Consider the following 130,995-nt stretch of genomic DNA (forward strand, 5'->3'; position numbering starts at 1 on the left):
TTAATATGTTGGTAACCCCTTGTATAAAAGTGATACTGCTCTCGAAGCTGGTGTTTGGAGGAAATAATGGCACGGTTTGCTGGCACTCGACTTCGTCTCGTTCCATGCCAAATTTTTCTCCAAACGCTTACATTTGCTTCCATCCTAGTATTTTTGTCAGCCATCTTTGCTCAAGAAAGTCTCCAGCGTTGGGTTGCGTAGCATCAAATTCATCATGGGAACCACTCAATATAATTGGTCATTGCACAGGGGTCGCTGCTTGCATGAAGCTGGGAAATGCTGAACTTTTTCACCGCCTCCCACACCACGTTCGAGCCGCCGAACGGTCCCCCGCCCACAACGCTTCTCACTGCTTTCCCTCCATTGAAAATTAATGGGAAGCGGTGTCGCTATTGCCACACCGTCAATGGATGAGGAGGTGGAGCTTGTGCGGTATAGCTCTAAGGTGCTGGAGTTGAAAAGAAGCAAAGTCGTTTTGGAGAAGGTCTGAGAGCTGTGTATGGACATCTCTGGAAGTTTCATGATTCATACAGTATTTATACATACTGTGTTGCCCATTACAGAACAGTTTCAAGGATTTTAAATAAAATGCTGCATCATGGCCATATGTCTCTCTGCAAGGCTCCTGATCCTGAGAGAAGATTGTCAAGGTGACTAGAATCATCTAGAATGTTATTCTATGCTGTAGGGTTAAGATTTCCCTTTGCTGGAATTAAGGGGCCAAGCCCAAACCATGAAAAACAGCCCCAGACCATTATTCCTCCTCCAACAAACTATACAGTTGGCACTATGTATTTGGGCAGGTAGCGTGCTCCTGGCATCCGCCAAACCCAGATTCGTCCGTCGGACTGACAGATGGTGAAGCGTGATTCATCACTCCAGAGAACGTATTTCCACTGTTCCAGCGTTCAATGGCGGTGAGGTTTACACCCCTCCAGCCAATGCTTGGCATTGTGCAAGCTGATTTTAGGCTTGTGTGCGGCTGCTTGGCCATGGAAACTCTTTTCACAAACCTCCCGACAAACAGTTATTGTGCTGATGTTGCTTCCAGAGGCAGTTTGGAACTAAGTATTGTTTTGCAACCCAGGACAGACGATTTGTACGCTCTTCAGCACTCAGTGGTCCCATTCGGTGATCTTGTGTGGCCTACCACTTTGTGGATGAGTCGTTGTTGATCCTAGACGTTTCCACATTACAATAACAGCACTTACAGTTGACTTGGGCAGCTCTAGTAGGGCAGAAATGTGATGAACTGACTTGTTGGAAAGGTGGCATCCTATAATGGGGCCATGTTGAATGTCACTGAGCTCTTCAGTATGGGCCATTCTACTGCTAATGTTTGTCTATGGAGATTGCTTGGCTGTGTGTTCAAATTTGATACACCTGTCAGCAATGGGTGTGGATAAATAACCAAGTCCACTAATTTGAAGGGGTATCCACATACTTTTGGTCATGTAGTGCAGCTTAGATCCTTGTGCCTTCTTTTGTTTTGCATGCTTTTTGTTGGCCATAAAATGTATGTTATGTTTATTTTCTTGGACCTCATGTAGGTATTTATTTCTGTATCTTATTGCTGTAGTTGTGGTAAATGAAATGACTGAAAGTCAATTACATTTTGACAATGGAAATGAAAATGTCAATGACGTCTGTGACTCCACCGGCCCTGTGGTGTGACAACGGGACAAGGCAGTAAGCCTGAAACCTGTGCTTTTAATCATGCTGTGTGGATGAATGTTTGCTTCCCCAGCAGGAATTACTCCAAAAAGTAGCCTTTATTCTGAATGACACTTTAGCCATTACTAATGTAAATGGTACTTAGCCTAACATAAAATATGTAAATAATTTACCATCCAGCACAAGAGTACAAAATGTCACTTCTATGATCACTTTAGTGTTGTTTGCATCCCAGATTGCCAATGAATTTTTTATAATCTGATTATAATCCCCATTACAGATCATCCATGACTACCCAACCTGCTCAGCTCCAGAAGACCCAAGTAAGGGCCTCCAGCCCTCTCGGAAGCGGAGAAGCTTGCCCACGTGCAGGCTCTCCATACCCAGCGTCTCCCTCATCATGCTGGGATCAACTGTGTACAACAGATCCCCGTCAATCTGCTCCCTCTCGAAGGCCTGGCAGTACTGGTCCAAGTTGAGCAGTCGCAGGCAGGAGCACACCTGTGCCACACTCAGGTCCCGTAGATTAGAGGGCACCTCTGCTAAGGAGCAGAAGAGTGGGTGCCATGAGCCGCCAGAGTAGAACTGGGAAGTGTTCTCCAATGATGGAGAAAGGGGTGGAAGTTTGTGTCTAGCTATTTGTACATTTTGTGGTTTAGGGGGTAGAGGTGGGGGTCTTGCTGCTTTTCTCTGTAAAGTAGCAGGCTCGGTTGTCTCAAAGTCAAGGTGCTGGTAGAGGTTGATTTCATCACCCTGGCTCTTCAGGCACATGTAGATTGGCTTCACCTCCATGTATTCGTGACCCTTTTCAATCAACTCTTGCTTATTCAAAATGGTGATATCTGAAGAGGCAGACTAGGTTTGAGTTATTTTGAACATTTCCATCTGTCAATGCCAATTAGGATATTTATGTGCCATAACATCACTAAAAAGAATAGTGAGGTCACAAAAATGTATGTTCTGATAGCACAATACAGGAGTCCCACAGGGATTTGTACTTGGTCCCCTCCATTTTACATTTCTGATTTCTCAAATGCAAGGAGACATGCAGCATCCTGCATCAATTCTTGCTTCATTGATAGTGTATGTTGACTATATGGCAAACTCAATTTCTCTAAAACTGAGAAAACCAGTTTAGTCCCTGCCTCTTCAACTGTGCCACGCTCACACCAAACAGGCACAGAAGTCTCCTTGTACATTATATTGGAAATCAAAACAAAATTAAAGAGGACTGAGTACAAATTCCTGTGTGACTCCTCTGGGTCTGCTGTAGTGTGGTGTACTGATGCTATTACTGATCCACACTTAGTAAATTGTCACCCACCATCACGTTCTAAGGTGAAGTATGTGGTCATTCACCAAAGGGAGGTGTAATGTAACAATACTTTTTTCATGCAGAGTGCTGCGGTTTACCTTGAAAGATGAAAAGGTTCCTGAGGCCCAGTTCATCAATCTGCCCACCCAATGTAGCACAGGCGTCCTCGAACTGGTCCTGATCGAGTCCCTCCAACCCCTCTGCCAGTGCAATACGCACCTCCTTCATATACATGGGCAGCACCAGAGGAGTGTGTCTGGAGAGGATTCCTGCATAACAACAACACATAATGAATAAGTTATTGGAGACTAAATCTGTCCTTCTCTTGGTCTCCATGATAAACTGAATAGATGTATAGGTTACATATTTTCAAATGCAAAGTTCTCACTATTTGTGGTAAAAGGCTATATGACAAACGTATACATATTTGAGGTCACCATACAAATTACCTACTGTAACATTCAGAGCAGCTTTCAATGAATGATTAATCGGATTTCTTTAAAAATAATGCAATCGATGAATACCTTTGCTGCTGAAAGGAAACCCAATTAAGAGCTGCTCCTCATAGGTGCGTGTGATTGTCAGTGTGTCCAGCCTATGACTCTCTGACAGCCACGGAAGGACGAGTGGCGTTATTGGTTGGATGATCACTGGCAGTGGGTTGGACTCCAAAATAGCCTGAAGACTGATTGGTGGTCCTATGAGTGATTGCCAAAAAGACCCCGTTTGCAATGGTAACTAAGCTGTCATCCTCAGAGTGGTTGATAAGAGGTTGTAGATTCACCTCACTTAACTGTGCGACTCACCTTCTCGTCTATCATTTCTGATTATGTAGAAGCCTACAGTGGAGATGGTGACAGGTAGGGACAGGACTTTCCCATGTTTGCTCTCAAACACTGCTCTCTGCTGGCAGAGCAGGGAGTGGACCATGATGTGCTTTGGAAAGTTGGGGTGGGAGGTGATAAAAACATAAACATGAACTACATGAGAGCTGCACTTAATTTTAAGCGGTAATAATACGTGACATGTTGAAAGCACCAAACGGTCTGTTTAAACAACTAGCACACAGCTCAGACACCCATGCATACCCCACAAGACATGCCACCAGAGGTCTCTTCACAGTGCCCAAGTCCAAAACAGACTATGGGAGGCGCACAGTACTACATAGAGCCATGTCTGCATGGAACTCTATTCCACATAGGGTAACTGATGCAAGAAATAGAATCAGATAATTAAAAAAATATATATATAAAAATACACATTGAACAGCGGGGGGCGTGAAGCAACACAATAATAGGCACAGACACATGCATAAACTGCCTAAATTTTTCTGGACCCCAGGAACAGTAGCTGCTGCCTAGACAGCAGCTAATGAGGAACCATAATAAATACAAATACAATTACAAAATACATGACTCAGTGAGTCAGGAGATTCTTTCATATACTCTCTTAACAAAAGGCTTTGCAAATCAGAACAATTGAAAAATACTGATTCGGTCGATAAAGGACAGGCTTCTTTTCAAATTTTACAAACCTACAGTGCAGTACTACAATACAGTCCATTTTTAGAAAGATTAAGTATTAAGAGACATTATTTGAACCCCAAACCACTGTGCTAAAATAGCTTCAAGCAGTTGATAATATCACTAGGTATCAAAGGAAAGAAATCACACTCACTGTGCTTGAGCTGATACTGTCCAGTTCCTGTTGTCCAAGAAAGCCCACCGTCACATTGATGATCTTAGGAAAGGAGTCCTTGAATTTTTCAGCAAACTCTCCAAGATTGTATTCTTGATGTCCCCAGTGTAGTTTGCTCGTGTCCAAGTCCATTTTTGCAACTGGAGGAAGTGGAATGTTCAGGAAGTTTAACAAATGATTAAGCCATAACAGCTTTCCCAGACCCATTTCCTTGTAACCATAAAAACTGTAAATACCTGTGTAGCCCTGCCCTGTAAATAAACAACTCACTCAGCAATGCTTTGTCAATCTGTAATCGGTATCTACAACACACACAGTGCCATCAGAAAGTATTCATTCCCCTTGACTTATTCCCCATTTTGTTGTGTTTCAGCCTGAATTCAAAATTGATTAAATACATTTATTTTCTCACCCATTTACACACAATATCTCATAATGAAAAGTGAAAAAATGTTTTTTTAAACATTTCAAAAAATAATATATATAAAATATATATAATTTACATAAGTATTCACACCCTACTTTGAAGCACCTTTTCCGGCGATTATAGCTGTCTTTCTGAGTAAGTCTCAAAGAGCTTTCCACACTTGGATTATGCAACATTTGCCTATTATTATTTTCAAAATTATTCAAGCTCTGTTAAATTGGTTATTGATCATTGCAAGACAACCATTTTCAGGTCTTGCCATAGATTTTCATGATGATTTAAGTCAAAACTGTAACTCGGCCACAGGAACATTCACTGTCTTCTTGGTAAGCAACTCCAGTGTAAATGTGGCCTTATGTTTTGTTGCACTGCTGAAAGGTGAATTAATTTCCCAGTGTCTGGTGGAAAGCAGACTGAACCAAGGTTTCCTATCGGGTTTTTGCCTGTGCTTAGCTACATTCCGTTTCTTTTTTAACCTTTTAAGTTTTTCAATTCCTTTTTTAAGTTATTCACTCCCCAGTCCTTCATGATTACAAGCATACCCATAACATGATGCAGCCACCCCTATGCTTGAACATATGGAGAGTGGTACTCAATAATATGTTATATTACTTAAGTGCCTTGTTGCAAACAGGATGTTTTGGAATACCTTTAGTCTGTACAGGCTTCCTTCTTTCCACTCTGTCAATTAGGTTAGTATTGTGGAGTAACTACAATGTTGTTGAGCCACCTTCAGTTCTCATATCACAGCCATTAAACTCTGTTCGCTGTTTTAAAGTCACCATTGACCTAATGGTGAAATCCCTGAGCGGTTTCCTTCCTCTCCGACAACTGAGTTAGGAAGGACGCCTGTATATTTGTAGTGACTGGGTGTATTGATACACCATCTAAAGTGTAATTCATAACTTCCCCATACTCAAAGGGATATTCAATGTCTGCTTTTTTGTTTTTGCCCATCTAACAATAGGTGCCCTTCTTTGCTAGGCATTGTACAACCTCTCTGGTCTTTGAAGTTGAATCTGTCGTTGAAATTCACTGCAAATAGACTGGATAGCCATTTGATTAGCTGTTCAGGAGTCTTATGGCTTGGGGGTAGAAGCTGTTAAGAAGCCTTTTGGACCTAGACTTGGCACTCTGATACCGCTTGCCATGCGGTAGCTGAGAGAACAGTCTATGGCTAGGGTGGCTGGAGTCTTTGACCATTTTCAGGGCCTTTCTCTGACACCGCCTGGTATAGAGGTCCTGGATGGCAGGAAGCTTGGCCCCAGAAATGTATTGGGCCGTACGCACTACCCTGTGTAGTGCCTTGCGGTTGAGGCCGAGCAGTTGCCTTACCAGGCAGTGATGCAACCAGTCAGGATACTCTCGATGGTGCAGCTGTAGAACTTTTTGAGGGTCTGAGGACCCATGACAAATCTTTTCAGTCTCCTGAGGGGGAATCGGCTTTGTCGTGCCCTCTTCACGACTGTCTTGGTGTGTTTGGACCATGATAGTTTATTGGTGATGTGGACACCAAGGAACTTGAAGCTCTCAACCTGTTCCACTATAGCCCCGTCGATGAGAATGGGGGCGGCCTCTGCCATCCTTTTTCTGTAGTCCACAATCATCTCCTTTGTCTTGATCATGTTGAGGGAGAGGTTGTTATCCTGGCACCACACGCCCAGGTCTCTGACCTTTGCCCTAGTCTGAGGTCCTGAACACTCTGGAGGAGTTTTTCATCAAGGATCTCTATGTACTTTGCTCAATTCATCTTTCCCTTGATCCTGACTAGTCTCCCAGTCCCTACTGCTGAAAAACAACCCCATGCTTCACCGTAGGGATTGTGCCAGGTTTCCTCCAGACGTGACACTTGGCATTCAGGCCAAAGAGTTCAATCTCAGTTTCATCAGACCAGAGAAACTTGTTTTGACAAACTCCAAGCAGGCTGTCATGAGCCTTTTACTGAGAAGTGGCTTCCATCTGGCCACTCTATCATAACGGCCTGATTGTTGGAGTACTGCAGACATTGTAGAAGGTTCTCCGATCTCCACAGAGGAACTCTGGAGCTCTGTCAGAGTGGCCCTCGGGTTCTTGGTCACCTCCCTGACCAAAGCCCTTCTCCCCTGATTGCTCAATTTGTCCGTGCGGCCAGTTCTCGGAAGAGTCTTGGTGGTTCCAAACTTCTTCCATTTACTAAGAATAATGGAGGCCACTGTGTTCTTGGGTACCTTCAATGCCGCAGACATTATTTTCTACCATTCTCCAGATCTGTGCCTCGACACAATCCTGTCTCAAAGCACTATGAACAATTCCTTCGACCTCATGGCTTTGTTTTTGCTCTGACATGCATTGTCAACTGTGGGACCTTATATAGACAGGTGTGTGCCGTTCCAAATCATGTCCAATCTATTGAATTTACTACAGGTGTAGTAAATCAAGTTGTAGAAACCTCTCAAGGATGATCAATGGAAACAGGATGCACCTTTGCTCAATTTCGAGTCTCATAGCAAAGGGTCTGAATACTTATGTAAACAAGGTATTTCAGTTATTTTTCATTTTTAATACAAACATTTCTAAAAACCTGTTTTTGCTTTGTCATTATGTGGTATTGTGTGTAGATTGATGAGTTTTTATTTATTTAATAAATTCTAGAATAAGGTTGTAGCTTGACAAAATCTGGAAAAAGTCAATGGATCTGAATACTTCCCAAATGCACTGTTGAAGCACCAGGCAAATAAATCATTTGAATATTCCTTTGTCTCCAGAACTCGCCCTGTCTTACTATCAGTGAGCCATCCCATGTAAGTAGCTAAAAACCTGGCAAATGGTCCCAAACTTTACTATTTGACCTTAATGACCTACACCGCTACTTAGCAGGATGAATTCAATCAATGCAGAGTGCTATGTTAATACCTGATACCAAGACCTCTGACTGTGAAAAGTGATGAAAGACTTTTCATTGCTGGTGCAGGACTATGTAATCTGGAAAGTAATGCTGCATCTGAAGGGGGAGATGTGCTTCAGCATTAAGCCCATGGCCAGCCCGCTCATTAGACAGGATTAAGCGGCCGCCTATGGCGACATATTGACAAGGGCTGCCCTTTCTGATCTAAACTGACCAAGATGCACCTCCAACAACACATAAAATATCACATCATTTTGCCCCAAAATAATGACATTTTCTCTCAACCAGTGGCATATGGGCTTTTTATGTGTGCGCTGATGCTGCCCTGTAATAAGTAGTGCCCACTTAGTCAAATTTGCCATTATTTATCTTGTCCATTCCCAGGGCGCCTCTCCGGTGTGCTGTTGGAGAGATGCATCACCGCGGCATGCCACCAACATTCCGGAAAAACATGTATCTAACAAAAATCATGTAGCAGATATAGCATATGGTTGAAAGAGTATGTGGTATTTTCTGTAGCCTAAAGGCAGGAGATAAAATGTATGACAATTTAATGAGACGGAAACTTTCTACATCATGCTCGTTTCTCCGGTCAAATTACCTAACCTAAATTGCGCCCAATCAATAAAGAAATGCGCTGATATGTTAACAAACAACATATCCTAAAAACAGTACAGGTTAAAGTAAATGGAACAATATGGAATGAACAATCAGGCTACTCACAACAGCTGTCTATGAGTTTCATCCCATTGGCTAAATTGTCATGATCAGTGGTTTCAAGTTTGCCTCAGTCAATTTTTGACAAGTTGATCATAGCGAAAAAGAAAATACTTCTGCGTTTCCCACTGTGTAAACACATTACATATAGCCTCAGGATAACTCCTTCTGATAAAGTTGGGTAGCTGATATGCAGAGGTTAAATAGCCATTTAATTAGTCACAGGAATGAGGACTAAGAAAGCCAATGCAATGGCCTGTTTTACAAACAGTGGACCTACCATATGGATGGGCATTCATAAGATTCCATTGCAGCCTACATGGTAGGCTACACCACAGTAAGCACTGACCGACACCGACGTCTTTAGGACGTCTTTCTTTGGTCCTGGACGTCCACGGACATTGGTTTTTGGACCAAATGTGAACTAATCATAGACGTCTAAAAATAGACATAGATGTCTAAAAATGTTCATTCAGAACCGAAAATGAACCTGATCTCAACATCCGGAAAGGACGTCTTTTCACCTTTTATTCAAAACGTAAATTTAACCTTACTTCAACATCTCTAAAATACGTATTTTAGATATCTTTTCAACATCATTTTGCTTACTGGGGCAGCAGGGTAGTCTAGTGGTTAGAGAATTGGTCTAGTAACCACAAGGTTGCAAGTTCAAATCCCCCAGCTGACAAGGGGATTTGTTGTTCTGCCCCTGAACAAGGCAGTTAACCCAGGCTGTCATTGAAAATAAGAATTTGTTCTTAACTGACTTGCCTAGTTAAAAAAATGGGACTTTTTTTATATTAGCAAGGGACGCATTTTTTTGTTGTCTTGCTTAGGGCGCAGAACAGCCAGGACCGGCTCTGCATGAGACAGAATGCAAATTTGACTAACGTGACTAATGCATGACTGGAGAGAGGAGAGCTAGGTGAAATGTATATATTTTAGTCCTAAAATCATGTGCTGGATCTTTTAAAAAGTTATTCATGTGCGAGAGATATGTCACATCATGCAACGAGTTAGCCTCACATGATGAGTAACCATGCTTGAGATCTACTGCAACTCATAGATTGAAATATACTACTAGGTAATTTAATGTTTGTTCAAATACCCCATTCCTTTTTCCTAATAACCATTGCAAATACATAATGCAAAGACAAACTCTGTCTTTGTGTACTGTTGTATGATATTTTCACCCACTTGGAGGATTATATGTAAATATATATATTTATATGTAAATATCAAACGGGACATCATGGTTTAAATCTCAAGCCCTTGCAAAATCAATAGTGGCATTAAGGCAGCTCAGCACGTGAAACAAAACTTCCCATGGGGCTACACGTGCAGGATATGAGAGTATGTAAGCGTGTGGGTGTAGAGGATGTGGTGTGAGGGTTCTGCATAATGAAAGGGGACTCAGAAAGTCAAAGATTAAAAAAATATCTGTAAGATCAAGCAGAAGCTAATGAATCAGTGAGGAAATAATGAGGCAAGTCTCCCACTCAGAGAAAGAGGTTTCAACTGGGAATCAGCTTCAAAGGGCTATGCACACATACTGGTGGAAAGAAGAACAACGATTTGATGAAAGCACAGCAGAGAGAGATTTTATTTGGTCTCCATTCAGACTACTTTACAGTTCTGCATGACCGGAAGGAACATCAAACTGCTGGCCTGACCCTCAACTTAGAAGGAACTGGGAGATCAGATAAAACTTTGACAACTTTGGAGAGAAAGAGAATTCTCAACAAGGTGGTTCATCTATTAAGGGGCAATCACCAGTTGCAATATCAATTTTTGGACTTTAAATGTACACATTGATTCTTGAAGAATAAAACGTATAAATACCTCATGAGCTTAGTTCAACTGTCGTTCCCCATCAGAACCTAAAATACAACCTTGTTTTACTCCAATGTTTGTAAACAAAGTAAATGTAAACAAACACTGTAAAGCCTAAAACTATAATTGTGATATCATGGATGGTTTCACACGCATAAAAAGCTTATTTCTCCCAGAGTTTGTGCACAAATTAGTTTACATCCATGTTAGTGAGCATTTCTCATTTGCCAAGATAATCCATCCACCTGACAGGTGTGACATGTCAAGAAGCTAATGTAACAGCATGATCATTACACAGGTGCATGTTGTGCTGGGGACAAAAAAAGACCACTCTAAAATATGCAGTTTGTCACACAATACCACAGATGTCTCAAGTTTTGAGGGAACGTGCAATTGGCATGCTGACTGCAAGAATGTCCACCAGAGCTATTGCCATAGAATTGAATGTACATTCAATACACCTGGACAGCTGATGAAATTGTGGGTTTGCACAACTGAAGAATTTCTGTACAAACTGTCAGAAACCGTCTCAGGGAAGCTCATCTGCGTGCTTGTCATCCTCACCAGGGACTTGACCTGACTGAAGTTCGGCGTTGTAACTGACCTCAGTGGGAAAATGCTCACTGGCACGCTGGCCACTGGCACCCTGGAGAAGTGTGCTCTTCATGAATGAATCCCGGTTTCAACTGTACCGGGCAGATGGCAGACAGCGTGTATGGCATCGTGTGTGCGAGCAGTTTGCTGATGTCAATGTTGCAAACAGAGTGCCCCATGGTTATGGGGTTATGGTATAGGCAGGCATAAGCTACAGACAACAAACACAATTGCATTTTATCGATAGCAATTTGAATGCACAGAGATACCGTGACGAGATCCTGAGGCCCATTTGTCGTGCCATTCATCCGCCGCCATCACCTCATGTTTCAGCATGATAATGCACGGCCCCATGTCGCAAGGATCTTTACACAATTCCTGGAAGCTGAAAATGTCCCAGTTCTTCTATGGCCTGCATACTCACCAGACACATCAACCATTGAGCATTTTTGGGATGCTCTGGACTGATGATGTGGTCGACAGCGTGTTCCAGTTCACGCCATTATCCAGCAGCCATTGAAGAGGAGTGGGACAACATTCCACAAGCCACAATAAACAGCTTGATCAACTCTAAGCAAAGGAGATGTGTCGCGCTGCATGAGGCAAATGGTGGTCACACCAGATACTGACTGGTTTTCTGACCCACGCCCTTACCTTTTTTTTAAGGTATCTGTGACCAACAGATGCATATCTGTTTTCCTAGTCCTGTGAAATTGATAGATTAGGGCCTAATGAATTTATTTCAATTCATTTAAATTTCAAGGACTGATTTCCTTATATGAACTGTAACTCAGTAAAATCTTTGAGATTGTTGCATGTTGTGTTTATGTTTTTGTTCAGTGTACTTTCCACATAATGTTCCACTAAAACTGCAATGAATGACACATAAAATAACTGCTCTCTCCCTCGGGTGGCTGTGTTAACTGTTTCTTTGGTGGCCCCTGCCTTTGGCCTTGAGCTGCTTGTCAGGATGAGGGATAGTGCAGACACCGTGAAGAGCTGCGAGTGACATGAACTTTAAATTTCAGGCCGTGGGAACACCAGAAGCCTGTTCTGTGCCTGGCGTCTTCTCTGTGGTGTCTGGGGAAATATTTTAGACATAAAAAGCACCTCTTGTGTATAATAAACAGCCAATATGGACAAGTGGATAAAGAGACGTGACAGTTTCAGCCATGTAGACAGGCCTGTCTGGGGAAGAAAGACAAAACAAAATGTCCCCCTGGGCCTTCTGAGGACTGTGTGGCCTTTGACCTGAGTCATCATCTCACTCATCTCAATTTAACAGAGTAAGTTTAGATGAACATTGATGTGTCCTGACAGTTTACAAGTTCCACTGACAATTATAACATGTTTAATTGTGTGTTTTTCTTGTTAGTGAGTTTTCATCTGGCACAATTTCACAAACCTCTCATTTACAGTGACAGATCCTGTCAGAGAGCCTCCTCTGGGCCTAGAACATCAAATGACGCTGCTATTTTCAAACTGCCAAAGAATGATGTTCAACATGCAGTGGAACAGACAAGTGTTCTTGAGACACGTCAATAATTTTATTAGGATGGGTGAGGTCAACTTTGTAGAAAACTCTATAGCAAACTAAATGCTAAATTAAAGCAATACCAAAAAGCAATTAGGATTGAAACACTGAATGAGTGTGTTAACTGATAAGTTTGTAAGTCGCTCTGGATAAGAGCGTCTGCTAAATGACTTAAATGTAAATGTAAATAAGAGACCCTGTCTTGTTCATGAAGCAGGTTGGTTTGTGAACTTTCCCTTTGATCAATGGAGGAAGTCAATGTGATTGACTTTGTTGTTACGGAGGTGAATTGCTATTTTTGTCTCTGTGTGTGAATTGAGATGATTGCATCAGTCTGTGTTTTTTCAGTCCTCTCATCTGGTAGTGACGTAGGTTCTCCTCTATCACTACTAGGAATACATGACTAATTCTGAATAGGTAAACTAATCTCTATGAGATTTCCCTGGTAGTCTTGTTCCTTTTAAATAGTGTTTTCTTCACATAAGGGTTTGAAGAGGGAAGCTGTCTGAGGGTTGTGGGTTTGTTGGAGAAAGGGGTGGAGGGATGGATGCGGTGATGGGATGTGAGCTCAGTGAGTTTTGAAGACGGGCTATGAGGGCAGAGCTAAGCCGATCGTGGGGAATCAAATCGTGCCTCATAGCCAGGCGGAAAGTGGCAGAGGAACAAGGGGAGGATTTTAAACCCCTTTACTCACCCCTCTTTGGATGGTTATTTATAGCAGGTTTTACAGCACTGAATAGTGCAAAAGCCATTTTTACTGTGCCCCTGGCACATGGAACTGGCAAATAAGATTTGGCTTTCATCCCTGATGCTTTTGCTTAAGACGAGAGTACATGATGCCGAACCCTGATTTAAATAAACTTTTTGGGTAAAAAATGTGAATATCAATGCAAGATTTCACCGAAGTTTTGAGTGACATACTTGTGATTCAAGTTGGGAATCTACCCTATCTAATGATGGAAAATAGACTACAAACACATACAGTGCAATCGGAAAGTACTTAGACCTGTTGACTTTTTCCAGATTTGGTTTCGCTACAGACTTATTCTAAAATTGATTAAATAAAATAAAATCCTCATCAATCTACACACAATACTCCATAATGACAAAGCAAAAACAGGTTTTTAGACATTTTTGCAAATGTATTAAAAATACAAAACAGAAATACCTTATTTATTCAGACCCTTTGCTATTAGACTCAAGTTGAGCTCAGGTGCATCCTGTTTCCATTGATCAACCTTGAGATGTTTCTACAACTTGATTGGAGTCCACCTGTGGTAAATTAAATTGATTGGACATGATTTGGAAACGCACACACCTGTCTATATAAGGTCCAACAGTTGACAGTGCATGTCAGAGCAAAACCAAGCCATGGGGTCGAAATGAATTGTCCAGTAGAGCTCCGAGACAGGATTGTGTCGAGGCACAGATCTGGGGAAGGGTAGCAAAAAATATCTGCGTCATTGAAGTGGCCTCCATCATTCTTAAATGAAGAAGTTAGGAACCACCAAGCTTCTTCCTAGAGGTGGCCGCCCAGCCAAACTGAGCAAACGGGGTAGAAGAGCCTTGGTCAGGGAGGTGACCAAAAACCAGAGGGTCACTCTGACAGAGCTCCAGAGTTCCTCTGTGGAGATGGGAGAACCTTCCAGAAGAATAACAATCTCTGCAGCACCCCAACAATCAGGTCGTTATGATAGAGTGGCCAGACGGAAGCCACTCCTCAGTAAAAGGCACATGACAGCCCGCTTGGAGTTTGCCACAAGGCACCTAAAGAACTCACAGGCCATGAGAAACAAGTTTCTCTGGTCTGATGAAACCAAGATTGAACTCTTTGGCCTGAATGCCAAGCGTCACATCTGGAGGAAACGTGGCACCATCCCTATGGTGAAGCATATGGATGTTTTTCAGCGACAGGGACTGGGAGACTAGTCAGAATTGAGGGAAAGATGAACGAAGAAAAGTACAGAGAGATCCTTGATGAAAACCTGCTCCAGATCACTCAGGACCTCAGACTGGGGCCACGGTTCCCTTTCCAACAGGACAACAACCCTAGGCACACAGCCAAGACAAGACAGGTGTGGCTAAGGGACAAGTCTCTGAATGTCCTTGAGTGGCCCAGCCAGAGACCAGACATGAACCCAATCTAACATCTCTGGAGAGACCTGAAAATAGCTGTGCAGTGATGCTTCTACTAAGAATGGGAGAAACTCTCCAAACAGATGTGTGCCAAGCTTGTAGCGTCTGTCACTGGACACCAGTGTATGCTATTCATCACAGCCACAGCCCATAAAACAAATAGATGTAGCATGAAATGTTGCCTTGTTTTTGTGAACTTAAAGACTGTCATATAGAAGTGTCTGGAAAAATAAACCCCACAATAAGACACCAGAGGAAAGGGTCACCCTCTACTGGCCCTCTAAAACCACATCCAGAATCTGATCTCTCATCCAAGGACTGACCAAATCTAACTCATCCCAACAGCAGTGGGATGCAAGGTGGTATGGCTGCTAGTTTGTTGTTGTGTATCTTCTCAAGTATTAATTTACATGTTTTTCTGTTAGATTTTCTCCCGATTGTTGATTGAAGTATGCAGATGTCACCCTAATTTCCCATTATGCTGTTTGCTGAGTGCAGTATGTTTACCTAGCCTTATCTTCAGGGGTCATTGAATTATAGAGTGGTTTTACAATAGGTCATCTTAATAATTAGGTTAAGAGTAATGGTTTTGACTGAATCACAGTTTCCTCTGGCCTCTGTGGTATCAAACGCTGAATAAAATGCAAAGGGGCTGAATAATTTTGTGTCCTGACAGATGCCACAAGTCATGACCTACCATGTCTTCATGGAAGATCTATTTTTATTGCAAATGCCACGAATCCGTGCCACATATTGAATGTTGATAGCGTAAAGGCTGAATCAATCTGAGCATTTTAAAGTCAATGAAAGTGAGCTGGAGTGAGCTGGCTGGAACTCATGTGGAGAGCTGACTTGCCTCTGCTTGCGTAAGAGCCTGGAACAATTATACCTCTCTGTCTGTGTGGCATATGCTCCCGCCAAGTGGATATGAATGAACTCCTTGGGTGCCGCTTGAAGTGCGCTTCCCATTTGGCTCAGTTTAATAGATTTTTCCAGATTGTAAATTGAAAACCAAACTAACCCAGGCTGATGTGTATTTGTGTGGATATTTTGTGATTTGTCTAGCACGCTGCCGAACAATGATTCTGAACATAAAATTAAATGTTGATTGGCCCAGGCAGGAGCTATGACATATTAACCAAACCAAAATGTTATCCTCCAAATACAGATGCACAGTTGCCACTTTATTGAATTCAATTTACTTGGGTAACAGCCATATACAACAAAATGTACAATGTACAATATACAACGAGGACAACTTAAAAGGATATGAATTAAAACGGTTGTTTCCAAAGTGGTCCTCAATGGTAAAAATCAATAACACATAATGATTAAAAGGCAAGTCCAAATTACAAACAACCATAAATGCATTAATTTTCATTGACATCCTAGGAAGTGTCATTATTCACGGCACTTTTCCCTAACCTTCATCATCGACCATATTAATTTCCCATTTCGACCTTAAAAAATAATCTAAGGATTGCACATCACATCAATCACTCAAATAAATACACCTGACCAGCACTAGGAGGCACAAGCGGCACTGGAGTGGTGTCTCTTACTTAGACAACCTTGTCGAAAAGAAAACGTTTGCCTGCTTTTTAAAGCGATTTCACATTTTTCCAAGGGGAGACTATTCCATAGAAAAAAAACCTGTATAAAAAAACATGCTCCTCACGGTCCTGTTTATCCTTGGGATTTTACAAGACATAACACTACCTCTGGTATTGTAACTGGGATGGTAATAGACCATATCAATGTGGTTTTTCATATAACTTGGGGCACAATCATTTAAGATGTCGAACATATGATTAAGTTTAAGTTGGTCCACTGGACTCCAAAGGCAACAAGCTCACCTCCCGGAACTCCTGTACTCTTACAGTTGAAGTCAAAAGTTTATATACACTTAGGTTGGAGTCATTAAAACTAGTTTTTCAACCACTCCACAAATTTCTTGTTAACAAACTATAGTTTTCACAAGTCCGTTAGGACATCTACTTTGTGCATGACAAGTAATTTTCCAACAATTGTTTACAGATTATTTCACTTATAATTCACTGTATCATAATTCCAGTGGATCAGAAGTTTACATACACTAAGTTGATTGTGCCTTGAAACAGCTTGGAAAATTCCAGAAAATTATGTCATGGCTTTAGAAGCTTCTGATAGGCTCATTTACCTCATTTGAGTCAATTGGAGGTGTAGCTGTGGATGTATTTCAAGGCCTACCTTCAAACGCAGTGCCTCTTTGCTTGACATCATGAGAAAATCAAAAGAAATCAGACAAGACCTCAACACATTTTTGGAGACCTCCACAAGTCTGGTTCATCCTTGGGAGCAATTTCCAAACGCCTGAAGGCACCACGTTCATCTGAACAAACAATAGTACGCAAGTATAAACACCATGGGACCACACAGCGGTCATACTGCTCAGGAAGGAGACGTGTTTGGTCTCCTAGAGATGAACGTACCTTGGTGCGAAAAGTGCAAATCAATCCCAGAACAACAGCGAAGTACCTTGTGAAGATGATGGAGGAAATAGGTACAAAGTATCTATATCCACAGTAAAACGAGTCCCATATTGACATAACCTGAAAGGCCACTCAGCAAGAAAGAAGCCACTGCTCCAAAACCGCCATAAAAAAAGCCAGACTACGGTTTGCAACTGCACATAGGGACAAAGACCCAACTTTTTGGAGAAATGTCCTCTGGTCTGAGGAAACAAAAATAGAACTGTTTGGCCACAATGACCATTGTTATGTTTGGAGGGAAATGGGAGGCTTGCAAGCCGAAGAAACACCATCCCAACCGTGAATCACGTGGCAGCATCATGTTGTGGGGGTGCTTTGCTGCAGGAGGGACTGGTGCAAGTTATGTGGATATATTGAAGCAACATCTCAAGACATCAGTCAGGAAGTTAAAGCTTGGTCGCAAATGGGTCTTCCAAATGGACAATAACCCAAAGCATACTTCCAAAGTTGGGGCAAAATGGCTTAAGGACAACAAAGTCAAGGTATTGGAGTGGCCATCACAAAGCCCTGACCTCAACCCTATAGAACATTTGTGGGCAGAACTGAGAAAGCATGTGCGAGCAAGGAGGCCTACAAACCTCTCAGTTACACCAGCTCTGTCAGGAGGAATGGGCCAAAATTCACCCAACTTATTGTGGGAAGCTTGTGGAAGGCTATCCTAAACGTTTGACCCAAGTTAAACAATTTAAAGGCAATGCTACCAAATACTAATTGAGTGTATGTAAACTTCTGACCCACTGGGAATGTGATGAAAGAAAGAAAAGCTGAAATAAATCACTCTACTATTATTCTGTAATTTCACATTCTTAAAATAAAGCAGTGATCTTAACTGACCTAAGACAGGGAATTTGTACTAGGATTAAATGTCAGGAATTGCGAAAAACTAAGTTTGAATGTGTTTGGCTAAGGTGTATGTAAACTTCAGACTTCAACTGTATGTGGGACATGTATGTGGGAATGCGAATTCTTACCCAGGGTCTCTTCTATGTAAGCCATATCCTTCCCTGATACCAGTAAGGCTGAGTCATCAGCATAAAGAAGGTGTTTGCACTTTACTGTATCTGTATTTGCGACATGTCATGGGGGGAGGGTTATTCGCTTATCAAGACATACACTGAGTGTACAAAACAATAGGAACACCTGCTATTTCCATGACAGACTGACCAGGTGAATCCAGTGGAAACTATGATCCCTTATTGATGTCACTTGTTAAATCCAGTCAGTGTACATGAATGGAAGGAGACAGGATAAAGGATTTTTAAGCCTTGAAACATGGATTGTATATGTGCCATTCAGAACATAAATGGACAAGACAACATATTTAAGTGCCTTTGAACGGGGTAAGGAAGTAGGTGCCAGGCACACCGGTTTGTGTGTTTCAAGAACTGCAACGCTGCTGGGTTTTTCCACACTCAACAGTTTCCCATGTGTATCAAGAATGGTCCACCACCGAAGAACATCCAGTCAACTTTACACAACTGTGGGAAGCATTGGAGTGAACATGGGCCAGCATCCCTGTGGAACACTTTCGTCACCTTGTAGAGTCCATGCCCCGATGAATTGAGGCTGTTCTGAGGGCAATATTAGAGGCTGCCACTCAATATTAGACTCAGTGTAGATACCATATAGGGTCTGAAAAATGTCCATACTGTTGACCTCAATATGGTAAAGTCATGAGATAATAATCCAGTCCTACTTTTAGGAGTTCAACGCACAACTTACTTCACAACATAATAATAACATATTATGTTGCAAACCTAATTCACTTCTCAACATAATATGTTCAACATAACATTAGAAGAAGAAAAGCTCATGCAAAGGAGAGTATTCATGAAAATATTGATTTGGGGGCTTTGGCAAAAGAGGTGTCACTGCACAATTAACATAGCAACAGGAGTTTGCTCCTATTATGTGTCTGCTGCGTCTGATGCACACAAACAACACTGTTTGTTTACAAGGCCTTGGTAACTTCAGATTTCTTGATATATGGCAGTGACTTTTTTAATCTGTGGTGTATTGTATATTATGCCTTTTGCAAGTGTTTGTCGGAAATATTATTCACATTAGTTATGTCCCAAACTAAAGAAACTTTAACGTATAGCTGTATATAGGCTATACTAGAAGAAATTGGCGTATGGTTAATTTAAACTGAAAACGTGACACCTTATCTGCGCACTGTTCCCCTGGGTATAGAAGTGCGTCACAAACAAATATCCACAATCAAGCTAATCTCAGAGCTTCAGGGATCATCATTGGATGATCCTCCTTTTATCATTCAGAAACCATCTCCTCAAAGAGATTAATTCAAAAATAAGCCAGTGAGAACAGGTTTTAAACTCAAAGGGTCGGTCTCCACACACATATTAAGCCTCGTGACGGACTAAGAAGCACTTTTAATGGCGAATATCCATTGAACAAGCATTTTAGTCTAGGACTAGGCTTAATCTGTGTCCGGCAAACCAGCCCTAAATTCTGAAATTCCAAATTCTGTACAAAATGTAGCACAACTTACTGTCCATGGTGGGCTAATTACTGAAGAACCTCTGAAAATATAACTAACTTTCTAGACCATCAGATTACGTTTTGTTAATTTTAATAAAAATTAGCAATCAGATAATATAATATTAAACTGCCCATGGCTGTGCTCTGTGCACTAGCAAAGACCACAAGAGCAAAAATAATTATGAAGGGCATTTGCTGAGACAGTTTGGACAGCGTGATGGGCTTCTTACGTAGGTTATTAATTCTCTTACGTATATAAGGAGATCAATGCTCAAGGCGGAGCAATTCAATATCAATGGGAATACAAACACTGAAGAGCAAACAAAAGGAGGCAAAACGGCAGGGATTGGTCAATCGAGTTGAAATAGGAAACAACTTCGCGCGCTCGTAAAGCACTTCTCCAGATCAGGACCATGGAGAGCTCTAAACTGTGGACGAGAGCGGTAGTTTGTACAGCGTTGCTGTCCATCCTATGTGGTGCTGAAACGAGCGACTCAGAAATGGAAGTGGATTTGGAAACGAGAAACATTCACGACTTCTATCCACAAAATCCGAATCTAACGAACGAAAAACGTCTTGTAAGTCTAGCTATATTGTCTGTAAACTGTTTGCATGAATGCTTATGTCCGCGAGTAGCTTTTGGAATTTACATTCGACTAACTCGAAAAATAAAGAGTAAGCTAAATTATACTATATACAAAATACAAATCACATTGTTCTTGAGAACGTGAATGGTGTTTTAGGTTTGTTGGTCAAAATGTGAATATTGACTCAAGGAATTGTAGTAATGCTGCACAATGACAAGACAGCACTTCAAGCTCTGACAGTTATTTATTTTAATTGTGTATTTCCTACTGTTTCCATAGCTTGGAGCTCTACACGAAGTTCTAAAAAAACTGCAGACCAAAAGAATTAATCCATGGGAAAAGAAATTCGGACAAGTTCCCACTGTAAGATTTTACACACTTTCTCTGTTCAGAGAAGGTATTACTTTATTTGTAATTTTTAAATGACGAATACTTACCAAATGCAGAATGACAAGATAGTTTATTTTATTATGGTCCAGTGTTCTTAATGTAAGTTGTCTTAACTAGGCTATTGGAAGTTCTTCAAACATGTCATCGGATTATTTAATAAATGCGTGGGGTTTCGAAACGATTTACAGGATGATATTGTAACCTACAGTATCCTCGTTGTTTTCATTTAACAATTTGACAATCTTTTTCAGTGCGACGTAGGGGAGCATTGCGCAGTGAGGAAAGGTGCTCGAATCGGCAAAATGTGCGACTGTCCACGGGGAGCTTTCTGCAACTTCTTTCTGTTGAAGTGCTTGTGAATGGAGGTTTATTGGATTCAATCCCCTATCATTGTGTTATTTAAAAGAGGGATAATAATGTAACATATGTCATTATTTTTATGAATATTTTTCAAATACAGGCGGACTATAATTGTCAATGTTATGGTGGGACCACCAATTAGATAATGGTACATCCTATCGTTTCCTGGACTTAGATTAAACATTTGTGTCACCTAAGTGTAACTGAGCTCTCTATATTGTGCAATAAAGTGTGTCACAACTTCTTTCGTAATCATTATTTTTGTCTCGGAATTCACTTTTTCTAGTTAAATATTTGTGCAATAGAATGTATTATTAAATGCATCATGAAGCCTCTTATTAAAAGGTTAGTTAGGATTAGTAAATGTGTTAATATGCTGTTCTCATGATACAAAGATCCTATTGAGAACTGTACTGTACCTCAAAACCACACCAACTTCAATTTCATGACACATTTCCATTCACAGTAATAATAAAAACGTCCATGTTAGAGGTGATGAATTAGGGAAATTAAGGCGTATTAAAGCAGTCTTCAGCCTGGGTGCAAGCTGGAGAACTAATTTAGTGAAAATTAGTCACAAACTTGGTTGGATCTAAAACTGTACTTCAATTACATACTTTAATTATAGTCATGTTTTTCCATAAGCTATATTACAAATGTAACTTGCTCCAAACATTTATGTCATTCCATCTTCACATAAGTAGGAAAACAAATTATAAAGATGCCATTTGATCTCAGAGGGAACTGACAGTTTCAAATTTGACTGAATTGGTCAAATTTGAAAAGGGAATGTTCGTTCTAATAGACTCAATCAACACTCAAGAGCTATAAAATGTTAAGTCATGTAAATCGCACACCGGACTCACAATGGTGCTGTAGTCGTGAGTATGTGATACTAGAAGTATAGTGCATTCAGAAAGTTCATAAAAACCTTCGTTTTCCACATTTCTTTACATTATAGCCTTATTCTAAAATTGATTAAATATTGAATTTGTTTCATCCATCTACACACAATACCCCATAATACCAAAAACAGGTTTTTAGAAATTGGCAAATTTATAAGAAATAAAAAACAGAAATACCTTATTTACATAAGTATTCAGACCCTTTGCTATGAGACTTGAAATTGAGCTCAGGTGCATCCTGTTTTCAATGATCGTCCTTGATATTTCTACAACTTGATTGGAGTCCAACTGTGGTAAATTCAATTGATTGGAAGTGATTTGGAAAGACACACACGTCTATATAAGGTCCAACAGTTGACAGTGCATGTCAGAGCAAAAATCATGGGGTCGAAGGAATTGTCCGTAGAGCTCCGAGACAGGATTGTGTCAAGGCACAGTGAAGTGTACCAAAACATTTCTGCAGCATTGAAGGTCCAAAAACACAGTGGCCTCAATCGTTCGTAAATGGAATAAGTTTGGAACCACCAACCCTTCCAAGAGCTGACCACCTGGCCAAACTGAGCAATCAGGGGAGAAAGGCTTTGGTCAGGGAGGTGAACAAGAACCCGATAGTCATTTACAGAGCTCCAGAGTTCCTGTGGACTGGAAGACTAGTCAGGATCGAGGTACAGAGGACAGTACAGAGATCCTTGATGAAAAACTGTTCCAGAGCGCTCAGGACCTGATTGGGGCGAAGGTTCACCTTCCAACAGGACAGTGACCCTAAGCCCACAGCCAAGACAACACAGCAGTGACTTTGGGACAAGTCCAGGGTTCCCACACCGTCTTAAACATCAAATTCAATTACTTTTCAAGTTGAAGTTGAAGAGCTAAGTAACTCCTCCTTTATTTCATTAGCACCAGCTTAACACAAAACATGTCGCAGAGCAAAAATATGACCTTGTTTTTCCATGAACATGACCAAATAAATAGGCAAATAAAAAACACATGGCCATAAATAGTTTTGCAACAAAAGATGAGACGAAAATCTAAATAAATAAAACATTTCCCCAACCATTGTGTTCTGGGGTTGTTGGCCTTTTTGGTTAATTTGTTTTTCTTTATTTTATCGCTTACTCATTGAGTAGTGTTTTGCCCAACCCTTGCTTTTTGCTGCTATGCCCCTTCATTTACTTTTCAGGTCATTCCATTTTTCATTGAGTAGTGTTTCTATTTTAGCTGCTTGTGCTCTTATCTTTACCACCCTTTCTCAGGCTATTGGACTTGGCAATAAGAGTGAGGTTGCCTGTGCTCTCCTTTTTGAGTGCAAATTTGTCTGCTGAGGTCTCGAGAGCATTTATGTCATCTGTCAGTCTTCTTTTCTTCCCTTTAAGTTAATCTATAAGATCTTTTCTCTTTCTGTTTTTTGCTCATCCATTCTTCTGTCTCTGTTCTTCTTGATGTGTCACATACTCTGCCTTGCAGATGCCACTGACACAAGCGGCGGTCTGTCAATGCAAACATTATGTATGCCACCCACAGCTCTTATGTGGTCAACTAAATATCTCTGTGCTACATATGAATCTTGTTTCAAGTTCTCCACTTCAATCTGCCGATTGATGGAGAATCCGCGCTCTACTGAGGCTTGCCTGTGTGACAGTAAGAGGAGTTGGCTGCAAAGTCTCCATAAATTTGAGCTCTTTGTCCTATGACAAACTCATGTAAAAATGTGTCCAAGCTGTCTTGGACAGGATCAAAGTTTACAAACTCTGAGTGAAGATGACTATTTACAAGGTAGGTCAGGGCCTTGTTCAATTTTGCTGTACACAGCATCTTTCCATTTGTGCCTGCCATTTCCCTGCGGACAAGTCTCTCACAATTCTTTCAGTAACAAAGCCCAAGTCGACATGTGAGGAGTCGATGTGATTTGATGACTCTCACACCTCGACATCAATACGTTTTTGAGGGGTCTTCGCTTCTTTCATGAGGTCTGGCTTAATTCATCTGCTCATCAAGCTCTTAATCACCTTGAACAAGTCTGCAGAGAGAAATTACACCATGGGCTTATCGGTCTGGTAGCGTGTGAGGAATGGTGTCACTTCTTTGCTCACTGACAAGATGAAATTCAGTTTTGCTGTCATGAGAGGTTCCTTAACGGCCTCCTGAATCACCTCAAAGGACTTTGTGCCTGCATATGGACCGCTCTTCTCTACAGCCTTCACATATGTTGCCATATGGGGTAAAAACTCTAAAGCTCTTTCAAGCAAGGATGCATTTTCAACCCACTGTGTCTTGCAAAACTTAAGTGACATTGGGGGATCTGATGAACCAATGATTTTAAAGCAGTCCACCCTGCGGGCTGGAGTATCCTTCAGAAGTTGGTACATAGCATGCAGTACACTGTCGACTTTCCACTCTCTCTTCCACTCCCTTCTGAAATGCTCCATGTACAATATGGAGACCGCAACTGCCAATGTCTATAAGGTGTACATCAAAATCTAGGAGGGACTTCTCAACCTTTCAGTAAAATGACCAATTTACATTTGGTCCACCCATGGAGATCTGAACCATGTTTTTCTTTGGTAGATCTTTGGTGCTCTTCTCATAGACATTTTTAACCCTAACCCTTTAAGGTCAAACACTATCACATGTCCCAAACCCCAATTTAGAATCATAAAATCTCATCACAACTTTGTCCTCATCCCATAAACGGACATGAAAGTCACACTGTTTTGACTGTGTTTTTCTGTTAAGGCTCTCATCAAAGAGAAGTACATAGTTCTCCTCCCCAGCAGACATTTTTTTAGACAAGTGCTTGAAATGAGGAGCCAAGCCATGTGTGCACAAATAGCTGGACTTTGTTGCCGCACACGTTGAAGTCTTGGCTATTGCACTCTGGGAACATCTGAGAACAGCACACTTAGGGAGTAAAACTTTTTTTTTTTATCAAACACTTATTTCTGTTTCTAGCCTGTGTGTGTGAATGTGTGTTACAGGGAGAATATGAAATATGAAAACAAACGTTCCTAAAAAACAATGTTACAGGTAAGTTTATAAACCATGCCACTTACCCGTGCTTTCACTAGAGTGGAAAGAGTAGACACTCGATCATATTCAGACACCACAATGTGTCCTCTTTGGGAACGCCAGTTAAGACGGACTGTCAAACGTTAATTTGACCGAAAAAGTATGTAACGTTAAAAGTTAATTTACCCAACCACGAAGAGAGAATAAAATCTAGCTAACTAATTAACGTTAGTAACTAAGCATGGTTGTTGTATTCCTTTCTACATGTTACCAGGGGTAGGACATAACCGCTTTTAACTTGAGTGCCGTGATGTGACGCTCCAACATGGCCCGTCGCAGCTGCTTCGCCCTTGCCGTTAACTTTTGATTTGCTGCAGGCTCTGCATCGGAACATATGGATGTCCCGCGGATCTTTACCAAGCCAGTCTTTGTAAATGTCTTTGGGAGGGCCACGAGTCCAGGAATATACATTTTCCAGGCATAACTTAAGGTTCGTTAGATTTCTCACTTACCGCCGTTTAACCTGCGTCATTCAACTTCAAATCACTCATGCATGTGACCGTCGCACTTCCTCAGGGCAGGTGGCCGGTGAAACAAGGACACACAAAAGGCAAACATACAGCGGAACGTAGCCTATTACTGACGTAAAAAAATGTTTAATAACTGCAATTTCTATTTTTGCACAGGATGTATAAATTCAAACACTTTCAATGTCCCATGACTATTTTCAAAAACTTAAAGCCTCTATTTTCTCTCAAATTCACAAACTTCCAAGGACCCGTGGGAAACCTAGACAAGTGTCAATGTCCTTGCGTGGCCCAGCCAGAGCCCGAACTTTACCTGATCGAACAACTCTCAAGATCTGCAAATAGCTCTGCAGCAAAGCTCCCCATCCAACCTGGCAGAGCTTGCGAGAATCTGCAGGTATGGGAGAAACTCCCAATACAGGTGTGCCAAGCTTGTAGCTTCATACCAAAGGCTTGAGGCTGTAATCACTGCCAAAGGCACTTCAACAAAGTACTGAGTAAAGGGTCTTAATACTTATGTAAATGTGATATTTCAATACATTTGCAAACACTTAAAAACCTGTTTTTGCTTTGTCATTATGGGATTATTGCGTGTAGAATGAAGAGGGGGAAAAAAACTATTGAGTCCGCTTTAGAATAAGGCTGTAACGTAACAAAATGTGGGAAAAGTTATGGGGTCTGAATACTTTCCGAATGCTCTATAGTATAGGAACTAAACTTAATTGCAAAGCCTGAAATTACAGTTCAATTGAGTCAAGGACATGAGGACCAAGTGCTTATCCAATTCAAATTTCCATCAACCTAGCATACGCAATTAAGAATCACTCATACGGATCTACTTGTTCTAAACAGCAAGACCACTCGGAAACTCATTGCTTTTTTTGTACATTTTGTATTTATTAAGAGATATATTACAAATGCTTAGACTCCTCTGGGTGTCTTGAAGTTCATTCCGACAGTTGGCTGGGTGACCTGCAGGTTGGACAGACTGCCGAAGTCCTGGAGGAAAGAGAAAGATTAAATTCAATTTCACCATCAAGTAACCACCAGAATACACCACAAGTTCATGCTAACGATGTAAACCACAGAGCCTTGTCTCATACCCCGTGAGTAGTTTCACCCTGAAGTTAAGATTGTGGAGGATGTTGAATACAGGGTGTGACAGGAACCGGTATGCCAACAAAACACAGGAACATTTTTCAAAGTCACTGCCATAGCCACCTTCGATACAGGGTTTAAGCCACGGTGTTATCTTAAGGCTAATCATACTTTTGTGTATGTGGACACCCCTTCAAATGAGTTGATTTGGCCATTTCAGCCACAACCTTTGCTGACTGGTATATAAAATTGAGTACACCGCCATGAAATCGCCATAGACAAACATTAGCAGTAGAATGGCCTTACTGAACCGAGCTCAGTGACTTTCAACGTGGCACCATCATTGGATGCCACCTTTCCAACAAGTCAGTTTGTCAAATTGCCCTACTAGAGCTGCCCCTGTAAACTAAGTGTGTTTTTGTGAAGTGGAAACGTCTAAGAGCGACAACGGCTCAGTTGCGAAGTGGTAGGCCACACAAGCTCACGGAACAGGACCGCTGAGTGCTGAAGCTTATTAAAAATTGATATATATATAAAATATCAATCTCCTGTCCTCGGTTGCAACACGCACTACAGAGTTCCAAACTGCCTCGAAGCAACATCAGCACAAGAACTGTTCGTCGGGAGCTTCATGAAATGGGTTTCCATGGCCGAGCAGCCACACATAAGCCTAAAATCACCATGCACAATGCCAAGCATCGGCTTGAGTGGTGTAAAGCTCGCCGCCAATTTGACTCTGGGGCAGTGGAAAAGTGTACTCTGGAGTGATGAATCATGCTTCACCATCTGGCAGTCCGACAGACGAATCTGTGTTTGGCGGATGCCAGAAGGCTAACTGTCCGAATGCATTGTGCCAACTGTAAAGTTTAGTGGAGGAGGAATAATGGTCTGGGGCTGTTTTACATGGTTCGAGCTCGGCCCCTTAATTCCAGTGAAGAGAAATCTTAATGCTACAGCAAACAAAGACATCCTAGACGATCCTGTGCTTCGAACTTTGTGGCAACCGTTTGGTAAAGGCCCTTTTCTGTTTCAGCATGACAATGCCACTGTGCACAAAGCGAGTTCCATACACAAGCAGGTGTCCACATACTTTGGATCAGGTAGGGTTTATTCATCATGAAGACACCAAACGTAACTGCCTGCGAGGGACTTACCAGTAGTTTGAGCATCTCCTTGGTGTCAGGGTCCACCTCTATGATCTCCTGGTCAAGAGCAGAAACCTGGAAACAGAAAAGTTAGTGGTAATGCATCACGTCAACACTGTCCAAACACATTAGTAATAGTGTGCATAGTAAACTGGCAACAGTTAAATAAATCAATTCAACAGAGCGCAACAGCAGTTACTGGCTGCCTAGGGCAACGTTTACAGGCCTGGCAACTTTTTTAGAGTACCAGACGCGAGTGGCAATTTGGGGTTCTTTCCCCCTGCACGCTTGTGCGCGCTGTTTATGAGTCTGATTGCAACTATATTATTGTACCAAATCAAGTCTATATAAGGTTGGAATACTTATTTGAGCGCATTCCATTCACACATTTGTAAAAGTCACTAACAAGTTCTAATTAGAAACAACACACCAAGGGACTTTATTCTTGGTGGTTTTTTTTAAATTAATTAAAAATGCACATATTTATTAAAACGTGTACAAATATCTTACCCACAATACATTTTTTCTCTCTGATATGACAAATGTTTGAAGCAGAGCATGAGTATCAAATAAACATGTTATTCGTAAAAAAACGAAAAAGCTATGATAGGAAACAGTGGTTGAGAACAAATCTTCGGGAGACCTTCAAATGTTCAGGAAATTATTTCCTCGGCACATTTGCCGGGTAGCTGAGGGAGTCTCCATACTGGGTTTTGTTCTTGGAAACAAGACAGAATATTAGTTCGCAGTCTGCACTCAAGACTCCATTTAATGCAAAGATGTTTATATTGATTTTTTTATTATACTTCTGTAATGCTTTGTGATGTGGCTCCTAATTACAGTTACAATCATTCAGGTTGAGTGATGCGTCAAACACAACTAATGGGACGCAGAATTAAATGTACATCACACTCGCACAAATGCGACCAGTTATTTTTTGTATTTGCATTTAATTTCTTTCACTAGAAATGCGAGTGAACACTTTAGAGCCCAATGAATCTCCATCTTACGTTCGCTAACGTTAGCTTGAAACAATTAGTTTACCTTTCCACAACACACATAGTGAAAAGGGATTTATCCATGCTTTTACATACATCTGACAGTTGGCAAACTCAGCATCACAACATACAGGAGGGGCAAACACGGGGTAGCTACGTTGAATAATGATGTATTAATCTCCATGTCTGTTGCCAACTCCGTACGTGTCTGTTGCAGTCTGAGTATCAGGATGTTAAATCCACTGAGTAAATATTTGATTAAATAAAAAATAAAATCAGGCCCTATTCATTTCTGCGTAATTTTAACTCGGATCTCATACCTGGACAGAGAATTGCGAAGTTGGAACGCAAAATACGTGCATGTTGGCAGGTCTAGGTTTACGATGTTACCACATTGTTTGAAAGATACAGGGTTTGACAGGAACCAGTATTCCAACAAACACGGGAAAAGCTTTCAAGATCACTATTCCTGTACTATCAATGACTATGGCAACAGTCATGCCATAGTCACTTTCGATACAGGGCAAATCAAAGAATGAGAATTTGACTGACTCAAAAGTTATTTCGCATTCCAACTATACACTAAAGATAACCAATGGCAGCAAATAAAGGAAATAAATGACCCAAAGAGGTTTATGGATGCATCTTTCCGCACCTAGGCAAAGTAGAAACATGCATAGTAGAGGTCGACCAATTAAATCGGAATGGCCGATTTCAAATTTTCCTAATCAGAAATCTGTATTTTTGGGCGCCGTTTTTGCAGATTCTTTTCCCCCCCCGAGGCAAGTCAGTTAAGAACACATTCTTATTTTCAATGACGGCCTAGGAACGGTGGGTTAACTGCCTTGTTCAGGGGAAGAACGACAGATTTTCACCTTGTCAGCTCAGGGGATCCAATCTTGCAACCTTACACTTAACTAGTCCAACGCTCTAACCACCTGCCCTCTCATCACCCTCCACGAGGAGCCTGCCTGTTACGCGAATGCAGTAGAAGCCAAGGTAAGTTGCTAGCTAGCATTAAACTTCCCATTAAAAAAATCAATCATAATCACTAGTTATAACTACACATGGTTGATGATACTCGTTTATCTAGCGTGTCCTGCATCGCATATAATCGATGCGGTGTGTATCGTTGCTCCAATGTGTACCTAACCATAAACACCAATGACTTTCTTAAAATCATTACACAGAAGTATATATTTTTAAACCTGCATATTTAGCTAAAAGAATTCTAGGTTAGCAGGCAATATTAACCAGGTGAAATTGTGTCATTTCTCTTCTCTCTCTTCAATTGTTCATTGCACTCAGAGTCGGGGTATATGCAACAGTTTGGGCTGCCTGGCTCATTGCGAACTAATTTGCCAGAATTTTACACAGTTATGACATAACATTGAAGGTTGTGCATTGTAACAAGAATATTTCGACTTAGGGATGCCACCCGTTAGATAAAACACCGAAAGTTTCCGTATTTCACTGAAATAAATGTTTTGTTTTCGAAATGATAGTTGCCGGATTCAACCATATTAATGACCAAAGGCTCGTATTTTTGTGTGTTATTATGTTCTAATTACATCTGATTTGATAGAGCAGTCTGACGAGCGATAATAGGCAGCAGCAGGCTCGTAAGCATTCATTCAAACAAAACTTTCAAGCCTAATGGCTGGTGTAACCGATGTGAAATGGCTAGCTAGTTAGCTGGGTGTGCGCTAATAGCGTTTCAAACATCACTTGCTCTGAGACTGCAAGGGCCGTGGCTTTTGTGGAGCGATGGGTAACGCCGCTTTGAGTGTGGCTGTTGTCGATGTGTTCCTGGTTCGAGCTCAGGTAGGGGCGAGGAGAGGGACGGAAGCCATACTGTTACACTGGCAATACTATAGTGCCTATAAGAACATCCAATAGTCAAAGGTATATGAAATACAAATGGTATAGAGAGAAATAGTCCTATAAATACTATAGTAACCACAACCTAAAACCGCTTACCTTGGAACAATGAAGTCTCATGTTAAAAGGAACCACCAACTTTCATATGTTCTGAGCAAGGAACTCAAACGCCAGCTTTTTTTAGATGGCACATATTGCACTTTCACTTCCAACAGTTTTTGCAATATTTAAACCAAATTAAACATGTTTCATTATTTGAGGCTAAATTGATTTTATTGATGTATTATATTAAGTTAAAATAAGGGTTCATTCAGTATTGTTGTAATTGTCATCATTACAAACAAAAAATTTAAATAAAAATCGGCCGATTAATCGGTATCGGTGCCAGCAAGTAGATGCACTGTGCTCCGATGCTCAAAAGTGTGGGTGGGGACACTTACCTCTGGGACGTAGTTGTCCCTCCTCTCCCTCTCCTCCTCCTGCAGCTTGATGGAGATGCCTCTGACGGGACCCCTCTGGATGCGCTTCATCAGATGGGTCACATACCTAAGAGCACAAACCAGAATTCAGTTAATTCGTGTACAACATCACAATTGTAACAGCATCAGATCAGACCATGGGTTCAAACAAAAATATTTATGCTAGATCACTGAAAACTAGTCTAACATGAGAATTAGGTTTCACTCAAGTTTAGGTTGTTGCGGACGAGAAAGATGTTTGAAAGACAGGGTTTGACAGGAAAAGGTTTGCCAACAAACACGGTAAAATATTTCTGTCACAATTCACGTAACATCAATGACCATGGCAACAGTTGCGCCAGTCACTTTCGATACAGGGTTTTATGTGGCAAACTAGCAATAATCAGCTAGGTCAGGGATATGATATAAACAATAACTACCTCCAAGCCATGCTATTAGAAGTAGCGTTTTGAAATCCAACCTGATTGAAGTGCAGCATAGTACATGTCATATGAAACATCTTTCTCTAAGGAGGACCTGAGCACTAGGACCATGCCTCAGGACTACCTGGCCTGATGACTCCTTGCTGGCCCCAGTCCACCTGGCCGTGCTGCTGCTCCAGTTTCAACTGTTCTGCCTGCGGCTATGGAAACCTGACCTGTTCACCGGACGTGCTACCTGTCCCAGACCTGCTGTTTTCAACTCTCTATAGAGACAGCAGGAGCGGTAAAAGCTACTCTCAATGATCGGCTATGAAAAGCCAACTGACATTTACTCCTGAGGTGCTGACCTGTTGCACCATCTACAACCACTGTGATTATTATTATTTGACCCTGCTGGTCATATATGAACATTTGAACATCTTGGCCATGTTTTGATATAATATCCACCTGGCACAGCCAGAAGAGGCCGGGTCCCTCTAGGATCTGGCCTTTCTATGGAGTTTTTCCTAGCCACTGTGCTTCTACACCTGTATTGCTTGCTGTTTGGGGGTTTAGGCTGGGTTTCTGTACAGCATTTTGTGACACCAGCTGATGTAAGGCTTTATACATAAATTTGATTCATGAAATTAAAAAAAATACTTCAGCATTGAAAAAAAGCAAAGGCGCCAATTAGCTGACACCGGCATCCCAAAATGTCTGCTGTGGTTTCTGCAACCTATCATGAGGATGAAAAGGGCCGTTTCCAGAAAAACGAGCAGCCATTTCATCTTCTCAGTATAACAGTTGGAGTAACGGGACAATTCAGAGTACAACGCATTTCTCATCCATGATCGCGGTACGTTTTCCGAGCCATATCTCGTGCTGGCTCCGTGGTGACTTCATTTAAGAAAATTGCCTGTCCGACCCTGTAGTGCAGCTGTGAGGAAGTGTAAGGTGTCGGATCTGCTGGCTACACCCAAAACTAGACCCAGGAGTTAAGACACGGGTGACTTCCAAATTGAGAACAAAGAAAATATCACCACGGTTGGTTGAACATTGCTGTTCAACGTTGTCTACGCAACATCTGCTGCTTGACCTCAGACAAGCTTTATATATGTCACTGAGGTTCGAGTCAGCTTGGCTATTAGAGACAATAAAGCTGAAGAAACCAGACTCACCCAGCGATCTTGTTGCGGAGCTTCTTGCTGGGGATGATAGCGATCTCTTCGCACACCCTCTTGTTGGTGTGGAAGTCATTTCCCAGCCGGGTGTAGTACTTCTCAATAATGACCCGGGCGGCTTTTTTCACCGTCTTGGTCCTGACTCGTCCCTGTGGAACAAAGGAGTTGTGCAAATGACTAGGTTATCCTGATCTCCTGAACGTTCAGAATGGACTTACATTTAATTAATTTAAAATATCTGAGAGAACCAGGGTTCGGTAGGGACTTAGGACCCATCGAACACGGGAAAGACCCTCAATTCACGTTTCCTGTACTATCATTGACCTGGCCACTTTCGATACAGGGTTCAACGTAAATTACATTTCAAAAGCGGTTGACATTTTAGGAGGTTTAAGTACGCCAACGGCTGGCATGACCAGGCAAGCTACATTTGGATCTAACATACAAGGTTGTACCTAATACTAACGAGCTAGCAACTTTGCGCAGACTGTCTACCTAGCCAACTACCTACTTGCTTGTAAATGGATCTCACGATTAACTACACCAGTGAGTAAGTCAGAAACAATGGCTACCCTACATTGGGAAAACAGACCACCTATGGTTAATTAGCTAGTAGGATGATTCCGCAATCAGCTAGTTAGCTACGCTAATCAGTACCACGGAACAAAATGTATTTCTTACAAACAGTTGGAACCAACGTGCAAAACCACTAACCACATAGCGGAAAATGTGTACAATATTAAAGTCATGACCAGTTCTCTACTGATTGTAATCAAATCAAGACATGGAAAACGTGGTTGTTCATGTGCAGCCAAATGCTAGCATAATGCTTCTTCCGTTAGCATCTCGGAGAACCCTTGTCATATTGTTCAAAAAATCTGCCAGGAAGGGCATCCTAACGCAATATTTCACTGCGATTGCGTAATATATACAACATTTCACTATTCTAGAGATAAATACCATTTTGGATACTAAAAAACTGAGGATTACGATAGATTTAGAGGGGTTGTAAATGTTGAAGTACCCACCATGTTGAATCGGGCTGGTAGAAGAGGACCATACAAGCGCTTCAGCGGAAGTATAATAAGAGGGCACGCGGATGTGGGAAACCAAAGGGAAAAGGGTGCCACCCCCTAGTGGTAGAAAAATTCGCAAAAATATACAACCAGACTTGCAGTTCATTACAGCTATATTACTGTACAATTGGTTTCCCCAGTTGAGTGAAATTATTGCGCGTAAGTGCGGCAGTTCGTCTAGCGGTTAAGAGCGTTGGCCAAGTGACCGAAAAGCCACTGGTTCTATCCCCGAGCTGACTAGGGGGAAAAAGTGTCGATGTGCTCTTCACGTTTTTATTTGTATTTTATTTAACCTTTATTTAACTAGGCAAGTCAGTTAATAACAAATTCTTATTTACACGTCTGGAGGAAACATGGCACCATCCCTACGGTGAAGCATGGTGGTGGCAGCATCATGCTGTGGGGATATTTTTCAGCAGCAGGGACTGGGAGACTAATCAGGGTTGAGGCAAAGATTAACGGAGCAAAGTACAGACAGATCCTTGATGAAAACTATGAGGTTTCTGTGTTATGCACTATAGCTCATTACCATATATATGATTTAATATTATCTGCTGTTGGCTTGTGTGGATGTATGTATGTGTTATGCAACATAGCTGACTTGAAACATTGTTAAAAGTATCAGGGCCATGGGACTTTCTCATGATGGAAAAATACAGAGAAGCATGAAGACAGGAACTGTTCAAATTAGTTGGGAGGGGGGCACATTCAGAGCGGGTGTTGCGAGAACAAGCGGTCTTTTGTTAGATAACAGGAGCCAGGTGCGAGATAACGGTATGGAGCATGAGAACCTGGATGTTCTTCACAAGCAAGTTACAACTATCAACAGAAGCGCCAAGAGGCGGGGACCCGCCTGAGCGCCTGCAATAGGCTGGACAAGTTTAAACCACGCCCAGTCTCTACTGTGATAGGCCAACAGACGGGTTGGAACTGTCTATCACAGTATAAAGAATACTGTTTTACATACGTCTGGTCAGTTCTCTGTTTTGCCCTGCGAGGTGGGATAGAGAGCCCGTATATACGAAAATTGCATTTACCACTTATTGCTTAGCTAATAAAAAATACATAGTATACAATCGGTGACTCATTGTCATATTTATCCTGATACCAGATTTGAATTGACGCAATTCTAACAAAACCTGCTCCAGATCACTCAGGACCTCAGACTTGGATGAAGGTTCACCTTCTAACAGGACAACGACCACACATCCAAGACAAAGCAGGATTGGCTTCGGGACAAGTCTCTGAATGTCCTTGAGTGGCCCAGCCAGAGCCTGGACTTCAACCCAATCGAGCATTGTTACAATGGCGCCGGAGAGGAGGGCTGCCGTCTTACCGGCTCTTAACCAACCATGCAATTTTGTTTGTTTTTTCGTGATGTTTGTAACTTGTTTTGTACATAATGTTGCTGCTACCGTCTCTTATGACCGAAAATAGCTTGACCGAAAATAGCTTCTGGACATCAGAACTGTACGAAGAGTTCTTCTTCAATGAGTCGGATGTGAGGAACATACTACTACAGAAACAGGACCAGGCAACAGATCCCCGTGATTCGCCGGAGAAGGAAACAAAGATTTTGTGGAAAAAGATCAGGGTGCCTTGTGAGGATCAGGTGACGAGTGGCTAATCTGCACTTGCTTTCCGTCCTGCTAGCTAATGTTCAATCACTGGAAAATAAATGGGATGAAGCTGAAAGCACGTATATCCTACCAACGGGACATTAAAAACAGTAATATCATTTGTTTCACAGAGTCGTGGCTGAACGACAATATTAAGATTCCTGCATGCAAGCAAAAATGAAAGCATGAAGCACCAGTGACGAGGTATATAAAAAAGTGGTCAGATGAAGCAGATGCTAACTACAGGACTGCTTTGCTAGCACAGATTAGAATATGTTCCCGGGATTCTTCCGATGGCATTGAAGAGTACACCACATCAGTCACTGGCTTTATCAAAAAGTGCATCGGGGATGTCGTCCCTACGGTGATTGTACTTACAGTACCTAACCCAACCAGAAGCCATGGATTACAGGCAACATTCGGACTGAGCTAAAGGGTAGAGCTGCCACTTTCAAGGAGCGGGACTCAAACCCGGAAGCTTATAAGAAATCCCGCTATGCCCTTCGACGAACCATCAAACAGGCAAAGTATCAATATAGGACTAAGATTGAATCGTACTACACCAGCTCTGACGCTTTGCAGGGCTTGCAAACTATTAGAGACAACAAAGGGAAGCACAGCCGAGAGTTGCCAAGTGACACGAGCTTACCAGACAAGCTAAATAACATCTATGCTCGCTTCGAGGCAAGTAACACTGAAACATAAGTGAGAGTATCAGCTGTTCCGGACGACTGAATGATCACACTCTCCGCAGCCGGTGTGAGTAAGACCTTCAAACAGGCGCAGGGCCAGATGGATTACCAGGACGTGTACTCCAAGCATGTGCTGACCAACTGGCAAGTGTCTTCACTGACATTTTCAACCTCTCCCTGTCTGAGTCTGTAATACCAACATGTTTCAAGCAAACCACCATAGTCCATGCCCAAGAACACTAAGGTAACTTGCCTAAATGACTACTGAATGGCTGATCATGGCTCACATCACCACCATTATCCCAGAAACCCTAGATGCACTCCAATTTGCATACTGCACCAACATATCCACAGATTATGCAATCTCTATTGCACTCCACACTGCCCTTTCATACCTGGATAAAAGGAACACCTATGTGAGAATGCTATTAATTTACTACAGCTCAGAGTTCAACACCATAGTGCCCTCAAAGCTCATCACTAAGCTAAGGACCCTGGGACTAAACACCTACCTCTGCAACTGGATCCTGGGCTTCCTGACGGTCTGCCCCCAGGTGGTAAGGGTAGGTAACAACACATCGGCCACGCTGATCCTCAACACGGGGCCCCTCAGGGGTGTGTGTTCAGCCTCCTCCTGTACTCCCTGTTCACTCATGACTGCATGGCCAGGCACAACTCCTGATGACACAACGGGCACTTTTGCTGATGACACAACAGTGGTAGGCCTGATCACAGACAACAATGAGACAGCCTATAGGGAGGAGGTCAGAGACCTGACCGTGTGGTTCAAGGACAACCCCCTCTCCCTCAATGTGATCAAGACAAAGGAGATGATTGTGGACTACAGGAAAAGGAAGGCCGAGCACGCCCCCATTCTCATCGACAGGGCTGTAGTGGAGCAGGTTGAGAGCTTGGTGTCCACATCACCAACAAACTAAGATTGTCCAAGCACACCAAGACAGTCGTGAAGAGGGCACGACAAAACCTATTCCCCCTCAGGAGACTGAAAAGATTTGGCAATGGTCCTCAGATCCTCAAAAGGTTTTACAGCTGCACCATCGAGAGCATCCTGACGTGTTGCATCACTGCCTGGTATGGCAACTACCCGGTTTCTGACCGCAAGGCACTACAGAGGGTAGTGCGTATGGCCCAGTGCATCACAGGGGCCAAGCATAGTCACTTCAATAACTCTACCTACATGTACATATTACCTCCGCACATTGACATTGACTCTGTGCCGCTACCCCCTGTATATAGCCCCGCTATTGTTAATTACTGCTGCTCTTTAATTATTTATTTATTCTTATCTCTTACTTTTTTGGTGGGTATTTTCTTAAAACTGCATTGTTGGTTAAGAGCTTGTAAGTAAGGATTTCACTGTAATGTCTACCTGTTGTATTCGGCGCATGTAACAAATACAATTTGATTTGCCATCTGTGGAGAGACTTGAAAATAGCTGTGCAGCAATGCTCCCCATCCAATCTGACAGAGCTTGAGAGTAGTTGCAGAGAAGAATGGGAGAAACTCCCCAAATACAGGCGTGCCAAGCTTGTAGCGTCATATCCAAGAAGACACAATGCTGTGATTGCTACCAAAGGTGCTTCAACAAAGTACTGAGTAAAGGGTATGTATACTTACGTAAATGTAAAATTTCAGTTTTTTACATCAAATGTTTTTGCTTTGTCATTATCGGGTATTGTGTGTAGATTGATGAGGGAAACAATTATTTAATACATTTTAGAATAAGGCTGTGACTTAACAATGTGGAAAAAGTGAAGGGGTCTGAATACTTTCCAAAGTATAACATGAGAATCCAATTCTATCTGTGTCTGATTCATATGTAATCATTCTGCCAATGCTTTGCTTTTCATTCAGGTGATCATGACAGGTCATCATTATAAGTTAACACTTTGTTCAAGTGTATATTAGTGAAATACAGTATATGCAGTAGTCCCATGTTCATATTCTCAGTCATCTTTTTACACCTCCAGTTCATGAACATGTTTTGGGAAATATGCTTAAAGGGTTACACATTTCACACAATGCATATCAAATCTAAGTTTATTGGTGGCATAGTTACACAGTTTAGCAGATGTTATTGAACCCCACAGTGGAGGTGTCATAATACCCATAAAACCTAGCGGTCAATCAGGGAACTGGTTCCAATCTTTTTTATACCATTCATTTTTCCCATAGGCGATTTTAGAAACACTTCAAATAAGGGCTGTGTTGCGTGTAGGTTTACCCTGGTGTGACGTTTTGATAACAATGTAAATCTCTCGGACATGGTGACTTTTAATGTATTCGGCCCTATTTGTTCTCACATTCGAAAAAGCTAATAAGCATCAAAATAGACATCATGCAAGACTACAAATACCTGCTAGCTCCTGCACATCATCTCTCGCTGAAACCTTTGCGAACAGATATTGTCAATTTAAAACTTGCACAAGAAAATTTTGCCAATTTATTCATGACTACATTTAGCTAACATTTGATAGTTAATCCAGAGATTTTTACCTTTGCCTCGATTTGGCAGTCTCGTCCAGATCAGTTTTTGTAGTTCTTTATAATAGCCACATTAGTAGCTAATTAGCATCTCATTTTTTGCAGGTAATACAGGCAAATATATTGATAAAAGTCACTTTGTCCTAGAGAAATTTACATGGTTATCAAACTGTTACAGGAATTAAATTCCTACATGTTTTAATACCCAATTAAAATTAAACACTCTGTCAATTCCTAAGAATTTGTAAGACTCTTATTTGCATAAAATGGACAGAGACCAGTCTCAAAATCAATCAGCAGCGTTTATTCTCGAGAGTACTGAACATGATACAGTTTACCACAGGTTATAAACTGAAAATGTCGTCATTAGTTTTCGTACTACCCCGTCTCATCTCCACTCCAGTACAATGGCTGTATAGTTCAAGACTTCCCACATCGTCTCCCCCGAACTTAGATAATTTATGACCCGAGCCAATGTCTGCCTGTGTAGATAAGCATTCTAGCCAGTCTGACGATAAGGAACAGACAGTCATTGTTCTACTTCTTGATTATAATTACACACATTATATTCAGTACTAGGATTAAAAGAAAATTCATACATCTATACAGTAACATAATAGTATTCTGATTAGTCAGTCCTGATTGAAATGTATATATAATTAGTCATTATTGATAAAAAATCCCTTAACACAAACATCACGCCAGTGTAAGCCTACGCCAAAAACAGCCCTTATTTTAAGTGTTTCTAAAAAATGAATGGTGGAAAAACACTTGGAAGCAGTTCCCTATTTGACTGCTAGGTTTTGTGGGTATTATGAATCATACTGTGGTACTCTATAGCCGGTGCAGCGAAATGCTTATGTTATTGGCTCCTCACGGGGTCTGTAGTGACACCTCTAGCACTGAGATGCAGTGACTTAGGCCTCTGAGGAACTCGGGAGCCCAAGGTACACCAGATAAATTTACACAAGATATACTAACAATGTTATGTACAGCAGTAGATATATTAGAGTGAGCTATGCCAAGAATCTAGTATATAAATAAATGTGGGGTGTATAAACTGTAAATAAAATGAAGTATTCAGTGGCCATTTTAGCATGTAACAACACTAAACAATGCATTAATTGCACTATAACAATGACAAACGGTGCCCACAAACTGTTAGGGCCTTCATAAAGCTGTCCAAACATCTGACCACTGCTACAACTGGCTATCAGCGGAGCCTTGTCTGGCAGCGAAAGTTCATTTATTCTCATTTACTGCCTTAAAAAAAAAACATAGCCGATATGGCTGACTTGTTTGAACAAATGTGGATTCTAATGACAATTGAGATGTACAAACTATGGCGTAAGGAGACGACAAGCGGATAAGAGGCAATCCGTAATTTCGATTAAGACATTAAGCGAGCAAGGATGGATGTAACGTTAGTCAATATAACTATTTGTTTAGCTCTAATGAAATGTACAGCAACAGAATTCAGAACATGGGCCGTTCTTACAGTGTTCTCCCTGTACACCAAGTCAGAAACGTATGATAAATAAAGGAGGCATATAAGCAGACAATGAAAGCTTTTACAATATTTGATGATTACATTTCTCTAAAACAGGTAATAGAACACATGTGCACCACCAAGATAGAACAGTAGGTGAAATTAAGAGGGGTAAATAGACCAAACTATTCGGGTGAGGCTACTAACATCTTACTTCACAACATTCACTTAGTATTACTTTCTTAGCTACAGTATACATATCTCCCTGGCATTTTACATAATTTATGCAGCAGCATGCAAGACATTTTTGGACTCAGCGTTGTTGTGCTGTGCTCACTTGAACAGGAAGGTGGTGTGGCGGTCCTTTCGTGGGCAAATACTGTCATCAAACTTTGTCATCGGTCTGTCATTCTCTGGATTTATGGTGCTTTCAAGACAAATCATGACGGTGATCTTCAGGTCAGCTCTAGAAAAAGGCCAGAGTTCCCGACTTGTATTCCGATTTGAATGACAGTTCAAAAAAATTTTTTCCCCTCAAGTTCCAAGCTGTCTTGACAGCATGGCCAATGTATTCAGCCTTTTCTGTCCCATGGTGTTGCATGTGAATGTTTATTTTAAGCTTGGAAGAGAGACCCTTTCAGACAGATGTTTTAAATTCTTAAACTCAGACTTGGACCACAAATCCTCTCCACCAAATAGCAGGCAGGGGAAGCAAAATAGTGATTGCTTTAACAGTAGATTGTCGACGTGATTCACGATGACTGCTTGTCTGCCTATGGTAGCTATAACATGATTTTATCTGTGGCCAATGACCTTGACCCTTCTTGGACAGGCACTTCTAATGTAAATCTATGGCAGCACCCAAGGTGCTTGAATTTTCAAGCTCTCCCTGCAGATTCTGCAATGACCTAGTGTCCCCATGAGTGATAGAACACGGAGTCAATCACAGCACAATTAAAGAAGATTACCAATGCCTACGATCTGTATTTTCTACTGGCTGTCCCTCCCCCACAGAAAGCACTGAGCTCAGCTGAAACACCTGCCTTTAGAAAGCAAGAGACCATGTTTGTATGCAACTTTATTCACTCACTACTTTTGCCTTTACTTTGATTGCAAACTGATACGTGACCCATTAATTCCAAAATAACATGCAAAACTGTCAGTGTGGTGAGACCATTTCAGGTCCTTAGAGACGTACAGGCCAAGGAAGTTGAAGCTTTTGACCCTATCTACTGCTGTTCTGTCGATGAGGATAGTGCTCCCTGTTGTCCATGATCAGCTCCATTGTTTTGTTGAGGGATAGGTTATTTTCCTGGCACCCCTCCGCAAGGGCTCTAACCTCCTCCCTGTAGGCCATCTCGTCATTGTTTGTAATCAGGTCTACCATGGTCATGTTGTCAGCCAACTTGATGATTGAGTTAGTCATGGGTGAACAGGGAGTATAGAAGGGGGCTGAGCACACACCCCTGGGGGCACCCGTGTGGAGAATCAGTGTGGCAGAAGCGTTATTGCCTAACCTCACCAACTGGGGGCGGCCCATCAGTAAATTTGCATTTATTTAGAATCCCAATTAGCACTCTTCCTGGGGTCCAGCAACATTAAGGCAGCTATATACACACACAATTAAATAACATTTCATAACACATTGTGTCCTAATCAAATGAAACTACAAAAGTTTATTTAAGAATCCGAATAGACCTCAAACTTTGAAGGAAACACTGGGCCAAGAGTAAAGGTTAAGAGAGATTTATTTTACATAAAAAAGGGTGCAAACTTGATTTTCCCTTTAAGTTAGGAGGGAATAAAAAGTATGATTTTGGAAAGTTCCCAAGACACATTTCACTTGAGGTTTCTGGGGGCGAGGGGGGTAGGCATTTTAAGACAGAAAGAGTCGAGACCTCGTTTCTGTGTAACAAAAAAAAGGGGGGGTTTTCACAATTGGAGCCCTTAACCAGGTTAAAGCATTCAAATACATTTTGAAGTAACATTCATGTTTCAACACAGTAATATTCATAACACAATTGTAATACTTGACTCATATTCATAGCTTTGAAACTATTACCAGAACAGGAGACAGCTTTGAAGAGGGAGAAAAGAAAAACAGGTCAAGAAAATAGACTCCCATTTGAACATAATCAACTTTACATAATTTACAATTGAAAATAATCAGTACAATATTGCAGTCTTGTCTCTAACCACTGGAGGTCTACAGTTTAAGCAACTCTGAACGTAATGTCGGAAAAAGTCTACCTCACTTGAGCAGTCTTTGCAGCTCGTGCCCTACACATTTGTGGACAAATGCAAGCAACCATCGATAAATGGTCTCTTCAACACTGAGGAAGTGGAGAGAGTGTCTGGAACGACAGTGAGAATGAAAAAGGAACCAGCAATGATGAAAATGGTCGTTAAGGCCCTGATGGACCCTTTTCCTTCAAGCAAGATAGTATTCTTTAAATACAAAGCATACCAGTACAATAATAATTGTGCTTAAAGCCAATGAGAAAACCTCCGGTTGAATTAATCTACCACTAGATGCAGAAGGCATGACGAGGATACAACTGGTCAAAGCCATCTGACTCAGTGTCGTCTTCTAGTTGCTGATGGAGAGGGTACAAAGTCATGCCCCCCCCCCGTAGCATCTAGTTAATTTAGAGGTGACTGTACATATGTACATGTTGCACAAACTGTGGCAAAACATTTCAAGTATGTATTAAAGTAAGTGGTTCCATTAATAAAAAGGAAGTACAATGACAAGAAAACAAGGATGCCAAAACAATAACTTTGGTTGTTGGGATCAAGCAAGAAAAGGTCAAGAATACTTAAATGAAAAAAATTATAATCTGTAATCATAAGCAATATTACTATAGTAGAAGCCTCATGAATTCTTAGTCACGTAAATGATCTAAAGCAAAATAAGACCTTTTATATGTAAAGTCAGAAATATGCAACCATAACAATTCTGAGATGGTATGGTTGTTACACAAGCGCGGCCTGGGAAGACAGCAGGTAAGCAATAACATGGCAAAAAAATATAGATTTCTGAATGGTTTTCTCCAAAAGCACTTGCAATGATACAGCTAACCCACCAAATGCCAGTGTCTAAAATGGCATCACCTTAAGAGCAGAGAATAGGGCTCATGTCTACAACATGTTAACATTTCAGCACCCTTGGCACCAGAGGAAGGTGAGGTCATGAAGCTGGCACTGGGGGGCAAAGACAGATGAGAGAACAAAAAGTGTGTGTGCGCGCGCTAGAGACAGTAATGGCTTTTCTCTGAGGTATACATATTCATAGTCAGCGCATCCTGATACAGTGAGTGACATCTCAAACAAACCCTGCCATTGGAGGAGGTTGTGTTAACATGTCATGGAGGAAAAGGAATGTGCAGCGTCAAAAGTACCCCCAGTGGGATCAGAAGGCTGCATGGGCAAATATATACTGCCATCAGGGGGCGTGTGGGACTCCGGTGAATAAGCCAGTAAAAGTCCTCTGATCTTCACTAGTTACCCTAGCCACGAAGTCATAAACACCCCGACTTCTACAATTTATGTTCTTAAAAATGTCATTTTAAACCTACCTCTAACCACAATGATAATATTATGCCTAACACTAATCTTAAATTAAGACCAAAAAGTGTCATGCATTTTTACGATATAGCCAATTTTGACAATATGGCTGTGGTAACTAGCGGAAAATACATCCTCGGTCCTCAAGAAACCCTGGGGTCAGCACCTCCATGCTGCACCAGTGTCATAGAAAGTTTAAAGGGCTGGGATAAATACAGTCCTTTCTCTCTTCCTTCAAGTAATCACTGATTGGACATGACTAGAAAAGCCATTTCTTTCAACTGTCACATTATATCACTAAGTACTTCAAGGAAGGGAGGACGCCAACAAAAACAACAAGGTAAAGGAGAGAGAAAAGGAGAGAGCAAGAGAAGGAGAGCGACACCACATGACAACAGCCTAAGCCTTTTACCCACTTCACAATTATCCTGGTGTGGTCAGCAGCGATGTCTAAAAGTCTGAATGATAGGTGGGTGAATCAACTGACCAATCCATGAATTAAGATCACTCACAAGCACATCATTTAGTCAGACAATGGCATTTGAGTAAATCCTGACATTCCACTACTTGACTAAGACTCGTCCCACATCTTTCAATTCAAGTACATTTGAAATAATTTAAACTGCAGAGATACTTACTCAAGACATACACTTTCAAGGAAGAATACGACATTTGCACACAGTACAAAAAAAAAAACTGCTTTGTTACTCAAAAATATACATAGCTTCTGTTTGTCTATCCCTATATAAGACAGCTAGGGAACTGACTCCAAAGATAAAAACATATCATACAGTATCACACAAGCCTGTGTGTCTGTGTACAAGGGAGTTATTCAATAGAAGCATAAGGAAATTGACAATTCCTCCAGCCTTGACTCAAAGCCACAGAGTTCTTTCCACAGTTTCCATAATACACAAGTGAAACAGTGGATAGTATCTAGATGGTAGAGAGCGAGGCTGGCATTCTAACTGCAGTCAACAGTAGGTACAAAATAAGTAGTGCACTCAATCGCTGTTTAAATACTCCCCCCCCCCATGAAAAAGCAATATCATTCAATGATTAAAAAAACACAAATTACAGGACATCATACATTTTCAGTTCACATTGACAACACAAAACAAAATAAATTGAAAACAGACAAGATAACCACTCAGGAGTAAACACTGAGGTTTACCAAAAGGGTAGAATATTATTGTAAAATGTAGCATTTCACAACCTCAAATGTTTTGACTGCAGAGGAACACAAATAAGCAAATCTGAAGAATAAAAAAAAGGTCCTTCACTTCCTTTTACTCTGATGACCTTAGATGACCTGTCACGAGTCACAAAACTGTTCCTGTATTTGAAATCTTCAAATTCTGCTTTCTCAACCTTGTCTGCACTAAAATTGATTTAAAGTGAGAGACCACAGTGTCATCTCCTAAAAAGCAACTATTTCCACAGGCTAAATCATTTTGACCTCTAAGGGGCATTGAGGCAGCTGTATAGTCTCCCTCTCTACAGCTTCCATTTCTTAAGTCCAGGTCTTGAGCGTCGACACTGCAGCACAGCTCCATTTTTTTGTTCTAGCCCAGCAAACACACCTGATTCAAAAATACTCAACTAATCATTAAACCTGTAATTAGTTGATTCAGGTGTTCCGGCTGGGCTAGAACAAAAATATGCAACACCTTAAGGTACCCCAGGAATCCAGTTGAGCAACACTGCTCTATAGGAACCAGACTTGTCAACATGTCTTCTTATTGGCTGGTGTGTTGTTGCAGTGAACAGATGCCTATCCTGATAGGCTCTGAAGAGAGGTGGTTTGATTAAGGCATTACATGGTAAGGCCAGCAGGAGGAGCAGTAGCATCTAAAATCAATAGGAGAGCCAAGTCTGTTCTCCTTGTCCCAGATTCAGTACACAGACAGACAGACTGGAGGTAGAAGCCACCCTAAAGTGTACACCTGGTGTCAGTTCATGATAGCCCAATCCTAGCTTTAAACATTGGGAGAATTTTTTTTTACAAAAAATCTACAACTGACCTTAGATCAGCAGTTGGAAGCAACTTTCCTTAAATCCGCAGACACAAAGTCAGGTGTTTGTGGATAACAGGGACCAGTTTACAGGTTACTGGCAATGTTGCGAAATGCAACTCATAACAGATCTATTGGCAATTCTCCCCCCCAAACATTTTTTTGACCTGAAATTGAAAAGCTGAAAAGGAGTGGGTGGGTAATATTGACCAGTGCATCAAACATGGATCTGGAATACAAATAATTTTCAGTTAAATCTAAATCTGGTAACATAATAGGTCCTCTGTCCACACACATCCCTTTGGTCACTCGCTGCAGTCTAACATTTTTCTTGCATATCATTGAAATTAGCACAATTGTTTTGAACAAAAATGGAGGCAGAAGGCAAAGTGATTGTTAGTGATTATTGAGAGGTGAATTGGTACTCATCAGGTTTTTTCTGGTAAGGATGCATTAGAAAAGTGATTATTTTGGTGTTCCCTCCTTTTCTACCATTTCTTTCTGATTTGACTACTTATGCCAATCCCAAATCAACCTGCAGACCATTCTTGATAGATTTGAAAGAACCTGTGGCATCTTTGCATATCTACAAGGGACCATGTAGGTGTCTAGGGTTGAAGCAAGGTTACTTCAAGACTAGGAAGCATCATCTATAATGCCTTCTTCAAAAGACAGTCAAACAGGGCTTAGTGGGAGGAGCTTCCTGGCATATGAACCAATTAGCCATTAGGGCACATTCACACATTCAAACAAACAAACATCCACACCTATGTATGTAGACATAAATTTGTATGAACAAAAAGCAAATGGGACAGCTTAAGACCGGCTTTTACTGTGGAGGTGAGTGGGTTTGGAGAGAGAGAAAGAGGAGAGAGACACAAGAAAGAAAGGTGGTAGAGGTCTATAGACTGGTCTCCTCACGTCCGAAAAGAGAAATGGAGAGGGAAAGACTTGTCTTTTGATCTCCACTTGAAAAAACAAAAACCAAACTGGGGCAGATGAAGAGATGTCCTCAGGCATCCTCCAGTATTCAGAGGAAAGGTCAAAAGTCAAATTTAGTCATTCATCCACCGAGAAGGAAAGAAAAGGACTTTGTGGCCAAGGTCTTCATGTGTATAGTAGTTCCATTCAGTAGGTCCAGGTCAGTAAGAATCCCATTTCTCTTGTAATAACTCTCTCCCAGAAATGTCCCTTCGTTAGTTTCTTTAAAACTAAACTCGCTCAGCGACACCGGACAGGGTAGCAGATCATTTCTGCCGTGGAGTGTTCTTCTTCCGTTTTCGCTTGAAGAAGCAACAGCACCTGAAGAGAAAGGATTAAGAGACAGAAGAGGAAAGTTACTTGACAATCTATATATCTTTCAATATACTGCAATCACTCCAAACTTACTCAACTTCAAATATGTAATTAATGTGAACATTTAACAGTTGTAAAAATGGAGTGCGAGAGTGACGTGAGAAGAGAGGGAGCATGTGATGGGGAGGGAATAAACCCAGACTGTATGCTACCCAGCTGGCACAAAACGTTTCCGTAATGTTCTACAATTAGATCGAACAAGGTTGCAGGCAGGTAACTGTATAGCCAACGTTGCAGTTCTTTGTGAACCCCATACGAATGCCATCACAAATCCGTTCTTGACGGAGACAAGCACTGTGTGGCTATGTCTTTCCAGTTGAGCTACATAATCATACTTCAGCTCCTCTTAGTAGTGTGAAAAGGATATTAGTCACTTCATGTGAGAAGCCTCAAATCCAATATGAAAGCAACATTGTTATTTGTTTAATGGAATGTCAAGGGTGAAGCCAATAAACCAACACAGTGCTGGATATGTTGTCTGGTGCTAGTCTGGTGGGATTCGTTTAGTGCTAGTCTGGTCCACTCCTTTTGAATGGCTGATGTGTATGGGAGTAGGACTCACCACAGGTTGAGCATTTTCACGCAGCTACAGAGAGTGTGACGAGAAAAGACAGATTAATACTGTACAGAGATCGAGACAACGATGCAAGATAGTCCTTGTGCAAGGTAGAACCACATGCATGCACACACACAGACACAAAGAGTGTGGCTAAGGACAATCATCGCAGTTCATGCAAGGGAAACTAAAACAAAGACAGAAAGGTGAAAGTATGAGGGGAATTTTGTTATTTTTTTGTTTTAGCTAGAAAGTATATTTTCAGATTCAAATAATTCAGATAATCAGAAATTGTAAGAATTTTGCCCCATATCATAATTGAAACTAACTGAACCAAAATATGTTTTTTTGCAGATTATCAGTTCACCACCCGGTCCTGACAGGTTCCTGCCACAAGAGACAACTTGTTTGGACATGATTTTATCCCAGCTCAGGCAGTTTGATTTCTTGTATCTAATACACTTTCACGGTACTTCAAACTGGTTGGAATTGGACAGTTAGTCAGTCTCATGGACTGAAGCAAGAGTTACAGTAAAGAAATTATCCAAAATACCACTGTCATAAATTGTCTTCAATGTCTTCACTGACATTTTTAACCTCTCCCTGACCCAGTCTGTAATATCTACATGTTTCAAGCAGACCACTATAGTCCCTGTGCCCAAGAACGTCAAGGTAACCTGTCTAAATGACTATTGACCCGTAGCACTCATCTGTAGTTTTGAAAGCCTGGACATGGCCTTCATCTGCAACTGGATCCTAGACTGCCTGACGGGACGCACCTCGGTGGTGATGGTAGGCAACAACACATTGATCACATTGACCCTCAACACAGGGGCCCCTCAGGGTCGTGTGCTTAGTTCCCTCCTGTACTCCCTGTTCACCCACAAAGGCGTGGCCACGCATGACTCCATTACCATCATTAAGTTTGCAGAAGGTGGTAGGCCTGATCACCTACAACCACGAGACAGCCTATAGGGATGTCAGAGACCTGGCAGTGTGGTGCCAGGACAACCTCTTCCTCAACGTCAGCAAGACAAAGGAGCTGATCATGGATTACAGGAAATGGAGGGTCGAGCATGCCCCCATTCATGTTGACAGGGCTGAAGTGAAGAGAGTCGAGAGCTTCAAGTTCCTCAGTTTCCACATCACTAAGGATCTATTATGGTCCAAACACACAAACGCAGTCATGAGGAGTGCACAATAATGCCTCTTCCCCCCCAGGAGGCTGAACAGATTTGGCTTGGGCCCTCAGATCCTCAACAATGTCTACAGCATCACCACTGAGCATCTTGACTGGCTGCATCCCCACTTGGTATGTCAACTACTTGGCATCTGACAGCAAGGCACTGCGCAGAGGGTAGTGCGTACGGCCCAGTACATCACTGGGGCAGAGCTCCCTGCTATCCAGGACCTCTACAACAGGCGGTGACAGAGGAAGGCCCTAAGAATTGTTGAAGACTTCAGCCACCCGTAATAGACTGTTCTCTCTGCTACCGCACGGTAAGTGGTAACGATGCACAAAGTCTGGAACCAACAGGACCCTGAATAACTTTTATCCCCAAGCCATAAGACAGCTAAATAGTTAGTTAAATAAATAGCTAACTGGACTATCAGCATTGCACTGACTTTTTTTTATACTCATCATATATGCTACTGCTACATCCAAACGGCCTCAAGTGCAGACCACGTGTACGGCGTTGTGTGTGTGAGCAGTTTGCTGATGTCAACGTTGTGAACAGAGGGACCCATGGTGGCAGTGGGGTTATGGTACGGGCAGGCATAAGCTATGGACAACAAACAAATTAGCATTTTATCTATGGCAATTTGAATGCACAGAGAAACCGTGATGAGATCCTGAGGCTTGTTGTCGTCCCATTCATCCACCTCCATCGCCTCATGTTTCAGCATGATAACGCACGGCCCCATGTCGCAAGGATCTGTACACAATTACTGAAAGCTGAAAATGTCCCTGTTCTTACATGGCTTGCGTACTCACCAGACATGTCACCCATTGAGCATGTTTCTGACAATATGTTTCCTGCCAATATCCAGCAACTTCACACAGTCATTGAAGAGGAGTGGGACAATCAACAGCCTGATCAACTCTATGCGAAAGAGATATGTTGTGCTGCATGAGGCAAATGGTGGTCATACCAGATAGTGACTACCTTCCTGATCCACGCACCTACTTTAATTTTTTTAATTTAAAAAAAGTTATCTGTATTCCCATTCATGTGAAATCTATAGGTCAGGACCGAATACATTTATTTCCATTTACTGTTGTCCTTATAAGAATTGTGTCTCAGTAAAATCATAGAAATTGTTGCATGTTTATATTTTCGTTTAGCATATTATTCAGTGTTTTACTTTTCTATTATTTCTCTTTTCTTTCTCTCTGCATTGTTGGGAACGGCCCGAAAGTAAGCATTTCACTGTTATTCTGCACTTGTTTAAGAAGAATGTCTCAAATAAAATTTGATTTGATTACAACTAAAAAACGAAGTGCTTTCGAAAGGGACAGATGACCAAGCAAAAATGGGGAGAGCGCGAGCTAGCTACGACAGAAGAAAAAGCAGCAGAAACGTACTTGGCCTCATCCACCACCTCCACGTCGGCCTGCGCTGCGATAGGTGCGTTGGAGTGGGCCGTCATTGGGTCATCGGCATTCAGTTCCCCATTGGTGGAGCTGACCACCTGAGGCACATGGAAAAAAAGTAATATCAGCCATGCAAAAATAAAGATAATTCTGCTAGATGACTAAATGCCAAAATTGACATTGCGTCGTAAGATTAACAAAACACTGTCATGATCATACTATAGCCCAAAGTGTCATGATAACATCTTGTGACAACCAACATAACTCTGTCACGAGTCACATAAAACTGTTACTCATGTATGCATGTTGGCTTGGTCTACTGCTAACTAACTCAATTTTGTATTAGTTTATTTAAAAATGTGCTTTTCCCCCACTCCAAATACATATGCAAACAACTTACAGAAATAAACTACATCCTCTGCCCAGACCCGTACGCTCACACCTCCATCCTTAGTGCCTGCATTATTGTTTGTCACATTGCCTTATATTGTACCGATTTGTTTTTCCTTGGTCGCAGATGCCATTTCACTAATCGATCATTCAATTTTTCCATTGTGTTAATTGATTTCCACGTTGTCATACGTTTTTTCCAGATGAGTGATGAGAATCGTCCGGTCCATTGGGTATCACTATACCCTCATATGCCATGTCTTTAAATATGCATACAGACTGATTCAAATTAAGTTTACATTGTAATACTTCTGACAGCCAACTTTCTAGCTCCACCCAAACATTTAGGATTTTATAGCATTCCCAGAAAACATGGATTATTGAATCATTGTTAGTTTTACACTTCAGACATGACTCTGACGTTGTGCTGTAGAATGTGAATTTATTTCACTTGTATGATAAATTACATACATTAGTTTATACTGCATTGACACACATTTTCATTAACTGCAATTTCATTAGTTATGCGCCAACTTTCCCCCCCATCTTGTGTCAATATCAGTTATTTTAAGTCTTGGTTAAAATAGTTTGGGTTTTTCAGTTTGTCCGTTGGATATGCTCTCTGCAAGGTTTGGTATATATCTAACCTATCATATGAACATTATTTTCTGACTCAAATAAGATTCCCTCAAGGTTGCTCTGATGTTCAAAATATTGTGTGATATGTAACTTAAGTTGAATGTATTTCAAATTGGTCAGTCCAAAATGACTTTTTAATTCTGTCATGGAAATGAATGTATTTCCTGTTACCAAGTCATTTACAGTTTCTATGCCTTTAGTTTATCCATGTGGACCAATTTATCAGTGAATTCTGAAAAGCTATGCTAGCCAACAATCTTAACTACAACTAATAGTTTCAAGAAAGCGTAATGCCAGTTGTCATAAGCTGTTATAACATCAGCTCTGTAATGACTGCTTACGGCATCTTGCCCGTTCGGTCACAAACATTACAGTAATACGTAGGCCCTCATGACAGAAATATAAACTAAAGTTAAGTTACTTATTTCCCTCCATACAGCTTAGCCACTTCCAGACATCCATGTGTGGTGTCACTTATGTGGCTCATTAGCCTTTACTCTACTCCCGGTCTCCCTTAATGGGAAAGGATCTTGCTTGAGTGTGAGTGAACATGTGTCTGGTGGGCCTTGTGAACCGGTCTCTCCCTGTCTGCCGCCTCCTCAGACTAAATGTCTGCATGCTGCTATGAAAAAGCTGGTCTCTCCCTGTCTTGTTCCTGAACACAACATGTTAATCATCATTGCTGTTGATCAACATAACATCTTCGCATACACAGTACAACATCTATCTTAAGAGTAAAGAGCGGGTGAGAGCAATGTGGCGAGGGCCCCACCTATGAAGAGTTTCTGCCATATTGCTTTCATCTTTTATGTCCCTTCGTATCTGTGGGCTAGAGGGCTATCAAGGACATAGGCAACAAAGCAGGTTTTTTGGTTTGGAAGCCAGCCACTAAGTAGTAGTCGGTATCTCAGTGGTTGGTGTATACCTGCACAGAGCCCCCATGCCTGTCTGCGGCCAGGTGGGAGCTGCTCAGGTAGGAGGAGTTTGTCTGCCGGTGGGGCTGTGCATCCCATGCCCCTCTGCGGTCTGATGCTGCCATCTGGTTGGTTGGGGAGGCAGATGAGCAGAGCAAGATGTGGGTGGGCGGTGCAAGTGAGTGAGAGCAGCAGGTGCCAACAGGCCATGCAACGCAGGAAAACAAAGAAAAACAGAGGTGAGACGCATGGCGAAGCTGGGAATACGTGTAAGCAATTGAAAACAACCAGGTCAAAACAAAAAAAGTATGGCAAAATTACAAATTTAAAAAGGTACTCAGCAAAATGACGTTGCCACGAGCAGCATCGCCGATATCGCGATGAGCGATATGCAACACTTCACTCTCATACAGTATCTGCGCATGTGCAAAGGTTCGCGTCACGCGGTGACCGCGTGGTAGCCACGGGACCAAAACAGTGGAGAAGTAGAGCCTCACGTTTCAACACTAAGTTGTTGCGGAAATGAACCCTTAATCTACTTCATATGGCTGAGTCTACCTTAATTTGATTTCTGATTTTAAAGCAAAACATTTTAGACAGTTATAAGAAACCCTGTATGTATGTTTGACATCTTTTTCTGTATTACCATATTTTATAACCCTGGTGGCTTTCCTAAGAGACTTGCAATTGTTTCTTTGTCCTGGCTGCATTGATCGAGTAGTCTGGGCCAGCAAGCACTGCTTTATCCCCCCATGTATCTTGTTCTTTCACTGTTCCTCTGGACAGGACAGGTTGCACGTGACAGGACATTGAGGGACTAGCTACTAATAAAGTTGTTGCAGGGGCCTTTGGCAGGGGTCTTATGCAGTCTGGGAGCTTTCAACTGGTAATTACTGCGAGTTCAATTCAGACTGGTTGTCATATCCTGTATTGCGGGTCTGAAGTTCTGGCTCAATAAAACGACTCGTGCTTGGAGAGACTGATGGGGTGATGTGTCGACCTACTCAAAACCAAGGATGTTTCCTTTCTCGTCCTCTCATTTCTCTCCTTTTTTCTACCTCTAGTTCTCTTCAAGTCCACTCTGCCTTACTCACCTTCCTCTTTCTCCCTCTACCTAAATCTCCCCTCCATCTCAATTCCTTCCTCTTCCCTCTGTCTCTCCAGCTTGCTCTTACAATCCCTTTTTGGCACATACTGGAGCACCAATGGAGACAGGTGGGTTGTTGTTCAGAGCTGAAGCAATGATTAGAGATAAGTCTGGGACTCCAGACTCACGTAGAACTACTCTAGCTGCAGCCAATCAAATTTGAGACAAGCTTCACTGCCTGTTGGGAGCCATAGCTGGAGGACTTCCAACTGTGAAATTGCTTTTGCGTCTCTCCATGCCTCTTTCTGGTTGAACACAGCCAGGCAGAGGCGGAGATGGACGAGGTATTTTGGTGCCAACAGCAACTCATCTAAAAGATCAGCTGAGACTACATGTTAGGTTCTAATTTCAACCTGAAAGCGCCTTTTGCTTCTGTCTTTTCCAAAAGCGGAGATGCTGAGAAATATTATTTTTTACTAGAACTGTTAGAAAATCAAGCCATATAGCCCCAAACCAACCGAAAAAAGATTTGAGAAGAAAGCTCGAAGTGTGTGGAGCATAAGCAAAGCCACCCAGTTGGAAAAAAACTATATGGACTACTACTCTTTTGCCTTAAAATTGTACGAATTTAAATGGTGTTGGACTTACTGTAGTGTAAACTGTAAAGCTTGTTGAGAGCTAAGGTGATATATTTAGACAATCCCAAACCCATAATCATAAGTCTTGCAACTCCATAGCATTGAAACTAATTCTACAGTAGGTCACTTATACAAATATATGGTGTTCAAGCAAGCAATACTTATTCATTGTCCTTGAGGCTTGTAAGGTGGGGACCAACACCATTTCAATCTCCTTCAATTTAGGAATTGGCTCTCCTATTGAGAAATTCCATGTCCAAATCAACTGACAGGAATGGAAATAGTATTGACTTGAACCATGCACATTTTCATCACAAGGATTTGTATATTCATGAATTTGTTGATTCCAGTAGATTTTCTGGAAATTATTGGCTTTTTCAGATGAACAGGCAGAGCTGAAGTGAGACTGTGTTTACCTGGTTCCGTAGGGGTTGTTGCTGAGAGGGCCTGTCTCTGTTAGCATTGCTTTCTCTCGTGATGGCAGACGCACCCGAGTCCACGTTGACAGCCCCCACTGGAGTAGGCTGAGAGAAAGAGTCAAAACGAGAGAAAGAGAGAGACTGACAGGTAAACAAAAAGGCTCAAGGAAATATATACATTTTAATTCTTTCACGTGTTTTAAATTCTCTACATTTGATTTCCCAACTTTCCAGCTATGAAAAGGTACACAAATAGTTATTATACAAAAACAAAAAGGAATTAACAGTTAGCAAGCTGCTGCAAATCAGGACATTTACTCTAGTCTTTCAACAGCTGCTATTTGACAATTGTAGTTGAGACTACACTTATGCTATTTAGCACGTGAACGCTAGCTACTCACAATCGGTCTGCCATCCCAGTCGTAGGTGTAGTCAAAGGTGTATCCTTTACGCTCAAGCAGCTCGGTGAACAGAGTCCTCAAATACTCGTAGTCGGGCTTCTCAAAGAAGTCCAATCGCCGCACATAGCGCAGGTAGGTGGCCATCTCTTCTACAAATGGGGAAACACAGTCAACATGGTTCATGCAAAACAAGAGGCCCATCTAGTCATACCTGACAATTGAGTGCACTAAGGCCACATTTTCCCCTCTACTGATGGTTTGTCACAAAAACTGCTGCTTTATTTGTAAGTATTTGTAAACAGCTTGTGCACGTTATCTAAGGAAGTCTCGAGGTTGCTCGCCTGAGGTAAAGTATATCATGATAAACTGTAGACCACACTATCTACCTAGAGATTTCATCTGTATTTTTCGTAGCTGTCTACATACCACCACAGACCGATGCTGGCACTAAAACCGCAATCAATGAGCTGTATACCGCCATAAGAAAACAGGAAAATGCTCATCCAGAGGCGGCGCTCCTAGTGGCCGGGGACTTTAATTCAGGAAAACGTAAATCAACTTTACCTCATTTATATCAGCACGTTGTGCAACTAAAGGAAAAGAAATCCTAGACCACCTTACTCCACACACAGACGCATACAAAGCTCTCCCTCACACTCCATTTGGCAAATCTGACCATAATTCTATCCTCCTGATTCCCGCTTACACGCACAAATGAAAGCATGAAGCACCAGTGACTAGCTATATAAAAAAAGTGGTCAGATGAAGCAGATGCTAAACTACAGGACTGTTTTTCAAGCACAGACTGGAATATGTTCCGGGATTCTTCCAATGGCATTGAGGAGTAGACCACATTAGTTACTGGCTTTATCAATAAGTGCAGCGATGACGTCGTCCCCACAGTGACTGTACGTACATACCCCAACCAGAAGCCATGGATTACAGGCAACATTCGGACTGAGCTAAAGGGTAGAGCTGCCGCTTTCAAGGAGTGGGACTCTAACCCGGAAGCTTATAAGAAATCCCACTCTGCAACCTGTGCTTGCTTCAAGGCAAGTAACACTGAAACATGCATGAGCGGATTAGCTGTTCTGGGAAACTGTGTGATCACGCTTTCTGCAGCCGATGTGAGTAAGACCTTTAAACAGGTCAACATTCACAAGGCCGCAGGGCCAGACGGATTACCAGGACGTGTACTCCCAGCATGCAAGTGTCATCATTGACATTTTCAACATGTCCCTGATTGAGTCTGTAATACCAACATGTTTCAAGCAGACCACCATAGTCCCTGTGTCCAAGAACACTAAGGTAACGTGCCTAAATGACTACCAACCTGTAGCACTCACGCCTGTAACCATGAAATGCTTTGAAAGGCTGGTCATAGCTCAAACACCATTATCCCAGAAACACTAGACCTAAAATGTGCATACCACACCAACAGATCCACAGATGATGCAAGCTCTATTGCACTCCACACTGCCCTTTCCCACCTGGACAAAAGGAACACCTATATGAGAATGCCATTCATTGACTACAGCTCAGTGTTCAACACCATAGTGCCCTCATAGCTCATCACTAAGCTAAGGACCCTGGGACTAAACATCTCCCTCTGCAACTGGATCCTGGACTTCCCGACGGGCTGCCCCCAGGTGGTATGGGAAGGTAACAACACATCTGCCACGCTGATCCTCAACTTGGGGACCCCTCAGGGCTGCATGCTCAGTCCCCTCCTGTACTCCCTGTTCACACAACAATCTCTCCCTCAAGGACAACAATCTCTCCCTCAACATGACCAAGACAAAGGAGATGGATGAAAAGGAGGACTGAGCACGCCCCCATTCTCATCGGTGGGGCTGTAGTGGAGCAGGTTGAGAGCTTCAAGTTCCTTGGCATCCATGTCACCAACAAACTAACATGATCCAAGCACACCAAGACCGTCGTGAAGAGGGCATGACAAAACCTATTCCTCCTCAGGAGACTGAAAAGATTTGTCATGGGTCCTCAGATCCTCAAAACGTTTTACAGCTGCACCAATCGAAGGGGTGCATCACTACCTGGTAAGGCAACTGCTCTGCCTCTGACCGCAAGGCACTACAGAGGGCAGTGCGTACGGCCCAGTAAATCACCGGGACCAAGTCATAAAAATAGTCCAAGACACCAGCCACCCTAGTCAGACTGTTCTTTCTGCTACCACACGACAAGCGGTACCATAGCGCCAAGTCTAGGTCCCAGAAGCTTCTAAACAGCTTCTACCCCAAGCCATAAGACTGCTGAACAAGTAAACAAATTGCTACCCAGACTATTTGCATTGCTTTTACTCTCAGTTTATTATCTATGCATAGTCATTTTAATAACTCTACCTTCATGTACATATTACCTTGACCCCGGTGCCCCCCGCACATTGACTCTGTACCGTTACCCCCTGTATATGGCCCGCTATTGTTATTTACTGCTGCTCTTTAATTATTTGTTATTCTTATCTATTACTATTTTTTAAAGTTATTTTCTTAAAACTGCATTGTTGGTTAAGGGCTTGTAAGTAAGCATTTCACTGTAAGGTGAATACCTGTTGTATTCGGCGCATGTGACAAATCAAATTTGATTTGATTTATATAGCAAATGTGCCCACTGATTTTGGCACATGCTCTTCAGCCAATAGCTCGCAGGTAGGCTACCTACATTATGAGATTATTATGGATAAGAGCGATATTATTTGTATCTATCAAACGGCAGCCAAGCATCAATCATCATGTCACCAGAATAAGATCCTCGCTATTTATTGGAATATGTGCATCTAGCTCGTCACCTTACACATTCACACCCTGTGAAATTCTCATAACGTATTTAATCTATTGCCTAACAAACTGCATGCTTTCGAGTCGTGTAAGTTGTGGGAGGACCACACAAAATATTGAGTGACTACTTCAATATGATGGTTATATCAATATTTGCACATTTCTCGTATAATTAATTTTTAACGACCCAAAAAGACACCACCATGTCAAACGAATAAATTGTCGGCATTTCTAAAAATTTAACTGGCAGTTCCTGTTTCCATCAGCCCAGTTGTAAATTGTCATGCAACAGCTAAATTCATCCGCATGAAAAGTTGATGGAAACATGGTTTCTTGCAAATACATGCTCCATCATTCACTTTCTTATGCACCTGTCCTCCAAGAAGCATCTTCTGCTAACTTAACTTCTTTGGGATAGGGGGTAGCATTTTCACTTTTGGATGAAAAGCGTGCAGAGTAAACTTCCTCCTACTCAGTCCCAGATGCTAATATATGCATATTGTTAGTATTGGGATAGAAAACAGTCTGAAGTTTCTAAAACTGTTTGAATGATGTCTAAGTATAACAGAACGCATATGGCAGGCAAAAACCTGAGAAAAAATCCAAACTGGAAGTGGAAAATCTGAGGTTTGTAGTTTTTGAACTCAGCCCCTATCAAATATACAATGGGATATGGGTCATTTTGCTTCCACTAGATGTCAACCGTCTTTAGAACGTTGTTTCAGGCTTCTTCTGTGAAGGGGGGCCGAATGAGAGGGGATTGAGTCAGAGGTATGGCAGCAGCCTCGATCTCAGTCACACGCTTTCACATGAGAGGTGGCTCTCGTTAAATTGCTTTTCTACAGACCATGGAATTCTCCGGTTGGAACATTGATTCTACACTTAGTTTGACAAGTTTCTACGACCTGTAATATAACTTTTTGTCCAACGTTCAGCTGGACCTGAACGCGCGTTTGGATTTATTTACCAAACACCCTAACAAAATAAGCTATTTGGACATAAATGATGAACTTTATCGAACAAAACATACATGTATTGTGTAACATGAAGTCCTATGAGTGTCATCTGATGAAGATCAACGGTTCATTTTATCTCTATTTGTGACTCCTCTCTCTCTTGCTGGAAAAATGGCTGAGTTTTTCTGTGACTTGGTGGTGACATAATCATTTGTGGAGCTTTCGGTGTAAAGCATTTTTGAAATCAGACACTGGCTGGATTTACAAGAAATGTATCTTTAAAATGGTGCCTAATACTTGTATGTTTGAGAAATTTGATTTATGAGATTTCTGTTGATTTGTATTTGGCGCACTGCAATTTCATTGGCTGTTGGCGAGGGGTTCCGCTAGCGGAACGGGGTTAGCGGAACCCCAGTCCAAGTCCAGCTCGCTCTTGATTATTCTATTGCGATTATTAACTGCCATAACATGCAGTGCAAAGTGTGTGTTCTAGGAAATGTAACCATGTCAAAGGCATGTACTAGTGTCATGGTGGAAGATTGGCACAATACCTGGAAAGCTTTCACAGAGGACCTCGATGGGAGTGTTGCGCTTGGTGTCGCCAATCTTCTGGTATCGCTCTTTCAGGGTGTCAGCCTGCAGGTAGAAGGCACAAATTGAGTCCAAACACACTTTTGCCATATTTTCTCCCTCCCTTCAATCCAATGTTACATTTCGCTTTCCCTCCTCCTAGCCAGTCTTTCAATGACCCACTTTATCGCTCCTGTGCTTCCTTTAGGTGAACATTCCTTCTCGCACTCCCTCCATGAATCACAACTAGTAGCGCATCACACATAGCAAAATGCTTCGCAACAAAAAACAAAAAACATTTTGTGCCTACTGAACATGACCCAGCTGACATCATGCCTAGCTCCCCTACCTTGAGTCCTTGCCACGGCAGACTCCCTCGTAGGAAATACATGAACATGTGGCCCAGGGCTTCCAGGTCATCCCGTCGACTTTGCTCTGAAACAAAAAGGGAGGGGTGTCCGTTTTCAGCGGTGACCAATATATAGCCCATCTACCATACTCCTGTGTTGGAGGTCTTGCTCCACACATCTCCACACGTCAAAAGTTTATTTGTGCCATTTTCTACATTGTAGAATAATACTGAAGACATCAAAACTACAAAAGAAAACATGGAATCATTTAGCATATTTTAGATTCTTCAAAGTAGCCACTCTTTGCCTTGACAGCTTTGCACACGCTTGGCATTCTCTCAACCATCTTCACCTGGAATGCTTTTCCAACAGTCTTGAAGGATTTCCCACATATGCTGAGCACTTGTTGGCTGCTTTTCCTTCACTCTGCGGACCAACTCATCCCAAACCATCTCAATTGGGTTGAGGTCGGGTGATTGTGGAGGCCAGGTTATCGGATGCAGCACTCCATCTTGGTCAAATAGCCCTTCCACAGCCTGGAGGTGTGATAGGTCATTGTCCTGTTGAAAAACAAATTATAGTCCCACTAAGCACAAACCAGAAGGGATGGCGTATTGCTGCTGAAAGCTGTGGTAGCCATGGTGGTTAAATGTGCCTTGAATTATAAATAAATCATTGACAGTGTCACCAGCAAAGTATCCCCACACCACGACACCTCCTCCTCCATGCTTCACAGTGGGAACCACACATGCCGAGATAATCCGTTCACCTACACTGCTTCTCACAAAAACACAGCGGTTAGAACCAAAAATCTAAAATTTGGACTCAGACCAAAGGACAGATTTCCACCGGGCTACTGTCCATTGCTCGTGTTCCTTGGCCCAAGCAAGTCTCTTCTTATTGGTGTCCTTTAGTAATGGTTTCTTTGCAGTAATTCAACCATGAAGGCCTGATTCCCGTAGTCCCCCCTGAACAGTTGATGTTGAGATGTGTCTGTTACTTAAACTCTGAAGCATTTATTTGGGCTGCCATTTCTGAGGCTGGTAACTAATGAACTTATCCTCTGCAGCAGAGGTAACGCTGCATCTTCCTTTCCTGTGACGGTCCTCATGAGCCAGTTTCATCATTGCGCTTGATGGTTTTTGCAACTGCAGGAAGAATCTTTCAAATTTTCCAGATGACTGACCTTCAGGTCTTAAAAGTAAAAAGGACTGTCGTTATTCTTGGCTTATTTGAGCTGTTCATGCCATAATATGGACTTTTTACTTTAATTAATAGGGCTATCTTCTGTATACCACCCCTACCTTGTCACAGCACAAGTGGCTCAAACGCATAAACTTCTTTGGGATAAGGGGGCAGCATTTTCACTTTTGGATGAATAAATAGCGTGCCCAGAGTCAACTGCCTCCTACTCAGTCCCAGATGCTAATATATGCATATTATTAGTATTATTGGATACAAAACAATCTGAAGTTTCTAAAAAACTGTTGGAATTATGTCTGAGTATAACATAAATCATATGGCAGGCAGAAACCTGAAAAATCCAAACAGGAAGTGGGAAATCTGAGTTGTAGTTTTTGAACTCAGCCCCTATCGAATACACAGTGGGATATGGGTTATGTTGCACTTCCTAAGACTTCCACTAGTTGTCAACCGCCTTTAGAACGTTGTTTCAGGCTTCTCATGTGAAGGGGAGCCGGGTGGGAGCTGTTTCACTAAGGGGTCTGCCAGCAGCCTCGTTCTCAGTCACGCGCATTTCACATGAGGTAGCTCTCGTTCCATTGCTTTTCTACAGACAATGGAATTCTCCGGTTGGAACATTATTGAACATTTAGGATAAAAACATCCTAAAGATTGATTCTATACTTAGTTTGACAAGTTTCTACGACCTGTAATATAACTTTTTAAACTTTTCGTCCTACTGGATCTGAATGCGCTTTTGGATTTGTTTACCAACCGCCCTAACAAAAGAAGCTATAAATGGACATTATCGAACAAAACAAGCATTTATTGTGGAACTGCGATTCCTGGGAGTGCATTCTGAGGAAGATCATAATGTTATTTATGACTAATGTTGACTACCCAACATGGAGGATATTTCTCTGGCTGGTTTGGGCTCTGAGCGCCGTTATCAGATTATGCTTCTTCCGTAAAGTTTTCTAGAAATCTGACACAGCGGTTGCATTAAGGAGAAGTGTATCTAAAGTTCCATGCATAACACTTGAATTTTCATCAACATTTATAATGAGTATTTCTGTGAATTCATGTGGCTCTCTGCAATATCACTGCATGTTTTGGAACTACTGAACATAACACGCCAACATAAAATAAGATTTTTTTATATAAATATGAACTTTACAGAACAAAAAAAACATACATGTATTGTGTAACATGAAGTGTCATCTGATGATCAAATTTAGTGATTCATTTTCTCTCTATTTGTGTTTTTTTTTCTCTCTAAATGGCTGGGTTATTCTTTGAGTTCCATGTGTGTTATTTCATAGTTTGTGTCCATGTCTGAGTAGGTGTGCCCAAACTTTTGACTGGTACTGTATATCAATCTAACATAGCAAAAAAAGAAACGTCCTCTCAGTCAACTGCGTTTTCAACAAACTTAACATGTGTAAATATTTGTATGAACTTAAGACTCAACAACTGAGACACACTGAACAAGGTCCACAGACATGTGACTAACAGAAATGGAATAATGTGTTCCTGAACAAAGGGGGGGGGTCAAAAATCAAAGGTAAGTCACTATCTGGTGTGGCCACCGGCTGCATTAAGCACTGCAGTACATTTACTCCTCATGGACTGCACCAGATTTGCTGCGAGATATTACCCCACTCTACCACCAAAGCACCTGCAAGTTCCCAGACATATCTGGGGGGGAGGGGAATGGCCCTAGCCCTCACCCACCGTTCCAACAGGTCCCAGACATGCTCAAAGGGATTGAAATCCGAGCTCTTCACTGGCCATGGCAGAACACTGACATTCCTGTCTTGCAGGAAATCACACACAGAACGAGCAGTATGGCTGGTGGCATTGTCATGCTGGAGGGTCATGTCAGGATGAGCCTGCAGGAAGGGTACCGCATGAGGGAAAGAGATGTCATTGCAGGCGTTGAGATAGCCTGCAATGACAACAAGCTCAGTCCGATGATGCTGTGACACCGCCCCAGACCATGACGGACCCTCCATCTCCAAATCAATCCCTTTCCAGAGTACAGGCCTCGGTGTAACGCTCATTCCCGCGACGATAATCGCGAATCCCACCATCACCCCTGGTGAGACAAAACCGCGACTCGTCAGTGAAGAGCCCTTTTTGCCAGTCCTATCTGGTCCAGCAACAGTGGGTTTGTGCTACAGGTCGACCGATTATGATTTTTCAACTTAGATACCGATTATTGGGAGGACCAAAAAAAGCCGATACCGATTAATCCAACAATTTTTTTACATTATTTGTAATAATGACAATTACAGCAATACTGAATGAACATTTATTTTAACTTCATATAATACATCAATAAAAATGTAGCCTCAAATAAATAAACATGTTCAATTTGGTTTAAATAATGCAAAAAGTGTTGGAAAAGTAAAAGTGCAATATGTGCCGTGTAAAAAAAGCTAACGTTTCACTTCCTTACTCAGAACATAACATATGAAAGCTGGTGGTTCCTTTTAACATGAAACTTCAATATTCCAAGGTAAGAGGTTTTAGGTTGTAGTTAATATAGTATTTATAGGACTACTTCTCTAAACCATTTGTATTTCATATAACTTTGTTCTTATAGGCACTTTAGTATTGCAAGTGTAACAGTATAGCTTCCGTCCCTCTCCTCGCCCCTACCTGGGCTCGAACCAGGAACACAGACAGCTACCCTCGAAGCATCGTTACCCATCACTCCACAAAATACGTGGCCCTTGCAGAGCAAGGTGCGCACTAAAAGTGTTTCAAAAGTCACTCGCTCTGAGACTTGGGAAATGCACCCAATAGTAGTGTACATTGTTTTTATACTGTTAGCTGGTTTTATACTGCTAGCTAGTTGGGTTGGTAGCTATCAAATAAGGCTTTTGGTTCATACTTTGGCTCAATTTCCAGACTTGTGGAGGTCTACAATTTTTTTTCCTGAGGTCTTGGCTGATTTCTTCAGATAGGGGCTATCGACAGTGATGAGAGCACGCCAGAGGATGGATGGATGAAGAGCTGGTAAACCGAAGGAGGAAGGGAAGAAAAGGGAGAAGAGCCAGCGACACCAAGAGAACAAACATTAAATCATTGTTTACTTGAAATTTGAATAAATAATAGGCGTACTTTTGTTTGTTTTTTCCTCTGAAGACATTATCATGTCTAAAATCAGATTACAATTCATTCATTTAGCGGCGCAACCTCTAACAAGCTAGCCATTACACATCGGTTACACCAGCCACAATCTCGGGAGTTGATAGGCCTGAAGTCCCACCTGGCCAACATCCAGTGAGATTGCAGAGCGCCACATTCAAATACTCATTATAAAAATTCCGGGGGAAACAAACAACAGATTTTACATAGGTTTAAAGATTAACTTCTTGTGAATCCAACCATGGTGTCAGATTTTTAAAATGCTTTACAGCGAAAGCATACCTTACAATTATTTGAGAACATAGCCCAGCAGACAAATCATTACAAACAGTAACCAGCCAAGCAGAAGAATTACACAACTCAGAAATAGAGATAAAATGAATCCCTTACCTTTGATGATCTTCATATGGTTGCACTCAGAAGACATTAATTTACTCAATAAATGTTCATTTGGTCGATAGTCTCTTTATATCCAAAAACCTCTGTTTTGTTCAGTAATCCACAGGCTCAAACGCACTCAAAACAGGCAGACAAATCCAAATTGTATCCGTAAAATTCATAGAAATATGTCAAACGATGTTTATATACAACCCTTAGGTTGTTTTTAGCCTAAATGATCTATAATATTTCAACTGGACAATAACGTCGTCAATATAAAAGGTAAACAAGAAAGGCACTCTCGGGATTGCGCATGAAAAAAACTGACACGGCAGGGTCCACTCATTCAGACCGGTCTTACTCCCTCATTTATCAGAATACAAGCCTGAAACAATTTCTAAAGACTGTTGAAATCTAGTGGAAGGTATAGGAACTGCAATTTGAGTCCTAAGTCAATGGATACTGTAATGGCATTGAATAGAAAACTACAAAACCCCCCCAAAAAACTACTTCCTGAATCAGTTCTGTTAGACACAGACACTATTTTAACGGTTTTGGAAACGTTAGTCTTTTCTATCCAAATCTACCAGTTATATGCATATCATATCTTCTGGGCCCGAGTAGCAGGCCGTTTAATTTGGGCATGCTTTTCATCCAAAAGTCCGAATGCTGCCCCCTACCCTAGAGAAATGAATATGGTCGAATCCAGAAACTATCATTTCGAAAACAAAAAAACGTTTAATATTTCAGTGAAATATTGCATATACCCTGACTCTGCGGGCAATAAACGCAAGAGAAGTGACCATTTCACCTGGTTAATATTTCCTGCTCACCTGGATTTCTTTTAGGTCATTAATATGGTCGAATCCGGAAACCATCATCTCTAAAACAAGATGTTTATTCTTTCAGTGAAATATGGAACCGTTCTGTATTTAATCTAAGGGGTGGCCTCCATTAGTCATAACATTGAAGGTTGTGCAATGTAACATATTCATAATTACGTAAAATTCTGGCAAATTAGGCAGCTCAAACTGTTGCATATACCCTGACAATTTCACCTGGTTAATATTGCCTGCTAACCTGGATTTCCTTTAGCTAAATATGCAGGTTTAAAAATATATACATCTGTGTATTGAGTTTAAGAAAGGCATGGGTGTTTATGGTTAGGTACACATTGGAGCAACGATACGCACTGCATCGATTATATGCAACGCTGGACACGCTAGATAAACTAGTAATATCAACTATGTGTAGTTAACTCGTGATTATGATTGATTGATTTTTATAAGATAAGTTTAATGTCAGCTAGCAACTTACCTTGGCTTACTGCATTCGCGTAACAGGCAGTCTCCCCGTGGAGTGCAATGAGAGGCAGGTGGTTAGAGTGTTGGACTAGTTAACTGGAAGGTTGCAAGATTGGATCCCCCGAGCTGACAAGGTGAAAATCTGTCGTTCTGCCCCTGAACAAGGCAGTTAACCCACCTTTCCTGGGCAGTCATTGAAAATAAGAATGTGTTCTTAACGGACTTGCCTCGTTAAATAAAAAGGTGTAATTTATTTTGGTGTCCTGAAAAAGGGACATGTTCGTAACTGACTTGCCTAGTTACGTAAAGATTAAATAAACTGTGTAAAAAAAAAAAAAAATCTGCCAAATCGGTGTCCCAAAACAGATTTGATTGTTATGAAATCAAATCGGCCATTCCGATTAATTGGTCGACCTCTAGCCCAAACTGCTGCATATACCCTGACTCTGTTGCAAGAGAAGTGTGACAATTTACCTAGTTAAAAGAAATTCATGTTAGCAGGCAATATTAACTAAATATCTAGGTTTAAAACTACATACTTGTGTATTGATATTAAGAAAGGCATTGATGTTTATGGTTAGGTACACGGAACGACAGTCCTTTTTCGCGAATGCGCACCGATTATATGCAACGCAGGACACGCAAGATAAACTAGTAATATCAACCATGTGTAGTTAACTAGTGATGATGGTTTTTTTTATAACATAAGTTTAATGCTAGCTAGAAACTTACTTTGGCTTCTTACTGCATTCGCGTAACAGGCAGGCTCCTCGTGGAGTGCAATGAGATGCAGGTGGTTAGAGCGTTGGACGAATTAACTGTAAGGTTGAATCCCCGAGCTGACAAGGTAAAGATCTGTCGTTCTGTCCCTGAACAAGGCAGTTAACCCACCTTTCCTAGGCAGTCATTGAAAATAAGAATGTGTTCAAGGTAAAGATCTGTCGTTCTGTCCCTGAACAAGGCAGTTAACCCACCTTTCCTAGGCAGTCATTGAAAATAAGAATGTGTTCTTAACTGACTTGCCTCGTTAAATAAAAAAGGTGTCATTTTTTGGGGGTCCTGAAAAAGGGACGTTTCTTTTTTTGCATTTATATACAGTGCCTTTGGAAAGTACTCAGAACCCTTGACTTTTTCCACATTGTTATGTTACAGCCTTATTCTAAAATCAATTAAATAAAATAAATCCTCAATCTACACACAATACCCCACAATGACAAAACGAAAACAGGTTTTTAGAAATGTTTCCAAATGTATTAAAAAGATAAAAACAAATAACTTATTTACATAACTATTCAGACCCTTTACCATGAGACCCAAAATTGAGCTCAGGTACATCCGGTTTCCATCGATCATCCTTCAGATGTTTCTACAACTTAATTGGAGTACCTGTGGTAAATTAAAGTGATTGGACATGATTTGGAAAGGCACACATCTGTCTATATAAGGTCCCACAGTTGACAGTGCTTGTCAGAGCAACAACCAAGCCATGAGGTCGAAAGAATTGCCCATAGATCTCCGAGACAGGATCGTGTCGAGGCATAGATCTGGGGAAGGTTACCAAAAAATGTTTGCAGCATTGAAGATCCCCAAGAACACAGTAGCCTCCATCATTCTTAAACAGAAGAAGTTGGGTAAATAATTGGGTACCAAATGAACCAATCAAAGGAGAGATCATTAGGAAAGAGTTTAAGCGGTACTCTGATAAATAGAGATAAGAAACCTGGTCAGTTTGGTGTTACCCATCCAGGTGAATTCAAAGCACACCATGCCGAGAGGAAAGGAGATCTCAGAGGACATCAGGACGAGGATAGTGACAGCACATCAGTCTGGGGATGGCTATAAAGTAATCTCAAAGGTTTGAGCTCCATCAGTCCACTGTGAGGCAAATAATTGACAAATAGCGAACATTTAACATGACAGCAACTCGGCCTAGAAGTGGACGTCATTTCAAAATTTCAGCGCTGTCATCAAGGCAAAGGCTGGCTACTTTAAAGAATCTCAAATAAAATATATTTTGATTTGTTGAACACTTTTTTGGTTACTACATGAATCCATAGCTGTAATTTCTTAATAATATTGAATACATCAAAACTAAGTAAATTATTATTTTTCATCCCGCATCAATCCACACAACACCCCATAATGACAAAGCAAAAACAGTTTGTGTTCAAATAAAATAAAAAAATCTGAAATATATTATATACCCTTCACTGAGTACTTTGTTGAAACACCTTTGGCAGCGATTACAGCCTCGAGTATTTTTGTTTTATTTTACCTTTATTTAACTAGGCAAGTCAGCTAAGAACAAATTCTTATTTTCAATGACGGGTTAACTGCCTGTTCAGGGGCAGAACGACAGATTTGTACCTTGTCAGCTCGGGGGTTTGAACTTGCAACCTTCCAGTTACTAGTCCAACACTAACCACTAGGCTACCCTGCCACCCCGTATGTATGACGAGGGTTGCAGAATTCCAGGAACTTTCAATAAATTCTGTGTTTTCCAAAAATCCTGGTTGGAGGATTTCAGAGTTCCCTGCTCACTTCTTCCTGATACCGGGAAGCCGCCAACAAGGATTTCAAGAAAACAATGTAATATTGCCACCCTAGGTATGACACTACTGGCTTGGCAAATCTGTATTTGGGGAGTTTCTCCCATTCTTTTCTGCAGATTCTCTCAAGCTCTGTCAGGTTGGATGTGTAGCGTCGCTGCACAGCTATTTTCAGGTCTCTCCAGAGATGTTTGATCAGGAAGCCACTCCTGTGTTGTATCGGATGTGTGCTTAGGGTCATTGTCCTGTTGGAAGGTGAACCTTCGCCCCAGTCTGAAGTCCAGAGGGCTCTGGAGCAGGGTTTCATCAAGGATCTCTGCACTTTGCTTGGTTCATCTTTCCCTCGATCCTGACTAGCCTCCCAGTCCCGGCCGCTGAAACACATCCACACAGCATGATGCGGTCACCACCATGATTCAACCGTAGGGATGGTGCCAGATGTCCTCCAGACATGACGCTTGACATTCAGGCCAGAGATCAATCTTGCTTTCATCAGACCAGAGAATCTTGTTTCTCATGGTCTGAGAGTCCTTCAGGTGCCTTTTGGCAAACTCCAAGCGGGCTGTCATGTGCCTTTTACTAAAGTGTGGCTTCCGATCTACCAAAAAGGCCTGATTGGTGGAGTGCTGCAGAGATCGTTGACCTTCTGGAAGGTTCCCCCATCTCCGCAGAGAAACTCTGTAGCTCTGTCAGAGTGACCATTGTGTTCTTGGTCACCTCTCTGACCTTCCCCGATTTCTCAGGTTTGGCCAGGTCTAGGAAGTCTTGGTGGTTCCAAACTCCTCTCATTTAAGAATGCTGGAGGCTACTTTGTTCTTGGGGATCTTCAATGCTGCAGAAATGTTTTGGTACCCATCCCCAGATCTGTGCCTCGACACAATCCTGTCTCGGGCAATCTACTGACAATTCCAGCGACCTCATGACTTGGTTTTTGCTCTGACATGCACTGTCAAATGTTGGACCTTATATAGACAGATGTGTGCCTTTCCAAATCATGACAAATCAATTGAAGTTACCACAGGTGGACCAATCAAGTTGTAGAAACATCTCAAGGATGATCAATGGAATCAGGACGCACCTGAGCTCAATTTCAAGTCTTATAACAAAGGGTCTGAAAATCAGTTTCTTATTTGTAATAAATTTGCACACATTCCTAAAAAACAGTTTTTTCTTTATCATTATGGGGTATTGTGTGTAGATTGATTAAATATCATTTTTTTCTCACCAATTTTAGAATAAGGCTGTAATGTAACCAAATGTAAGAAATGTCCAGGGGTCTGACTGCTTTCCGAATGCACTGTATGTACACAGGTTACAAAAATCTCAAAGGCAATGCCCGTCAAATTGTAGAGTTCAACCAATAAAATATGAGCGAGCAGCCTATACTGTATCCATGTAAGTACCACTCAGGGAAGTTGAGGCGACAAGCTAAGTTGTGTGGTAGAGTGGAGCAGTACTGTAGCCCTACCTTTTCCTAAGTGGGTGTTAATAGACATGTAGCGGGCGGTCCCCGTGAGGCTTTTGTGTTCCCTGTAGGGGATGTGTTTTTTGGTCTCGGGGTCGATGTACTCTTTGGCCAGGCCAAAGTCGATTATGTGGATGATGTGCTCCTGCTTGTGCCCCTGCCGCCCGATGAGGAAGTTCTCTGGCTTCACGTCTCGGTAGATGAGGTTCTTGGAGTGGACATACTCCATCCGGGAGAGCTGAGGAGTGGAGAAGTGTGTGACAGTCAGATGCACAAGTGGACACACTGGCAAATACAATCAGCACACGCATATAATTAATGAAAATAAGATTCTTTGTCATTTGGATGCTAACTGAACTTACCAGCTGAATAGCCATCATCAAAACGGTCTTAAGAGAGAAGGTCCTGTCACAGAGGTCAAAGAGGTCTTCTAGACTGGGACCCAGTAGCTCCAAAACCATGGCATTGTATTTCCCACATGGCCCAAAGTAGAAGACCTGAGGAAGACCCTCCGCTGAAAGAGAAAGATAGCAGGAATTTGATTTAGAGAGAAGTTCATTTAAACTGAATCCACTTATCAGTTGATAATCATTTGACAAGCATAATTTGGAGTTCAGATTATGCAGGGTGTTCCATATTTTTTTGTATATGCGTGAGGGCGTTGCAGTAGACTTCACATGCCCATTTGATGCTCTACCTGTAATTATAGTGAACAAAAATAATAATAATAATAATAATACGCAACATGAAAGAATTTCATAGATTTTACTGAATAACAGCTCATGAGGAAATCAGTCAAATAAATTAATTAGGCCCTAATCAATGGATTTCACATGACTGGGAATACAGATCTGCATCTGTTGGTCAAAGATTTAAAAAATAAAAAAATAAAAAATTGTCCTCACAGACCTCAGGATCTCGTCATGGAATTTTTGTACATTTAAATTGGCATAGATAAAATGCAATTGTGTTCGTTGCTGTTAGCTTGTGTCTGTCCATACCATAACCCCACTGCCACCACGGGACACTGTTTACAACGTTGATATCAGCAAACCGCTCGCCCACACGATGCCGTACACAGGGTCTGCGGTTGTGAGGCCAGTTAGATGTACTACCAAATTCTCTAAAACATTGGAAACGGGTTATGGTAGAGAATATAACATTACATTCTCTGGCAGCAGCTCTGGTGGCCATTCCTGCAGTCAGCATGCCAATTGTACGCTCCCTCAAAATGAGACATCTGTGGCACTGTGTTGTGTGACAAAACTGCACATTTTAGAGTAGCCTTTTATTGTCCCCAGCACAAAGTGCACCTGTGTAATGATCATGCTGTTTAATCAGCTTCTTGATATGCCACACGTCTTGGCAAAGGAGAAATGCTCACTACTAGGGATGTAAACAAATTTCTACAAAACATTTGAGAGGAAAATGCTTTTTGTGCGCATGAAAAATCTTTGGTATGTTTTATTTTGGATCATGAAACATGGGACCAACACTTTACATGTTGCATTTATATATTGTTTAAATGTAGTTTGTCCTAGTCACATGCAGGACTTCTGCAAATTATAACTACTGCTCGTCTCAGCACTTCACAGGTGGCAACTAAAGAAGGCCCAAGCTGTTAGGTTGGGCTTTGTCATGTCGCAGAGTGTTGTACTGAATTGTATGTTTCAGCCATTGGAGGCCATCTGCTGTATCCATCTCAGGAGGAACAGAGGGGGATGCTGCCCAGAGGAACCTGGGGAAGCTAATAACAAGGGTCATGAAACTCAACTAGAACCTCCAATTTCCATAGCCAGTAGCGCAAAACAATTCGACAGTAGAGGAGAATTTCTGCTAAAATCTATTAAGAACGGAGAAGCTTGCGGCAAGCTGACAAATGCATGGGGTGGAGGGATACAATTTGGGAATTCTAGAGAGGATAAATCTGTTGGGATTACAACCTGACAATAACGTCACTGGTGTGAGGATTCTTGAACGAGCCGAGCCCAGCAACAAAATGAGCGATTTGCCCTCTCAAAAAAGGCTCTGGATGAATACGGTGGGTGAGCTTGTGCATTTATCAGTAGTACAGGAGCGAGGGTGTATTTCAGATGTAGCCCCTTGACCTAGCACATTTGTCACTAATTGTGGTGTCTAGGCTAAAAGTTCCTATGATTACTTAAAGGTTACTTAAGAGTGCTTCGGAAGGACATCACTGAAATGCTTCAACCACCAGGAAAATGAATGATTCCTTATGCGGTTGTGAATTCTGATACACTTCAAGGTCACCCATTTGGAAAAAAAAAACATGGCAGCTCTGTTGACACTGGGCTTAGGTTGATCCAGCAAACTAAATGGCTGCCATTGTTAACCTATTTTGCATTCTGGTCACAAAAAAGATTGGAAGGTTTTTCGGACAAGAGAGGCTAGCTAACTACATAGTATAAGCGCCCCAAAAAGATACCACAGCCTCCTGAGAAACGAAACCCCAAAAATGTTTGGGGTGAAGAAAAAAAAGACGTCAGTGTACAATTTTTTAAATATATATTAGTACCAGTCAAATGTTGACACTTACTCACGCAAGGGTTATTTTTACTATGTTATACATTGTAGAATAATAGTGCAGACATCAAAACGATGAAATAACACATATGGAATCACATAGCAACTCAAAAAAAGGTGTTAAATCAAAATGTATTTTTGATTTTTCAAAAAGTAGCCTCCCTTTGCACACTCTTGGTATTCTCTCAACCAGCTTCATGAGGTGGAATGGAATGCATTTCAATTAACATGTGTTCCTTGTTAATTCGTGGGATGTCCTTAATGCGCTTGAGTCAATCAGTTGCTGTGACAAAGGAGTAATACACAGAAGAGGGTCTATAACCAAATAGGGCTAAGTCCATATTATGGTAAGAGCAGCTCAAATAAGCAAAGAGAAACGACAGTCCATCATTAATTTAAGACATGGTCAGCCAATCCAGAAAATTTCAAGAACAGTCGCAAAAACCATCAAGCGCTATGATGAAACTGGCTCTTTGGTCTGTTGAGTACAAATTTGAGATTATTGGTTCCAACCGCCGTGTCTTTGTGAGAAGAAGAGTAGGTGAACAGATGATCTCTGCATGTGTGGTTCCCACCGTGAAGCATGGAGGTGGTGTGATGATGTGAGGGTGCTTTGCTGGCGACACTGTCAGTGATTCATTTCGAATTCAAGGCACACTTAACCACCATGGCTACCACAGCATTCAGGAGTGAGACGACATCCCATCTGGTTTGCGCTTAGCGTGACTATTTGTTTTTCAACAGGACAATGACCCAACACACCTCCAGGCTGTGTAAGGGATATTTGACCAAGATGGAGTGATGGAATGCTGCATCAGATGACCTGGCCTCCACAAATCACCCGACCTCAACCCAGTTGAGATGGTTTGGGATGACTTGGACCGCAGAGTGAAGGAAAAGCAGCCAACAAGTGCTCAGCATATGTGGGAACTACTTTAAGACTGTTAGAAAAGCATTCCAGGTGAAGAAGGTTGAGAGAACGTCAAGTGTGTGCAAAGCTGTCAAGACAAGGGTGGCTACTTTGAAGAATATGAAAAATATTTATTTGCTGAAAGCTTAATTGGTTACAACATGATTCCACGTGTGTTATTTCAGAGTTGAGATGACAGCACTATTATTCTACAATGTAGAAAATAAAAACAAAGAAAAATTGTTGAATGAGTAGGCGTGTCAAAACTTGACAGGTACTGTATGTATTAGAGGCCAACCGATTATGATTTTTCAACCCCGATGCCGATTATTGGAGGACCGAAAAAAGCTGATACCGATTATAAATCGGACGATTTTTAAATTCTTTATTTGTAATAATGACAATTACAACAATACTGAATGAACACTTATTTTAACTTAATATAAAACATCAATAAAACTCAATTTAGCCTCAAATAATGTAACATGTTCAATTTGGTTTAAATAATGGAAAAACAAAGTGTTGGAGACGGGAAAAGTGCATTATGTGCCATGTAAAAAAGCTAACGTTTGAGTTCCCTGCTCAGAACATGAGAACATATGAAAGTTGGTGGTTCCTTTTAACATGAGACTTCAATATTCCAAGGTAAGAGGTTTTAGGTTGTAGTTAATATAGTATTTATAGGACTATTTCTCTCATTTGTATTGCATATGCCTTTGACTATTGGATGTTCTTATAGGTACTTTAGTATTACCAGTGTAAATGTATAGCTTCCGTCCCTCTCCTCGCCCCTACCTGGGCTCGAACCAGGAACACATCGACAACAGCCACACTCGAAGCAGCGTTACCCATCGCTCCACAAAAGCCACGGCCCTTGCAAAGCAAGGGGAATAACTAAGTCTCAGAGCGAGTGACGTTTGAAACCTTATTAGCGTACACCCCGCTAACTAGCTCGCCATTTCACATCGGTTACACCAGTCATTAGGCTGATAGGCTTGAAGTCATAAACAGCTCTGTGCTTGCAAAGAGCTGCTGGCAAAACGCGCAAAAGTGGTGTTTGAATGAAGACTTACGAGCCTGCTGCTGCAGACCATCGCTCAGTCAGACTGCTCTATCAAATCAGACTTAATTATAACATAACACACAGAAATACGAGCCTTTGGTCATTAATATCGTCGACTCCGGAAACTATCATTTCAAAAACAAAACGTTTATTATTTCAGTGAAATACAGAACCGTTTGTTATTTTATCTAACGGGTGGCATCCCTAAGTCTACATTTACTTGTTACAATGCACAACCTTCATTGTTGTCATATCAACCATGTGTAGTTATAACTAGTGATTATGATTGATTGTTTTTTATAAGATAAGTTTAATGCTAGCTAGCAACTTAGCTTGGATTCTACTGCATTCGCGTAACAGGCAGGCTCCTTGTGGAGTTCAATGAGAGGCAGGTGGTTAGAGCGTTGGACTAGTTAACTGGAAGGTTGCAAGATTGGATCCCCCGAGCTGACAAGGTGAAAATCTGTCATTCTGCCCCTGAACAAGGCAGTTAACCCACCGTTCCTAGGCCGTCATTGAAAATAAGAATGTGTTCACTGACCTGCCTAGTTAAATAAAGGTATATAAACAATTTTTAAAATATATATATAGGCAAAATGGGCGCCCAAAAATACCGATTTCCGATTGCTATGAAAACTTGAAATCGGCCCTAATTAAATCGGCCATTCCGATTAATCGGTCGACCGTTAGTAAGCAAGCACGTATGTATGCTTGTGGATGTTTACAATTACAGCATGTACAGTTGAAGTCCGAAGCTCACATACACTTCAGATGTAGTCATTAAAACTAATTTTTCAACCACTCCACAAATTTCTTGTTAAACTATGATTTTGGCAAGTCGGTTAGTACATCTATTTCACTTATTATTCACTGTATCACAATTCCAGTGGGTCAGAAGTTCACATACACTAAGTTGACTGTGCCTTTCAAACAGCACAGAAAATTCCAGAAAATTGTGTCATGGCTTTAGAAGCTTCAGGTAGGCTAATTGACATCATTTGAGTCAATTGGAGGTGTACTTTGTGGATGTATTTCAAGGCCTACCTTCAAACTCAGTGACTCTTTGCTTGACATCATGGGAAAATCTAAAGAAATCAGTTAAGACCTCAGAAAAAAAATGGTAAACCTCCACAAGTCTAGTTCTTCCTTGGAAGCAATTTCCAAACGCTTGAAGGTACCACGTTCATCTGTACAAACAATAGTACGCACATAAACACCATGGGACCACGCAGCCGTCATACCGCTCAGGAAGGACACGCGTTCTGTCTCCAAGAGATGAACGTACTTTGTTGCGAAAAGTGCAAATCAATCCAAGAACAGCAGCAAAGGACCTTGTGAAGACGCTTGAGGAAACAGGTACAAAAGTATCTACAGTGAGGGAAAAAATTATTTGATCCCATGCTGATTTCGTACTTTTGCCCACTGACAAAGAAATTAGTCTAATTTTAAAATGGTAGGTTAACTTGAACAGTGAGACAAAAAAAATAAAAATCCAGAAACCGCATGTCAAAAATGTTATAAATTGATTTGCATCTTAATGAGGGAAATAAGTATTTGACCCCTCTGCAAAACCCTTGTTGGCAATCACAGAGGTCAGATGTTTCTTGTAGTCGGCCACCAGGTTTGCACACATCTCAGGAGGGATTTTGTCCCACTCCTCTCTGCAGATCTTCTCCAAGTCATTAAGGTTAAGGCTAACGTTTGGCAACTTGAACCTTCAGCTCCCTCCACAGATTTTCTATGGGATTAAGGTCTGGAGACTGGTTAGGCCATTCCAGGACCTTAATGAGCTTCTTTTTGAGCCACTCCTTCGTTGTCTTGGCCATGTGTTTTGGGTCATTGTCAAGCTGGAATACCCATCCACGATCCATTTTCAATACCCTGGCAGAGGGAAGGAGGTTCTCACCCAAGATTTGACGGTACATGGCCCCGTCCATCGTCCCTTTGATGCGGTGAAGTTGTCCTGTCCCCTTAGCAGAAAAACACCCTCAAAGCATAATGTTTCCAACTCCCATGTTTGACGGTGGGGATGGTGTTCTTGGGGTCATAGGCAGCATTCATCCTCCAAACACAGCGAGTTGAGTTGATGCCAAAGAGCTCTATTTTGGTCTCATCTGACCACAGCACTTTCACCCAGTTGTCTTCTGAATCATTCAGATGTTCATTGGCAAACTTCAGACGGGCATGTATATGTGCTTTCTTAAGCAGGGGGACCTTGCGGGCGCTGCAGGATTTCAGTCCTTCACGGCGTAGTGTGTTACCTATTGTTTTCTTGGTGACTATGGTCCCAGCTGCCTTGAGATCATTGACAAGATCCTCCCGTGTAGTTCTGGGCTGATTCCTCACCGTTCTCATGATCATTGCAACTCCACGAGGTGAGATCTTACATGGAGCCCCAGACAGAGGGAGATTGACGGTTCTTTTGTGTTTCTTCCATTTTCAAATAATTGCACCAACTGTTGTCACCTTCTCACCAAGCTGCTTGCCGGAGCCCATTCCAGCCTTGTGTAGGTCTACAATCTTGTCCCTGGCATCCTTGGAGAGCTCTTCGGTCTTGGCCATGGTGGAGAGTTTGGAATCGGATTGATTGATTGCTTCTGTGGATAGCTGTCTTTTATACAGGTAACAAACTGAGATTAGGAGCACTCCCTTTAAGAGTGTGCCATTTTTGACATGCGTTTTTCTGGATTTGTTTGTTGTTATTCTGTTTCTCACGGTTCAAATAAACCTACCATTAAAATTAGACTGATCATTTCTGTGTCAGTGGGAAAACGTACAAAATCAGCAGGGGATCAAATACTTTTCCCCCCTCACTGTATATCCACAGTAAAACGAGTCCTATATCGACATAACCTGAAAGGCCGCTCAGCACTGAAGAAGCCACTGCTCCAAAACCACCATAAAAAAGCCAGACTACGCTTTGCAACTGCACATGGGGACAAGGATCATACTTTTTGGAGAAATGTCCTCTGGTCTTAGGAAACAAAAATTAAACTGTTTGGCCATCGTTATGTTTGGAGGAAAAAGGGGGATGTGCTAAAACTGAGTTTAAATGTATTTGGCTAAGGTGTATGTAAACTTCCGACTTCAACTGTACATACGTACATGCATACAGTTGAAGTCGGATGTTTACATACACCTTAGCCAAATACATTTAAACTCAGTTTGTCACAATTCCTGACATTTAATCGAGTAAAAATTCCGCCTTCGGTCAGTTAGGATCACCACTTTATTTTAAGAATGTGAAATGTGTATGTATGAATGAAAAACGAGTTTTAATGACTCCAACTTAAGTGTATGTAAACTTCCAACTTCAACTGTATGTATGCACACACACTTTAAAACCTCTTGAAACTCTGGGGGCGCAATTTCATTTTTGGATGAAAAACGTTCCCGTTTTCAACAAGATATTTTATCACAAAAAGATGCTCGACTATGCATATAATTGATAGCTTTGGAAAGAAAACACTCTGAATTTTCCAGAACTGCAAAGATATTGTCTGTGGGTGCCCTAGAACGGGAGCTACAGGCAAAACCAAGATGAAACGGCAACCAGGAAACCAGCAGGATTTTTGAGGCTCCGTTTTCCATTGTCTCCTTATATGGCTGTGAATGCGAGAGGAATGATCCTGCCCTTTCTGTCGTTTCCCAAGGTGTCTGCAGCATTGTGACGTATTTGTAGGCATATCATTGGAAGATTGACCATAAGAGACTACATTTTCCAGGTGTCCGCCCGGTGTCCTCCGTCGAAATTGGTGCGTGTTTTTCAGCTGCTGGTATTTTTCCATGCGATTCTGAGGGGAAAGCAGGCTTCCACGAACTGCATATCAATGAAGAGATATGTGAAAAAACAACTTGAGGATTGATTCCAAACAACGTTTGCCATGTTTCGGTCGATATTATGGAGTTAATTCGGAAAAAGTTTGACGTTTTGGTGACTGAATTTTCGGTTCGTTTCGGTAGCCAAATGTGATGTACAAAACGGAGCGATTTCTCCTACACAAAGATTCTTTCAGGAAAAACTGAACATTTGCTATGTAACTGAGAGTCTCCTCATTGAAAACATCCGAAGCTCTTCAAAGGTAAATGATTTTATTTATTTGGTTATCTGGTTTTTGTGAAAATGTTGCGTGCTAAATGCTACTCAAAATGCTAAGCTAGCTTAGCATACTCTTACACAAATTAGTGATTTGCTATGGTTCAAAAGCATATTTTGAAAATCTGAGATGACAGTGTTGTTAAGAAAAGGCTAAGCTTGAGAGCAGGTGCATTATTTTCATTTTATTTGCGATTTTCAGAAATCGTTAACGTTGCGTTATGCTAATGAGCCTGAGGCTTTATTCACGATCCCGGATCCGGGGTGGGGAGTATCAAGAGGTTAAGTGCATAATTGTCCCAAACAAATTACATTACAAACAATGGGTACAGTAGGTGACAACTCACTTAACCTCTTGAAACTCCCCATCCCGGATCCGGCATCGTGACTAAAGCCTCAGGCTCATTAGCATAACGCAACGTTAACGATTTCTGAAAATCGCAAATAAAATTAAAATAATGCGTTTGCTCTCAAGCTTAGCCTTTTCTTAACAACACTGTCATCTCAGATTTTCAAAATATGCTTTTGAACCATAGAAATTGACTAATTTGTGTAAGAGTATGCAAAGCTAGCATAGCATTTTGTGTAGCATGTAGCACGCAACAATTTCACAAAAACCAGATAACCAAATAAATAAAATCATTTACCTTTGAAGAGCTTCTGATGTTTTCAATGAGGAGACTCTCAGTCACATACCAAATGCGCAGTGTTTCCTGAAAGCGTCTGTGTGTAGGAGAAATCGTTCCGCTTTCTACATTGCGTCTGGCTACCGAACGAACCGAAATGCAGTCACCTACAACGTGAAACTTTTTCCGGATTAACTACATAATATCGACCAAACATGGCAAACGTTGTTTGGAATCAGTCCTCAAGGTGTTTTTTCACTTATCTCTTCATTGACATGCAGTTCGTGGAAGCTTGCTTTACTCTCTGTATCGCATGGAAAAATACTGGCAGGTGACTTTTGCGCACCAATTTCGGCGCAGGACACCGGGCGGACACGTGGTAAATGTGGTCTGTTATGGTCAATCTTCCAATGATCTGCCTACAAATACGTCACAATGCTGCAGACACCTTGGGGAAACGACAGAAAGGGTTGACTCATTCCTCTTGCGTTCACAGCCATATAAGGAGATCATGAAAAACAGAGCCTCAAAAATCCGTCCTTTCCTGGATGCCATCTCATCTTGGTTTTGCCTGAAGCTCACGTTATAGGGCACGCACAGAGAAGATCTTTGTATTTCTGGACACGTCAGAGTGTTTTCTTTCGAACGGTAGCAATTATATGCATAGTCGAGCATCTTTTTGTGACAAAATATCTTGTTTAAAACGGGAACGTTTTTCATCCAAAAATGAAATTGCGCCCCCAGAGTTTCAAGAGGTTAACCACTCCTGAGATATTCAATTCCTAGAAATAATTTTAATATCAAACTCACAAATTGTAATTAATAATTGCACAACCCCTTTTCAAATTTCCACAAAATGTGCTAATTTTGAAGGCAGCCATTTTTTTTAGGAACCAGGAAGATAAAATTGTCAAGGTCACACCCCCACACGTGATGTCATTGAAAAGCCCAGAATGTCCTCTCAAAGGGACAACAGGACTTAATACAGTGGCTTGTATGGCCTCGGATTCGGACCAAGAACTGATGTCCACTTGAGGACAAAAATGAATTGATGGGTCTCAGGAGAAGAGGGAACACTCATCTGTACAGAACAACTACATTATTCTGGACTGACTGGAGTCATGCAGCTGTATCCTAGACATGGAGGCTCCGGGAATGATACTGGTGCATCAGTGACTTTATTGGGGTGAGTGTGCAAGAGAAAAAAAGTGCTGCATTTTTAAAACATTAACATTTTAGTCATTTAGCAGATGCTCTTATACAGAGTGACTTGCAGAAGCAATTAAAGTTAAGTGCCTTGCTGAAGGGCACGTCGACAGATTCTTCCCCTAGTCGGCTCTGGGATTCGAAGCAGCAAACTTTAGGTTACTGGACCAAAACTCTTAACCGCTAGGCTAACTGCCGCCTAATGCCAAAATTAACTTGTATAATGAGCTTAACAGGGCTTTTATTCCCAGCACCACAAACAAAACAGCATGGTGGCATAAGTATTAAGAATATTCACCTTTAGAGAAAGAAAGTGAGAAATAAAAAAGCTGAAAAGTTTTAGAAAGAGTGGGTCTCTACTCTCTATTATGACCTGAGAAAAGCCTGGTGGTCCTGAACGCCCTCTCTCTATGTCATGTTTGGTAAAGGATGACGTCACAATAGCAAATGGCCACATGTTCTCCTGACTTCTACATGTCAAAGCATAGGCTAACGGCAGTTCCCCTCTACACACAAGTGCGATTTTACCTTACCCCTTGTCTCCCTAAACCAATTTGTTTTTAAACCATGTTTTCACCAAGTTCTGCAAGGGTGAAAACAGCAACAGGACTCAGAGTCCATTAACTTTAAGCAGAGGCGAGATATAAATCTGCTAATGCCATGAGAGTTCTTAATCTTTTGAAATGTGTGGGGAAAATAAATTCAGTCACAGGAGCAAATGGCAGCTTCCCCAGAGTCACGCAACCAATCAAACCATGAATCCTCCCCCACACTAAAAATCACAGGCTTCAGTCACCAAGCTTGTCATCAATAATGATAGCTCTCTCTGTATGCATCTCAAGCAAAGGTTTGTACATACAACATACTTAACATCCGAACACGCCATGGCTCAACACATGTCAGAGATATGGAGCCTCTCGTGGCTTGAGAGCATGTTCATATTTCAAATTCCAAATGAACTATTCAAGGTAAGCATTCCATTTCAGTTTCACCCCCCCCCCTCCCTCCCTCCCCCCAAAAAAAGATTTCACACAATTTAGTTGGCATTCTATCCACCTCATTTCAAATGTTACAATGGGCACAGCCAAAACAACGGAAGTGACAGATTCTACATCCACGTTACTTCCCGACTGCAGCGCGCAGGTGGAAAACTTGCCAAAGAAATGTATATTTTTTTTTTAAAGTCAATTAATACAATATAAAAAGTAAAAAAAACAAGTATAAAAGAGTCTATAGGTAAGTGTAATTTTATATTTATTTCATTCAAATTTACGAGACTTACTAGTAAGTTAAAGCCCCGTCTATCCACCAAGCCAATATCTTCTATGATAAACTATGTTTGTTTTACAGTCATTCACCTGATCAACGCATCCTACTGCACAGCTACATACTAATAAGGAGGTAACAAGACCCTTCACGAGGTCTCTAACGCAGATACTGGTTCAGACTACAGGTCAATATCGATTATGATTTTTCAGCGCCGACATCGATTATTGGAGGACCAAAACAGCCGAAACCGATTAAATTGGCCGATTTTTAAATATATATACATTTGTAATAGTGACAATTACAACAATACTGAATGAACAATGAACACTTAATACAAAGAATATCAATTTAATCTCATAAAGAATGAAACATGTTCAATTTGGTTTAAATAATGCAAAAAAATGTTGTGGAGAATAAAGTGCAATATGTGCCATGTAAAAAAAGCTAACGTTTAAGTTGCTTACTCAGAACATGAGAACATACAGTTGAAGTTGGAAGTGTACATACATTTAAACTCAGTTTCACAATTCCTGACATTTAATCCTAGTAAAAAAATCCATATTCGGTCAGTTAGGATCACCAATTTATTTTAAGAATGTGAAATATCAGAATAATAGTTGAAAGTGATTTATTTCAGCTTTTATTTCATTCATTACATTCCCAATGGGTCAGAAGTTAACATACACTCAATTAGTATTTGGTAGCATTGCCTTTAAATTGTTTAACTTGGGTCAAAACGTTTAGGATAGCCTTCCACAATAAGTTGGGTGAATTTTGGCCCACTTCTCCTGACAGAGCTGGTGTAACTGAGACAGGTTTGTAGGCATCCTAGCTTGCACACGCTTTTTCAGTTCTGCCCACACATTTTCTATAGGATTGATTGTGATGGCCACTCCAATACCTTGACTTTGTTGTCCTTAAGCCATTTTGCCACAACTTTGGAAGTATGCTTTGGGTCATTGTCCATTTGGAAGACCCATTTGCGATCCAGCTTTAACTCCCTGACTGACGGTCTTGATGTTGCTTCAATATATGTACATAATTGTCCTCCCTCATGCCATCTATTTTGTGAAGTGCACCAGTCCCTCCTGCAGCAAAGCACTCCCACAACATGATACCGGCACTCTTGTGCTTCACAGTTGGGACGGTGTTCTTCAGCTTGCAAGCTTCCCCCTTTTTCCTCCAAACATAACTATGGTCATTATGGCCAAACAGTTCTATTTTTGTTTCATCAGACCAGAGGACATTTCTCCAAAAAGTATGTTGTTTGTCACCATGTGCAGTTGCAAACCGTAGTCTGGCTTTTTTTATGGCGTTTTTGGAGCAGTGGCTTCTTCCTTGCTGAGCAGCCTTTCAGGTTATGACGATTTAGGACTCGTTTTACTGTGGATAGATACTTCTGTAGCGGTTTCCTCCAGCATCTTCACGCGGTCCTTTGCTGTCGTTCTGGGATCAATTTGCACTTTTCGCACCAAAGTATGTTCATCTCTAAGAGATAGAACGCGTCTCCTTCCTGAGCAGTATGATGGCTGCATGGTCCCATGGTGTTTATACTGCATACTATTGTTTGTACAGATGAACATGGTACCTTCGGGCATTTGGAAATTGCTCCAAGGATGAACCAGACTTGTGGAGGTCTACACATTTTTTCTGAGGTCTTGGTTGATTTTGATTTTCCCATGATGTCAAGCACTGAGTTTGATGGTGGGTATTGAAATACATCCACAGGTAATAAATAGCAAGCCAGCTACTTAATCCTGCTGCCCAAAGCTAACGTTATAAGCAGCCAGCTTGCTTAATCTTGCTAGTGAGGTTGTGTTGTGAAGCTAGCCATAATACGGATTAGGCACAATAGTGGAATTTACGGTTTTCCTTAAAAATAAAAGTATGTGATGCAAATGAATACAAATAGTAGAATTATAACAAACTTTTATTTTGAAGGCTAACAGCAAAGTCCACTATTGTGGCTAGCTTCACATAGGATGGTCCGACCACCATTAATCAAATAAGAACGGTCTTAAAATTAGGGTTATTTTAGATGACACCTAGCTATATAGTTAGCTAGCTACAGCTACCCAAACAGTTTGCATCCATGAGCTAGCTAGCTTATTTAAAAAAATTTTTACGACCAGCACTGTAGGTGCGCAAGACAACTTCACCAGCATCATAGCATACGTATCGATGAATTGTTGTGACAAACGAAATACGTGTGAGTGTAATCAATGTGTAATAACTACGCAGAAAATGTATGAACGTGTTCAATGATTTCATGAACTGCAGTCATATGCAGGTCCTGATTGGTGAACAAGCTTATTTGACACGCAAAGACATAAATGGCTTTCCAGAAATCCTGGTTGAGAATGAAACAACGAAACAGCACAGCAAATAAGTGAAAGAAATAGGTTTTTATTAGGTTTACTGGTAATGGGGACATAGGTAAATGCCAACAAAATAACGTTTTAGTCAGTGTGGTATGTGTAACTTTTATTTAACTAGGCAAGTCAGTTAATCTTAAGGATCGGCATCCCCAGCAACCTTTTTTTACGAAAACGGCCATACCCGGATAATGCTGGGCCAATTGTACGCCGCCCTATGGGACTCCCAATCACGTCCGGAAGTGATACAGCCTGGACTTGAACCAGGGATTGTAGTGACTCCAACACTGAGATGCAGAGCCTTCGACCGCTTCGTTCGTGTTTGTGTTAACGATACTAGAACGCTTAAAAGGCCGCTAAAATTAAATATTTTTTGGGGCAAGGAAAATATTGGATATCGGTAGACAAAAATGTCATATCGGTGCATCACTAATCCCAATATTTAACTAACATTTTTTTCCCCCTCATTACACCGACATAAGTTTATGCTTACCACAGTGAGCATTTGATTCTATCATTTCTCCTCTTCCTTTCCTGGATGACAAAGCACCAGGATGTTGCCTCTCGTTCTAAGAAGTTGAATATATGAAACATATAATAAACACACACATATACATATGATAATAATTAATAAATACATATACATATGATAATAATTAATAAATATATATATAATAAATAAATAAATAAATATATATATATGATTAAAAGACCTAAGAGTTGTCTGCTTCGTGTTTTACTTTTGCCATAAAAAAAACAAAAATCTAAATTGGTCACATATACATGGTTAGCAGATGTTAATGTGAGTGTAGCGAAATGCTTGTGCTTCTAGTTCCAACCGTAGGGTAATATCTAACAATTTCACAACTACCTTATACACACAAGTGTAAAGGAATGAATATGAACATATAAATATATGGATGAGCGATGACCCGGCATTGGCATGATGCAGTAGATGGTATAGAGTACAGTATATGCATATGTAACGGATGTGAAACGGCTAGCTTAGTTAGCGGTGTGCGCTAAATAGCGTTTCAAATCGGTGACGTCACTTGCTCTGAGACCTTGAAGTAGTGGTTTCCCTTGCTCTGCAAGGGCCGCGGCTATTGTGGAACGATGGGTAACGACGCTTCGAGGGTGGTTGTTGTTGATGTGTGCAGAAGGTCCCTGGTTCATGCGAGGGGACGGTTTAAAATTATACTGTTACACATATGAGAAGAGTAGTGTATCTAAACATTTTATAAAGCGGCATTGTTTAAAGTGACTAGTGATACATTTATTACAACCAATTTTTAATTATTAAAGTACCTAGAGATTTGAGTCAGTATGTTAGCAGCAGCCACTCAATGTTAATGATGGCTGTTTAACTGTCTGATGGCCTTGAGATTAGAGGTCGACCGATTAATCGGAATGGCCGATTAATTAGGGCTGATTTCAAGTTCATAACAATCTATTTTTGGACACCGATTAATTAAAATTTAACTAGGCAAGTCAGTGAAGAACACATTATGTTCAATGACAGCCTCGGAACGGTGGGTTAACTGCCTTGTTCAGGGGCAGAACGACAGATTTTTACCTTGTCAGCTCTGGGATTAGTTTTTGCAACCTTCCGTTTACTAGTCCAACACTAACCACCTGCCTTACATCGCACTCCACGAGGAGACTGCATGGCAGGCTGACTACCTGTTACGCGAGGGCAGCAAGAAGCCAAGGGAAGTTGCTAGCTAGCATTAAACTTATATAAAAAAACAAGCAATGTTAACATAATCACTAGTTAACTACATATGGTTAATGATTTTACTAGTTTATCTAGCGTGTCCTGCGTTACATATAATCGATGCGGTGCCTGTTAATTTCTCATCGAATCACAGCCTACTTCGCCAAACGGGTGATTTAACAAGCGCATTTGCAAAAAAAGCACCGTCGTTGCACTAATGTGTACCTAACCATAAACATCAATGCCTTTCTTTAAAATCAATACACAAGTAAATATTTTTAAAACGTCCATATTTAGTTAAAATTGCCTGCTAACATGAATCTGTTACAACTAGGGAGATTGTGTCACTTCTCCTGCGTTCTGTGCAAGCAGTCAGGGTATATGCAGCAGTTTGGGCCACCTGGCTTGTTGCGAACTGTGTGAAGTCCATTTATTCCTAACAAAGATCGTAATTAATTTGCCAGATTTGTACATTATTATGACAGGACATTGAAGGTTGTACAATGTAAAAGCAATATTTAGACTTAGGGATGCCATCCGTTAGATAAAATACGGAACCGTTCCGTATTTCACTGAAAGAATCAAATGTTTTGTTTTTTCCGGATTCGACCATATTAATGACCAAAGGCTCGTATCTGTGTGTTGTTATAATTAAGTCTATGATTTGATAGAGCAGTCCGACTGAGCTATGGTCGGCAGCAGCAGGCTCGTAAGCATTCATTCATCACTGTGCTTCAAGCATTGAGCTGTTTATGACTTCAAGCCCATCAACTCCCGAGATTAGGATGGTGTAACCAATGTGAAATGGCTAGCTAGCTAGCGGGGTGCGCACTAATAGCATTTCAATCGATGACGTCACTTGCTCTGAGACATGGAAGTAGTTCTTCCCCTTGCTCTGCAAGGGCCGCGGCTTTTGTGGAGCAATGGATAACGATGCTTCGAGGGACTGTTGTCGATGTGTTCCTGGTTCGAGCCTAGGTAGGGGCGAGGAGAGGGACGGAAGTTACACTGGCAATACTAATGTGCCTATAAGAACATCCAATAGTCAAAAGGTATATGAAATACAAATGGTAGAGAGAAAGAGTCCTATAAATACTATATTAACTACAACTTCTTACCTGGGAATATTGAAGACTCATGTTAAAAGGAACCATCAGCTTTCATATGTTCTCATGAGCAAGGAACTTAAACGTTAGCTTTTTACATGGCACACATTACTTTATTCTCCAACACTTTGTTTTTGCATTACTTAAACCAAAATGAACATGTTTCATTATTTATTTGAGGCTAAATTGATTTTGTTTTATATTAAGTAAAAATTAGTGTTCATTCAGTAGTTGTAATTGTCATTACAAAAAAAAGAAGAAGTTTATTTTAAATAAAAAAAATAAGCTGATTAAATCGGTATCGGCTTTTTTTTTTGGTAAAACAGTAAATGTATCGGCGTTGAAAAATCATAAATCGGTCGACCTCTACTTGAGAGAAGCTGTTTTACAGTCTCTCGGTCCCTGCTTTGATGCACCTGTACTGACCTCGACTTCTGGATGATAGCAGGGTGAACAGGCAGTGGCTCGGGTGATTGTTGTCCTTGATGATCTTTATGGCCTTCCTGTGACATCTGGTGGTGTAGGTGTCCTGGAGGGCAGGTAGTTTGTCCCCGGTGATGCATGGTGCAGACCTCACTACCCTCTGGAGAGCCTTACGGTTGTGGGTGGAGCGGTTGCTGTACCAGGCGGTGATACAGCCCGACAGGATGCTCTCGATTGTGCATCTGTAAAAGTTTGTGAGTGATTTTGGTGACAAGCCAAATTTCTTCAGCCTCCTGAGAATGAAGAAGCGCTGTTGCACCTTCTTCACAACGCTGTCTGTGTGGGTGGACCATTTCAGTTTGTCCTTGATGTGTATGCTGAGGAACTTAAAACTTTCCACCTTCTCCACTACTGTCACATCAATGTGGATTGGGGGTGCTCCCTCTGCTGTTTCCTGAAGTCCACGATCATCTCCTTTGTTTTGTTGACATTGCAATACTGGTATCGTCACAGCCCTATAAAACACTCCATGGGACTTTTAGGCCACAAGTTTTCTACCAATATCTCCAACATGTTTTATTCACTTCAATATTGTTTTCAAAAGCAAAGGCTTTGCTGTGATTTAGGCTTTGATGGGGAAATCTGTGATTTATAATGCTGCACAGCAGAGAGGAAAACACTGCCGTGAAAACTTCCACTGGAGCTGTGAGGATCTCTCGGGCGAAGCTTCTGATCAAAGCTGGGAGATGAGTCACAAGTGACATGTTATGCAACTTTCACTTCACATGCAGTGGGATACGGCGGGGAAATCAATGGAGTATGTGGCAAAAAATAAAATAAAAATCACATTGTGTGGCAGAATGGGTTGCAGACTAGCTTTTACAGCGACACAATACCCTCACAGGCTCACATGCAAAACCTTTCCCATTAAGTAAAGAAAGTAAAGGCAGTGTTATCTGTATGTAGGCACTGTGTTTGAAGTGCATGCTATTGTAGGCAGTGGTAGGGACTATTAAAACCCAGTGCGAACCAGGGCTGGCAATTGCCAAGGACCTCACAACATGATATCACAATACTTAGGTGTCGATACGATATGTATTTCGATTCTCAATGTATTGCAATTCAATGTTCCAAACATATTGCTCACCATGCCTGCTGCAGAGGGACAACAGAAAGCGATGAGAAAAATCAGTCAAGGAAATAAGTGCTGAAAACATGTTGGCTCACTATTTATAAAGATGGAGAAAAGGTTATAGGATGAACAATACCAGAGTTTTGGCATATTGCGCCTAGGAATTTTCAATTCTCCCCGACTGCTTAGCTGACTCTGTATTACAAATGTGATTGATGTTCCCATTGATGGATTTATCAGTTCATTGATGACACTTGCTGAAATTACCTCAACCCACTTATGCAAGACCTTATATTCCAGATCTAAATCTGCTTTCCACCAGTGATTACAGTAACACTATGTGTAAACACTGCTTCTTTCAATGGCTTGCATGCAAAGGTAACACGGGAAGCTGTGTCACAGCAGACTGCACTTCCTGTAGCAGGTTATCGTTTTTTAGTCATGAATCTTGTTCTTAAGGCAGGTCTGCAGACCACTAGCTGGCACAGCCAAAGTCATAAAATCTGACTTTAAAACTAACCACACGGCTAAGCGGAATGCCTAACGCCTAATCTTGGAGCAAAAAAACACATTTTTGTTTCCATGAATTGGTACAATTAGCCAGTTTAGACTTTGCAGCTGGCCCATCTAGCGGAAATTGTGCAGTTCTGCCTCCAGGGCAAGATTCATGACAATAAACATCAACATGCCCTCTCACTGTTTTCAGCGAATGGAGTAGGGTGTGGGGGTGTCAAACAGAAAGCAGTCATCCTATATAGAACTGGAATAATATTCTGAAAAAAAAAAAAAGGTGACCACCACCAGACTTATAAAAAATGTATAAAAACACATACAACTTCAGCCATATAATTATATGTCAGACTTTAATAAAAACATTTTTGGTGCGGTTTGTAAAATAGCACTTACTGTTAAAGGGAAGCGAAAGCAGTCTCAGCAGTGTATTCAGTGAGACGTCATGGCAACGTGTCGCCTCCCGCAGAGGTTCTGCAGGTGTCTCATCAACACCACAGGACCAGTGCTACTTTCTGCATCTGAGCCTGAGACTCAAAGACGAGTCGAGCGACAAGTGTGTTGCAAATTGACTGAGGTGTCTGTGTGAGGGAGAGACTAATGTACGTTTGTATGAGAGAGAAAGATCTCAAGCTCATTCCCCAGCAACCGTTCCAACCACAACACAGAGAACCACAAAAATACTTAACACCTGCAAAACATTACCAAAGCCTTGAAAGCCTAAATATTGTGGAGCAATAATGTCTGAGATTCAGGTAGTATGTGTGAGCAACCTGAAAGAAGACAGCACTCACACACACTAGGGCTGCACAATATTAGCCCAAAAAAATCTAACTGCGATTTAAAATCTCATATATATAGATTGTAAATATATAAATAAAGGAAACCTTGAGTAAATGAGGGATACAAAGTTTTAAAAAAATCTACATATCCTCATTTACTCAAGTGTTTCCTTTATTTTGGCAGTTACCTGTAGAACGGACAAAGAAGTATAGCTTGAGTCACAGGAAAATGGAATATAACGTTGGATAAAGTTTGGAATGACAATTTAATGTGTACAACATCTAAAGATCTGCATCACTATTACCTAAAGGACGTATTTGGGTGTTTTTGGAGCCTTTGTTCATGTTTTTTCAGGGCCTCCATACTACACAACAAGGATGAGGAAGTGATTTCCTGTTTGGGGTAAATTTCTCAAAAACATGTGTATAAACACAAAAAGGTGTCTGGACCCATTGATAATGTTCAATTTACATCAAAACGTTTGATTTGGTTGTACATTTTTTTAACTTCTACTTTAAAGTGGATCTAACAGCAAGGAGGGGGAACTTTTCTGGTTGAGGGGGGGGGGGCAAGGCTTGCTCAATGTGGGAAGCAGAAAAAAAAAAGTACATTTTCAAATCGGAAGTTACATGCGACTGTGGCGTTTCAAAACTATTTAATGCAATATGAAATTCTTGCAAAATGGATATTGCACGTCAATATTGAGATTTCGATGTGAATTTGATTAATTGTGCAGCCCTAACACACCCAGTGCAATTGATTACTATTGAGTGCCTTCAATCTGTCAGACACTGCGGCCCGGTGAAATTTCCAAAACAGAAGAGCTTGGTAATTCTACTTTCGTGTGACAATTAAAAGGGTAGGAATCATGAGTTTTTACACCAAATTAACACAGTGTAGTAAAATACTTAATTTAGGTAACCAGATTGTTACTACAACTATGACTACAAAGTTGTGTTTTGGGGGTTTTACATATTTAACTTATTTCCGAATACCTTCTAAACTTGTTTACGTGTTGCTGTGCGTTGTTGCCAACCTTACTTTGCTACTTGACAACTTTACGGTTTTTAACTTTTTAATTACCGTTTATATTTTTGTTTTTTCCCCTCACTCAACTTTTTCACTTCGGATGCTTTATCTGGATGTGGGTCGTCAGGACATTAACATGATGCCTTCTAATTGCAGTCGCTGCACTCATAATATACAGGAGAACGATCGCCTTCGGGCGAGGATAGCAGTGCTGCATGCCCAGCTTCTGACGCAATCGTGAGGCAAGGGTAATTTCAGTGTAGGAAAGGATGAAACAGAGTGTGTCACTAGAAAGTACAGATAGTATAAATCCCCTCGCATGGTCCCCGCACCCAGACAACTTTCTCATGGTTTCTGGAGGGAAATGGTGTAGGAATGCTCAACTGGTGTCGCTCATTCAGCCGACAGAAACTTTCAACCCCCCCATTAAGCAACGGTCAGAGGCCGAGCCTTCTCGTCTCTACTCCTCCCGTTACGGGGTCTGAGACGCCGAAGCTTCCCACCATTAGCTCTGACAAATTGAAATTGAAACCCCTAGTCATTGGCGACTCCATTACCCACAGTATTAGACTTAAAACAAATCATCCAGCGATCATACACTGTTTACCAGGGGGCAGGGCTACCAACGTTAAGGCTAATCTGAAAATGGTGCTGGCTAAAGCTAAAACTGGCGAGTGTAGAGTATAGAGATATTGTTATCCACGTCGGCACCAACGATATTAGTATGAAACAGTTAAAGGTCACCAAGTGCAACATAGCTTCAGCGTGTAAATCAGCTAGAAAGATGTGTCGGCACTGCGTAATTGTCGATGGCCCCCTCCCAGTTAGGGGGAGTGATGAGCTCTACAGCAGAGTCTCACAACTCAATCGCTGGTTGAAAACTGTTTTCTGCCCCTCCCAAAAGATAGAATTTGTAGATAATTGGCCCTCTTTCTGAGACTCACCCACAAACAGGACCAAGCCTGATCTGCTGAGGAGTGACGGGGTGCTCTCATCTTATCTACCAACATAGACAGGGCTCTAACTCCTCGAGCTCCACAATGAAATAGGGTGCAGGCCAGGCAGCAGGCTGTTAGCCAACCTGCCAGTTTAGTGTAGTCTGCCACGAGCACAGTCAGTGTAGTCAGCTCAGCTATCCCCATTGAGACGGTGTCTGTGCCTCAATCTAGGTTGGGTAAAACTAAAACATGGCAGTGTTCGCCTTAGCAATCTCACTAGGATAAAGACCTCCTCCATTCCGGTCATTATTGAAAGAGATCATGATACCTCACATCTCAAAATAGGGCTACTTAATGTTAGATCCCTTACTTCAAAGGCAATTAGAGTCAATAATCACTGATCATAATATTGATGTGATTAGCCTGATTGAAACATGGTTTAAGCCTAATTAATTTACTGTGTTAAATGAGGCCTCACCTCCTGGTTACACTAGTGACCATATCCCCGTGCATCCCGCAAAGGCGGAGGTGTTGCTAACATTTACAATAGCAAATTTCAATTTACACAAAAAAAAAAAGAAGTTTTCAACTTTTGAGCTTCTAGCCATGAAATCTATGCAGCCTACTCAATCACTTTTTATAGCTACTGTTTACAGGCCTCATGGGCCATATAGAGCATTCCTCATAGAGTTCCTCAGAGTTCCCTGAATTCCTATTGGACCTTGTAGTCATAGCAGATAAAATTCTTATCTTTGGTGACTTTAATATTCACATGGAAAAGTCCACAGACCCACTCCAAAAGGCTTTCGGAGCCATCATTGACTCAGTGGGTTTTATCCAATTTGTCTCTGGACCTAGTTTTGTCCCATGGAATAAATGTTGTGGATCTTAATGTTTTTCCTCATAATCCTGGACTATCGGACCACCATTTTATCACATTTGCAATTGCAACAAAGAATCTGCTCAGACCCCAACCAAGGAGCATCAAAAGTCGTGCTATAAATTCACAGACAACACAAAGATTCCTTGATGTCCTTCCAGATTCCCCCTGTCTACCCAAGGACGTCAGAGGACAAAAATCAATTAACCACCTAACTGAGGAACTCAATTTAACCTTGCGCAATACCCTAGATGCAGTTGCACCCCTAAAAACATTCCTCATAAGAAACTAGCTCCCTGTGTTGTGGCAGAATCAGAATCCTTTAGGTAACATTGATAAATAAGATGTTTCATCAATTTTCATAAGTATGCTTATGTGGGAAAAAGTTACTTGGGGCCCAGAGAGGAGAGAGGTCAGGTTTGTCTTATTTGTGAATGTGTCTAACTATTCCTAAACCATGTGAAGGGATGGTGTGATTAATGGGGAACCAGTTAGTTGGCTCCACAATGTCTGTGTGCCAGTCACTCCACTCCGTGATCTTGTCCAGAAGGGGTTGTATTTTTGATGGGAGTATCTAGAATTGACAATTGATATATGCCATTGGATGAAGTAATGTTTTGGTACTATGTTGTACCAAGAACGAAAAGTAGAACCTCGTCTAAGAGGGCAAACTGAACGAAAATTTATAGCTAATGCTGTCTGGCTATGGGATACTCCTTTTTCAAGTAAATCTTCCTTTGTGTAATGTTCCTAAGATCTGTTATTCGTCATGTGAGTTGATGGGTGTGTCATGGCTATAAATTATACTAAGAACTGTTTTGTAAGTACTCTCAGATAATTAATTTATAGACAGTGAATTGATCTGAGAGTCACAGGGCTATGGTGAAGCTCATATAATTAAAGATGGACTTTAAGATAACTCTGAACTGTGTGTGATTTGCTCTCATGATTTGGTAATACGGGTAATTTCCACGACACCTGGTATACAGAAAATACCAGAGCTCTGAAGCAAGCTTCCAGAAAATTGGAACGGAAATGGCGCCACACCAAACTGGAAGTCTTCCGACGAGCTTGGAAAGACAGTACCATGCAGTATCGAAGAACCCTTACTGCTGCTCGATAATCCTATTTTTCCAACTTAATTGAGGAAAATAAGAACAATGCGAAATTTCTTTTTGATAGTGTCGCAAAGCTAACTAAAAAGCAGCATTCCCCAAGAGAGGATGGCTTTCACTTCAGCAGTAATAAATTCATGAACTTCTTTGAGGAAAAGATCATGATTATTAGAAAGCAAATTACGGACTCCTCTTTAAATCTGCGTATTCCTTCAAAGCTCAGTTGTCCTGAGTCTGCACAACTCTGCCACGACTTAGGATCAAGGGAGACAAGTGTTTTAGTACGATATCTCTTGACACAATGATGAAAATAATCATGGCCTCTAAACCTTCAAGCTGCATACTGGACCCTATTCCAACTAAACTACTGAAAGAGCTGCTTCCTGTGCTTGGCCTTCCTATGTTGAACATAATAAACGGCTCTTTATCCACCGGATGTGTACCAAACGCTCTAAAAGTGGCAGTAATAAAGCCTCTTGAAAAAGCCAAACCTTGACCAAGAAAATATTTTTTAAAACATCTCCCATTCCTCTCAAAAATCTTTGAAAAACCTGTTGCGCAGCAACTCACTGCCTTCCTGAAGACAAACATGGTATACGAAATGCTTCAGTCTGGTTTTAGACACCATCATAAGCACTGAGAGTGCACTTGTTAAGGTGGTAAATGACCTTTAAATGGCATCAGACCGAGGCTTTGCATCTGTCCTCGTGCTCCTAGACCTTAGTGCTGCTTTTGATACCATCGATCACCACATTCTTTTGGAGAAATTGGAAACCCAAATTGGTCTACACGGACAAGTTCTGGCCTGGTTTAGATCTTATCTGTCAGAAAGATATCAGTTTGTCTCTGTGAATGGTTTGTCCTCTGACAAATCAACTGTAAATTTCGGAGTTCCTCAAGGATCCGTTTTAGGACCACTATTGTTTTCACTATATATTTTACCTCTTGGGGATGTCATTCGAAAACATAATGTTAACTTTCACTGCTATGCGGATGACACAGCTGTACATTTCAATGAAACATGGTGAAGCCCCAAAATTGCCCTTGCTCGAAGCCTGTGTTTCAGACATAAGGAAGTGGATGGCAGCAAACTTTCTACTTTTAAACTCGGACAACAGAGTTGCTTGTTCTAGGTCCCGAGAAACAAAGATCTTCTGTTGAATCTGACAATTAATCTTAATGGTTGTACAGTCGTCTCAAATAAAACTGAAGGACCTCGGCATTAATCTGGACCCTGATCTCTTTTCACGAACATATCAAGACTGTTTCAAGGACAGCTTTTTTCCATCTACGTAACATTGCAAAAATCAGAAACTTTCTGTCCAAAAATGATGCAGAAAAATTAATCCATGCTTTTGTTACTTCTAGGTTAGACTACTGCAATGCTCCACTTTCCGACTACCTGGATAAAGCACCAAATAAACTTCAGTTAGTGCTAAATACGGATGCTAGAATCATTACTAGAACCAAAAAATGTGATCATATTACTCCAGTGCTAGCCTCCCTACACTGACTTCCTGTCAAGGCAAGGGCTGATTTCAAGGTTTTACTGCTAACCTACAAAGCATTACATGGGCTTGCTCCTACCTATTTCTCTGATTTGGCCCTGCCGTATATACCTGCAGGTACGCAGGCCTAATTGTCCCTACAATTTCTAAGCAAACAGCTGGAGGCAGGGCTTTCTCCTATAGAGCTCCATTTTTATGGAATGGTCTGCCTACCCATGTAAGAGACGCAAACTCGGTCTCAACATTTAAGTCTCTACTGAAGACTCATCTCTTCAGTAGGTCATATGATTGCGTGTAGTCTGGCCCAGGAGTGTGAAGGTGAACGGAAAAGCTCTGGAGCAAAGAACCGCCCTTGCTGTCTCTGCCTGGCAGGTTCCCCTCTTTCCACTGGGATTCTCTGCATCTAACCCTATTCCAGGGGCTGAGTCACTGGCCTACTGGTGCTCTTTCATGCCGTCCCTAGGAGGGGTGCGTCACTAGAGTGGGTTGGCTCCCCCCCTTGGGTTGTGCCGTGGCGGAGATCTTTGTGGGCTATACTCAGGCTTGTCTCAGGATGGTAAGTTGGTGGTTGGAGATATCCCTCTAGTGGTGTGGGGGCTGTGCTTTTGCAAAGTGGGTGGGGTTATATCCTTCCTGTTTGGCCCTGTCCGGGGGTGTCATCGGATGGGGCCACAGTGTCTCCTGACCCCTCCTGTCTCAGCCTCCAGTATTTATGCTGCAGTAGTTTGTGTCAGGGGGCTATGGGTCAGTTTGTTATATCTGGAGTACTTCTCCTGCCTTATCCGGTGTCCTGTGTGAATTTGAGTATGCTCTCTAATTCCCTCTTTCTCTCTCGGAGGACCTGAGCCTTAGGAGCATGCCTCAGGACTCCCTGGCCTGATGACTCCTTGCTGCCCCTAGTCCACCTGTCCGTGCTGCTGCTCCAGTTTCAACTGTTCTGCCTGTGATTATTATTATTTGACCATGCTGGTCATTTATGAACATTTGAACATCTTGGCCATGTTCTGTTATAATCTCCACCCAGCACAGCCAGAAGCGGACTGGCCACCCCTCATAGCCTGGTTCCTCGCTAGGTTTCTTCCTAGGTTTTTCTAGGGAGTTTTTCCAAGCCACCGTGCTATTACAACTGCATTGCTTGCTGTTTGGGATTTTAGGCTGGGTTTCTGTACAGCACTTTGAGATATCAGCTGATGTACGAAGGGCTATATAAATACATTTGATTTTATTTAAACTAACCACAATGCAATATTTCGCAATGTCATATGGAAAATCTACTCTGCGTTAGCTAGCTCGAGCTGGTTAACGTTAGCCACTAGCCATTCAGTGTGTGTTGGCATTGGTGAGCTCCAATCCACCAATCACGAAGAGGTGCGATCTAAACAAGCAATCAGATATGCCACATGTGGGGGACACGTGATCTCCATGAAGTAGGCTACTTGAGTTTTTCAACCTTGGGCTTAGTACTAGTGTGCTACAGTAGCTGACTGACTGTGCTGTTGTGATCATTACCATCTGCCTGGAGTCTTCCTTCGATTGTCGTTGTTTACTCTTCCCCTATGTCCGATGCCGTCTCTTGGACTATTGCCTCACTATATTGGATTAGCGGTCTCTCCCTCGGTCGGTGAAACGGCATCTCCCTTTGTAGGGCCTCTTTCCTTGGCTTTTCTTTGGTAGCTAATGCAACTGTCAAGTCTTGCCTCAATTTACTTTTTTGTTGTGTACCGTGGGTTCCTGCCTGTGCTAGACTCGTTTGTGTTGTTCTCTGGCTTATTACTTCAGCTATATCGACCGTGGTGGTTGGCTAGCTAGACAAGTTAGCTGGGTATGCTGGATAGCAGGCTAAAATAATTAAATGTTGCTGGCTAGCCAAAAGAACTGCATATACCTGTAACATTATTTGATAACTGGTTAGATGGCGTTATGCATTTCCAAAGCGTCGGCTTACTTTAATGTAGCTGTAAGCTAGGTGTTGATAGCAAATGGCTGACTCATGCAGTGCTAATGTAACGCGAGAAGGCTGCTAGGACTAACGTTAGCAGGCTAGTAGCGCTAATGTTAGCAGGATAGATGGCTAGCAACACGGTAAGCTGATTTGTAACAATATTCGTAAAGTATTTGCTTGCAAGTTGGCTGAAAATTAAATTGAAACCAGTCGTCATGATTGCAAATTATTGTTTATCTGAAGTTACACATTTGACGTTATTTCTGTTGGTGTTTACAATTTAGGGAATAGGCTGGCTTTACCAGTACTCTCAAATTGCATCACACCTCGCAAAAATTATTTCTGGCATGACTTCGGCATTCTGATCGATTGCATCTAATAACTAAAAAAAAATAGAAGAGGTGTAAACTTCGCATTGGGACTTGAGTATATTAATGCAAATCCATATGTTACGTTTATGCTAGCTACCCTTTAAGAACGGGAACAGTCTTCATACAGAACCTCACGTCAGTAGGAGTGATCATTGAGACGGAAAAGAGGAAGAGAGGATGGAGAAAGAAGAGTGGAGGTCTTACCTGTGCTGCCTAATGTTTTGTAAAACCGGTACTCCAAATGCAGCTGTGGTGCCCTTGATTTGATTGGTTCCTGGAAGAATAATACAAAAAGGAAACACTTCATTTGAAGGTGGGCTTTTCATTCACTACACAATATGAATTACACCTACAATAATTCATTTAATTAATTTTCATATTTATCATTCAAACAAACTACTTTCAAATTAAGGTTCAGAAATTCATTAATTAGCATGTAATTGACTATTAAAATAAATATTTTTTAAATAAAATATATCATGATTTTGATAGCTGCTCATTGGGTCAATTCACTTTAGAAAGAGGATAATAATCAGAAACAAGGCTTGGGTGGTATATCGGGGTATTTGAAAATAGCAAAGGGATGGTTTTTCCATACGGTTTAAACTTTTCTTTTTCCCCCAGTACATCTCTTTAAGTAAATACCTGCAGTCAACATGTGCAATGCATTAGGAGATGAAGCAGATTGTGTTCTTAATTTCACAAGTCACATTATGAAGCTATATAGGGAAGTATAGAGCAGCGCAAAATTGGCCCTGCGTTGTCCCGGTTAGAGGAGGGTTTGGCCGGGGTAAGCCGTCATCGTAAAAAATAATAATTTTTAAATGTACATTTATTTTATTTCACCAGGTAGGTCAGTTGAGAACAAGTTCTCATTGACAACTGCGACCTGACCAAGATAAAGCAAATAAATGTTTTAAAAAATAATTTAAATTGTAAAATAAGAATTTGTTCTTAACTGACTTGCCTAGCTAAATAACGGTTAAATAAAATAAATTAAGTAGCTCCCCAGAACAGTCACGTTTGATTGTCAATAGCACAATGGGAGAACGCGGGAGCAGGTCCAGCAGTGTACTGACAGGGGTCATGTTTTTTATTGAAAGTCCGTTTTATTTTGCTTCAATAGAGTGATCAGGATCATGCAACTTCAGTTTTCCTTCACAGAAGATACATTAGTGCAACTCATTCAGCAGGTAACAGCTTTATGACTACAGAAGTACAACGCTATTTGAATGGCAGCCACAAGTAAATGAGATTAAAGAAAATGCAAGGTATTTTTTGCAAAAACGATGCATGGCCATCATATTTCTAATGTTAAGGCCTATCATAGAAAGAATGTAGCCAGCTACCTTTCCTAATGTTTTGTTTATTTAAAATCAGCTCATCTTGCATTTTACCAAAGAAGAATACGAGAAAAGTACTGGAGAACAGTAGCTACACACCAGTCAGAGCACTGTCTGCTAATAGAATGCCCATTTCGTGAATTCTCAGTGTAGAAGCGCAACTGAATCACAAAATTAGTCGGATGCCGAGCAGAAATTACAACAAGTAGTATTTTAGATCTATGCTTACAAAATGCAGAAAGGTATGTTATGAGTTTTATATATTTTTCCTGCATGAAAAACACAGAACTCTGCATTAGCAAGTTCAACTCAGGGGTCGTGTTATCTTAGTAAGTGACTTTATTAATAAGGTGACGGGGCATCATATTGTGTTAGCTATCTGCCATGTATGAAAAGTCAAAGCCCTTTGGATAAGTTATTTGTACAGCTGCCACTGTTGTCTTGATTTCCTTGTGTTTTTTTCTCCAGTCCGTTCTTGGCACATCTGCTCCTCCCCCTCTTCTCCTAGCAGGGGAGGCAGGGTAGCCTAGTGGTTAGAGCGTTGGACTAGTAACCGAAAGGTTGCAAGTTCGAATACCCGAGCTGACAAGACACAAATCTGTCGTTCTGCCCCTGAACAGGCAGTTAACCCGCTGTTCCTAGGCCGTCATTGAAAATAAGAATTTGTTCTTAACTGACTTGCCTAGTAAAATAAAGGTAATATATATTTATTACTCTGCCGACTTCAGACACAGCATGTAGACATGCTCCAGAGGCAGTATTGTTTTCCTTCAGACAAACATGCATAAAAACTTTGTTCATTTGCACAATGTCTCTCGTTGAAATCGCCTTGCAAATGTCCAAATTCAACAAAGACATTCGGTAGCTATTACCTACACATCTATAACTTTATGAGCTGGATTGCCTGTCTTTGCAATTCACTTATTTGTGTTTGCGCTCTTTAGCTAGCAGCCTATGTGGAAATTGGCTATTACTTGTGCTTATTTTTTTAGCATTCTGGTAAGAGATGCCCAAAAGGCTTTCTTGTGTTTGAGCCCCCTTGTGTACTAAACCAGTAATACCGTAAATCCCATGGTGAGAGAAGGACAATATTAAAATCAGAATACCACCCAACCCTAATAAAGGCTCTTTACTTACCAATTTTATTGCAACATATTCATTGGTGTAGAGATTTTTACCTGGATAACAAAAAAAAGGGTTATTAGAAGGTTGGGTAAACAACTTATTTCAAACAGACGAGATGGCACATCCAGTGCAGCCACCAAGGAATATTTTAGGAGTCTTAAGGAACCATTTAAACTCCCATAGGTCTCGAAGACACATACTTCACAAATAACAGTGATGACTGAACAAAGCGTCTGGAAAGTCAGACGTACAACGTTCGAATTGGACAGTTGAGATGAGGACAATAACCAGGGGCCACTAATGCACCATTAGGCATCTGCATGCCTATTGTGCAATGCCATGTATTGCAGTTTGTGAACCCCATCACGTGTAGTCTATCACTGGGTGCATGTTCTGCATAAAACTACCAACTTCAAATGAATGAACAAGGACAATGTAATTTTTTCCTCCATTTTCCTCAAATGATCCATCTCTGATGGTAATAGAGTGAACAAGGCATACATTCTCTCCTAAGTCAGGGGAAGACAAGACAGTCGCGGGCCGAATTTTGGCGGAGAGGATGGTCGGGGGGCAGGAACACAATTATAACAATTTTCACACTGCAAATTGGACCACAACTAAGCCCAGAAATAGATTTAGATATCAAAATCGTAATTGTATACCTTAATTACATTGAGACACGATCACATACAGTGCCTTAAGTACTCACACCCCCCTTTCTTATTCCACATTGTTGTGTTACAGCCTGAATTCAAAATGGATTAAATATCACAATGAAAGTGAAAACATGTATTTAGAAAAGTTTGCACATTTACTGATATTAAAATGCAGAAATCTAATTTACATAAGTGTTCACACAGTCAATAATTGTAGAATCACCTTTTGCAGCAATTACAGCTGTGAGTCTTTCTGGGTTAGTCTCAGAGCCTTGGACACCTGGACTGTGAGACATTTCCCGATTATCATTTACTAAATTATTCAAGCTTTGTCAAATTGGTTGTTGACCATAGACAACTATTTTCAGATCTTGCCACAGATTTTCAAGTAGCTTTAAGTCAAAACTAACTCAGTCAATCAGGAACATTTTCCCATCTTCTTGGAAAGCAACTCCAGTGTAGATGTGGCCTTGTGTTTTAAGTTATTGTCCTGCTGAAAGTTGAATACATCTCCCAGTGTCTGACAGAAAGCAGATGGAACCAGGTTTTCCTTTAGCATTTTGCCTGTGCTTAGCTCCATTTCATTTATTTTTATCCTGAAAAAATCCCATCCTTAATGATCACAAGCATACCCATAACATGATGCAGCCACCACTATGCTTGAAAATATGGAGTGTGGTACTCAGTAATGTGTTGTATTGGATTTGCCCCAAACATAATACTTTGCATTCAGAACATAAAGGTAATTTCTTTGCCACATTTCTTGCAGTTTTACTTCAATACCTTACAGCAAACAGGATGCATGTTTTAGAATATTTTTATTCTGTACAGGCTTCCATTTAAATCTGTCAATTAGGTTAGTATTGTGGAGTAACTACAATGTTGAGCCATCCTCAGCTCTCCCATCACAGCCATTAATCTCCATTTAAAAAGTTAACACTAGCCTCATGGGAAAATCCCTGAGCAGTTTTTCTCCTCTACTGCAACTGAGCTGGGAAGGACACCTGTATCTTTGTAGTGACTGGGTGTATTGACACACCATTCAAAGTGTAATTAATAACTTCACCATGCTCAAAGGGATATTCAATGTCTACTTACCTGGTCTTTGTGGTTGAATCTGTGTTTGAAATGTACTGCTCGACTAAGGGACCTTACAGATAAGTATATGTGTGGGGAACAGAGATGAGTCATTCAAAAGCCATATTCAACACTTATTGCATATAGAGTCTATGCAATTTAAGTGAATTGTTATGCAAATGTTTAATCTTGAACTTATTTAGGCTTGCCATAACAAAGAGGTTGAATACTTGACAAGACATTTCAGCTTTTCTTTGTTAATTAATAATAAAAATAATTCCACTAACATTACGGGGTATTGTGTGTAGGCCAGTGTCCAAAAAAATCTAAATTTAATACTTTTTAAATTCAGACGAACAACTAAAAAGTCTAGGGGTGCACACTAAGGCATTGTATGTCTCTTATTCGTGGGAATACTTGGTGAACAGATTTCCTGAATGAAACTCATTTTAGATAAGACAAATCACCAGGAATTTGACGCAAAAAAATAAATCCCTCCTATTAATTTAACTATATTTTACTTTGGGGGCCCAGCATTTTTTTCCCTGGGCTGCCTTTTGCCGACCCCTGCTGTAAGTGATATTGCAATACAAAAAGGTGTCATCTGAGAGAAGTGCGGCATAAATCCCCTTGCAGGCATGTGAAACTCAGCACGTTTGCGGGGCAAGCTGAGAATGAAAGTGCTGACGCCAACAGTGTGACACTAGGTAGGAAAGTGAGAACAACAAGGCTTGTGTTTGGATGCAATGATCCTGCGCAGAGCAGTGAAATTATATTTGTATAAGTGTGGGGTAATACGTAGGACAGTGGGAGAACATTGATAATTGTAGGATTCAAGTAGTTTACTTAAAATACTACATAAAGTGAAATTTTGCATTTTGAAATGGACCACTAATATTTTGAGATTCCTGACTAAAAAAGTCAAAGGTTTAGTGTACACATCATGGAGGCTTATTTTATGGTTAGCAACAGCTCAATGAAGACACCTTGTGACATGTTCTATTCAAAACAAACACAATTCTCTGCTTGAACAATGTTGAAATTCCAGCAATTTGTTGTGAGGTCCCTTGATTAACAAAGTAGAGTTAAACCAAAAATGTATCGACAGACCATACCGATCACTTATCGCAGGAAATTAGCTGATATTGTTCATTATGATAAGTGGCCTACACTAGTGAAATGCAACGTTTGAAATTAGTTCGCTAATATCGGTGATTGTTAATGGGACAATTGATGGCTACAACCATCAAACTACTACCATCAAAGTAGTTTAAAGGATCATTAAAAAAAATAAAAAAACTGGTGCACATTAATGTTAGAAACTTAACATTCTATTTATCATTATAACATAAGGAAATGTATCACAATATGGATTTTTGGCCATATCGCCCATTTCTATAACAGTCAAATTTGATTCAATCTCGTCAAAAGACAACACAGAACTGAATAACAACTCCCTCCTAAGTCATTAAGTATTTACATAAAATGTTAAGATGTCTTTACAACCTGCAGGCTTTTTAAATGTCAGGAGAGTTAAGGCCTTTATTAAATCCCTCAAAAGTGAGTCGATGAGCCTATGGAACCCAGCCACACTCATGCTGAGTGACAATGCCATAGGCAAACAATAGGCCTCCGAACTTCAGCAGTGCATGCATGGAGGATACCAGAGAAAAGCTATTCTCTCGCCCACCCCCTCCCGGACTATTTTCCATGTGGGCGGCAGCAGAGCAGAGGGAAGGCAAATCTTAGTCTCTCAACCAGTTTCAGGACAGAGCCATTTCAGAACAAACAGTAAAGCCTGAGCTTTCTGGCTATAGCTCAGCCATTTCATATGACTTAATGCTCCTCACTGTCCTACCTGGAGAAGCTAGTCATTAGACAACCCAGATATCTTAGATGGAGGTGCAGGGGGATAGACATTCAGCTCTCGAAGTTATTATCCATAATGAAAATGAAATGCATATTTGCTGCCAATGTAATCTGGGTGTCCATTCAGGTGTCTACAGACATGGCAGATTCGCTGGGGCCTGAACTCATTATGATGCCGTCATTGCATCCAATTTGATTCATCATGTTGAGATATGATAAGATTAACAGTGTTTAACAAAGTATACACAGTTAAGCCCCATGTACAATTTGATAGTGAGGGTGGAGAGGGAACAAGGAATATCAGTGAACAAGGTTTCACATTTCCAAGAGGAGTAGAACATAGCCAAGGCCCAATATTTTCAGCTTTAAACAAATGTTCCCACATCCAGTATATACTGTATTGTCATTTTCAAACACCCCAAATATATTATTTAAAGGGTTAGGCTGTTCTTACCTAACTTCAGCTCTCCAAAGTTACCACAGCCGATCTTCTTGCCCACACGGAAGTTGGGCCCCACCATGAGCACTCCGGAGGAGCCTGATCCCGAGGGGCGTGAGTGCCCGCTGCGCCCCTGACCTGCCTTGTTGCTGCGTGCAGGTCTCTCACTCTCTTTCTCCCGTGAGTGCTCCATGGCTCAAGGTGCCACCCAGAGGACTGGAATGGGAGGATGTGCTCCCTGACAGGGGCTGCTCTGCAGCTGGGCAAAGGGGCCGGGGCAACGGGCTCTGCCTCCGCCCGCCCCGGTCACTGTGACCTTGACATTTGGGTGGGAAGCAAGAGCTTTCACAGGTATCCTGGAAACGAGGGGAAAGGAAATGTCAGAAATAGTCTAATTTAATTTTCCTGCTGAGATGAACCATGCAGTGACTAGGTATTGATAACCCATGACAACCCCACAGCAGGATAAAATAACTCCACAAAAAAAAAAACATTCTGACCACTTCAACTATATTGTTTACCAGAGTATATCTACAGGAGAGTCCTTAATTTATACTTTCAGAATACTTTTTCCTAGAGCACCATGGTATTCCCCAGTTTGACAAGTTTGCTGGACAGTTCAGATGTGCCATCCTGCACTATTCACAAGTTTTTAACATAGGCCTATGTAAAGTAGCCTAACACTTAAGCCCCATCCTCGGGCTACATGTTTGCAATATTATTATGTTTTCTGCACACACAAAAATGTAATACATTTAATAATTTAGCAAATTTCAAGAGGTGGCTCCATAAATATTTCATGACTCCCACAGTATCAATTGTTTTCACAACATGTTTGACAGCCATCTCGATACGAATGATATGACTCACAAAACAAATATTACCAAATTCAAAATCAGTCTCATAAATCTCAGATTACATGCAGGGGTTACTTTATCAGCCCCAGGCTGTGGCCTGGGTTTATGGCAACACAGGGAACCAACACATTGACTTGTACTCACGCTGGTTAAATATTAGACCACTGCTATTCAACTTTTCAAAATGCCTACAAGGCCCTCCCCTGCAGTCCCTTCTACAAATCTGATCACAATTCTATTTTGCTACTCCTTCCTATAGGCAGAAATTCAAACAGGAAGTACCTGTGCTAAGGTCTATTCAACACTGGTCTGACCAATCAGAATCCATGCGTCAAGATTGTTTTGATCACGCGGACTGTGAAATGTTCCAGGTTGCCTCAGAATAACATTGATGAATACACGGATATGGTGATTGAGTTCATCAGGAAGTGTACTCAAACCAAACCAGAAACAGCAGATAGATGGCAGCATTCGCACAAAACTGAAAGCGCGAACCACCGCATTTAACCATGGCAAGGTGACTGGGAATACGGTCGAATAGAAACAGTGTCGTTATTCCCTCCGTAAGGCAATCACAGGCAAAATGTCAGTATAGAGACTAAGTGGAGTCACAATTCAACTGTTAAACCACGAGACGTATGTGGCAGGGTCTACAGACAATCCCGGATTACAAAGGGGAAACCAGCCACATCGTACACCGCCTTCTTGCTTCCGGACAAGCTAAACATCAATTTCGCACGCGTCGAGGATAACACAGTGCCACCGCTGTGGGCTCTCCTTCTCCGTGGCCGACGTGAGCAAGACATTTAAGCGTGTTAACCCTCGCAAGGCTGCCGGCCCTGACGGCATCCCTAGCTGCGTCCTCAGAGCGTGTGCAGACTAGCTGGCTGGAGTGTTTACGGACATATTCAATCACTTCCTATCCCAGTCTGCTGTCACCACTTGCTTCAAGATGTCCACCATTGCTTTCTTGGGTACAGGAACATAAGGTAACTGAAGCTAATGACTATTGCCCCGTAACACTCACTCCTGTCATCATGAAGTGCTTTGAGAGGCTAGTCAAGGATCATGTCAGCTCTACCTTACACCCACTTCAATTTGCTTACCACCCCAATAGATCCACAGACGATGCAATAGCCATAACACTGACCTCTCATCTGGACAAGAGGTATACCTATGTAAGAATGCTGCTCGTTGACTAGAGCTTGGCATTCAACACCATAGTACCCTCCAAGCTCATCATTAAGCTTGAGGCCCTGGGTCTGAACCCCACTGTATGCAACTGGGTCCTGGACTTCCTGATGGGTCTTCCCCAGGTGGTGAAGGTAGGAAACAACACCTCCACTTCACTGATCCTCAACACAGGGGCCCCACAAGGGTGCGTGCTCACCCCCCCCCCCCCCCTGTACTCCCTATTCACCCATGACTACGTGGCCGACACATGCCTTAAACTCATTGATCAAGTTTGCAGACGACGCAATAGTGGTAGGCCTGATTACTAACAATGACAGCCTACCGGGAGGAGGTGAGAGCTCTGAGTGTGGCGTCAGGAAAATAATCTCTTACTCAACAAAACAAAGGCGCTGATCGTGGACTTCAGGAAACAGCAGAGGGAGCACGCCCCTATCCATATCGAAGGGACGCAGTGAAGAGGGTGGAAAGCTTCAAGTTCCTATGCGTACACATCACTGACGATCTGAAAAAGTTCACCCACACAGACAGTGTGGTGAATAAGGAGTAAAACACTAAAACTTTTACAGAAGCATAATTGAGAGCATCCTAACACGCTGTATCACCGCCTGGTACGACAACTGCATGGCCCGCAACCGCAGGGCTCTCCAGAGGGTGGTGCGGTCTGCCCAACACATCACCGGGGGGAAACTACCTGCCCTCCAGGACACCTACAGCACCCAATGTCACAGGAATGCCAAAAAAACATCAAGCACAACCACCAGAGCCACAGCCTGTTCAACCCGCTATCATCCAGAAGGCGAGGTCAGTACAGGTGCATCAAAGCTGGGAACGAGAGACTGAAAAACAGCTTCTATCTCAAGGACATCAGACTGTTAAATAGCCATCACTAGCTGGCTTCCACCCGGTTACGCAACCCTGCACCTTAGAGGCTGCTGCCCTATTTACAAACTTAGAATCACTGGTCACTTTAATAATGTTTACATACTGCTTTACTCATCTCATATGTATATGCTGTATTCTATTCTACTGTACTTTAGTCAATGCCACTACTTAACTCAATCCAATATTTATATATTTCTTAATTCATGTGTATTGTTTTTAGATAGTACTGCACTGTTGGAGCTAGGAATACAAGCATGTCGCTACACCCGCAATAACATCTGCTCAATATGTTTATGTGACAAATAAAATTTGATTTGAAGAGTTTAAAATGTTTAAGCTGAAAATCTCACATTTGTTATAAATCATTGTGTTTCCTGTTCCTATTAATTTTCCATGTAAGTCTTGTTTATCCAGAGATACGTGCAGTTTCAAACGGCACTTTGGCTCATAATGAATAGGATTTCTTTAATGCTGTTAACATTAGCCTTAGCATTTAACTGTAGATCGTGCACCTTGACAACAAGCTACAACTTACAAACCAGGAACTGTGTTCTAAATATATGCACTAGTGACCTTGTCAAAGTGACACAGACTCTGTGTATTTTTGGTCTGTGGAGGCAAACTTATAGGATCGTGGCACTAATGTGAGGGATATTACTGCCATGAATATAGTCAAACATTATTCACATGTGACCTTTTAGAAATCATAACATATGTGTAACTAATAGACATATGTAGGCTACCTATATACTGTACTACCTACACAGTGAGAGTTTAGGCTATTAACTAAACTACAACCATTATAGTGGATAGGCCTACATACTAGGTGAATCAATAATTTCCCATACATTAACACATTTAAGACTACATCACACATTTTGGGGAATTGACCTAGCCTCAGTAATCATGATGGTATATGATATATTTGCCACTACTAGACCGAAATGAAACATAGCAGGACAGGTCTCACCAACCTGCAGAAAACATTAAGCATTTGGTTAATAATTCATTATAGAAAGTCATGGAAGAAAATCAATGTCTTCAGATCCCCCTTCATTTCCTACAATTGTCTGCTCCATCTCCCTCTGACAATGGCAGGAGAGGGCCTTGGTGCTAGGGATATGTCAATGTACTCCACAATATGGTTTGTTATTCAGCTGAGTGACATGGGATCTCACAAATTAGGCCAGCTTCCTATGAGAGATTTCCTGCGCTTGGATCAAAGAGTTTCTATTCGCAGAGGAGAAGTGATAGAGAGGGGGAAAAAAGCAGTCACTGTGAGATGGCTATCAAAAGACAAAGATAGTTTTGTGCTTCCTGCACTCTAGATGCAAGACCTTCAAACCTTTGACTGTTTCACTAAGGCCATAGTTTGTTACAAGGCTGGTTTGGAGACCCTTTTCTCAATCTAAACCTATCTGCGTGCTCAGACTGCATCTGACAGTGACTGCCCAGCAAAGCATTTTCCCTCCATTGTCCATGAAGAGTATTGATGGAAACGGGTTAGTCTGGCACATCGATCAAATCAGTGCAAATAACCCTTGACACGCAGCATCCAATCAGACCTGGGGTCACAGAGAATGGACGTAATACCAGACAAAGGCACTCGGTATAGAGGGGCTTCATGAATAATTGAAACCTGTAAAACTTTGAGATGGGATTCACCAGTCAAGTGAGGGGAGGCAGATATAACCCGTTATAAACACGAGATGAACAAGACACTACTATATCTCCTCTCCTTCCCGTTTACTACACTTCAGACCATTCATACTACAAGAAATGCCGGCAATGTGGAGGATAACTTTAGCAAAAAGGCAGTGCCATGAACACAGTCCAATACTGGAGGAAATTATCAGGGAAAATAATGAATTTAGGCCTACGGTATGTTTGACAGGCCTATTTATTTATGGATTGTTTTCAGAATGGTCATGTTCCATGTGCACTAATTCAAGACATTCTAGGATTTCATTGCAATTTCAGGTTCACTGATGCCTTACTAGTTCTATGGAGTGAAAAGGCTGTGGATGGAGGGGTTTTTACACTTCAATCCAGTTACTACCCAATGAAAAAAATAGGCTGTTTTTTTCTTAAGGCAGGACAACAACAAAAAAGTACAGGGGCAGGTCTTTTACAAGTCATTGTGACAAAGGCTGGTGTTTCAATAGAGAATGTTTGTGTGTGTCTCACACCTGTAGTGATTCAGTCCCACCACCCTCACATATTCCCACTTCCGAACTAGTGGAACGCTCCCTCCTCCCTGAAGGGATTCTGCGTAGCTCCTGTTATGCGAAGTCCAGCTCTGTGCACCTCGCCCACTTCATGGCTAAGCCTACTATAGAGCCCCACAGTGTAGGTGTCATAATACGCATAAAACCTAGAGGTCAAACATGGAAATGGTTCCAGTCATTTTACCAACATTTATTTTTCCCATATGGGATTTTACAAACACTTAAAGGGAGGTGTTTCATGTAAGCTTACCCTGGTGTGACATTTTGATAACCACGTTGATCCCTATTGGACATGGTGACTTATCAATATATTCAACTTATTTATTCTGATTCGAAAATGATAATTATCAGTAATGTAGACATGATGCAAGACAACAAATCCCTGCATGTCAACTCTAGCTGACACCTTTGCAAACAGGTATTGTCCATTGTCTATTTAAAGAGACTTAGCTAAATGTAGTAATTAAAAAATTGCCTAACATTAGATCAGATCATTTGTAGTTCTTTACGATAGCCACATTAGCATTTCATTTTCTGCAGGAAAATACAGCCAAATATGTTGATAAAAATCACCTTGTCCTAGAGAGATGTACAGTTCTCAAAACGTCACGCCAGTGTAAGCCTACACAAAACACAGCCCTTATTTTAAGTCTTTCCAAAATCCCCTATGGGAAACATGAATGGTGGAAAAACGATTGGAACCATTTCCCTGTTTGACCACTAGGTTTTATGAGTGTTATGAATCATAATATGGTACACTATAATGTGTGGAATGACACAGTAGCCACTACACTGCTGATAACACTGGTTGTTTGATGTGTGTTTCAAATACATTCTCACTGTCTGAATAGCTAACAACTATTTTTTATAGAGACCTGTGTATTCTTTCCATTCGCAGCATTTAATCAAATGAAACAATGTCACACCATCAAGGAGTGTAGTTCTTATGTTGCAAAACATGTTACACAATGGACAGCTCAAACTATGACAAATTAACAACAGAAATACACACAGGTTGTTCATACCTTACCAAAAAAAGGAAATGTCCTGTTCAATTTAAGCCTTCACAGGGCTCCTTTAAGACAGTATCTGATGGTATAGTGCAAGTTTTGGTGTCATTTTAAACCTTACTGTAGGCTCTGGAATATAGGTTAGGCCTAAAGAGCATTATGGCTTACAAAGAGTGTTTCAAATGAAATTCAGCTATGATAAACCCCTGCTACACAGTGATGTAACATGGACAGCCCTGTGCTACCGTGGAGTCAAGAACATGCAGTGAAGAAAAACAAAAAAATGAACACCTGCTCGCCAAATTTATCACTTTGAAAACAGGCAGAAAGGTTGGGAAATCCCCAAGAGTAAATTTAAATAAAGCAGGAGTAATTTTGTCTGGATAAAACAACCTGGACACAGGCATAAACTAATAGAAAAAAAACAGCCAATGTTAAATCTCTTCAAAGCTACAGAAAGATGCAGGGCTGCCACCGATGGTCTCTGACTAGCCGATCAGAATCGAACCTCCAGCAGCATAGTTAACTAGCGTGCCATGTACTTAAGGTAGACCCGATGGTACATTCAAAGCATGGTACATTTATTTTCAACCAACCTTTAGCCTACTTGCTGATACTTTCTACATTCTCGATGAAGTGTCTTGTGAAATGTCGGTTTCCAGTCGTTGGTGGAACTCTGATAACCAGAGAATATTCTGCAAAAAAATGTTAATCCACACCTGTGCCTTCCAAGTCAAGAACGGCAAGTAAAGGTTGTTAAAAAATAAATGTTCCATGCTTTAAATGGACCATTGGATCAATCTCCAGTGCAAGCTAGCTAACTATGCTGCTGGAGGTTTGACCTGATCGGGTAGGGCTGACTAGATTGTCTTCATATTTTAGACTCATTGGAACATACTGCCCAAGCTTAAGTTTAGTTTTGGCATGCTGAAGGGTGTGAAACCATTGACGACAGCGATCCACGATTCTACATGTTGAATTGGTTAAGACTGCTGGCAGGTGATCCCTGTAACACACCGCAGGTACTGCAGGAGATGGGACTGACTTTTTTTTTAGCTCATGTCATTTGATTTATTTAGCCAGGATAGCCCACTCAGTAACAATTCAGCCACTGTTTGGCAAGGAGTTCTGGGTTCCATAGATCGTCAACTTGTTATATATAGCCTGATACTTTCCTGTCTTAAATTCAAACCCAAACAGGACCAACACAACAACGAACCAGCTGAGTAGATTAAACTATAATATTCTTTTAAACCAAATTCTTACTTAAAGTTATTTCACGAGATAGCCTCTATTATAAGCGTCCCATCTTCAAGGAGGATGTGGCTAGGCCACCTGGACAAGCCTTCGAAAAGTTATTGTACATTTTATGACGAGCCTCAACTACTTGGACCCTTAACTTCTGGACAGTTTCAAGGACCATAACGTTAATATGATCTAGATAGCATAGCCAGTTAGCTAACGTAGGTTGCATACTACTTCGGGAAGGGTTGGATTAGTTCGCTGGAAAGACGAATATTGTTTGGCTTTAATGCTCAACTCAGACACCTGGCTAGTTTGGTTCTGACAAGGTTTTGAGTAACGGGACAAATACTGGACCTAACTAGCTAACTCACTGTATATATCTTACATTAGCTAACGTTACTTATTATAAACTAGCGACTCTCAGTTTTACTTATTAGAACAAAACGAATCACTAATGTTAGCTATAAGCCGATAAACGATATAGCTAGCTAGTTAACTAATGACGGAAACTCGCACTTGGCTGGCAACAAACACTCCCAATTCCGTGCACTGTCGGCACCACACAAACAAAACAGTGAAACCAAGATGCATTCCCTGTGTGGTCAAAATGTTTTCTAGGTAGATCGTTAGCTAGCTGGCTAAAGGTAGCTAATTGTCCAGACACTGTCTTTAGTTCAGGGCATTAAGTTGTTAGCTCGCTAGCTAGCTGCTAAACCTAGCCTAGCAGGCGTCGTTCAGAAATGCAGCGGTTAGCAAACGTTAATGGACTAGCTTTAGCTATTAGTCAATGTTATCTTGCGAGGTTTGTGGAAATATAAACTTACTTTCAATGTGATCCTGGGTGCATTTAGTCATATATTTTCCGTTTGTGTCGTGACAATTACGCCAGAAACAAGGTCGAGATGTCAATTTGGCTAAGGTTATGTCAATCTATGCCTCCCAGAACCCTGTTCAGTTCGCCTCCACTGATATGAAAGTGTTCCGGAAGTGTTGATCCAAACTAGAAAGGAAGGAAGAGGCGAAACGAGAGGTTTTACTCCGCCCAAAATCTGTCTTCGAAAATAAAACCACATGAGGAATTTTTGTATGGCGGTTTGGTACAATTGTATAAATGCTAACAGATCATTTGTGGTTTCGACATGTTTTTGCGTTGTCAAATTAATTATGCGATAAATGGCTGTAGAAACGCCTTTATGCTCAATTATTGATAGCCTATAATAACAATCATATCGAAGTAAATTTGGGAGTCACGCGATGACATGTTGTGTGGTCCTCACACTACGACAAGGGAGACCATGCAGTTTGCTAGGCTCCAGAGTAAGCACATTTGGAAGAACTTCGCAGGGTGGTGAAAATGCACGGTATGAGCTCGATGTTCCTTTCCAATAAATGCCGAGTGTCTTATTCTGGTGACATGATGATCGATGCTTGACAAATACAAAACATTCCTGCTCTTATCCATAATATACAGAATAGCCTAGTGTACAACAGCAGTCGGTCATAGGTTTGGCTTTGGATCAATTTTTTTTGTCAGCTAATAGTCGACAGAACAGAATATAATAGTGGCCCAATTCATTGGCAAATTAAACACTTCATTTTTACACATCTGGTTAGTAGACTATATAATCATGTCAATAACACATCCTAATATTTTCGAACTGATTACACTGATAAAATGTATTTATTATTCATTTATTTGTGCATTGATTGCTTGCAATCAAGAGAAAATATACTATGAAAGGGTCTCAAAAGAAAGGTGGATAATGAAAATGGAAGTTTCAGGCAAGAATTTATGGAGTAATATGCATATTTACCATATTTCTCCAATGTCAAACCAGTGTCTTGTTTGCAACGAAACGTTTGCAGTTTGCAAATATTTAAATATTAGACATCCTTATCAATCTTAACATGGCACTTTCAAAAGTTACCTTTCCACCCAGACAGAGGTTCCACCGAGGCAGAACAATTTAAGCTTCAACTGCTGGCTACTCGTTCATTGTTTAACCTAACAACATACGTGTTTCCCTATAAACTGCCTGGTATTAAACATTTTCACTTCTCAGAAAGTAAAAAGCTCAATTAATAGGGATAGCAAAGTACATTTTTCCTCTAATATTGAAGGCTGCAGCTCAGCTTCAGAATGTCATAGCGAGAAATCAATATCCATATGCATGAGTCACATATTTTGTGAGAATTTTAAAGCTGGGTTCTAGAATAATGCATCACGAAGTTAAGTGTTATAACAATGCTTATCTTGATAGTTGTTTATTTAATTCAAAATATAAAGCTAAAAATAGGTATCATTTTTGCCATTTTCTTTAACAAAAGGTATGGCATACCTTCACTCAATTTGAGCTCTGGTTTTAACCAAACACACCAAGCCCTTCCCAGGCATAGAGCTATTTAAGGAGTGCATAAAGTCAGTTTAGGTCGATTTGGTTATACTGACAAATCTATGGATTGCATAATTGGGTCTGTCAAAGAGGTAGGCTTACCTTTTATTTTCTTTAATGGGAAGAAATAGGCTCCAATATAGCCCTCTTGTTGTGAGTGAAGTCAAATAAAAATGAAGACAACTGTTTAAATCAATTAAATTCAGCACCATTTGCTGTCCACCTCTCTTTAATTATGCCTCAGCCGCTCCAAAGCTATTGTCTGCCCGCTTGCCTTTTTATACTGAAAAATCTAAACACAACATCCAACAATTTCCAAGCTTTTACTGAGTTACAGTTCATATAAGGAAATCAGTTAACTTAATTATTGCCTTAATCTATGGATTTCACATGACTGGGTTGCCCCCCCCCCCTCAGGATGGTAAGTTGGTGGTTGAAGATATCCCTCTAGTGGTGTGGGGGCTGTGCTTTGGCAAAGTGGGTGGGGTTATATCCTTCCTGTTTGACCCTGTCCGGGGGTATCATCGGTTGGGGCCACAGTGTCTCCTGTCTCAGCCTCCAGTATTTATGCTACAGTAGTTTATGTGTCGGGGGGCTAGGGTTTGTTTGTTATATCTGGAGTACTTCTCCTGTCCTATCCGGTGTCCTGTGTGAATTTAAGTATGCTTTCACTAATTATCTCTCTTTCTCTCTCTCAGAGGATCTGAGCCCGAGAACCATGCCTCAGGACTCCCTGGCATGATGACTCCTTGCTGTCCCTAGTCCACCTGTCCGTGCTACTGCTCCAGTTTCAACTGTTCTGCCTCTGATTATTATTATTTGACCATGCTGGTCATTTATGAACATTTGAACATCTTGGCCATGTTCTGTTATAATCTCCACCCGGCACAGCCAGAAGAGGACTGGCCACCCCACATAGCCTGGTTCCTCTCTAGGTTTCTTCCTAGGTTCCGGCCTTTCTAGGGAGTTTTTTCTAGCCACCGTGCTTCTACACCTGCATTGCTTGCTGTTTGGGATTTTAGGCTGGGTTTCTGTACAGCACTTTGAGATATCAGCTGATGTACGAAGGGCTATATGAATAAATTTGATTTAAAGCAAGTGTAGCGAAATGCTTGTGCTTCGAGTTCCGACAGTGCAGTAATATCTAACAATTCCCCAACAACTACCTAATACACACAATTCTAAAGGGGTGAATGATAATATATAAATATATGGATGTGCGATGGCCGAGCGGCATAGGCAAGGCCCGAAAGATGGTATAAAATACAGTATGTGATGAGTAACGTAAGGTATGTAAAAATTATTAAAGTGCCATTATTTAAAGTGACTAGATTGGTGGAATAATTTTGAAAGTTGCATAAACAAAGCTTTGTAAAATAAAAACCATGGAATTTAAGTTGGAAACGTTTGTGGAAAACCATATGGGAGATGCTAGATAAATGTACAAAGGTGAATCTGCTCGTCATTGTAAAGCCGCATGATGTCAAGGTGGCATCTGACAATTAAAAAACAGTAGTCAAAGAGTTATTCTATACTGCTTCGGTGGTGGAGGAGGTAATCCTTCCAGAGGGTGGATGATGAAAAGGTTCCTACGGGTGGTGGAGTACACCCCAAAGGCATGCACTGTGAGCGGTAGAACTAAAGGAAAAATGTTAACAGAAATTAGAGCTTGAGCACAAGGAAAGAACGTGAGGAGAGATTGGAACAACAGAAATTAATTGGAGCACAGAGAAAGACAAGATGAGCGTGCAGCCAAACAACAAGACTAGCCAGACTAGAACAAGAAGAATGTGCGCATGCCATTCAATTACATTTTATTTCACCTTTATTTAACCAGGTTGACAAGTTGAGAACAAGTTCTCATTTACAATTGCGACCTGGCCAAGATAAAGTAAAGCAGTTCGACACATACAACGACACAGAGTAAAACAAACATACAGTCAATAATACAGTATAAACAAGTCTATATACGATGTGAGCAAATGAGGTGAGATAAGGGAGGTAAAGGCAAAAAAGGCCATGGTGGCAAAGTAAATACAATATAGCAAGTAAAACACTGGAATGGTAGATTTGCAATGGAAGAATGTGCAAAGTTGAAATAAAAATAATGGGGTGCAAAGGAGCAAAATAAATAAATTAAATACAGTAGGGAAAGAGGTAGTTGTTTGGGCTAAATTATAGGTGGGCTATGTACAGGTGCAGTAATCTGTGAGCTGCTCTGACAGTTGGTGCTTAAAGCTAGTGAGGGAGATAAGTGTTTCCAGTTTCAGAGATTTTTGTAGTTCGTTCCAGTCATTGGCAACAGAGAACTGGAAGGAGAGGCGGCCAAAGAAAGAATTGGTTTTGGGGGTGACGAGAGAGATATACCTGCTGTAGCGTGTGCTACAGGTGGGAGATGCTATGGTGACCAGCGAGCTGAGATAAGGGGGGACTTTACCTAGCAGGGTCTTGTAGATGACATGGAGCCAGTGGGTTTGTCAACGAGTATGAAGCGAGGGCCAGCCAACGAGAGCGTACAGGTCGCAATGGTGGGTAGTATATGGGGCTTTGGTGACAAAACGGATTGCACTGTGATAGACTGCATCTGGATGTACTCCGAATCAAGTCGGGCCATCCTGCACCCTCAACAAAGTTTGATCTTGGTCGGAACAATCGGCTTGTACCTTCATTCAACAAATGGAGGTGGATGTATATTTTACTCTGAGCGGATTGCCACATTCCTAAAATGCCACGAGATATTTGGTCACTGCTCCTCCAAAGTTTACTTGGTGGAAAAGCTCAGAGAGTGTATGCCGCTTTCTCTTGATCAGAGTTAAGATTATGACACTATGAAAGCTGCTATCCTTTCGGACTTATGAGTTGGTCCCAGAGGCATACAGACAACAGTTCCGTAAATTACAAAAGACAGAATCACAAAGCCATGTTGAGTTTGCAAGGGAACAAGCATGTATTTTGCTCAGTGGTGTGGTTCTCAAGAGGTCAAAGACCTTGAGGATTTAAAGTCATTCATACTTCTCGAGCAGTTCAAAAATTGCCTTAACAAAAGGGTTGCTACATACATTTAAGAGCACAAGGGTCTCACTCTTGAGAAAGCTGCAGTTTTTGCAGATGAGTTTGTGTTGACACATAAAACTACCTTCAAAGCACCCAGTACTTATCCCTATGCAAAAAGCAATCCAGAATGCTCCTCCTACTGCAAGGTTTCAGTCCATTTCTACAGTGCCCAAAGATAGGCAGAAAACTATTTTCGTATCCGAAAGTATTGCTATTACTGCCGTGAGAAAGGACACATCGTCTCTCAATGTCCTAACTTGAAACAGAAAAATGAGAGCTAGAAAAGCTGTTTCTTCTCGTGAGAGTACTACAGCCCATTATGTTTCTGGTTGGGCAAACAAGATTTGGATCAGATATATGAACCCTTTGTTTCAGACGGGTTTGTGTCTCTGCAGAGTAGCAATGCTGTTAAGCACCAGTGGAGATACGAGACACTAAGGGTAGCCCAGTCCTTCATTTTGGAGGGTGTTTTGCCTTTGTCACATCAGCAACTGGTTAGTGTTTGTACAAGGTGTGGAGATTGGTTGCATGGAAGTTCCTTTGTATAATGAGGAACTCGAGTCTGATCTTATTTCTGCTTCCGTTGTTATGAGGCCTAGCCTACCTCTGAACGAGGTCTCCATTTTGGTAAATAATTTGGCTGAAGGGAAGGTCATGCCAAACCTTGTCATTTGTAAGGAACCCAGAGTAGAGGAACGTGATGGGTTATCAGAAAATTACCCTAGAGTGTTCCCAGGGTGTGCCGTTAAGTGCTATATACATTTGAAGTCGGAAGTTAACATACACTTAGGTTGGAGTCATTTAAAACTCGTTTCTCAACCACTCCACAAATGTCTTGTTAACAAACTATAGTTTTGGCAAGTCGATTAGGACATCTACTTTGTGCATGACACAACTAATTCTTCCAACAACTGTTTACTGAAAGAATATTTAACTTGTAATTCAACGTATCACAATTCCAGTGGGTCAGAAGTTTTAACATACACTAAGTTGACTGTGCCTTTAAACAGCCTGGAATATTCCAGAAAATGTCATGGCTTTAGAACCTTCTGATAGGCTAATTGACATCATTTCAGTCAATTGGAGGTGTACCTGTGGATGTATTTCAAGGCCTACCTTCAAACTCAGTGCCTCATTGCTTGACATCATGGGAAAATCAAAAGAAATCAGCCAAGACCTCAGATTGTAGACCTCCAAAAGTCTGGTTCATCCTTGGGAGCAATTTCCAAATGCCTGAAGGTACCACGTTCATCTGTACAAACAATAGTACGCAAGTATAAACACCATGGGACCATGCAGCCATCATACTGCTCAGGAAGGAGACACGTTCTGTCTACTAGAGATGAATGTACTTAGGTGCAAATCAATCCCAGAACAGCAGCATAGGACCTTGTGAAGATGCTGGAGGAAACGGGTACAAAAGTATCTATATCCACTGTAAAACAAAGTCCTATATCGACATAACCTGAAATGCCGCTCAGCAAGGAAGATGTTGGCCGTTGGATGAATGTGAGGACCAATGCGCAGCGTGGTAAGTGTCCATCTTTTTAATAAAGTAAATGAACACTGAACAAAAACAACAAAGTGAACAAACGAATGAACAAAACAGTTCTGTCTGGTGCAGATACAAACACTCAACAGAAAACAATCACCCACAACTCAAGGGTGAAAACAGGCTGCCTAAGTATGGTTCTCAATCAGGGACAACGATTGACAGCTGCCTCTGAATGAGAACCATACCAGGTCAAACACAGAAATACCAAATCATAGAAAAATGAACATAGACAACCCACCCAACTCACGCCCTGACCATACTAAAACAAAGACATAACAAAAGAACTAAGGTCAGAACGTGACAGAAGAAGCCACTGCTCCAAAACCGCCATAAAAAAGCCAGACTACAGTTTGCAACTGCACATGGGGACAAAGATCATACTTTTTGGAGAAATGTCCTCTGGTCTGATGAAACAAAAATAGAACTGTTTGTCCATAATGACCATCGTTATGTTTGGAGGAAAAAGGGGGAGGCTTGCAAGCCGAAGAACACCATCCCAACCGTGAAGCACGGGGGTGGCAGCATCATGTTGTGGGGGTGCTTTGCTGCAGGAGGGACTGGTGCACTTCACAAAATAGATGGCATCATGAGGGAGGACAATTATGTGGATATATTGAAGCATCATCTCAAGACATCAGTCAGGAAGTTAAAGCTTGGTCGCAAATGGGTCTTCTAAATGGACAATGACCTCAACCATACTTCCAAAGTTGTGGCAAAATGGCTTAAGGACAACAAAGTCAAGGTATTGAAGTGACCATCACAAAGCTCTGATCTCAATCCTATAGAAAATTTGTGGGCAGAACTGAAAAAGCATGTGCGAGCAAGGAGGCCTACAAACCAGACTCAGTTACACCAGCTCTGTCAGGAGGAATGGGCCAAAATTCACCCAATTTATTGTGGGAAGCTTGTGGAAGGCTACCCTAAACGTTCGACCCAAGTTAAACCATTTTAAATGCAATGCTACCAAATACTAATTGAGTGTATGTAAACTTCTGACCCACTGGGAATGTGATGAAAGAAATAAAAGCTGAAATAAATAATTCTCTCTACTATTATTCAGACATTTCACATCCTTAAAATAAAGTGGTGATCCTAACTGACCTAAGACAGGGAATTTCTACTAGGATTAAATGTCAGGAATTGTGAAAAACTGAGTTTAAATGTATTTGGCTAATGTGTATCTCATCTTCAGACTTCAAGTCTATAAGAAAGTTGCTGGGAGCAAGTCTGGTGTTGAGGAGGATATCTGATCTGTCCGAGATGTTTATGGTTGATCCTGATTTCGCTAAACCTCCTCAGTTGACTTCTCCTTTGGAAACCCCAAAGGTAAGCGAGTTTGTTGGACCACTGAAGGAACAGAGGGTCCATACAGTTGATACTTCGCTGTCTAGGAAGCATTTGATTGCTGAACAGAGTAAAAATGTTCCTTTTTCCACTCTTTTTGCTGAGACACATCCAGAAGAGGTGTTTTGTGGGTGACATTGACAGAGATTGTGTTCTGATGAGGCGCTTTCTAATGGTGCTTTTTCGCGCTACTTCTGGGCAGGATGATTGGCAACATGTATCTCAAATTGTTGTTCCAGTTCCACTTCAACAAGAGATACTGAGGTTGGCTCACAAAGGTAGAATGGCAAGCCATCTTGGGGTCAACAAGACGTATAACCGTATTTTGTTTAACTTCTGGCCTGGTCTGAATCTGGATGTAGTGGCTCACTGTAAATCCTGTCATGTTTACGGATGGTTCAACCGAACCAAGCTGTACTGGTTGCCCCTTTGCAGCCTATTCCTGCCTTTGACAAACCTTTCAGTAAGTTTTGGTGGACTGTGTTGGTCCTTTGCCCAAAGCCAGGAGTGGTAACCAGTTCCTCTTGAGTTTGAGAAAGACTGAGATGAAAGGGTCCCTCTTGTGCCATTTGCAGTGCAGGAGGTTGTTCATGAATCTCTGGGTTTTAGTCCAAATGAGCTCATGTTTGGACATCATGACATCAGAGGCCATTTGAGCTTGCTGAGAGAGAGGTTGTTACAGGGCAAGCCCTTTAAACCCCAAAACAGATCTATTGGAGCACGTCAGAGCTTTTCGATACAGATTGCACTGTGTCTGTCAGTGAGAATCTGGAGAAGGCACAAAGAAAAACGTTTAAAAAAAATGAAAGTTTGGTATGATCAATAGGCCCAAAAACACACTTTGATGTGGAAGGCCTTAGCCCTGGTTTTGTTGCCCATTCTCGGGTCACTGTTGCAAGCTCGCTTTTCAGGCCCTTACCCTTAATGAAAAAGATGGGTCATCTGGATTACCTCACCTCACCAGGGTACAGGAAAAAAACTGTCTGTGTCATGTCAACATGTTGAAAACACGTTTCACCCGCTACGATCGGGCGGCGATGTCAGTGGAAACCGGTAGTGATGTTCTGCCTGTGGCCACTGCTGTCACCATTGACTATAGTCTTCCTCAAGAATATGAGGAAAGCCCAATACACCCTGTGCCTGTTAGACGTTTGAGTAACTCAGAGATTCTAGAAAACCTTTATCTTTTTGGCACACTTGTCTCCGGAGGAAAAAGGCTACATTGTCGCACTGCATTTGGAATATCAGGGTTCATTCTCAGATGTGCTCTCAGACAAATATACTAGAGCATGACATTAACGTTGCCCCAATCAAACAAATTTCACTGAGGAAAATCACGAGAGGAAAAGTTACTATGGATATTGCAGAAGTTTCCTCTTGAAATTAGACATGTCCGTGGTAAGGATAACTGAAAGATTGTCGCTCAGGGGTGGGTAATCAATAAATTTTGTGTTTTGCATTTAGCCACTGTGTAGCCCTGGCTCACAATTTATTTTGACTGCACGTTTTGCAGTTTTTTGGATGAGTATTGTTTTGGTTAGGCTTGTTCCAAGGGGACGAGTTATAGAAGCGTACGTTTTTCAAAAACGTTATATATATATATATATCTATATAAAAAATTGGTTGAAATCTATATATTTAAACCATTTATTTTTACATGTTAAATTGACAGCCTGTAGACACTATTTGTTTTTTATCCCCCTTTCTCCCCAATTTCATGGTATCCAACTCGTAGTTATAGTCTTGTCCCATCGCTCTAACTCCCGTATGGACTTGGGAGAGGCGAAGGTCGAGAGTCATGCGTCCTCCCAAACACAACCCAGCCAAGCCGCACTGCTTCTTGACACAACGCACGCTTAACCCGGAAGCCAGCCGCACCAATGTGTCGGAAGAAACACTGTATACCTGGCCACCATGTCAGCTTGCATTGTGCTCGCCCTGCCACAGGAGTCGCTAGTGCACAATGGGACAAGAACATCCCTGCCAGCCAAACCCTTCCTGAACCCGGACGACGGGCCAATTGTGCGCCGCCCCATGGGTCTCCCGGTCACGGCAGAGCCTGGACTCGAACCAGGATTTCTAGCGGGATTACTGCGCTGCAGAGACTTAGCCCACCGTGCCACATGGGAGGCAGACACCATGTTTACATTGGAGAAGGTGATGCATTTATGTTGATTATGTTGTGCAATGAAAGTTGTTTTCTGTTGGTGGTGTGCAAACTTGTCCAACAAAAATATAGGATATATTTGTTATCTTAAGGGGGAAGGTGTTACAGGCTTTGGTTTTTTCATTTTATATTTTGAGGTTGGACATGAGCACATGGGGTGCACCGATTCGTGTCACCTCGTTAGTCAGCCTGTACTACACCTGTTTCCACCTGTGCTGACCCAGGTGTTATTTAAGAGTGGATGGCCCAGTGCTCCAGTTGTCTTTTCTATTTTACCTTTATTCAACCAGGCAGGCCAGTTGAGGACAACTTCTCATTTACAACTGCGACCTGGCCAAGATAAAGCAAAGCAGTGCGACACGAACAACACAGAGTTACACATGGAATAAACAAATGTACAGTCAATAACACAATAGAAAAATCTGTATTCAGTCTGTGCAAATTAAGTAAGGAGGTAAGGCAATAAATAGGCCATAGTGGCGAAGTAATTACAATTTAGCAATTAACACTGGGGTGATCGATGTGCAGATGAGGATGTGCAAGTAGAAATACTGGTGTGCAAAAGATCCGAAAAACAAATATGGGATGAGGTAGGTAGTTGGTTAGATGGGCTATTTACAGATGGGCTGTGTACAGCTGCAGCTATCGGTAAGCTGCTCTGACAGCTGATGCTTATAGTTAGTGAGGGAGATATAAGTCTCCAACTTCAATAATTTTTGTCATTCGTTCCAGTCATTGGCAGCAGAGAACTGGAAGGAAAGGCGGCCAAACGAGGTGTTGGCTTTTGGAATGACCAGTGAAATTTACCTGCTGCAGCACGTGCTACGGGTGGGTGTTGCTATGGTGACCAGTGAGCTGAGATAAGGCGGAGCTTTACCTAGCAAAGACTTATAGATGACCTGGAGCCAGTGGGTTTGGCGACAAATATGTAGCGAGGACCAGCCAACGAGAGCATACAGGTCGCAGTGGTGGGTAGTATATGGGGCTTTGGTAACATTACGGATGGCACTGTGATAGACTGCATCCAATGTGCTGAGTAGAGTGTTGGAGGCTATTTTGTAAATGACATTGCCGAAGTCAAGGATCGGTAGGCTAGTCAGTTTTACGAGGGTATGTTTGTCAGCATGAGTGAAGGAGGCTTTGTTGCAAAATAGGAAGCAGATTCTAGATTTAATTTTGGATTGGAGATGCTTAATGAGTCTGGAGGGAGAGTTTAGTCTAGCCAGAAACCGAGGTATTTATAGTTGTCCACATATTCTAAGTCAGAACAGTCCAGAGTAGTGATGCTAGTCGGGCAGCGATGGGTTGAAGAGCATGCATTTCGTTTTACTTGCATTTAAGAGCAGTTGGAGGCCACAGGAGTGTTGTATGGCATTGAAGCTCACTTGGAGGTTTGTAACACAGTGTCCAAAGAAGGGCCAGATGTATACAGAATGGTGTCATCTGCATAGAGGTGGATCAAAAAATCACTTGCAGCAAGAGCGACATCATTGATATATACAGGGAAAAGAATCAGACTGAGAATTGAACCCTGTGGCAGCCCCATAGAGACTGCCAGAAGTCCGGACAACAGGCCCTCCTATTTGACACACTGAACTCTATCTGAGAAGTAGTTGGTGAACCAGGCGAGGCAATCATTAAAGAAACCAAGGCTGTTGAGTCTGCCGATAAGAATACGGTGATTGACAGAGTCGAAAGCCTTGGCCAGGTTGCTGAAGATGGCTGCACAGTACTGTCTTTTATCGATGACGGTTATATCGTTTAGGATCATGAGCGTGGCTGAGGTTCACCCGTGACCAGCTTGGAAACCGGATTGCATAGCGGAGAAGGTACGGCGGGATTTGAAATGGTTGGTGATCTGTTTGTTCACTTGGCTTTCGAAGACTTTAGAAAGGCAGGGCAGGATGAATATACAGTTGTGACCAAAAGTTTTGAGAATGAGTCAAATATAAATTTTCAAAGTCTGCTGCCTCAGTTTGTATGATGGCAATTTGCCTATACTCCAGAATGTTATGAAGAGTGATCAGATGAATTGCAATTAATTGCAAAGTTCTTCTTTGCCATGCAAATTAACTGAATCCCATAAAAACATTTCCACTGCATTTCAGCCCTGCAACAAAAGGACCAGCTGACATCATGTCAGTGATTCTCTCGTTAACACAGGTGTGAGTGATGAGGACAAGCCTGGAGATCACTCTGTCAGGCTGATTGAGTTCGAATAACAGACTGGAAGATTCAAAAGGAGGGTGGTGCTTGGAATCATTTTTCTTCCTCTGTCAACCATGATTACCTGCAAGGAAACATGTGCCGTCATTATTCCTTTGCACAAAAAGGGCTTCAACCATGTATCGGATCATCAAGAACTTCAAGGAGAGCGGTGCAATTGTTGTGAAGAAGGCTTCAGGGTGCCCAAGAAAGTCCAGCAAGTGCCAGGACCGTCTCCTAAAGTTGATTCAGCTGCAGGATCGGGGCACCACCAGTACAGAGCTTGCTCTGGAATGGCAGCAGGCAGGTGTGAGTGCATCTGCACGCACAAGGAGGTGAAGACCTTTGGAGTATGGCCTGGTGTCAAGGGCAGCAATGAAGCCACTTCTCTCCAGGAAAAAACAATCAGGGACAGACTGATATTCTGCAAAAGGTACAGGGAATTGGACTGCTGAGGACAGGGGTAAAGTCATTTTCTCTGATGAATCCCCTTTCCGATTGTTTGGGGCATCCAGAAAAAAGCTTGTACGGAGAAGACAAGGTGAGCGCTACCATCAGTCCTGTGTCATGCCAACAGTAAAGCATCTTGAGATCATTCATGTGTGGGGTTGCTTCTCAGCCAAGGGAGTGGGCTCACTCACAAGTTTGCCTAAGAACACAGCCATGAATAAAGAATGGTACCAACACATCCTCAGAAAGCAACTTTTCTCAACCCTCCAGGAACAGTTTGGTGACAAACAATGCCTTTTCCAGCATGATGGTGCACTTTGCCATCCTCGTGCACGCTCAGAGCGCAACGCTCTGCATTTACGAATGCCGAGCGCACTCCAGATTTAATTTACAAACACACCTTGTCACTTTTGGTGAATGAGTTAGTTCCACAAAAACCTGTCCGGCCTTAACGATCTAGTGCTATTACAATATTAGCAAAAATATATATATTTTTAAATTCATAAATTGCTGGGCATGCAGGGAATCCACTGATGAGTTTGAGACTTACCATCACACCAATCTATAACTGAGTTAATAAATGAAACCTGGACGGACAAAATATCACAACTGCAATTTTGTTTGAGACCCAATAGAAGAGACTAGATTTTGGAAGCGGGAATAGAATAATTTAATATAAAGTGCTTTTCTCACTCAAGGCACCAAAGGAAATTAAAACAATCCAACACAGAACATAGTATGCAGACGTCAAGGTTATATTCAGGTGTCAGCCAATGAACAGAACATAATTAACATATCCTTATAATTTTCTGAACAGCAGCCTGTAGCTGTGCCTTACGAGGCCATAGTCTCTGCAGGCCTGGAAGTGCGCTTCACAGCAGAGGAGCCATTCAACTGAAAGCCGTGTCACCCATAGTTTAGTCTGTTGAAGGGAGCTGAAGGAGCATGTGTGGGTTAGGATAAGGTAAGAAAGGTACTTGGATCCAGAGTTGTGGATAGCTTGGTCGGTGTGAACTGGGATTTTGGCAGATGCGCCAACAGCGCGTTACAATAGTCCAAACAGGATGCGATAAAGGCGTGGATAAGTCTCTCAGCTGCAGGTTGTGATAGCATAGGTTGTAACCTATCAATGTTCAGTAGAATTATATTAAAACCAAGGTCACACTTTGTGGCCCTCAAACAAGAGCTGGCTATCAAATATCATCCAGGTTGTGACAACATTATGGAATCAAGATTAAAAAGTTTATTAAACATCTGTACAAAAACATGAATCAATCAATAATTATATACAAAGAGATACCCAACCCATTCAAGTATTAGAGGCAATGGCTTTTCAAGTGGGGCACCATTGTCTAAGCTCATTCACCCTCAGCATCCTCAGCAGGCAGTGGTCTGGAACTGAAAGGCAAGTGATTGACATTAGATAGGCCAGCAAATATGGAATCAATGTGGTTTCGCCTATAATTAAATATTAACTTCAGTGTGCTGCAAACTAGGCTTTGCAGCACACTGAAAATCATACAGATGCATCCTGAAAATTTGAAACCTGGCTCAACACCGGATAACTTGCATACAAACAGCTAGATGTACATTCAAACTTGGTTCAATAGATTTCCAGAAACAGCAGGACTGTACTTGTAACCCATTGATTCGGCTTTGGCAAAATACCCCCGAGGCACAGGTGTAAAAGAAACATTGCATTTAACAATCATTAGGCATACTTTGTATTGGCAACATTGAAATTGGCAATGTTTTTGAAACAGATTTAAGAGGAACTTCTGCAAGCACTAAAGCAGTAGGCATTTTGGGGCCACTTTTAGACTAGTCCTAAAACGATGCTTAAATAGAATGAACGTACGTCCTAGATGACTTGGACACCCCACTGACTCCGGCCTCTTCATCATCTGACTGGGGGAGGTGGTTCTCTTTGTCAGGCTTCCTGCTGGGCCCACCAAAGAAATCTCCAATTCCCTTCTGCCAAGTTGGGGTGGGCCGAGGACACACAGGATTACCACCAGCAAATTTACTCTTTGCTGAAAAACAACATTTCGACATCTGCAAGAAACTTATCTGGAGGCAAGTTGTTTGTCATCTACCAAAAATGTCTGTCATATAACTAAGATTACATTGAAATATATGGTTATTAGCTAGTCAATGTTACTTTTAAGGTGAATGAAATCATGACTCACCAGGTGTGCCAGCTTGAGAGCTGCTTAATGCATTAGCAGAACTCGAGGCACCCAATGACTTCCTGGGTGCAGATGCCGCCACAGCTGAAAATGTATAAATACGTTAACTAACAAGTCATTTTTACAAGCAAAGTATTAATAGCTATATTGTAATGCAGAGTTTGGTCTGATCTGGCAAAGAAATCGACACCGCCATATATGCATGGCTGGCTTCCTTAATTTGGGCGGCGAAGTTACCGCCAGATTGAGGATAATGAATTACAAAAGTTTGCCAACGTTAGCTAACCAAAGACGCTAATAAAGACATGTTGCGGCAATTCTTTATCAAATCTTTAGTTGTACAGTGACGATCAAAAATGTAACTTATTGGTGCAAGTAAAGTTTCGGGTAACAATCCAATCCTGCAAAAATGATGAGATGTGAGAATATAGCTAACTAGATAATGCAACATCCGGCTGGGTTGGCATACGCGTGAGCGGTGTTGACGATTCTATTGAAATGGCGGGAGACAGGCATCTAACCCAGTCAATCATGTTAGCTAATCAATGAAATCGATCAAGTTAATAAAAAATAGAAAATGGAGTGGCAATTATATCCGCAAAACTACAGTTGGTTACGGTAATTAAGTAGCTAACGTTAGCGATTCCAGTTCCGCACTCAGCCAGCAAGCTAATGACATATTCATCAGGTTTTGATTGCAGAACATTACCTTTTCTGTAAGTTCCGGGGACACTGTCTGCCTTCGTCCTCACCATGTTGTCCTAACTTTAACCAATAAAATACAAACGGGATGTGGATCTTCACTGAAGATTTCACGAAAGCCCAATGTTCATTCTGCTTTCCCGCTTGGGTTTAAATGACGAGTATGTGTGTGTTTTGCCTCCTCTGACGTAATTGGTTAGGTTACTATTTCCCTCCCCTTCACCAACGCCTTGCCACAGAGTTTCTAAACCCAGAGGCGCAACATTGCAAGATTTATGGGAACATTTGCGAAACAGACCAAGCAGACCAGGCCGGGGTTTGAGAAGTCAATGAGAGGCAGAAATGTCTTCCTAGTTGTTAATGTTCTCGAAATCTAAAGGCACAACCTAGATTCGAGACAATGTCTTAACTAGTTGAACATGTTATTACTTGAACCTCGTAAAAATGACAAGTTTTAATTTGTGCCGTATATGACGGACTGCACATGCGCAGTTTGGCGCGAGACGATCCTTAGACCACAGATAGTTTTAAAAAATCGTTGCTTAGACCCGATGACATATTTCTGCGCATGAGTTTAGTTTGCCAACATCGCCATGACATCGCCTTCAAGTGTGATCGGGGATTTCTATTGGAGAAGCAGTTTTAGCGAATCTTCTTACTGCGCTGTCTAATCGACTAATTTAGTGGTTCCCAACCAGGGGTAGGGTACGAGGGGTTATCGGCACCCCCCCTCCCTCTGTAATTCACAAGATGTCAACAAATTATTTCCCTAACACTTTCCCTGGCTGCCACTGCTCTTGCTCAACAAAACATTTCCTCTGTTGCATCAAAACTTTTGGAGATATTTCAACAAAACTATTTGTGGTAAATTAATTAATATAAATACTCCACTTGTTTAGAGAGAAAAATGTAGATCATTTCTTTGTAAAGTAATAATATGCTGGATGAGTGTGTTGGGAGCAACTCGCCCCCTCTACTAGGGGGTAACTAGCCCCTGTGCTTCAATTTTACTGGCGATAGCTTTATTTGTGACCAATGTACAAATTAGAATCGTGCAATAGCAGAACATAAGAGTTGCCACCCCAATGTTACACTGAGTTAAGTTATTGTTATTAAATATTATATTCCAATGGTTTTTAATGTTTTTAGGTATATTCCATTCCAATATTATATTCCTTTTTTTTTATTAATTCAAAACAACAATTGAAAATCTTTTGCTCCTGAATATCATTTTAAAGACTGCTGGGATTAAAAATCTTGCATTATACAAATAATATTTAGTGCAATTGTACGTAATGGATTGTATGGAAAAGCAACAACAAAGAAAGAACAAATTAATATGGAGGTGAGTTAAAAAGAGGGACTTTACATCAAATCTCCTCATAGTGCGGATATTAATGGTGATGTGCAACACCATTCCCCCCCTCATATTTTATTTAAATAATTAAAACAAGACAACTAGACATAGTTTTTAAGTATTACTTCCTAAATAATTTTAAATAAAATTGACAAAAAATGGATTTTTAAAACCCTATGCCCCAATTTTCTAACAGGGTAACAGTTACCCCATGGGGGGGGGGGGGGGAGCTACCCTGGTACATGCCCCTTTCTAAAAACCACATTTCACGACATAACAAAAGTGTGAACTGGAGCCATTTATTTCCCTTAATAGTTTATTTGCCTCAGCATGACCTTCATCCACATACCATGTTTCCCCCCTAACATTGCTTTTTTGTGTCAGCAATTAAACATTGTTCTTAGGGGGGCTAGCCACTCCCTAGCACCCTACTACACTTTACAAAAATATAAACATAACTTGAAAAGTGTTGATCCCATGTTTCATCAGCTGAAATAAAAGATCCCCAAAATTTCCCATACACGCAAAAAGCTTATTTCTCTCAAATGTTGTGCACAAAATTATTTAGTGAGCATTTCTTCTTTGCCAAGATAATCCATCCACCTTACAGGTGTGGCTTATCAAGAAGCTGATTAAACAGCATTATCATTACACAGGTGCACCTTGTGCGGGGGACAATAAAATGTGCAATTTTGTCACACACAACATACGTTTTGAGGGAGTGTTCAATTGGCATGCTGATTACAGGAATGTCCACTAGAGAATTGAATATTTATTTCTTTACCATAAACCGCCTCCAACATAATTTTAGAGAATTTGGCAGTATGTCCAACCGGCCTACAACCTCAGACCATGTGTATGTGACATGTACGACAGTGTGTTCCAGTTCCTGCCAATATCCAGAAACTTTGCACACAGCGATTGAAGAGCAATGGGTCTACATTCCACAGGCCACAATCAACAGCCTGATCAACTCTGTATAAAGGAAGTGTCGTGCTGCATGAGGCAAATGGTGGTCATGCTAGATACTGACTAGTTTTCTGATCCACGCCCCACTTTTTTTTAAAGGTACCTGTGAGGTAGCAGATGCATATCTGTATTCTCAGTCATGTGCAATCCATAGCTTAATGCCTAATGCATTTATTTCAATTGACTGATTTTCTTTATATGAACTGTAACTCAGTAAAATCTTTGAATTTGTTGCATGCTGCGCTTATATTTTTGTTCAATATAGGATGCCACAGCCACAAAGACAAAATGGGTATATAGTAAAAATGTATAAACAAAAAATTATAATAATTTAAAGCTAGGCATAAGGTTAGCAGTGTGGTTAGGGTTAGATTTAAAATCAGATTTTAAGAAGCAATGTCAAAATAGGCAGGATTTATGCCTTTGGCAGTGGTAATCAGTGACCGGGGTACAAGGATCCCTAGGGGTACTTGGCCTAGCCACGGGGGTACTTAAAGACTCATGAGAGCATAGCATGAGGATGTACTTCAGGAGTACTACAGGCAGTGCAACATTCTTTTGCTGGTACAGTAACTGAAAAAGGTTGAGAACCACTGGATGTGCAAGCACATGCATGTTATGCACCACCTGGATCATTCCTACAATGTGGTAGCTTTTGGACTTCATAACAATTTTTTAGAAAAGTATATATTTTGAATTGTTTTAGTATTCTAAATCAGAAAGAGGATATTTGACTTTCAGAAAAATATATTGGTCTAGCCCAGGCACTAAATTTGTTTTAGGTGCATTTTACCTCTTAGTTGCGTAATCCTAAAAAGGTGAAACCTAACACGGTAGGCATTTGGAGCCTAAATTAGCCATAGCTCTGTGAGTAAGCAAGATTGAGCTAGCATGATGGTGATCACTTGAACAGGATCTCTCTCAGGATTCTCTCTCAAACATATTTTAAACATTTTGAAATGTTGTTCATTTTCTCTAGAATTTAGCAGAACAGGGTGGACATTTGAGTGGGACATACAGACTAACAACATGCAAAAATAGATAGAACTGAGTTTTTATTTATTTAGCTTTGCACAAAAGAAATGACATCCTGAATGTGGTGTCGTTGTAGGAAGAGGTTGTTTTCTTAAATGGAGAATTACAACAAACAGGTAGGAAAGTGATATCAGGGACACAGAAAATCTAAATTAAATAAATACAATGAACATGAAAAAAAACTTTATTGATGAATTTAACTAGAACTATAAAATGAAATATTTTATGGCTCATATTTTATCGTGGAAGTTGATGAATAACACACGGCGACATGGCAATCCACTGAAGTGTTCAAAATGCATAGAATTCCCTTCCAAGATCCATATGTTTGTATTTTTAAAGTAATGGACACCTGACCTTATATTTAAAGCCTTTTGGAATGCACACTTTACACTAAATAAGAAGTGCTATTTCTTTGGGACAGAAAAAGCACCTCATGTTAGGAATGGCCCACCGGTGTTATGTTACTGATGATTTGTTGCCACAGTTTCTACTGTTGTGGCTAGATGAAGTAGGCCTACAGCTCCATTTAGTGGTTGTGTTCGGGGACAAGTCGTTGACAACTAGCATTATAGCGAAGCCTAACCATTTCCTAACATTATCCTCATTCACCTAACCTGCTATGTTAATTTACATAACC

The 130,995-nt window shown here is 41.3% G+C and overlaps 5 protein-coding genes, 1 long non-coding RNA gene and 1 other non-coding gene across 17 annotated transcripts in view; 2 read left to right on the forward strand and 5 right to left on the reverse strand.

Annotated features, from left to right (window-relative positions):
- The window catches only part of LOC135509219 (GRB2-associated and regulator of MAPK protein 2-like), a 6,775-nt gene extending 1,926 nt beyond the window's left edge, over positions 1–4,849 (reverse strand). Inside the window, exons 1-5 of one of the 4 annotated variants that reach the window (XM_064929700.1) lie at positions 4,667–4,849; positions 3,796–3,925; positions 3,514–3,687; positions 3,088–3,258; positions 1–2,213 (exon numbers count right to left, since the gene is read on the reverse strand). The exon at positions 1–2,213 is cut by the window's left edge and continues 1,926 nt beyond it. In XM_064929700.1, the coding sequence (XP_064785772.1) occupies positions 1,966–2,213; positions 3,088–3,258; positions 3,514–3,687; positions 3,796–3,925; positions 4,667–4,819 (876 nt within the window). In that variant the 5' untranslated portion in view covers positions 4,820–4,849 and the 3' untranslated portion in view covers positions 1–1,965. Of the gene's footprint in view, positions 2,517–3,087; positions 3,259–3,513; positions 3,688–3,795; positions 3,926–4,666 lie in introns of all 4 variants that reach the window. The other 3 variants (XM_064929699.1, XM_064929696.1, XM_064929697.1) reach the window with 3 other exon arrangements.
- Positions 4,850–20,160: 15,311 nt separating this feature from the next.
- cart2 (cocaine- and amphetamine-regulated transcript 2) lies at positions 20,161–21,426 on the forward strand. The gene is made up of 3 exons (XM_064928914.1): positions 20,161–20,423; positions 20,712–20,795; positions 21,074–21,426. Exons 1-3 carry the CDS (start codon positions 20,259–20,261, stop codon positions 21,179–21,181), a joined length of 357 nt encoding a protein of 118 aa, XP_064784986.1. The 5' UTR covers positions 20,161–20,258; the 3' UTR covers positions 21,182–21,426.
- A 5,066-nt stretch (positions 21,427–26,492) lies between these two features.
- LOC135509220 (small ribosomal subunit protein eS17) lies at positions 26,493–33,914 on the reverse strand. The gene is made up of 5 exons (XM_064929701.1): positions 33,832–33,914; positions 32,801–32,952; positions 31,183–31,288; positions 27,873–27,938; positions 26,493–26,619 (listed from the first exon to the last, which is right to left on the reverse strand). Exons 1-5 carry the CDS (start codon positions 33,832–33,834, stop codon positions 26,542–26,544), a joined length of 405 nt encoding a protein of 134 aa, XP_064785773.1. The 5' UTR covers positions 33,835–33,914; the 3' UTR covers positions 26,493–26,541.
- On the reverse strand, positions 29,257–29,385 carry LOC135509807 (small nucleolar RNA SNORA71). The gene has a single exon (XR_010450976.1). It is a non-coding gene; the product is annotated as a small nucleolar RNA SNORA71 (small nucleolar RNA).
- An 8,000-nt stretch (positions 33,915–41,914) lies between the features above and the next one.
- Positions 41,915–111,922, reverse strand: LOC135509221 (casein kinase I-like). Of its 8 annotated transcripts, XM_064929704.1 has the most exons (14): positions 111,760–111,922; positions 103,535–103,875; positions 99,491–99,531; positions 97,215–97,284; positions 69,830–69,981; positions 69,471–69,705; positions 59,433–59,518; positions 59,065–59,149; positions 54,763–54,911; positions 54,359–54,466; positions 52,229–52,342; positions 50,266–50,372; positions 47,685–47,708; positions 41,915–47,068 (listed from the first exon to the last, which is right to left on the reverse strand). In XM_064929704.1, the coding sequence occupies exons 2-14, from the start codon at positions 103,710–103,712 to the stop codon at positions 47,014–47,016; spliced, it is 1,404 nt and encodes a 467-aa protein (XP_064785776.1). In that variant the 5' UTR covers positions 103,713–103,875; positions 111,760–111,922; the 3' UTR covers positions 41,915–47,013. The 8 variants fall into 8 exon arrangements, 7 of the variants coding, with proteins under 7 accessions (XP_064785776.1, XP_064785779.1, XP_064785777.1 ...); XM_064929707.1 differs by lacking the exon at positions 52,229–52,342; XM_064929705.1 differs by lacking the exon at positions 47,685–47,708.
- A 63-nt stretch (positions 111,923–111,985) lies between these two features.
- On the forward strand, positions 111,986–114,431 carry LOC135508681 (uncharacterized). The gene is made up of 2 exons (XR_010450840.1): positions 111,986–112,296; positions 114,027–114,431. It is a non-coding gene; the product is annotated as an uncharacterized LOC135508681 (long non-coding RNA).
- A 10,892-nt stretch (positions 114,432–125,323) lies between these two features.
- LOC135508682 (PCNA-associated factor-like) lies at positions 125,324–127,185 on the reverse strand. The gene is made up of 4 exons (XM_064928915.1): positions 127,002–127,185; positions 126,293–126,376; positions 125,962–126,136; positions 125,324–125,501 (listed from the first exon to the last, which is right to left on the reverse strand). The coding sequence occupies exons 1-4, from the start codon at positions 127,045–127,047 to the stop codon at positions 125,462–125,464; spliced, it is 345 nt and encodes a 114-aa protein (XP_064784987.1). The 5' UTR covers positions 127,048–127,185; the 3' UTR covers positions 125,324–125,461.
- Between the last annotated feature and the right edge of the window lie 3,810 nt (positions 127,186–130,995).

Source organism: Oncorhynchus masou, chromosome 22, assembly GCF_036934945.1.
Source record: "Oncorhynchus masou masou isolate Uvic2021 chromosome 22, UVic_Omas_1.1, whole genome shotgun sequence".
Taxonomy (NCBI): Eukaryota; Metazoa; Chordata; class Actinopteri; order Salmoniformes; family Salmonidae; genus Oncorhynchus; species Oncorhynchus masou.

What these genes read in the sequence shown, in the direction of transcription:
- LOC135509221 (XM_064929702.1), bottom strand. Translation starts at nt 103,712, where the DNA reads ATGGAGCACTCACGGGAGAAAGAGAGTGAGAGACCTGCACGCAGCAAC. An exon ending in CCTCTGTGAAAGCTTTCCAG is followed by an intron (nt 54,912 to 59,064) that starts GTATTGTGCCAA and finishes CCCCATTTGTAG; the next exon opens with AAGAGATGGCCACCTACCTG. An exon ending in AACAACCCCTACGGAACCAG is followed by an intron (nt 52,343 to 54,358) that starts GTAAACACAGTC and finishes CCAACCAACCAG; the next exon opens with ATGGCAGCATCAGACCGCAG.
- LOC135508682 (XM_064928915.1), bottom strand. Translation starts at nt 127,047, where the DNA reads ATGGTGAGGACGAAGGCAGACAGTGTCCCCGGAACTTACAGAAAAG. An exon ending in CCCCGGAACTTACAGAAAAG is followed by an intron (nt 126,377 to 127,001) that starts GTAATGTTCTGC and finishes ATACATTTTCAG; the next exon opens with CTGTGGCGGCATCTGCACCC. An exon ending in GTGTCCAAGTCATCTAGGAC is followed by an intron (nt 125,502 to 125,961) that starts GTACGTTCATTC and finishes CTTGCCTTTCAG; the next exon opens with TTCCAGACCACTGCCTGCTG.
- cart2 (XM_064928914.1), top strand. Translation starts at nt 20,259, where the DNA reads ATGGAGAGCTCTAAACTGTGGACGAGAGCGGTAGTTTGTACAGCGTTG. An exon ending in TAACGAACGAAAAACGTCTT is followed by an intron (nt 20,424 to 20,711) that starts GTAAGTCTAGCT and finishes CTGTTTCCATAG; the next exon opens with CTTGGAGCTCTACACGAAGT. An exon ending in AATTCGGACAAGTTCCCACT is followed by an intron (nt 20,796 to 21,073) that starts GTAAGATTTTAC and finishes AATCTTTTTCAG; the next exon opens with TGCGACGTAGGGGAGCATTG.
- LOC135509220 (XM_064929701.1), bottom strand. An exon ending in CTCCGCAACAAGATCGCTGG is followed by an intron (nt 31,289 to 32,800) that starts GTGAGTCTGGTT and finishes TTGTGCTCTTAG; the next exon opens with GTATGTGACCCATCTGATGA. An exon ending in AGGAGATGCTCAAACTACTG is followed by an intron (nt 26,620 to 27,872) that starts GTAAGTCCCTCG and finishes TCTTTCCTCCAG; the next exon opens with GACTTCGGCAGTCTGTCCAA.